This window comes from Equus asinus, chromosome 8, assembly GCF_041296235.1.
Source record: "Equus asinus isolate D_3611 breed Donkey chromosome 8, EquAss-T2T_v2, whole genome shotgun sequence".
In the NCBI taxonomy this organism is placed as follows: Eukaryota; Metazoa; Chordata; class Mammalia; order Perissodactyla; family Equidae; genus Equus; species Equus asinus.
In genome coordinates, this window is record NC_091797.1 from 76,601,784 (window position 1) to 76,721,782 (window position 119,999).

General features: G+C 52.8%; 5 protein-coding genes across 16 annotated transcripts; 3 read left to right on the plus strand and 2 right to left on the minus strand.

Moving 5' to 3' along the window:
* The first annotated feature begins 13,076 nt into the window (after positions 1-13,076).
* Positions 13,077-22,985, plus strand: HPD (4-hydroxyphenylpyruvate dioxygenase). 2 transcript variants are annotated; one of them, XM_014858723.3, is made up of 14 exons: positions 13,077-13,465; positions 13,583-13,609; positions 14,135-14,197; positions 14,547-14,651; positions 15,300-15,342; positions 15,515-15,597; positions 16,590-16,679; positions 17,666-17,769; positions 18,158-18,235; positions 18,791-18,953; positions 19,065-19,136; positions 20,576-20,698; positions 22,442-22,558; positions 22,650-22,985. In XM_014858723.3, the coding sequence occupies exons 1-14, from the start codon at positions 13,463-13,465 to the stop codon at positions 22,758-22,760; spliced, it is 1,182 nt and encodes a 393-aa protein (XP_014714209.1). In that variant the 5' UTR covers positions 13,077-13,462; the 3' UTR covers positions 22,761-22,985. The 2 variants fall into 2 exon arrangements, with proteins under 2 accessions (XP_014714209.1, XP_044631862.1); XM_044775927.2 differs by lacking the exon at positions 14,135-14,197 and having other exon boundaries at positions 13,360-13,465.
* A 3,873-nt stretch (positions 22,986-26,858) lies between these two features.
* Positions 26,859-50,405, minus strand: SETD1B (SET domain containing 1B, histone lysine methyltransferase). Its single transcript, XM_044775919.2, has 17 exons — positions 50,193-50,405; positions 49,517-49,704; positions 49,200-49,298; positions 48,323-48,593; positions 46,180-46,292; positions 43,950-45,188; positions 39,340-40,167; positions 38,617-38,878; positions 38,200-38,537; positions 38,010-38,112; positions 36,975-37,460; positions 34,425-35,684; positions 33,363-33,529; positions 31,465-31,596; positions 31,267-31,386; positions 31,052-31,189; positions 26,859-29,483 (listed from the first exon to the last, which is right to left on the minus strand). Exons 2-17 carry the CDS (start codon positions 49,688-49,690, stop codon positions 29,310-29,312), a joined length of 5,904 nt encoding a protein of 1,967 aa, XP_044631854.2. The 5' UTR covers positions 49,691-49,704; positions 50,193-50,405; the 3' UTR covers positions 26,859-29,309.
* On the plus strand, positions 49,861-60,644 carry LOC123288245 (transcription initiation factor TFIID subunit 4-like). The gene is made up of 5 exons (XM_044776436.2): positions 49,861-50,785; positions 51,209-51,251; positions 52,645-52,750; positions 54,550-54,653; positions 60,200-60,644. Exons 1-5 carry the CDS (start codon positions 49,861-49,863, stop codon positions 60,642-60,644), a joined length of 1,623 nt encoding a protein of 540 aa, XP_044632371.2.
* On the plus strand, positions 60,527-72,807 carry RHOF (ras homolog family member F, filopodia associated). The gene is made up of 5 exons (XM_014858722.3): positions 60,527-60,983; positions 61,276-61,363; positions 69,680-69,789; positions 69,878-70,012; positions 71,022-72,807. Exons 1-5 carry the CDS (start codon positions 60,840-60,842, stop codon positions 71,184-71,186), a joined length of 642 nt encoding a protein of 213 aa, XP_014714208.1. The 5' UTR covers positions 60,527-60,839; the 3' UTR covers positions 71,187-72,807.
* A 149-nt stretch (positions 72,808-72,956) lies between these two features.
* TMEM120B (transmembrane protein 120B) lies at positions 72,957-112,834 on the minus strand. 11 transcript variants are annotated; one of them, XM_014858721.3, is made up of 12 exons: positions 112,611-112,834; positions 96,758-96,876; positions 94,889-95,005; positions 91,058-91,117; positions 90,311-90,406; positions 86,348-86,437; positions 78,244-78,309; positions 77,650-77,711; positions 76,347-76,439; positions 75,394-75,458; positions 74,955-75,023; positions 72,957-74,473 (listed from the first exon to the last, which is right to left on the minus strand). In XM_014858721.3, the coding sequence occupies exons 1-12, from the start codon at positions 112,677-112,679 to the stop codon at positions 74,360-74,362; spliced, it is 1,020 nt and encodes a 339-aa protein (XP_014714207.3). In that variant the 5' UTR covers positions 112,680-112,834; the 3' UTR covers positions 72,957-74,359. The 11 variants fall into 11 exon arrangements, with proteins under 11 accessions (XP_014714207.3, XP_044631856.2, XP_044631858.2 ...); XM_044775921.2 differs by having other exon boundaries at positions 72,957-74,409; positions 76,351-76,439; positions 112,611-112,831; XM_044775923.2 differs by having other exon boundaries at positions 76,351-76,439; positions 112,611-112,831.
* Between the last annotated feature and the right edge of the window lie 7,165 nt (positions 112,835-119,999).

Genomic DNA, 119,999 nt, shown 5'->3' on the forward strand with positions numbered 1-119,999 from the left:
TGGGAAATCTTTACTTTCAGGTCACCAGATGGTGTGCAGGTCCACTCAGGGTTTGTGCTTTCTTTGGATGTGTCACATGAGTCCAAGAGTCTATTCCCTGGAGTCTGGCAGCACGAGGACTGGTGAGCAGTACCTGAGAGGAGCCTTTCCGGCGAGGCTGAAGAGAGTCTTTCTGGAGGTATCTTTTCCGGGAGACAAAATCTCTAGGTTGCAAGGTGTAAGGCTTAAGGTCTTCGTCTCCTGGGAGCACACTGTGAAAAAACTGCTCCACCAAAGTATGATTATTTTTAATACAAGCAATTAGGCCTTTACAGTACTGAAGAATATCTCCTTTTATTAGCTGTGCATCAAAAGAGGCAGGGGCCAGGTGCATGGACATCCTGTGACTATCTCAAAGGGTGAGAGTTTGAGTTCCAGCGGGGGTGGACCTGAGATTTAGAAGAACCAATAGCAATGCTTTTGGCCAAGGTATTCAGAGGGTCTCTACAAATTTTGCTGATTGAGTCCTAATAAAGCCATTAGTGTGTTCCATCAATCTTGAGGATTGAGGATGGTAAGCACAGTGAAAGTCTTATAATACGGGCCAAACAGCACAGACTTGTTGAAGCATCTCACTGGTAAAATGGATCCCGCCATAACTAGAAAGTTCGAGAGGAGTTCCCCAGGTAGGGCTAATCTTTTCTAACCGAATTTTAGCCACAGAAGAAGCAGTGGCCTGTCTATGAGGGAAAGCTTTGCTCCAGTGAGAAAACGTACAAACCATGACTAAAACATGTTAACATCCATGAGATGGGGAAACTGTATGAAATCCATCTGTCAAACCTTGAATGGTCCATGGGGCAGGGCAAAGTGTGCGGGAGCAGTGGGAACAGGTTTTCCTGGATCATATTTTGGACAGGTGGGGCAAACGAGGTAGGCACTTTTTGCAGCCTTATGAATACTTCTCCACCCATTTTGGTTCATGAATGCTACCATTTTGTCGGTAGACCAATGGTTTAATGCATGGACAGTGGTAAGTACTGGGAATTTTTAAGTTTCCGGTAAGACCATATTGTTGTTTGGCCCAAACCAGAATTCTCTTTTTTTATTGAGCCAACAGTTTTTAGATTTCCAATACTGCTTTTCCTTTCAACTGTTGGGCATCTTTAGTTAATTTTTCCAATTTATCACCTGGGGAAACATCCTTTTGCACCATGACAGAGGCTTGGCTATTGGTTTCCTTGAGAGCAGCGTTTTTGGCAGCAATATCAGTGAGATGGTTTCCTTCAGCCTCTAGAGAGTCAAGTTTGGAATGCCCAGGGATCTTATTTATAGCCAAGGTGGCTGGCAAGAGTATGGCATCTAATAGATTTTGGACGTAAGAGACATTTTTAACCTTTTCCCCATTAGAGGGAAGGAAACCCTGCAGTGTCCACAGCATCCCAAAGTCACGGGCTACTCCAAAGGCATATGGACTATTGGTATAAATGTTTGCTGTTTTACCCTTGACTAAAGTACCACCCCTAGTAAGAGCACATAATTCAGCCCTGTTGGACCAAAGTAGCCAAAGGTAAAGGTGCTGCCTCAATGACTTCAAGAGGTAACAGCACACCCAGCACAATATTTACCACTGTAATCTTTTATTTTTTATTATTATTTTTTTTGCTGAGGAAGATTTGCCCTGAGCTAACATCTGTTGCTAACCTTCTTTTTGCATGTGAGCCCCTGCCACAGCATGGCCACTGACAAGTGGTGTAGGTCTGTGCCTGGGAACCAAACCCAGGCCGCCAAAGAGGAGTGCGCCAAACTTAACCGCTAGGCCACCGGGGCTGCTCCCATTGTCATCTTTTAAATAGGAATCTGCACCCGTTAAAGGAATTTCTTTGTAAATTATTACAGGAAGTCAAGAGGTGATCTGTCAGCATTAAGCAGTCATGGGAGATTTCATCAGTGAAAGAAGGGAGAAGAAGAGTGGGGAGTTATGTGAGGAGCAGTTAGCAAAAGGATTTCATAGGAGGTGAGATGACGGACTAAAAGATGTTGAGTGCAATGGGAATTTTGAAAGGCCTCTACTTCTGCTTCGTGGCGCACAACGATGGTTGAAGGGGATCCCAGGACTATTTCTTCCATGGCCTTGACCAGAAAGGCAGTGGCAGGAATGGCCCTGAAACAAGGGGGGGTGTCCTTGTGCCCCAGGGTCGAGTTGTTGGCTAGAATACCCCGTGGGTTGATGATGGGCCCATGTTTTGGGGTGAGTCCTCCAAGGCTATTCCCTTCCTCCTCACATACAAAGGGAAAACGGGGAGCTGATAATTTGGATGTCCACAGGCAAGGGACTTTATTAAGCTTCTCTTCAAGACCCCAAAGGTATATCCTCTTGATCTCCCCAAATAATAGCATCAAGTTTGTTGATTTTTAGTAAAACATATAGGGGCTGGGCCATAAGAGAGAATTTGAAATCCAATTTCCACAGTAGCCAACCACCCTGGGAAAACCTTATAACTGGCGCTTAGTTTTCGATTTGAGGAAGTTCAAGATGCCATGAGACTCACCTGGATTCAAACATAGTCCTTGTTCCAAGATCAGGTGCCCTAATACTGAACCTGAGTTTGAGCAAACTGCAATTTTTCTTTGAAGATTTTATGTCCCTTTAAGGCTAACAGTTTTAAGAGATGGATGCTGTCTTCCTGTGAAGAGGTTTGAGAAGGGGAGTAGAGAAGGAAATCTCTGCGTATTGTAACAAAATAGAGCCTGCAGAAAACTCTATCATCTAAATCAGCCCTTAAAGTTTGTGAAAAGTAAGAGGGACTTTCTGTGAAACCCCGGGTGTTACTGTCCAGGTGTGATGCCATTCTTCCCAGGTGAAGCCAAAAAGATATTGGCTAGCCTTATCAAATGGAATACTAAAAAATGCACTGCATACATCAATTACAGTGAAAAATATGCTCCCAGTGGGAATGGATGGCAGTAGCACATGGGGGTTAGGGAACAACAGGGTGGCAAGGGGTGACAATGTTATTTATTGCTCAGAGGTCCTGGACAAACCTCCATTCATGACCATTGGATTTTCTCAGAGGTAAAATCAGGGTATTACAGGAACTAGTATAGGGGATAATGAGGCCCCGAGCCTGGTAATCTTCTATTATGGGCTTGGTGCCATAAAGGGCTTCTTTATTTATAGGGTATTGACTAGTTCTGGGGAGAGGTTTTGAGGGATCTATTTGAATCCTAATGGGAAGTGCACTGTGGATTCTGCCAACATCAGTTGAAGATTTTGCCCATAAAGAGGATGGTAGTTCATCCAATAGGGACAAATGCTCAGCGTCCCCAGACTCAGCTATATTGTAGACACAGAGCAAATAAAAGATGTTGAAGCGTCATTTAATTCACCTGGTTGGCTATTTTGATTGCTACTGTCAAATTCTAGAATTATTTTCCCCTTTTGACAGAAAGAAATTCCAGCATGATACTTTTCTAAGAAGTCTCGGCCTAATAAATGAATAGGGGCAGAGGAACCAATGAGAAAAGGGTGTGTGTCTCTCAAAGGGCCTAAACAACAGGGAACAGCTTCTGAGACAGAAACCTGTTGAGGTTTATGAGAGCCCCCACCATATGAATCGTTTTAGTACCCCGAGGAAGGGGCTGCTTGATAGCAGTGAGGATGAGCACCAAGAGTGTAGCTCATGTCAATAAGGACTGGGCGGGCCGGCCCGGTGGCGCAGCAGCTAAGTGCGTATGTTCCACTTCGGCCGCCCAGGGTTCACCGGTTCGGATCCCGGGTGCGGACATGGCACTGCCTGTCAAGCCATGCTGTGGTAGGTGTCCCACATATAAAGTAGAGGAAGATGGGCATGGATGTTAGCTCAGGGCCAGCCTTCCTCAGCAAAAAGAGGAGGATTGGCAGCAGATGTTAGCTCAGGGCTAATCTTCCTCAAACAAAACAAACACACAAAAAGAACAGGGAAACTGAGGATATGGGGGCGGGGGGAGTTGCAGAAGGGAAAGAAGAAGATGGCACCGGAGGCAGGCCTAAGCATAAGGTGGCTGCCATGTGTCCAGAGATAAAGAAAACAGGGGAGGGGAAAGAGAGGCCTCAGAAGCCATTTTGTCTTTCTTTAACTGTTGGTTTGCCTCAGAAATTGTACTTTGCAGAGAGGCAATTTTAGACTCCTGAAAATGTTTGGAAGCCTTGAGATACCAATCAAAACAGGCACCCCACTCAGCTGCGACAGTGCTGAGCCCTGGCTATCCTATTCAGTTTTGAGAAAAGTAAGTTTGGGGAGGTCGAAAGTTCCCCATAATGGCCATGGGTGTTCTAAACTACTTTTGGTTAAGTTGGTCCATTTAAGTTAGAAATGTGCATGAGGGTGGACTGAAATTTTTTATGTAAAACCGGCCGGGGGTCCCCGAAGGGGGAGTGCCCTCAAAGCATTTAGATAACTGGGATCTCGTTTCTCTGAGGGTTCTCCCCAGGGCAAGAGAACAATTCCTCAACAGCCTGCGTGCCAAGCACCAGCCCAGTGCCGAGAGGACCGGCCGGTTCCAAAGGAGTCAGGCCAAAGCCTAAATGACAAAACTTTTACAACAGAAGGGATGAAGCCTTTATACAAACAAAAAACCAGATCCTGAATAAAGCTTGGAGAGCTCAAAAGGCGAAAAGAGAGTGGAGGTCAAATCCAGGAGAAAACTCACACCCAAACTCCAGGGTCAGCAAGAAAGCAGTGAGCTCAACGGGCTCTGTGGGATCAGTGCCCATTTTTGCTCACCAGCCTCGAAGGGTCGGAGGTCTTCACTGGATCCCACTTCTCTGACGCCAAATGATGTCGTCCTAAGAAAAAAATGAAACAGCCAGTATTTTACCAAGGTCGACACAAATAACCAATATCCATTCTATAAATAGGAAAGATAAGGTGAGTTTTACTAGAGTCAAGCTGAGGACTAGCCCAGGAATTCAGTCCCCACAAAGGAAGAGAGCGTTCTGGAGAAGCATGATTTTCAGGACGGTTTTAGACCTTTTTAGAACAAAGAACATACATCAAACATGTCAAGGACACCTATTCCTCAAAGTTTCAAAAAGATGTTTAGTCACAGTTAAGCAGGTCCAATGTTTGGGAAAGGAAACTTATCTACAAAGGAGTACCCAAACGGTGTCATAGGAAAAGAAGCATGCATCTCCACCTTCAAAGAGTGCCTTCTCCACTTTGGGATAATGTTTAATGCATCCTTACTTTTTTTTTTTTTTGAGCAAGATTAGCCCTGAGCTAACTACTGCCAATCCTCCTCTTTTTGCTAAGGAAGACTGGCCCTGAGCTAACATCCATGCCCATCTTCCTCTACTTTATACATGGGACGCCTACCACAGCACGGCTTTGGCCAAGCAGTGCCATGTCTGCACCCGGGATCCGAACCGGCGAACGCCAGGCCACCGAGAAGTGGAACATGCACACTTAACCACTGCACCACCGGGCCCGCCCCATCCTTACTTTAATGGTTAAAGATGTACTGTGTATGTTTGATAGGCCATAAGTCAGGCTCTTTAGTTCAAATACAATTCAGGCTGAATCAGGTTTAAACCAGAATAGCTTCCTCATATACCTCAATATGTGAAAATTTCTTAGCAGCAAAATGGGTTTATTCAGGAATAGCAGAGGAATTGCAGTATAACAAGCAAGTTATAGCAAAAGCCATAGGCAAGCCCAGCAAGCAAAGGAGATGAACATTATTTTATAGAGAAAAAGGAAGAAGTTGACAGGGGTTGTTTTAAACAAAGGTCCATTGGTGGAAGGCAAGAGTTCAGAGTGGTGATGATTTCTCAGTGGCTGAGTTGCTGGGGTGGTTGATTTCTTGTTGAGGATACAATGTACATATCCTTCTGTTGGGGCTTGTAATTGATGATCCTTCCTGTAATTGACATGGAGTGGCTGCTTGAGCAGCTCCCACTTCTGGTCTCTCAACCCCATTTTAAATGAGGTTCCCTTTATTCAGTTTCACACTCTCAAAAAGCCATATTTACAATTTTTTTTTTTTTTAGGAAGATTAGCTCTGAGCTAACATCTGCCAGTCCTCCTCTATTTGCTGAGGAAGACTCGCCCTGAGCTAACAAAATCATGATGTAAATTATGTAAATATTATTTGCTGTAGAACCAGGAAAGACAATTAGACATGGAGAGAAGGAAATAAATTCTTCGGTCACTAAGCCTGGTGCGGTCTCAAAAGCGGAAGCTTCCAAATGGCAAGGCTGAACTGGTTCTCTCTATTTAAACTCCACCCAGTGGCTGAGAATCACTGGCACGTTTTGCGCTGTGGAGAATTCAAGTAAACTGTAAGAACAAAATGAAAAACATCCCTAAACAATGGTTTTTTATACAAACGGTAACTTCTCATACACAGTGTTCTGTACCTTGCCTTTTTTTAAACTTAACAACCTATCTTGGAGCTCTTTCCCCATCACTATGTAGAAAGTTTCTTCATTCTTTTTTTTTTGAGGAAAATTATCCCTGAGCTAACGCCCGCTGCCAATCCTCCCCTTTTTCCTGAGGAAGATTGGCCCTGAGCTGACATCGGTGCCCATCTTCCTTTGCTTTATATGTAGGATGCCTGCCACAGCATGGTTTGACAAGCGGTGCCTAGGTCCACACTCGGGATCCAAATGGGTGAACCCCAGGCCGCAGAAGCGGAGCATGCAAACTTAACCACTATGCCACTGGGCTGGCCCCTCTTCATTCTTTTTAAATAGTTACTTAATGTTTCCTTGTATTTAACCAATCTCCTGTTGATGGATATTTAAGCTGTTTACAATATTTTCTACCATAAACCATGGTAGATGAACCAAGGCAAATGAACCACCTTATAAATGAGGATGGGCATTCACGTGGCTGTTATCTCCAGCAGGAGTTCTGAACCTTTCAGGGTTTTTTGGTGCCACGACACGTTTGGAAGTCTTGTGAAGCCTCTGTCTGGTACGATGTACGAAAATCCCAGACTCCTGGAGGCAAGCGGGTGGTCACTATACGGGACATTATCCAATTTAGGCATGGTGAGCCCCTCTTGTCAGAGACTTCTGGGAACCCTCCCGAAATCCACGTTTCTAGATGCCAGCCAAGCTTTTAAGACGCCTTTCTCAAACTGCTAGGTCAACTCTTTTCTGCACTGGCCCTTTGCCCTTGGCCAAGGCATCTTTACAGAAAAATTATGATCAATAGGACACACATAGCAAGGTAAGACCAGCGTGTTGCATTGAACTCACTTATGCTCTTCGGAGATCCTGGACTCAGCTAGACAAAATGAATCCCAAGAATCAGAAAGGTTTATCTTAGAAAGAGAGGTGGATTCCTCCTTAAGTTTTTGTATGAGCCTTTCTTTGCCTGAGCCGAGGCATCAACTCAGGCACGGCACAACTGTGGCCAGTGAGTTAGAGCTGACCTGAACGCCTTCCAGGACAGAGGCAACGAAGATCATGATACTGAGCAGACTCACACAAGAAGTCCAATCCCAGAGGGTGCACGAGGGTCCCCTAGAAACACAGACTTTACAACATTAAGGCATCTCAAGCAGGACATGCATTAATCTGAAGGTCAAGGTGTCAGGGTCCCCATACGGCCCCCTGTCACGTGACTTCCCATCCTAGCATTCTTGCTCCAGTTCAAATAATTCCGTAGCGTCCTTGGTTTCAGAAGGACTGCTTGAGGCAGTCAATTCCAAACCATTTTGCTTATCCGTGACTCGTGTGGACAGCTTGGGGTGTTCTTCATGGAGAGTGCTGGAGCTGAGCCGTGCGCTGCTGTCAGGTGAGATCTTAGACTCAGCATCTGAGCTGCAAGCTCACAGCTGGCTTGGGAAGGCAGCAAGGGGAGTGTCCCTTCAGGAAGAGAGGAAAGCTGCCGGACCAGGTCTGAAAAATCAAGATCGGTAACACACTCTCCTCCCCTCGCCTGAGCCTCCCAGGTCCTGGATTTTGTTTTTCTCCGTTGTTAAGAAATCACTGTGTCCTATTCAGTAAGTAAAACTTTATTCTTTTTCAATCATCTCCTCCCCTCTGCCAGACCTTTGTCTGGAAGGGTTGTACACAAGAGGGACAAAAACATTGTCACAGAAAAACATTTTTAGGCAACTTATCCAGAAAGACTCGTGAGATTCAGAATGTGGTCACGGCGAAATCCTGCATTTTCAAAAATGTTCAAAATGGATTTATGTAATTCCTGGCCCCTTTCATCCTGATCATCGATCTAGTGAGCAGCCCAGAAAAGATAATGTCTTTTGTGGAGACAGTTGCATTGAATGGACTGCCTCACTAAGATGCGTGTACCAGGAGAAAGTGAGAGGTAAGCTATCAGTCCATTGATGGAAATGCAACTAATCGCAAAGTCAAATACAGCGATCAATAGCAGTGACACATCCCCTACCTGTCAGGAGTGGGTGGGAAGGTCACAGTCTCTGTGAGGTGTCCTCGCCCAACTTGCTGCTTTGGGCAGGGATCACGGTTAGGAATGCAATCAGTCTGCATCAGAAATGGAGAGCCAATCAGCAGCTGGATTTAAATGCTCCTGTCAAGAAGCAAACACTTCATCGTGGACTTCTATAAGAACCTAAATGATACAGCACCATCCAGGATGTTCTCACAGCATATGGTCCCACAGAGGGCTGTCCCAAATCTGCCACAGTCCTACATCCCGGTCCTGTTCACTGAGTGGAGCGATTTCGCCCAATTTTAGCTCGTGCTGAGCCTGAAACCGCTCACAGCAGACAGCAGCCGGTTTCCGCTTAGATTTGGGATTTGTGAATTCAGGATCCCAAAGAAGCGGCAAAAAAAGAGGTAACTATGTGAGGTGATGGGTATGTTCATGAGCTTGATTGCAGTAAACATTTCATAATCATACATACATCAAAAGATCACCCTGTAGGCCTTAAACATAGACAATTTTTATTTGTCAATTATTCCTTGATAAAGCTGGGGGAAAAAAAGAGCCAGCAGCTTCTCTTTGGCTGCAGCCAAGCTGAGATGCTGCAGCCAAGCCAAACAGCCGCGTCCCAAGTTCAAGAGACGAGCAAGCTTCTCCTGAGCCCTCTTCATCGTGTTGGTCTGCGAGCCCAAGTTGAGCCCCACAAAAGTACGCACATCAGCTGGAAAATCGTCTCTAAAGGCTGGACACGCGATTTCACGGGAGCCCATTAGCAACCAAAAACTGCTTTTTCAAACCTCAAAAGTGTATCTCCATTTGGAGATTGCCTCTCTTTTTCAGACTGTCTCCCTTTTTTTTCCAGAAGCGTCCAATAAGCAAAAATCATAGTAAAAATTCTCGGTTAGGAAGACTTGTTCTGTTTTCGAGGCACAAAGAATTCAAATTCAAGCCACCCACGTTCAAGGCAAGAACGTGTGTCCCAATGACACTTTTTCCTGCAGCTCACCCTGATCGTGACGGTCCCTCTAGCACTTATGAAATTGTAGCGTATGATATTTTACACCAATTTTAATCATACATCCGGATGTAATCGCTATAAAATACAAAGCCATTAAAGAAAATTCTTCCCCCTTTATTTTCATTGCAAACTTACTTAAATCCCTTGCAGTAAGTTCAGCATTTACAGGGTGAGGGGGCTGCGGCAGCAGCCGGAGCACCCCCCCCCCCCCCCCCCGGTTTCTCTACAGCTTTGCTCCGGCCCTGGGAACTGATTTAAAACTTTTTTCCTGCACTTGGAGAAGAGAACAATACAAACTTTTGACATTTTTGGTACACCCAAAGTTCACCTTTGGGGATGTTTGGACCCTTTCACCTCCCACCTTGAGAGAACAAAAACCAAAGGCGCCACCCACATTGGGCTTTCTCCCTTCGTTTCATCCACAACAGTTAAAAGAGGCCAAGGGACCCAGCCAGTCATCACTCCTGGTGTCCATCCCTCAGTGGTAAATCCAAGAGATGATTTTGACCTCTCACAAGAGATTCAGCTACAGCTAAAGCTGCTGTCTCACACCACAGGCAACTCCATAGCCACCCAGGCATCTAAGACTCGTCATTCATTCCAGGAGACCGTGCAGACTGCCCCGTGGCCCCTGGGCAGGTACCCGATGCTCAGCAAGGTCTTCAGAAAGGAGCTCAGGGCCAAGGCCACCTTGGTCATGGTCATAAGGAAGAAGACGGCCAGTGTTTATACAGCTAGGAATCTCATGTCTTAGGAAGGACATTCCCTGCCCCTTCATCCTTCCTTTTCGAAAACAACCCTTCCACCACCTTCGATGAGTCAGGGTCCACTGAGCAAATCTCCATGCTGTGCCCCCTGTGTCAGGGCTTCCCAAGCCCACCCCCAGGTTTGATGATGTGCTCGGAGCACTCACTGGACGCAGCATAGAGTCATTCTCATGGCTAAGATGTGTTACAGCAAAAGGAGACAGCAAAATCAGGCCAGAGAAAAGGCGCATACATGAGGTACAGAGAAAACCAGGTGCAAGCTGCCAAGGGTCGTCTCCCAGTGGGGTCACATGGGATGCACTAAATTCCTCCGGCGAGGGGTGGTGAAATGCTGTCTACCAGGGAAGCTCGCCTGAGCCTAAGATTCCAGGGTTTTTATCATAGGTACCTGCTGCATAGCACATACCAAAATCACAGGCTCCCAGGTGTTCAGCATAAACCATGTTGCTCATACAAACAGTTTAGGCCAGAGATCCACTCCTGTCAATTCTGGGGATGGTGGGAACCTTCCTGGAATTCAAATTCCTTAATGCCAACCAAGGCTCAACCTGCAGGCAGGCGTTTCTACGAATAGCAGTCTCAAGCCTGCTGTGTGTACTGTTTTCTGCACACCAGGGCACACTGGAGGATGAGTCTTATGAGCCCATCTGAACAGTGGGATCTGTGAGCAAGGCCTCCGGAACTTAGCTCATAGCTCAGGTTGGGCAGAAAGTAACAACTCAGGAACAAAGAGCAGAGACAGCCATACGCAGCCACTGCTAACCTGTTATCCATCTGGACCCAGCCTGAGGGGGAGCATCTGGGAAGGGACACGGGGGCTCCAGAAACTGGACCATGTAGGGTCCCCCTTCCCAGGATCTGCCCACAGATGGGAGAGGTACCAAGGGGTGTATCCAGAGTGTGACTGAGACCCACAGTGTGTCTGGAAGCAAAGTCCAGAGTATAAGAGGGACAAAGCCACCAGCCCTGGCCAGCTAAGCAGGACATCGGCCTTCTTCACCCTGAGGCTTCTGACGGCATGCTTCCTTGGTTCAGTAAACATTGGCTTTGTGCCTAGAACACAGGCCAGGCCAGGCTCTGGGAGGAGGGGTGTGAGTTGGCCACTGCGAGCAAGAGGCAAGATCCTCCTCAGCTGCACTGAGCCCGTCTCCCCAGTAGAACTTTCTGGCCTGTGAGCTCCACTCTGGGCTACCTCCACTCCAGTTTTTTCAGTTGGAAACCTAGACCCAAGGAGCTAGGGTGGGCAAGGCACCCAGGAGGGGCAGAATAAAGAGGTGGGACCACCTAGCCTGCCTCCAGACTTGCCAAGAAAACAGAAAAGAAGGGAGAAAGTGTCTGGACTGGTGGAATAAGATCCCATTTCGAAAGCAAATAGGCCGGGGCCAGCCCGTTGGCATAGCGGTTAAGTTGACATGCTCCCCTTCTGCAGCCCGGGGTTCGCAGGTTTGGATTGCTTGGCACAGACCTGCATACTGCTTATGAAGCCATGCTGTGGCAGGCGTCCCACATATAAAGCAGAGGAAGACGGACACGGATGTTAGCTCAGGGATAATCTTCCTCAAAAAATAAGCACATAGCCCAGAGTTTGAACCTTGGTTCTTAACCAGCTTTGTGACCTTGCAGACAGATGCTCATCTCTCCAGGCCTCAGTTTCCCCATCTGTCCGACAGGAATATCAGTATCTTCTATTTGTATATAAGTTAATGCAGCAATAAAAGGCGTGGGCTCTGGAGTCGGAATCACCTGGTTCACATTCCAGTCCTACTCTGCCACTTGCTAACTGCGTGGCCTGAGGAAGGTCTCCAACCGACCTAGGCCCCACTCCCAGCGCTGGGGGCTAAAGCTGACGATTCAGGGCTTACCTCAACCTCAGACCTGGGGCTGGAGAGTTCTGAGAGGGCTTCCTGGGGAAGGTGGAAACTTGAGAGTGGCCCAGGGGGGCTGGCATGCTGAGGAAGGTGGGGGAGGGCTCCTCCCTGGTACAAGCACCTCGATGCTCCCCGGTGGGGAGGGAGGAAGGAGAGAGGGAGGGCGTCTCAGGCACTTTCTTGCCGTTTGTCAGTTTTTCTCATCTGAAAAATAGGAATGTTGGACTGAATGATCCTTGAGGTCATTCCTAGCCATGATGACCTGTTTTTCTGTATTTAAAAAAAGGTTGATGCAAGACTTTTGGGGAGCAAAAAGGCAGGAGGGTAGGGGGTCATAGCATGGTCGTGGGCCAGACTGTCAGCGTCAGAGGCTGGAAAAGAGTTTCCAGGCAATGAGGATAGTTGAGAAAGTCAGTTCGCTGGGAAGAGGGCAAGATGGCCCAGCAATGAAGTTTCTGGGGACTGCTGTGGAGCTAGAGGCAGGAGGCTGTCCAGGAGCCATGGCTGGCCAGCAGGAACCACACCATCTTCCAGGAAAGCGAGACCTGAGGACTCAGGAATGCGAATGCTGGGGAGAGGCCCGGCCTTCCTCCTCCCTCAGCCATCACCTCCACCTTCCCGCTACGCTGGAGATATTGAGAACTCGGGGCAGGGGCAGGGCCATTACCTCTTTCCTGCTACTCGGGTTCTGGCAACGCCAAGACCTCCTGTTCTCCGTCAGCCCCCCAAAATCCCAAAGAAACGTAATTTATCATAACCAACATTAACAGAGAAATCACTGCTCTTTTTCAAAGACTTATGCTTGGTCTCATTTAATCCCCATCACATTACTATTGCTCCCATTTTACAGGTGGGGAGATTGAGGCTCAGATGGGTTTGTTGACTTTCCCCAGTCACATAGGATGTAGCAGATCCCGGATTCAGCCCCCACGCCCACGCCTCTCATCACTATGGAATACAACCCATTTATCTAAATATAAACCACATACTTGTTATGCAAACAGGGCTTCAAGCCTTGTTCCTAATTTCCCTACAAATTCTTCCTAGTTAAGAATTCCGGAGCCACCACTGCACTCAAGCTGGCCTTGGCCTCTGAGCTTTGGATTCTGGAGGGCAGAGATGGCAGTCTCAGCTGGTGGTCCTAGAAGGAGCGTGCCCTTGGCTTCTTGCCCTGGCCTGGTCCCCCATTGGCTAGTGGCCTTGGGGGAGTGACTCCCCTCTGGGCCTGACGGCATCGCCCTGTCCAATGAGGCCTTGGCAGGATTAGAGGCTCCCAGGCCTAGGAGCTTCCAGCGCTGGGAGCAGCTCCCACCCCCAGGGAGGCCAGGAGGCCAGGGGCGGGACCTGCTCGGGGTTAAATACACCTGTTAAGCATTCGGCGGCCAGCGTCTGTCCTGGTCCTCCCAGCGGAAAGTCTGACCACACTCAATCATGGTAAGCACCTGCCGGGGCCAGGGCAGCCTCCCTCGGGTGGTAGGATCTGCAGTGAGCCTTTCAGAAGCACTTTGTGTCCAAGCTTCCAAGTCTTATTGTCTTTTTCTTTCTCCTTAGACGACTTATAGCAACAAAGGAGAGAAGGTAAGCAGGAGAGGAAGCGTGGGGTCTGGGTCTGAAAGGGGGTCAGAGTCCTGGGAGACTGGGATGTCAGCAAAGAGCAGAAGAGGAATAGCTCCAGTGGGTATGTCATGTCCACGATGCATACTCTGCATCGAGTTCCTCTCCGGGCCCCCCAGACTGAGCTGGACTCAACATCACCCTCCTAAGAAAAACTTTTACCTCTTCTTAAATTCCTACCAATCTCTCAATCCTGTCTGGAAGTACTTTCTAAGGTCTAACTGAGATCTGTGTTGCTATAGCATAAAGCTGTTTCCCTCTCTGAAACCTGGGCACACCTCCTGAAGGAACTTCCTCATCCTGGACCCCCAGGAGCTCAATTTCCACATGAGAAACCTCTTTTGAGTTTGGCAAGGCTGTGGGGGTTTGGCTTCTCTGTGTTGTGGGATTGGGCCTGGGACGAGAGAGGTGGCTAGGGGACATCTCTCCAGCCACACTTTTCTGGACTCACTTCTAGGGACTCAGCCTCTCCCCTCTCTCCTTCTGCAGCCTGAGAAAGGCCGATTCCTCCACTTCCACTCCGTGACCTTCTGGGTTGGCAACGCCAAGCAGGTAGAAACCAGTGTGAGGTGTTGGAGTGGACAGAGGGCAGGCGAGAGAACCTCCCGGACAGGGCAGGCCTGCAGCGGGTCTGTGATTGGCCCCCGGGAGGGGAGGATCAGGGCCAGTACCGGAAAGGACAGACACTCTTTGGATCCTATGTACACAATCAGGGCCACAGATCCCAGCAGGAAACTTATCTGAGTCAGAATGGGCCAGGGAGCAGCTTTTCTTCCCAGGAAGGACTCTGCCCCCAGGGCAACAGGGCAAACAGGCTGAGGGGGGCTGGGGGCTCTCAGCTGGGGACTCCCTGGGCTGGCCCTTCGACCCTCATGAACCTGGTTGCAACTCTGTGGTCCAGGCTGCGTCATTCTACTGCAATAAGCTGGGCTTTGAACCTCTAGCCTACAAGGGCCTGGAGACGGGTTCCCGGGAGGTGGTCAGCTACGTGATCAAGCAAGGGAAGGTGAGTCCCCACCCCAGGACTCCCAGTCGACCAGGAGGCCAGCCTCTGTCCCCCTGCTGGTCTCTGAGCTCCCTGAGGGCTCCGGCACCTCTGGGTGAAGTAGACCAGAGGGCCCTTTCTCCAGGCAGGCCTAGTCCTCTTCCAGAATGCCCGGCATGGCTAGGGGAGCATGGGCTGACTTCAGACCCACCGGCCCCTTGACCCAGCACCTTTGTACAACATGCAAGAGGGATCTTCTTACTTTTGTCTCCTTCTCTGCCTGGCTCAATGCTGGCCTCACAGATGTTCAGGAAAGGTTGGCAGAGGCCTCGATGTCAGAGCTGGAAGACTGAGCAGTGCCTTGGTCCATGGGATCCCTGGGGCTTTCCCCCATGGGGAGGCCTGACTCAGCCTCCAGGGCTCTGGGAGGGTCTGGCATATGGGAAGCCCCCATCCCTCAGGACCAGGGTGGGACGCAAAGGCAGAGAAGGGACTGGAAAACAGAGTCAAGGAGTCCTGCCTGACTGGGAGAGGTAATCTGGTCCTGATGCCCCCTGGCATTTTACCCCCAGGGGTATCTCACCGGTGGGCAGGGAGGAGGGGATCGGGGTGCACCTCCACACACTCACCTGAGCCACCAGCCCACCTCCCTTCTTCTCTGTATCTTAGATTATTTTTGTCTTCTCCTCCGCCCTCAACCCTTGGAACAAAGGTGAGGGGGCCCCGGGGGTTTGGGGTGCCAGGAGGTGGAGACATGGTACTGTGGGTGGGGTCAGGATTCAGGGAGGGGGCCTCAGCCAGGAGGGAGATGGAGCCCAGAAGGCTGAGAGCACAGGTGAGGGGGCTGTGCCTCCAGTGCAACCCACCTCCCCCGCTGACCACAGAGATGGGCGATCACCTGGTGAAACACGGCGACGGAGTGAAGGACATCGCCTTCGAGGTGGAAGATTGTGACTACATCGTGCAGGTGAGACCGCACTTGCGCTGGCGCCGAGACGAAGCAATAAGGCTCGGCCTGCCCTCCCTCTGCCGTAGGGACCCCTACAAGTCAGGACTGGAGGGACACTGCCATGTCACCATGACAAGCCTAGACATTGGTGTGACACACACCTGAGTTCCAGGGACGCCCTGCCCCTTACTCACTGTGTGTCCTCTCTCTTATCCTCAGTTTCCACATCTGCAAAATAGGATAACCACAGCACCTACCTCACTGAGTTGTAACAAAGAGGAAATCAGATCATAATGCCCATTTCTTAAGCACGACTTGGAACCCAACACGGTACTCTAGAGGCAGTTTAGAGGTTCAGAGCACAGATCCTAGAGGCAGACTGCCCCGGTCTGAATCTTATGAGCTGTGTGACATTGGGCAAGTGAATTAACTTCTCTGTGCCTCACTTTCCTCACCTGTAAAATGGAGCTGACAGTGCCTTTAGTAGACTGTTGCCGTGAGGGTTAAAGAGGTTAATACCAGCAACAGGGCCTGATGTTCGAGAAGCACAGATGTGCAGTAAGTCAGGTTTTGCTAAATAAATGCATGAATCACAAGTGTGAGGCACTGGGAGAGGGTCTGACACACAGTAAGTGCTCAATAAATGCCAGCTCATATTCTTCTCATCCAACCACCCTTTTTACAGATGGGGAAACTGAGAACTGGAGACGGTGAAGGGCCACAAAGTGAGTTAGCAGAGGCAGGACAGACCCCCCACTCCCACCTGCTTTGTCTCCCACAGCCCCAACTTTGGGCCTTGGCCTGCCTCAGTTTCCCTATTTGCCAAATGGGCATGAAGCATGGGTATCAGGGGCAACAGCTGAAGCTGGCAGGGGGGGGTTCCTGCCCGGGCCTGGAAAAACTGGAGGAGGCTGCGGCAGGACCACTCCAAGGCGATCCAGCAGGGGTAGCCGGCAAGGGCTCCGGAGGGTCCAGCCCTGACGGCTTCCCCCACCCCATGTCTTCTGCAGAAAGCCCGGGAACGGGGCGCCAAAATCGTGCGGGAGCCCTGGGTCGAGCAGGATAAGTTTGGGAAGGTGAAGTTCGCTGTGCTGCAGACGGTGAGTTAAATTGGGTGCCCTACCGCTGCTGCTGTCAGTACCCCCTGAGATGCCCAGATCCCCCTCTCGGCCCCACCCCAACTCCATGACGTCACCCCACCCTCGTGCCCCAAAGCACAGACATTCATTCTCCCTCCAGTCTGACCACCTGTAAGGCTTGGCCAGCGTGCGGAGGCTGGTGAGAGCTTCCAGTGCCCCCTGGGGCTTTCCTTCCCCCACAGTGGGGGTGATAGGAGGGGATGTAAGCTGCAGGCAGGGGCTTGGAAGAAAGGAGAGGGGTGGGGCCTTGGGCAGCCCTGTCCTGCACTAGCTGTGTGACTCTGGGCAAATCAGTTCACCTCTCTGCGCCTCCGTTTAAATGAGCAGGGACTGGAGTTGGACCCTAACCCGTGCTCCTTGACCCTTCTGTGCTTCAGTGTCTTCAGCTCTAACCTAGGGTCATTGTGAGGATCAATGAGACCATTTGTGTACAGCACTTGGAACAACAGGGCCTGGCATCTTGTACACACTCAGCAAAGATGACCAGGTCTGTCTGGCATCTGTGTTATCGTCACACAGACAGTCATAGGTCCTACCTCCTCAAGACTATATACAACTTAAAGATTGCTAAGATGATTGAAAGAGCCCTTTGGTATAATTTGATCCAGCACCCTCAGCCATTCTTCATTTAGGCTACACATTTTTATTGAGCATCTGCTATGAGCCAGGCACTGCCCTGGGTGCTGGGGACACCAGGATGAGGAAAGCAGATCCCTCTCCTCACAGAGCTTCCGCTCCTGAGGGGCAGACAGACTGTCAGAGAAATTCCCCAACAAATGATAGATGGCAATTCATTTCAGAAAGGGGGAGTGACTTGCCCCAGATCACATGCGGAGTCAGGGTCCAACCGGGCTGGAACCCAGGACTGTGTTGGCGCCATGAAATGTGGCCTGGCCTCAGCGGGGATGGGAGCTCAGGGGCCAAGCCTGGCTGTTTTCCACTCACAGTATGGGGACACTACACACACCCTGGTGGAGAAGATGAGCTACGCCGGCCGCTTCTTGCCTGGATTCGAGGCCCCAGCATTCAGGGACCCGCTACTCTCCAAGCTGTGCGTGCTCCCGTCATGGATGCAGACGGGCTTCTCTGAGGGGGCAGAGCATCTGGGAGCCTGCCAGGGAGCTCCTGAGGGTCCCCAAGGGTGGCTTGAAGAGGCAGCCCAGATGCTAAGAGCATAGGCTCTAGAAGCAGGCTGCCTGGGTTCAGATCCCAGCTCTGTCGCGTTATAGCCATTTAACCTCGGCAAGTTACTTTATTTCTCTAGGCCTCAGTTTCTTCGTCTGTAAAATGGGGCTAGTAACTGTGAGTGAGGTGACAAAAAATAAAGTGCCCATAGTAAGTGCTACATCCATGTGAGCTACTATTGTTATCAAGGGGCCAGTGGGCAGGGGGTGGTGCAGAGAACAGCTCCTCACCCCCCAACGGCTTCCCTCTCCCAGGCCCAACTGCAGTCTTGAGATAATCGATCACGTCGTGGGAAACCAACCTGATCATGAGATGGAGTCGGCCTCAGAATGGTGAGTCCCGGGCCCACGCCCTTCCCACAAAGGTGACAGGCCCTCACAGGGGACAGGCCCACTTCCCAGTTCTTGTTGGGAAATAGAGCAAGGTAGGGGGAGGCTAACCTGGGGTCACCGATTCATCTGTTCCCTGTAAAGCTGTCACCATGGAGACCAGAGGATTTAAGGCCCAAAGTGATCCACAGGTCCTCTTTCTGAGGAACCTTGGAGAATTGGCACAGGGGGTCTCCCAGCCCAGAGACGCTTGGAGGAAGACGGTCACTGCCCAAACAGCGCCCTTGTGCAAATTAGATGCAAGAGGCCCTTCTCAGAGCCCTCCCCTCCTGGAGGGTTGGAGGGTTGCCATACTGCAGATCCTGTTACTAGACACTTTATTTCCACCCGAGGGAAAACTGTCATAATAAAGGGACAAATCTACAAGGGACATGACGTGAATGATGGTTCCTTCATGGAGCCTGCTCAGGGAACAAATTCTAGAAGGTGAAAATAGAGGCGGGGAGCCAGTCCCCAGCTGGCACTCAGAGCCGACGTGTCCCTCTGGCCACCCTGCAGGTACCTGAAGAACCTGCAGTTCCACCGTTTCTGGTCTGTGGATGACACGCAGGTGCACACAGAATACAGCTCTCTGCGTTCCATTGTGGTGGCCAATTACGAGGAGTCCATCAAGATGCCCATTAATGAGCCAGCGCCGGGCAGGAAGAAGTCTCAGATCCAGGTGGGGCCTGCTCTGGGCCCTGGGGGCCTGGTTGGGAATTTGAGAGCTCTTGTGGGGGTAGGGATGTGCATGAGGGGGGCCAATGACAGTAGTTTCCTTTCCTTCCCACAGGAATACGTGGACTATAACGGAGGCGCTGGGGTCCAGCACATTGCTCTCAAGACCCATGACATCATCACAGCGGTTAGAAGCCCCTTCCTGGCTCTAACTCACCTCCCACTCAGCTCCCGAGTCAATTTCTGCAAAATAAAAAGGGGGCGGGGGGAGTGGCAGTCCTGGGCCCCCTTCACCGGCCCAGAGGGCTGACAGGGTCCCTTACTGGTTCCTGCCACTCATATGCAGGCACATTCCCTGCCGGGATACAGTGTCTCTGCAGAACACTCTTGGCTTTATCAGTAGCAGGTGCCAGAGTAACAGAAAGCCTGGACTCTAGTCCCGGTTCTGCAAGTGACTTGCTGTGTACTTGGAGGGAGTCAACCCCCTCTCTGGGCTTCAGTTACCTCACCTTGAAAATGAGGATATTGGGCTACAAGGTGAATTAGGTCCTTTCAGTTGAACTAAATGTCCTGAGTCTATGGATCCAGCCCTTGGGGAGGCTGGGTCCTACCTATTCCTTATGTGGCAGAGTATGGCAGAGTGGACAAGAGCCTGAACTGTCCCATTCAATCCTGGCCCAACCAAGAATTCAGTGCATGACCTTGGCAACTTCATTCATTCGTTCACTCATTTATTCATTCGCTCAGTGGATGTTTTTTGAGCCCCCGCTAAGTACTGGGCACGGCTTTAGGTGCTTGGGATGCGTCAGCCAACAAGATGTGTCTGCCCTTACGGAGGCAGAAACTGAAATAAGGAAAATACATGTTAGATGGCGGTGCGTGCTCTGGAGGAGAAAGCAGGCCGATGGGAGAGGGCGGGTAAAGGACGCTGTGTGGTGACCACGCATAGGGTGGTCACAAAAGGCCTCACTGAAAGGGGACATATGAGGATGCAGAGTTGGAAGGAGAGAAGGATGTGGAAATCCAGGAAAAGTGCCCCAGGCAGAAAGGACAGTCAAAGCAGAGGAAGGTTGAAGGAACAGCAAGGAGATCAGTGTGGCTGGAACAGAAGGAGCAAGGCAGAGAGGGGCAGGAGACGAGGTCAGAAGGTAGGATTGGGGGCAGATGGCCGGAGCCATGGTGAGGGCTTTGAATGTGACTGAGACGGGACACCACAGTGGGTTAAGCAGGAGAGTGACATGATTTGACTTGTATTTTAATAGAATCTCTCTGGCTACTATGTTGAAAATAGATATTTAATCTCTCAATGCCTCAGTTTCTCCAGCTATGAAATGGGGATGATAATTGTCCAGGTGCCTCAAAAGATTCCTGCATGGACATAATGAGGCCACACAGAGCGAGTGCTGGAGACAGGCCCAGTGTCAGTGTTCCATACATGGTAGCCATGGCTGTTCTTCTCACAGGACCCGCGAGGACCAGGGGAGGAAGGGGATGAGGTCACATTGCATCCTCGCTGTTGCAGGGAGCTAGGATGGGGACCCTGCCTCCTCCCGGCCCAGCACCTCCACCTGGCTAGGGGTTCTGAGCATGGAGGAAGGAGGCTGAGCCTGACCTGTTCTGAGACAGATTCGCCACTTGAGAGAGAGAGGCATGGAGTTCTTGGCTGTTCCGTCCTCGTACTACAGACAACTGCAGGAGAAGCTCAAGTCGGCCAAGATCCGGGTGAAGGAAAGCATCGATGTCCTGGAGGTGAGGCTCGTGAAGGAGCCTTGGTTGGCTGGGGAGAATGAGCCCTGAGCTCCACCTTCCCTCACACATACTGTCTAAGTCTATACCCGCCATCAGGCACCGGGACACAGACAGAAAGCCAGACCAGGTCCCTGCCATCATGGGACTTGCTAGTGGGGAGATAGATGACAAACAAATAAGTCACACAAGCACCATCAGAGAGAGAGAGTTGGTGGTGTGCAGAAAGTTGACCTGTGACAGACAGTGACCTGGGGCTACTTTACAGGAGGTGATCAGGAAGGATCTCTCTGAGGAGGTGACATTTCAGTGGAATCTAGATGAGGAGAGGAAGTTGGCAGGTGAAGGGCTGGGGAAAGAGCAGTCCTGGCAGAAGGAATAGCAAGTGCAAAGGTCCTGAAGCAGGAGTAAGCTCTGAGTGTCTGAGGAACAAAAAGGCTAGGGAGGATGAAAGGAAGTGTTTGAGGAGTGACCTCGATCATAGACGTAGGCAGGGGCCAATTCCTCTTGTAGGCCATTTAGGAGTTTGGATTTCTTTCTTCTGTGGCCAGAAACCACTGGAGGGTTTTTTTTGTTTTGTCTTGTTTTGGTGAGGAAGATTTGCCCTGAGTTAACATCCATTGCCAGCCTTCCTCTAGTTTGTATGCGGGACGTTGCCTCAGCATGGCTGTTGAGTGGTGTGTAGGTCCACGCCCGGGATCCAGATGAGTGAAACCTGCCGGCAAAGCAGAGTGCATGAACTCAACCACTATGCTACAGGGCTGGCCCCTGGAGGGTTTTTCTGGTTTTGTTTTTAACAGCTTTATTGATACATAAGTCACTCTTTCAAAGTGCACAATTCAGTAGTTTTTAGCTCTTTACTATGTTGTGCAACCATCATCAAAATCAATGTTAGAACATTTTCATCACTCTAAAACAAAACCTCACACCCCATAGCCATCATCTCCTGATCCCTCCATTCCTGCCCCCACCCCAGCCCTAGGCAACCATTAACCTATCTTCCGTCTCTATAGATTTGCCTTTTCTGAACATACTGTATCAATGGAATCATACAACATGTGGTCTGTTGTGTCTGGCTTCTTTCACTCAGCATAGCGTTTTCAAGGTGCATGATGTTGTAGCATGCATCGGCATCTCCTGCCTTTCTATGGCAGAATCCTATTCCATTGCCCAGGCAGAGCACATTTGGATTATCTGTTCATCAGTTGATGGACATTTGGGTTGTTTCCACTTTTTGGCTATTGTGAATAGTGCTACTAGGATCACTCGTGTACAGGTTTTTGCGTGAACACGTTTTTAATTCTCTTGGGTCTATACCTAGGAGTGGAATTGCTGTAACTCTACGCTTAACATTTTGAGGATCTGCCAGACGGTTTTCCACAGTGGCTGCACCGTTTTACATTCCCACCAGCAATGATTCTCATTGAAGGGTTTTAAACAGGGGAATGATATGATTTGATTTTTCAAAGATCCTTCTGATGTCTGTGGGGGACAGACTGTAAGAAGACAAGAGGGCAGCAAGGAGACCAGTGTAGAGGCTTCTGGGGTGGACCAGGCCAGCCTTGACGGTGGCTTACACAGGGACTGTGGCAGGGGGTGGAAACAGGACAATTTGGGGATCTATTTGCAGGTGTCTGGAATGGCTGGAGAAAGGGGTCTTTTCTTGGTTTTGGGGGTGCACGAGCCCCCCGTGAGATCTAAAGGGTGCCTGCCTCCCTGTAACCCAGTCCTCTGTCTCCCACCTAGGAGCTGAAAATCCTGGTGGACTACGATGAGAAGGGCTACCTGCTGCAGATCTTCACGAAGCCCATGCAGGACCGGCCCACGCTCTTCCTGGAAGTCATCCAGCGCCACAACCACCAGGTACCGCCTGTCCCCGGCAAGCCCGAGAGGCATGCAGGGTAGCACGGTTGGCTTTCTGAGCCCACAGCTCACCTCATCTCACCCGCTCCAGGGTTTTGGAGCCGGCAACTTCAACGCACTGTTCAAGGCTTTCGAGGAGGAACAGGATCTGCGGGGCAACCTCACCGACATGCAGACCAACATCCTGGCGCCGGGCAAGTAGGCCCCGCCGGGCCCCGCACGGTGGGCCACGCCCCCTAGTCCTGGAACACGCCCACCCACAGGCCCGGACGAGCAAGCCCTCCTTACTGGCCACTCCCTTTAGACCCCGCCCACCAGCCGGCTCCTCGGCCTCCCCAAGGCTCCGCCCACCCCCACCCCTGACCACGCCCCCAAGCTGGGCCCTCCCTGCTCCCGCCCTCTAGAATAAAGCATACCGGGGTGCTGCGCCTTGTTCTCCTGTTTGTGCCTAGCCTGAGCGGTGGGGCCTTTGGACGCCACCGGGAGCTCAGGGGGGCAGTGCTGCGTGGAGGCCTCCGCGTTGGGGGCTCGGAACCGAGAAGGCACGGGGTGCAAACGCTTTGCTAAGCGGGACCGCACCGGTTGCGGGGAATTCTGGAACCAAGGGGTACAGAGGGCTTGCACTCTAGAGGGGAAGACTGACAGTATCGTTTCGTAGAGTAATAAATGCTATTAAGAAAGTAAAGTAGGTGATGAGACTGTGTGGACGTGAAGCTGGGAGGGGGACTAATTTCCATATCGAGAGAAGACCCCTCTGGGGAGATGACATTTGGGAGCCAGCCATGGGAAAATCTGGGGAAAGAACATCCCAGGAAGAGGAAACAGCAAGAGTAAAGGCCATAAGATGGGATCGCACTTGGTGGCATCCTGTCCGATGGCTTTGTGATCTCTAAAGATAAACTGTCCTCGACTTTGCTGCTCTGAGCCCGAACTTCTCGATATACGAGAGGGGAGGGTGTTAGCCAAGGGACTTTGGGGCAGCATCCTGGCTCAGCACCCACAGGATGCAGTTCCCGGTCTGAAAGGTAGAGCAGGTAGTAGGGTCTGAGCCCCTCAGCTTCTGCCCTCTACCCCCAGCACATCAGCCATCCCTGCCCATGCAGCTGCACTCCCCTCTGCTTGCTCCCAGTGAGGACTTCCTTTGGAAAGATGCTGGTTCATGCTCAAGTGTGAGTGACCCTTGCAAAAGAAGGGTGCAGTTGGGAGAGGAGCTATTGGTCGGAAATCTCTTGGAAGGACATTTGTCTTCAAAACCAGAGAACAGAAGGTGGGGGGGCAAATTGGGTCTCTTTCCTTCTTGCTTCGGATGCTTAACAGCCCTCCCTGAGGACCAGTCACTTCAGAACTAGGAGCAGGTGGATCTTGGTATAAGAAAAAAATCTGAGTCAGTATAATGGGGTATTGGGGGATTTTTTTTTCAGGTTAGAGAAGTCAGAGCTTCTAGGATCATGCACTTCAGAAATGAAAAGAACAGCAGTGAGAAGCCAGAGGGACAATGGCAGGCCCCTGTGCTCCTGGTTAAAAATACCCTCCCTCTATTTTCCCATGGCTTATGCAAAGAAGGGGAATTCTGTACCCCAAGAGGTTGCAAACTGGTGGTTCATGGGCCAAATCTGGCTCACAGATGTGTTTTATTCTGTCTGCTTGCTTTTAAACAAATTTGACTCAACTTTTCAGAAAATTGAAATATTTCACATACGAATTCTAGGATTCTGGTTCTTCTTGGAACTATCAGGCAATTCTGGGCTTGCCTTCCTATCCAGCAACAATCAGCTGGTGCCAAGCAGTGGGTGCCTCTTTAGATGGGACATGAGCAGAGCAGATTTGCATCAGCTGAGCACGGACTAGGGAGCCAGACTGCCTGGGTTCACACTCCAGATCAGCCACTTGCCAGTTGTGTGAACTTGGGCAAGCTACTTGACCTCTCAGTGCCTCAATTTTCCACATCTGTTAAATGGGGATGATAATTAATACTCACCTCCTAGCACTGTGAGTTTAATATCAAAGATGTTTAAAACAGTGCCTGGGTTGAACTGGCCCTATGGCATAATGGTTAAGCCTGGCCTGCACTGCTTCAGTGGCCCAGGTTCACAGGTTCAGATCTCAGGTGTGGACCTATACTGCTTGCCAAGCCATGCTGTGGCGCATCCCACATATAAAATAAAGGGAGATTGGCACAGATGTTAGCTCATGGCTGATCTTCCTCGAGTAAAAAAAAGAAAATAGGAAGATTGGCAAGAGATGTTAGCTCAGAGCGAAACTTCCTCACCAAAAATGAAAAAACAGTGGCTGGCACAGTGTCAGTGCTGTGTGTGCTCTTATTTTTGCAGAGGGGCCTGGCTGAAGGGCTCTTGCCCAAGTGTACCTGGAATCTCTCACCTCACCCTGGTCTGCCCTATGCATGTAGATGTCTCAAGTTGGGACTCCCTTTCTGGTGCCCACAGCAGAACCAATGAAGGAAGGACTTATCCTGTGGGACTGAGGAGGGGCAGACGGAGAGGTGGATGGATTTGAAGAATATGGGAGGAGACCATCTAACTTGGTAGCTGAGAGAAAAGGAGAAGGCCAGGGCTTCCGGGTTTTGAGCTCAGGTCACCCACAGCAGCCATGATGAGTGGGGGCTAGGAAGAGAAGCAGAGGAGCAGGTTTGAGAGGGAAGTTGAAGGAAACTCCAACTTGGATGTGTTTCCCTTGTGTGCCTTGGGCTGGACCCCCTGGGTTGTCCTCATGCTGCCCTGCAATGCCTTATAGCATCTGCCTCCCTCACTCCCCAACTCAGTACCTCTCAGACCTCATTTCCTGTACTCCTCCTTTCCCTCACAGCTGCAGCCACACGGGTCCCCTTGCTGGTCCTCACATACACCGGGTGAGCTTCTGCCTCAGGGCCTTTGCACAGCTTGCTCCTTCTGCCTGGGATACCCTTCCCCCAGCTGTCTGCAGGGCTGACTTCCTTATCTCCTCTGAGTTTTGTTCACATGTCAGTTAAGTGGACTTTCCTGACCACATTCTTTAAAATTTCACTCCCCTCCCAACTGACACCCTCTTCTCCTAGCTATTTTTCTCCCTACTATAGCATTTGTTCTTCATGTTTGTCTGGCTCACCCACAAGAACACAATCACCATGAAGACAGGGAGTGTGTTTTCTCTGTTCCTGCATCCCCAGTGTCTAGAGGAGTATCTGGCACATAGTGGTGCTCAATAAATATTGGTTGAATGAACAAACAAATGGTCAGCAGCTGCCTCTACCTTCTCTTTCCTGGCCCTGCCAGACCCTCAGCTCTTTTTCTGTTCCCACGAATCCACCTTCAGTGGTGTTCAGCTGTTCAGAAGTACAATTGTGAAAAACAGCCCAGTGCTAGTGGACATCTACCCTGCCTTCATTTCTTTGCTCACAAGTGAGGTTGCAAAGAACATTCTTGTACTGTTGCCTGCTTGTGGCTGTCAGGCTCAATTCCTGGCAGTGGAGCATTTCAGCCAAGAGTTTTTGTGCATTTTAAGTACTGATTGTGAACAGCTCATTTTTCCTCCTCAGGGTTGCAGCTATTTATGCTCCTACCGACGGTGCCTGAGTGCCCCCCGCCACATACTCACCAACACTGGGTGTTTTCCAATTTCTGATATTTGCCACCTGACCGGGGAAATGATATCATGGTACAATTTGCATTTTTCTAGTAAGAAGTGAGGTGCAGCATTTTTTCAGTCAAGCTGCTTTTTGCTGAGGTTGTGAGTCTGTCCTTCTCGGGGATGAGTGGACGTGGTCTAACAAGCTCTCTGTGGGCCCCCTAGTTACCCCATCCCCAGATCGGCCAGAGTGGAGACCTTCCAGGGCACAGAACCTCTGGAATACTGCAAACGCCACATGCATGGAATTCTTCTCAACTTGTGCCTATTTTATCATCCCTCTCTGCCCTCAAATGCGACCACAGCGATGTCTCCTTAAGTGTTAAACATTTTTGAGGTACCACCTTTCCAAGCTCTTCAAGTGAAGCCAATAGGATATTTGATCTTGTTTCCTTAATTGCAGACCATTAGCAGTGTTAGATACCTAAGGTTTTAAGAAACGTTCTGGATGGAAAATTTAAAAGCTGTGGAAGGTCTAGTCTGACCATAACTTGGCCCAGTTCACAGAATCCACCTACAGGCTCAGAGTTTAAGAACTGCTGGTCTGAGTGGATCACACCCCACCTAGCTCCTTGCACCCCCTGAACCCAGCCAGCCCACCCTCCACGAGAGCAGGGCGAGCTCCCAATAGAAAGAAAAGAGGGAGAGAGGGAGAGAGAGGAGAGCAAGAGAGACGGCGTATCTGTAAGAAAAGTCAGTATATTTATGGTTTGCTTTATAAAAGTTACTATAATACAATGGTACATAGTATTGAATTCACAAAAATATGAACAAATATTTACAGCAAGACACACCCACAACGGAAACACTTCTCTTCAAAACAAGTTACATACGGATGACAGAGTCTATACGCACAAACATCCCTAAAACTTATGGGTTCTTTTCTTTGCGGAGGAGAGAGGGAGGGAGGGAAGGACAAGGAAAAGAAAAGCAGAAACCCCCAACTCTTCAAAAGCAAAGATTTGTTCAGTGAAAATGAAGGCATTGAAAGAAAAATGAGTCAACACATTTCTGGATATGGCAAACCATTTCAAGGGTGGGGCGGGGTTTCCTGGGGATGGGGAGGGCCCAGCCCCTCGCCCATTGGGCAAGGTGAGGCCAGGGTGAGGCATGAGGCTGGCCCCTGGCCCCTGGTGTCCTCCCATCCCCCCTCCACTTCTTTCTTGGTGGGAGGGGAGAGAATGCAGACAGCCCCTTGGGGGATGCTCGAGTAACTTAATCAGCCGTCTCTACACACTACGCATTTCCTCATGTGAAAAATAAATATTTCCTCAGTTGCACAATTAGGCAGAAAACCGCAAACGGAAGAGAAGGTCGCCGCTGTGCCCAGGTCCCCACTCTGCGTCTTAATGCCACCGATTTCGTCCACCTTGAAATCGGTGGGCACAGTCTCAAACAGAGAGGGCATGGGGTGGAGGAAAAAAAAACACAACAAAACCACCAACGACAAAAAAAGAGAAAAATAACAATTCTTTGTACAGAATTTACATGATAACAAGCTTGACACAAGCTGAGATACCAGAGGCTCCGGGCCTGCGTCCGCAGGGTGGGGCGGCCCCACCGGGAGCTCTCCCGTCTTGGTGAGGATGACTCCTGGTCACAACAGTCACTTTCCATAAATTATTTACATGCCTGCTCTGCTTTCTGGGGTGCAGGGGACTTGCCTATGTGTGTGTGTGTGTGTGTGTGTGTGTGTGTGTGTGTGTGTGTGTGTGTGTGTGTGTGTGTGTTTGTAGGTGTTCTGGAAGTACAAAGAAATGAGCAAAAAAGTCTTCCCACATGTTTCTACAAGAAACAATGTTCCCGAGAAAAAGTCCGTTATGGCAGCCTATATACAGAAGTTGGTTCTGAACTTCAAAAACCTATTTTTTCCCTTCGTTTTGATTTTATACACGCACAAGAAAAAAAATTCATGGAGATACACCCTGAAGAGCATGATGGGAGGGGGGTAAAAAGGACTGAAAAAAAAAAAACCTGTGAAACTTAGAAAACTTTTCCAAGATTTTCCTTTCTCTGGGAGAAATAATCTCATTCTGAAAATAAATATGCTCTTGACTTCTTGGGGTGAGGAGGCTGCTGGCAGGGTGAGCTGGGGTGTGGGCTGGGGGCGAGCGGGTGGGTGAAGCTTATAAACAAAAAATGCCACATGCATCAGGTCAGACACCCGTAGTGGCGGGACTGGGGGCCCCGCCGGCCCTGGGAGGCCGTCCTCCGCCCGGTGAAGGTGAGGGCAGGAGAGAGTAGACAACCCTTCCCAGCGCCCTTCACCTGCACTGGGGCCTCCAGGAGGCTCCCTCGTTGCTGGCATTCGAATGAGAAAGTAAACATTGAACCCAAGATTTGGGGGCTGGCGGGGTGTGGGGTGGCAGGGAGAGCCCGGAGGGAACATTCCTGCCTGGGACCAGCTTGGCTCTACCAGGGTCTGCTCCGGGAAATGGTGCCCCCAAGGCTGCTGGGGAAGGAACAGGTAGGGGTCAGGCAAGGGGGGGTCCTCTCCTCGCTGAGGCTGCCAGCAGAGAGGGGGGCTTTGCGTAGTGTTCTGAGGTCAAAGCCGCCCGGCCAGGCCCCGCTCCTCGCTGCAGCACCAGGCCCAGCGCCCTGGCTGGGGTTCCGGCACGTGGGCCCACTCGCCATTGACCCGAGGCCTCTGCAGCCCCCGCTGGGGGTCCCCGCTCTCTGATTCTGCCTTCACATTTCAACGGTTAAAATGTCTTTTCTTATGACAAGGAAGAAACTAAAGAGGAGACAAAACAACGTAGCAGCATTCATGGGAAGAGGCTGATGAAAAGGCTAGAGAAGAGACAGACAGACAGACGGACAGAGGTGGAGAAAGGGGGAGAGCCAGGGAGAGAGACACAGAGGCAGAGAGACGTTTATGTTGGAACTAAAGAAAAATCCTGAAAGGAGCTTTTTTCAAAAACGAGAGAGACAGAGGAGCCCTTTCCCCTCGAGGGGCTGGAGCTGCGGGGGTCCTGGGGGTAGTGTTGGGGGCGCCAGGCCCTGACATGGCCACTGGGTAGAGGACAGCACCTGAAATGGGGGTGGGAGGTGGGGCCAGGCCCCGGGGCCGTGGGGTCCACGCTCGGGAGCCCCGGGGTGGCAGCTGACATCCTTCTGCTGGGCACCGGGCCTAGTTGAGGGTCCCCCGGCAGTTCTCAGAGCCACACAGGCAGGGGATCTTGACGTCCTCGATGGGGAACTTGTAGTCGTAGGTGATCTCCTCATTGACGTTGATGTGCTGCTTCGAGTAGATAACGATCTTCTTCTGTGACTCCACTGTGATCACCTTGGCGTAGCAGTTGGGCTGTGGGCGAGGCGGGAGGGGAGGGTGAGCACACGACCCACCTGGGACCCCACCTGGGACCCCACCCAGGCCCTCCCACACCGTGTCCCCCAAAACTCAACTGAGCCCCAAGCTCAAGGCCTGACTTACTTGCTGCATGACCCCCTTGCCCACTGGCCACCTGCTTGAGGCCTCGGTTCCCCTCTGGGTGCAAGGACCTCTTGCCTGATATTAAATAAGGATGATGATGATGGTCCTAATCACTAATTACTTCCTAGGCTTCGATTTCCATTCATCCTGCCAGTGACTCCCAAGTTTATATTTCTAGCCCAGGCCCCACTTCTGAGCTCTGGAGACGGTCAGGCACCCCCTCATTGCTCTCCTGGACTACAGCAGCTCCCACTGCCTCTCTGTCCTCTGAAACAATCTATGCCTGACCCAGCAGCCAGGGGAATCTTCCCAAAGGGACAGCAGATCCTGTATGCCCTTGGCTCGAAACCTTCCAGTGGCCTGCCTTGGCTTTTAGAGAAACTTCTCTGCTCTACCTACAGGGCTGAGTGACCTGGCCACCCCATCCTCTCACTGTGCCCTGTTACCCGCTACTCCATCCCCACTGCCCCCCTTGCTGTCCCTCAAACAGGTGTTCTCGCTCCCTGCCCCAGGGCCTTTGAACAGAACGCTTGCCCCACTCACTGCTTCGCCTGGGTGATTCCCCTTATCCCTCAGATCTCATAGCATAGCCCCTACGGGCCCCGGGGATGATCAAGTCACAATTATGCAAGCTGGCGCGTACTAAGCACCTGCTGTCAATACACTCAAAGGGCCCATAGGCAGTGACCCACCTGGTCCTCCCAACAATCTACAAGGAGGACTGTTGTCATCCCTGTTTTACAGACTAGGAAACTGGGGCACTGAGACATGAAGTACAAGCCTACGGTTGCTCAGTAAGTAGCAATCCAAGACTCGAACCCAGGGTTGGGGGTACTCGTCCTGGAACTAGCCTGCCTCCTGTTTGGAGATCCTTGTGTCTGTCTTCAGCGTGAGAACCACCTTGTCATCAATGCCCACCACCCCCTGCAACCCTGCCCTGTCCACCACAGTCACCACTAGCCACATGTGACTATTTAAGTTAACTGAAATTAAAAACTCAGTTCCTTAGGTGCGCTGGCCACATTGCAGGGGCTCAGCCCCACATGTGACTAGTACTACATAGTGGACCGTACAGACACAGAGCATTGCCAGCAGAAAGTTCTACTGGACAGCACTGCCCTAGGACGTAAGCTCTCTGAGGGCTGAGCCCAAACAACTGGGGCATAGAAAAGCCCAGCGCAGAGAAGGAACTCTGTAACCGTCAACTGAACAGACCACTTCTGAGCACCTTGAATCTCATGATGCCCATTTTACAGATGAGAAAACTGAAGCTCAGAGAAGGGCTCCTTGTACAAAGCCTCACAACCCACCCTCACTCCCTACCACCCTCGGTCGACCCTGAGCTTAGGAAGGAGGCCACACTGGTTCCTGTGCCAGGAGCTCCTAGGTCCTCCTGGCACAATGGCAGGGGCAGTGGCCGCCCCTTGCCGGTCACTCACGTTGCAGCTGTGGTTAATGAAGCGCGCGAAGTTGCCGCACTTGGTGGCGTCAATGATGGTGTCGTGGTCCACCCGGAACATGTAGCTGCTACCAATGCCCTCATCCTCATAACGTTTCTCCCGCATGTCGGCGATCACCTGGCCAGGAAAAGCCCTCAGTCTGGGCCGGGCCACCCGTCCCTGCCCTGATGCCCGTCCTGCCACACAGCACCTACCTGGCGGATGTTCTGGCCCACATACTCGATGACCATCTCATCAGCTGCGATGGGCTCCATGGCAAACAGGCCCCAGTCGTGAATGTGGCTCTTGCAGAATTTGAGCTTCTTCTTGCGGAACTGGGGGAGAGAAGGAGATGAGGGGTGAGAGCCCTGATCTCAGGTCCCGCTGCCACCCCGGGTGGGGCCTGGCCTCACCTTGAGCTGGTTGAACTTGAGCAGGTCACTGTCACAGCTGCCAGTGAAGGAGGACAACAGGCGGCGCTGCTCCGAACGCCGCTCTGAGCCCGCCCGAGTGGAGGCGTGAGGCTGCGCCGGGATGCTCATGCCCTGCCGAGGATGGCGGTGACACATCAGAGGAAGGGGGCGCTGCCCGCGGGAGCTGGTCCACTCACTACAGTACCCATGTCCCCATCACATCCTTGGCGCCCCCAACCTAACTCTGGGTCTCTGTCGCCCTAACTTCCCAGCTTTCTTGCTCTGGCCGGATCTGTGCCTCTCTTGTCCCTAACTGTCACTTCTCCTCTAGCTTGGTCCTTCCCATCAGAATCTGAACGTGCTCAGGTCCCTCCAGTCTTGAAGACAACACAGCTTTCCCTTCACACTCTTGCCGTCTTTCCCCATCTCAGCTGGAAGATTTGGAAGCATCTCTGCTTCTTGGACAGAAGATGGTGGTGTCTGTCTACCTTGACCCTCTCTGACTTCGCCGGACATTCAAAATCACGGCTCCTTCCTGGACATGGAGCATCTCTTCCCTCTCTCGGGCTCCATCGCCCTCTGCCCCAGCCATGAACGCCTGGCGCTTCCCTCCTCCCCAGATGCTCTCCCTGCGTGCGCTTGTCCCTGCTGTGGCCTTTGATTAACATTTCTATCCTCATGATGCCTAAATTCAGGTCCCTGGCCCGGAAGTGCCCCTCCCAAGTTCTATAGTGTACCCATAGATCTACCAGTCTGCCAGGCCTCACTGCCTGGATGGTCCAAACCCCAAAACTCAAGCTGTCCCAAAGTGAAGGTGCCACCTTCCTTCCCACCTCAGCACTGGTCCAGCTACCCAGTCGCCAAGGCCAGACCCAGTGGCATCCCCAATTCCCTTGTCTCCTGTACCCAATTCAACCCAGTCCTGTCCATTAGACTTCCTAATATTCTAATATTTCTGATATTCTTCCAAACGCACCCATTTTTGTCCTCATGGCCACCTAAGTCCAACCTATCTGCACCCCTGCACTGGAAACTGTAGCGACTGTGTCAGAGCCTTCCCTCTGGACCCCTGCAGTCAACGGTCTACACAGCAGCCAATGTGAGCTTTGGAAACCACAGCCTGAACCGCATCACTGTCACCCCCTCTCAAAACCCTCCTGTGGCTTGCCGTCACACACAGAATACAAACCACAGCCTCTGGGGCCCTGAGGACCTCTTCTCTCTCTCTCTCTGGCTGTGACTAGCCTTTGCTTTTTCACGCCACTGAGCCCTTCCCTGCCTCAGGGCCTTTGCACATGTTGTTCTGTGTGTGACCTACTGGAGTTAGTGAGCCCCCCTCCTGTTTTAATTTTTTGTTGAAGACTTTTTCTACTTCTCCGTAGTCTCTCCAAGTTATCCACATGGCTTGCTTCTTTACTTTATTCAAGTCTGGCTCAGACGTCCCCTTCTCTGACCCCTTCTGACTTACCAATTCCTAACCTCCTCTGCTGTGTTCTCCATAGCTTGCTCTCCACCTGAATTCTGTGTTTGTCTATTCCCTTATTTCCAGTCTCCCACTAAAACATAATTTCCATGAAGAAAGGATTTGCCTTGTTTGCGGCTGCAGCCCCAGGACAGGCCGGGAACACAGCAGATGCTCAATAGACATTTGCTGAATTTAAAAAGGAACGAGTGAACCTTCTGCAGATGCAACTCAACCCTGCTCACATGCTCAATTAAAACCCTTTGGAGGCTCTCCACTGCCCACCCTCACCCCGAGCACCCAGGTGAGTAACACCCTCCATGTGCCGGCCCCTCTGGCTCCAAAGCCCCTCACAGTGCCTGGTACCCCCCCCAGGAGGCGCCCACTCACTGCTCAGCCAGGGAGGCTCCGGGGTCTGGGCACCTGATGGCAGTACCTGGGTGTCTGCAGGGGGCTCGTCGGTGCTGGCACGGCTGCTGTTGAGGTATCTGAGCTTGTCCTTCTTGTCGATGGTGTAGAAACCCTCGCTGCGGGCGCAGCCGGTCACGTGCTCGCGGATGCCATCGTCTCGTTTCTTTTTCTTAGCTGAAGAGAGGCTGGTGGGTGGGTGTGGGTCAAGGGCCACATGGACATTTGGGAGATCCTTCTGGAGACCCATCCCCCAGTCCTGGCCTCTCCACCCTCAGACCAATCTCCCAGAGGGTAAGGATGCCAAGCCCCACCACCCACACCTACGCCGCCTGCATGCAGCTGCCCACTGGCCGACTCTGCTGATGGTCAGAACTCTGTCAGGGGCACCTAGATGCAAGGCCCTGGGTGTGTTTCTTATCCACTTTTTGCCTCAGTTTCCTCATCTGCAAATTGGAGTAATAATGATGCCTCTCTGATTACATCTGCTCAGGCTGCTTAGCAGAGTTTCTGACACAGAGTAGGTGCTCAGTAAATTAGTTTGGTACCAAAGGGATAATGACAGCTCCAAACTCACAGGCTTGTGGTAATAACCATCAGGGCAGCATCATGGCTAAGAGCCCAGATCCTGGAGCCAGCTTTGCCTGAGTTCAAATCTCAGCTCTGCTATTTCATAGCTGTGTGACTTTGGGCAGGTCATTTAACCTCTCTGAGACTCAGTTTCTTTACATGTAAAATGGGAGTAATACTAGTCCCTACCTCACTGGGCTGTTGTGAAGATTAAATTAGGCGACTGGGGGGCCAGGAAGTGTGAGCCCTCAGTCAGCCTCTGCTACCGACATGCTGTACAGTCACATTGTTACGTTCGGCCCTAAGACCTGCTAATTCTGGGGGCGAGATGGGCCTGGCATAGAGGGTGTGTGTAAAGTGCGTGTGATGATCCTGTATGGAGCCTGGTAGAGCGCTGGCCCACAGACATTGCTCCATAGGTGACAGTGACTCACGCTACTGTGGGAGATGGGGCCCAAGAGGTGGGTGAGGGCTCCTGCATCCTAGGAGGTGTGGACCCCTGCCCCGCCTGGCAGGATATAGGGATGGTAGACCCAGAGCGTGTCATTGAGCCAGTCCATGCCGTTGTCCTGCTGCAGCAGCCGCTCGTAGGTGACGCACAGGAAGCGGATGTCCTCCTCGTCGATGCCACCGTTCCAGATGTCATACAGGATGGTCATCTCCTCAAACTCAGAGCGGGGCCGGAAGAGGGGTTGTGGTGGCGAGAGCTCCGGCGAGGCTGAGCCTACCAGGTCCTCGTGGCGCTTCTTAGGCGGCCGGCGCCAGGGTCCCCGCATCTTGGCCAGTTCCATGAACTCCTCAGTGACTTCATCGCGCCCACGGGGACCCGGAGGGATGGCCTCAGAGGGCCACTGGTTCTCTAGCTCCTTAAAGGGCAGCTTGGTGGGCTCAACAGGTGGTGGAGGTGGGGGTGGGGGAGGCTGGGGGGGCAGGGGTGGTGGGGGGGCCGGGATCCCCGCGTTCCGGAAGTCCAGGGTCACAGCCCGGGGGTCTCGGGTGCTAGGGAAGACAGGGGTCTGCGGCTGCCCTGGCAGGAGCAGAAGGTCCCTGCCGAGGGCGGCCCCTCCTGGTGGCCGGACCAAGGGCCCATCCAAGGAGAGCACAGCCGGTGGGGATCGCCGGGGCCGGCCCGGCTTCCTCTTGATGGGGGGTGGGCAGGGGGCCAGCGGGGCAGGCAGCAAGGGTGGCAGCTGGGTGGGGGCCCGAGTCTGGGCCCGCAGGACCGGGACCGGCAATGCCAGGGGCAGGGGCAGGGGCAGGGGCAGAGGCAGCGGCAGGCCGGTCTCCAGGAGCACCGGGGAGGCCAGGGGGCCAGCCCGCTCATCGCGCCGGCCAGCGGGGAGTGGGCAGACGGGCAGGAGAATGGGCCCACCGGGCTCGGGGAAGGTGGGCGTGAAGCTGAAGTCCCGGCCAGGTGTCCTTGGGAGGCCCCCGCTGCTCAGGCTGGGGGACTGGGCTGGGTAGGAGAAGGGGCTGCCAGGCACCTGTGGGGAGCTCAGTGACAGGCCGCTGCTACCCCCTGACAGTGGGGGTTCCCCGCTTGGCGTGGCCGGCACCGTCTCTGTGCTCTGCGACTTGGCCAGGCTGCCACAGAGGCCTGGAGTACGTGGGGGCTGGTCCTCTGGGGGAGGTTCCAGAGGGACAGGGGGCTGTGGGGCGTCCGGGGTCTCGGGCTCCGGTGGTGGGCTAGGCGGCCGGGGTGGTCGAGGGGGCGGCAATGGTGGCTGCAGGGGTAAGGAGAGCAGTGCAGGGGGCTCGGGCTCCACTTCCAGCTTGTCCTCTGCATAGAGGTGGGCGAAAACCAGGCCGTTATTACTGGATTCTAACATTGTTCAGTGCTCTGTTTATGCTGCCCAACTGTGCGCTTGACACCCGACCGACTCATAGCTCTCTGAGTCCCCTGGGGTTCTGTGAGTATGGGGACTGTCCCCCTCTAGCTAAACCACTCAAGGACAGCGCCTAGGCCAGTGTCAGGCACACAGTAGGTGCTTGGTAAATGTTGGTGGAATAAATCAAAGATGCCGGAGATATGATTGCTAGCTTTTGACACTGGGTCTTTAGAAGGGAGTTCCTGTGAACAGGGAACGCCCCATAGACCAAGAAGATGGGGTCTGTGATCAAATAAAATTCAACAGGTCTCCTTCCTGCAGGACTTGGCAGAGGCTTTAAGGTTTTCTCTTGGCCTTTATCTCCATTGTCCTATAACACATATTCTAACCTATCTGCTGTCCTGTCACCCTACCCCCTGGAATGCAAGCTCTCCGAGGGCAGACACTTGTCTGTTTGGCCCAATTGTCAGTGCCCAGAACAAGAGAACTGGGGCCACGACAGAGGCGTGATAAATACTTGTGACAATATTCAAAGACCTGTTGTTCAGCAGCCAAATGACGCAATTAAACAAAATACAACAGGTTTCTTTCCTGACGGTCTTATTAGAGGTATGGAGTAAGCACATGCGGCTATGTAAGTTTAAATTAGTTGAAGTTAACTAGCATTACTAATTCAGCTCCTCAGTAGCACTTGCCACATTTCAAGTGCTCATAGCCACAGTGTGTCTAGTGGCTATGGTGTTGGACAGGGCAGAGAGAGAATGCTTCCATCACCACAGGAAGTTCTCCTGGCCAGCGCTGTCAGAGCCTTTTAGGTGCTCTGTGCAGCTCCACTGAGATGGTGGAGGGTGCAGTGTCCGCAGCCCCTCTCGCCTGGCCCAGCTCCCCCGGGGCTCATCACTAAAACGACTGCACACACCCACCCCCCTTTTGGGGAGCATCTCGTGGGACTGATGGTCCAAGAACTGAACTAGTGGGGAAACAGTGGCAGAGAGGAGTGGTACCGGCAGTGGACACCATCAACACGGGCCAGGTTCAGTGCTCGCACATTGTGTCACCTTACCCTGCCCTCCCTCACGGCCTCATGAGGGGGGTGCTGTCCACTGACCCCATCTGACAGATGAGGAAACTGAAGCTTAGGAAGGTTAGGTGATTTACCCAAAGGAGCCTAGGCTCATTCTGACGGAGGCCCTCATTCCCGCCTCCCTCCCCACGACCCTCACATGGGCTGCAGGTGTTACCTGGAGAGGGCCCTGGGGATGGCAGGGGCCGGGTCTCCACCTCTCCAACAGGGGGCTCTGGAGACAGCAGCCTGGCCGCCTCCTGGTTCAGGTGCGGCTCCTCAGGGGGCTCCTTGCAGCTCGCCAGCTCCTCGACACCCACAGGCAAGGAGGGCTCCTCCAGCATGGGGGTCTGCTCCTCGGGGGCTTTGTCCTCAGCCTCAATGTCCACCTCCTCTTCCGTGCCCAAGGACTCCATGGCGGGTGCCCCCATGGCCACGTCCTCCTCAAAGTCCTCGTCAGGTGCAGTGGGAGCCATGCTCTCATCTGCAGCTGCCTCCTCTTCCTCCTCCTCCTCCTCCTCTTCCTCCTCTTCCTCTGCTTCCACCTCTTCTTCATCCTCTGAGGATGACGAGGACTCAGAGCTTGATTCGAACTCAGAGGACTCGGAGCTCTCGCTGGAGGACCCAGCTTCAGCCTTAGAGGTGGCGATGCTCACTGTCTCCTCTGGGTGGGGACACAGGCAGGAGCCCTCTCGTTATCTGCTGTGCCCCAGCCAGATGCTTTACCAAAGGTCTCAAACTGGTGGCACCTGGGCTGAATATGGCCCTCGGATAAGTCGGGGAATGTGTGCATGTGTGTGCTAACTACTCGTCATGTTTTTAAATTGAGGTGAAATCCACATAACATTAAACTGACCATTTACAGTAAACAATCAATGGTATTTAGTACACTCACAATGTGTACAACCACTACCTCTATTTAGCTCCAAAATATTTTCATCAGTTCAAGAAGAAACCCATCCCCTTTAGCTATCACCACTCTACCCCCATCCCTTGCCCCAAGCAACCACTAATCTGCTTCCTGTCTCTATGGATTGAGCTGTTCTGGGCATTTCATATAAAAGGAATTATACAGCATGTCACGTGTGTGTTAATGAGTTCACATTTCAAAGGCAAGAAATTTTGCCCCAAATGTATTGCTAACTATTGTTCCGACTCTGCCCTCCGCAGAGGGACTCTGGGCCGGGCCAGGTGCACAGCCTGCCCCACTCACCTCCGTCCGAGTCCCCTTCTTCCTTCTCACTCGCCCCTGACAGGGCTGTGTCTTCGTCATTCTCAGACTCATCCCGGTCATCACTGTCTTCGTCGTCGTCATCCTGGGGGGAGGGATGGGGAGGCTGGGTGAAGGGCCTGGGCCCCCTCACCTGGCCCAGCACCCCAGGCCTCCTCAGCCTGAATGGTACCTTATCTGATGTGGATGAGGTCGAGGAGGAGGAGACCTGGCTCCTGGGGCCTTCCTCCTCCTCCTCCTCCTCCTCCTCCCCCTCCTCTTCCTCCTCGGTGCTTTCCCGCTCCTCTTTGTCAGAGGCTGAGGACGAGGGTGAGGTGGTCGAGGATCCCGAGGATGAGGATGCCGATGAAGAAGAGGACACTGACAATGACTCCTTCTCGTCCTCCTCCCCTCCACTGTCCAGCTCCAGTGGCCGGGCCGGCCGCCGCCGCACGCCCACACCCTTGGGGTCTCGCTTGGCGAGCTCACAGGGGGCGTCTGCCATATCCCGGTCCCGCTCACGCTCGGATTCTGTGGGAGGCAGGGTGTCAGAGCTGGGCAGGAGGAACATGGAAGGAGAAGACATGGAGGAAGGGGTGGGCACACAAACCTTCATCTTCCTCATCCACAGAGGTGGAGGGCCGCAGCCGCTTCTGGTCGCCAGACGACGCTGTGTCTGGTGGCTCCTTCCTCTTGACCTTGAAGGAGGGCAGCCGGATGGCCCCGCGCAGCCCAATGCCCAGGCCCAGGCCCTCGTAGCCCAGGCCCTCGCCCTTGCCCCATGACTCCAGCAGGCACGAGGCGATGCGGTCCTTGGGCTTCGGCCTGTCCTCATCCTTGTGCTCGCCGGACTTCACAGGGGTCAGTGAGGCCTGGGGTGCGAGAGAGGAGGGGAGCGTCACCATGGTTACAGGGCTGCTGTGACCTTGTGGGGTGGCTCTCCCTGAGCAGCCTGCCTTCTGCTGATAGTGACAGTTGCACGGTACTGGGCACTTCCTTTCTGTGTACCTGGCCACACTTTGTGCCCACCACTCCAGTGGATGGCCCCAGTACTCCACTCTGCCTCACTGACCCTCAATTTCCTCACCTGCAAAGTGGGCCACTACAGCTACCTACATCAGAACAGTGGCTTTGGCCCTTCAGAAATTGGAATCCAGAAGAAACATTGTAGATACATTCGTATCATCGAAACACAAGTTTCACAAAATAATATTACACTATCCTATTTTGGGGGTGTGGGTGGCAGAAGTGCCTTGGGAGTAGAAGGGGTGCCCAGCTGGGTTCCTGCCTCACACCCACCCACCACCCAGGGTGCCTGCGTCCACCCACCCACCTTGGCCATCCGTTCCTTCTTATCCCACCACTCGTCGAAGGCCCGGAAGGCCACCACCTCCACCATCTTGCGGTTCAGGTCACGCTTCATGATGGCCTTGAGTTCTTTGAGCACCACGAGCAGGACGCCATCCACAGTGGCCTTGTGTGGGTCCTCCTGGCGTGGCACATAGCCTGGTGGCGGCACTGATGGGTCAAACTTGGGCAGGGGTGGCCAGGGCTGCCCGCGGCCTGGGCCAGTGTTGCTCAGGGAGAAGGGGCCCCGGTAAGGCGGCAGGTTGACGAACTGCAGCCCAGCCGAGGCAGCGGCGGCCGCAGCAGCCATGAAGGGAGGATAGGGGCAGGCACCCTGGCCTGTCATCAGACGGCTCAGCATCTGCGTCTGCATCTGGAAGGACATGGGCATGCCGCCCCACTGGCCACCCAACACGTGGCTCATGTCCACCTGCATCACGGGAAACAGCCCCGGCGGGAAAGGCGGCAGCGGCGGCAGGATGGGCGGGGGTGGGACACCAGGTGGTGGTGCTGGCAAGGGTGGTGGGGGCACTGTCACGGCTGGGTGGGCTGGGGGTGGTGGGGGCGGTGGTGGGGGCAGAGGTGGGGGCATGGGGAAACCAGGCTGCGGTGGGGGCGGTGGCGGGGGTGGAGGCAGTGGTGGGAAGCCAGGGGGTGGGGGCAGTGGCAGGGTCGGAGCCAGCACAGAGGGGGCTGCCACAGCCGCCGACCCTGGGGTCACCACCATGGGCTTTGGGCAGTCAGCGCTGGTGATGGGGGCCGAGGGCATCTCATCGTCCGAGATCTCCATGTCCTCACCCGAGGACTGCTGGCCCTGTGGTGAAAGCAAGGAGAGAGCGGTGAGGGTGAGCCTGGGAGGCCACGCAGGCTCCCAAAGCCCCCTTCTGAGCCCCAGAAAGTTGGAGAAGCTTTCTGTAAGACTAGCGAGCAACATGGATTCTGCCATTCTGATCCTTGTCCCCTCCCTTCCCAGCCCTGTGGCCTTGAACAAGTCATTTAACCTCTCTGAGTCTCAGTTTCTCCATTTGCATAATGGCATCATATTACCTGCCTCGTGGGGTAATTATAAAGATTCATTCATTCATTCATTCATTCATTCAACAAACATTTACTTGGCACCTGCTGTGTGGCAGGCACACCATTCCAGGTGCTAGGGACACAGTGGTGAACAAGACAGATGAAATCCGTGCTCTCTTGGAGTTAAACTTCTAGAGGGAAGAGGCAGAGGACAACCAGGATAAAGGTGTGAAATATACAGTCCACCACAGAGAAAAAGAAAACCCGGGAAGGGAGATGCAGCATGAAGGAGGAAAGAGATGCTGTCTCAATCTGAGAGATTCTGTTTCAGTTTGTATTCAGAGAAGATAATACTATTAGTTAACACCCTTATAGCACTTCCTGTGTGCCAGGCACCTTTCTAAGCATTTTACATATATTAACTCAGCTAATCCTCAGAGCAACTCTACAAAGTAGGTCTGCTATCTCCATTTTTATGGATGACAAAACTGGAATACAGAGACCTTAAGAAATTTGCCAGGGCCAGCCCCAGTGGCCTAGTGGTTAAGTTCAGTGCTCTGTGCTTCAGTGGCCCAAGTTCGGTTCCTGGGCATGGACCTACACTGCTGTTGGCAGCCACGCTGTGCTGGTGGCCCACGTACTCAAAAACAGAGGAAGATTGGAATGGATGAGCTCAGGGCGAATCTTCCTCAGGGGAAAAAAAAAAGAAAAGAAACTTGTCCAAGGCTACACAGCCATTAAGAGATGGAGCCAGGATTTGAACCAGAAAGTGGCTCCCCAGCCTGTGTTCCCAGTTGGCCTGTTGTCCTCACTGCAGCAGAGAGGGCCCAAAGGAGGTGACACTGGAGCAAGTGGGGTTAGCAGTACCAAAGGTGCATAAATTGGAGATGTGTCTTTATTCTTCCTTAATTACTCTTTTCATCTAGTCTCATAACTGCACGCTTAGTGTGGTCCAGTGTGGGGCTGAGTGTGGCAGGCATACAATGTCTCATCAATGTCTCTTTTCTTATCTGCACCAAAACCTCACAAGATGGGGTTTCACTCCGATCCTTCTGACAGATGAGGAAACACACTCAAAGAGCAGGAAATCACAGCCAGTCAGAAACGGGGCCAGGACTCAAAACCTAGGACACCTGCTCAGTGAGGGTTAAGGGGGCTGTTGTCCAAATCCAGGGATGTGGTACCAGGTGACCAGGGGAGGAGTCAAGCATGACCCCGGCTCTGAAATGGGCAAGGGCCCCTTTGCCTTGGGACATGGGGCTTCGGGGAGCTGGATGCACAGGCCTGGAACTGGAGGGAGGCATTGGTCCACGTGGTGGAGGTGGAGGGAAGAGGAGCAGGGGTAGGGAGAGGAGGACAGGCCACCCCCAGGCTCTTGTGTCAGGACAAGAGGCGAGGAGGTAGCTCAGGCCCTGCCCAGGGTGAGCGCAGCTGAGGATCACAGCCTCTGTCCGGTGTTAAGAGACAGGAGAGCCTTTAAAGGCTGAGGGGGCGGGGTCTGTGCAGGCTGCAAGGTCAGAGGTCAGGTTTACAGGTGAGGGAGGACTCCAAGGGCATCAGAGGGGCGCGGCGAAGAGGAATAGGACCCTCCAACCCTTCGGCAGCAGCAGGAAGCGCTGGATTTTGCTAGGTCCCCTCTACGGACACACCCACTCTCTCTCCCTCTTGGGGGTCCCCACGCCAGACTGAGGGAGGGACTGGCAGGCTCAGCCTGACATTCAGGGACAGCCCCCGGAGATGAGTCCTGACAGCCGGGCGAGCGGGCGCAGCGCACCGCGGCCAGCCAATCACGGGGAGCCCCGGGCTCCAGCCGGCCCGGCCCCGCCCTCCGCCCAGGCCCGGAGCAGCCGCGGGAAGCGCCGCCCCCCCCCCAGCCCAGCCTGGAGCGCCCCCTGCGGCCCGCCCTTAGGCCGAGACGGTGGTAGGCAGGTGAGGGTGGTAGGCAGGTGCTGTCACCGTCCCATTTCACAGACGACGAAACTGAGACTCAGACAGGGAAAGTGCCTTCCCCAAGGTCGCCCAACCAGTAAGTGACAGAGCTAGGACTCGAGGCTCAAGGACGGGAGCCTGAACTTTTCACCAACAGCCTCAGTGAAGAATGGGACTCTCTCTCTCCACCCTCCAAGGTCCGTCCGTCCCGTCAGTCTCCCACCCCCCTCCCGCTGCTCTCCCGGGGTCTTCAGCTGGGACTGGGACTCCCTCCCGGCTCGGTCCCGAGGAGCCCGGGTGCTGCTCTCCCGACCGCCAGCAGGGGGCTCCCGAGGGCCAGCCTGGAAGTTAGAAGTACTCCCTGGCTTCCCTGGGCTAATGTCCTGGGGCATCCCCGACCCCAGATCCCTGGGCCTCAGTCTCCCCTTCCCTATAGTGACACGGCGAGAGCCCATTCCCTCTGGCTACTCTGGGCTTCCCAGCCCTAGGCCAGTCGGTCAGGATGGTAAACATCCTTAACCCCAGGGAACTGAGAGGGAGGGAAGACAGGAGGATGGCAGGGCCAGCAGCCCCCTACCTCTGCACACCTGTCAACTCCCCCTGCCTGGTCCCCTTGGTGCCAGAAACCACTTCCCTAGAACGGCCTGGAGGCCCCTTGGAGCCCCAGCCACCTGCGGTCCCCTCCGGGGCAGGACAGGTTCCTCTCTGTTCCTCCCTGAGGCAGCCAAACCGGCCTGATCAAAGGGCCTGGGAAGGGGGGACCCTCCGCCCTGCTGCCCACAGGACACAGAGCTCTGTCTAAGCCCCTGGCTGCTCATGCCCGCCGGGCCCACAGGTTCCAGCTCAGGTCTCCAGGAGGGCCACTGCAGGTGCCTGGACCAGGAGGGAGGAGGAGCAGAGCCAAGGAAGATGACCTAATCCCCCCCATGGCAATGTGGCACACAGTGCCCCTACTCCAACCTGGAGGTGGAGGATCCTGGGGTGAGGAGAGGGTACAGGGTGGTCAACTTTGCTGGCTTCTGTCCCTGGCCCTCCCCCTGGGCTAGCCCTTAACTCCTTCACTCCTGGAACCAGGGGCAGAGGGAAAAGGAAAACTTCAGTGCCCTCCCTGCCCACTACGGTTTGCCCCCTCTTCAGAGAGCACCAGGTTCTAGGAGACAGTGCTCCAGAGCTCCGACCTGACCGAGCTCAGGAGAGCGCTCTGGCTAATGCCTCTCCCCAAATCTGCATGAGCATCAGGACCAGCCTTGATCACCCCCCAGCCACCCAACAGAGAAGGAGGCCCAGAACCTGCAGCCCATACTCTCTGGGGTCTCAGCAAACTCCTACCAAAGAAGCTCAAGTCGGAATTTATCCCTAGGAAAAGTCATGACTTCCCATACCTAACAAGGAGGGCAAGAGAACTAGGTCATGTTTCCCTTCTCTCCATAGCTGCTAGGGAGCTCAAAGCCAAATCAGCTGCTCAATCACAGCCCCTGGTGCTTTTTGCATCCTCTTTTTATTTTTGATCCGGTATTTTGCCTGCTCTAGCCCTGTTGCTTCTGTGTCTTAGCTAGTTATCCTAAGGGGATAACGTTTCAAAGGGGGAAAGAGGGAGATTCAAGACAGATAAAACCAATCCCAGACAGAGGTGGACAAACACGGTGGTACCTCATCCATCTTCTCTGAGGTTGGGGTCCTGTCTCCAGCCAGGTCCAAGGCCACCTCAGGTGTCTGGCCCAGAAGACTGGTCGGGTCTGGGGGTCCTGGCTCCGGTGGGGGCCGGAGCCCCAGGCCCAGGTCAACCTCATCATCCTCGTCCGAGTCAGGCAGTGGTGTGGGGCTGATATCCTCCAGGCCGGTGCTGGAGGGGCGTGAGGAAGGTGGTGTGGGCCCTCGAAAGCCCAGCTGGGAGTTAGTGCCAAAGGTGGCCAGTGGGGAGAGCTGGGAGGAGGACGACGAGATGGGGCTGCCCTCCATCTGCAGCTCCGTGTCCGAGTCCTGCTCCCGAAGGAAGGGCAGCTTGGTGCGCTGCTCCTTCAGCAGCATCTCGATGCGGGAGTCCAGGCTGTCGTGGGGCTTCTCCGGCCCTGCAGGCGACGACTCCAGCGTAGGCGTGCCAGGACTGTCACAGGGCTCAGGACTCCAGCCGAAGGTCGGCCGGCCGCCCAGCTCCATGCTGTTGGCATCAGGGGGCGGTGGGCCGGGAGGCGTGCCTGGCTTCTCCTTGGTCAGGGGCTCAGTGGGGGGCAGAGGCGGGGGCGCAGGTACTCTCCGGAACTCCCCGCTGTCACGGGCCCCAAAGGGGGTTGTGGCGGTGGGCTCCTCAGGAGGTGGGGGGAAAGGGGGCACAGGGGTCTGATATGGAGAGAAAGCCGACTTGAACGTGACTCCAGGAGCAGAGGCTGCTGGGGCAGGCGGTGGAGTGTGGGCAAATGTGACTGGATCCTGTGGCTGGGCCTTGAATGGAGGGCCACCGCTGCCCCCACTGCTGCCAACTGCCCCAAACGGGAGGTCCACAGAGCCCCTGAAGGCGGCTGTGGCCCCTGCCACCGCGGTGACTGCAGAAGAGTTGTGGACATAATGATGCTCATGGCGGCGGTTGTAGGCATCCGTGAACTTGCTCTCGTGGCGCCGGGCCTTGAAGGTCGCTGCGGGGTCCTGGCTGAAGAGGTAGGAGGGTGTGGGCTGGCGGCTAGAGTAGCTGGAGTCCTGCGAGAAGGGGGTACCCAGGCGCGGGGTGAGCGGCGTGCCCTGTCCGTAGGAGTTGGGCGTGTCCAGGCGGCAGCTGGAGTAAGCAGTGTCCTGGGAGAAGGGTGTCCCACCACTATTGGGGGTGACAGAGGATGAGCCAGAGCCACAGCCTGCAGATAGGCCACCATCCTTAAGGCGCTTCAGGGCATCTGACAGCTAGAGAGAGAGAAAGAGAGAGAGAGAGAGAGAGATGTGAGATCATTGGGGGGAAGACATGCAGCGGAATGGGGCTGTTTTCCCTTCTCACTCTGGCTGCTGGGGAGCTCAGAGCCAAACTGGTTGCTGTAGAACTACAGTATGGTGAAAGGAATGGGTAGGGGAGATTAAAGAGGAGTGTCTGATGGTCTTAACGTTTTTCTAATCTTGGGGTAGCCAGTTATCCTCAGAGGAAAAACCCCTTGAGGGTTTTTCCTAATCCCTGAAGCAGAGAAAAGATAAGACCTTGACATCTTGGTTTGAATTGGGATTTCCTTCCTGCCTCAGGTTGTCAGAAATCAAAAACTTTCCAGGTGGAGATAGCTGCCTGTGGTTTTAGGAATGAGGGGGTGGCCAAGGGCCTTGTCCCCCCAGCCTTGATGTCTTAGGATTTAAATAGTGTGACATGGTACAAGTGCCTAATAAACAACCCAGCTGACCGAAAGTAAGCAGACTCTTCACTCTGGAATAGTTACTGGGGGGGCGGGGGGGGGGGGGGGGGGGCGGGGGTTGACACTGGGATGAAGAGCTCCCCAGGAAAGACTGGTCTAGGTGAGTGTCCTGGGAGGCAGTGGTTGGGAAAGGAACTGTCTTGCTGTGGAAGGAGGGACCTGAACTCTGCTCTCTGGGGACAGGGCTAGAGGGGTGCACAGGGGTAGAGGTGTGCACAGGACATCAGACACCAGGACCCTGGCACAGCAATGTTTCAGTATCAATGTGGAAAGCAGGCCCCAGGGGGGCTCTGGGTCTTGTGGGAATCCCAGCCCGTGCAGGGGCAGGGCTGGGGGCCTGTGCTCAGCGAGAGCTTGGGCAGTCTGGGCTTTTAGACCATACTGGAACCTGTGGTGCGTGTGGCCAGGCTCCTTTCCCTCCCAGACCCTGGTGTCCAAAGCTGGAGATGGTGGGGCAGCGGGGAACAACACAACGACACGACTGACAGCCATAAACCCACCTGCAGGGTCTCATTCACGATGGGAGAGACAGCGTCCAGCTCACCCACTGGGAGGGTCTGGGGTGTGTATCGGCCCGTGACCAACAGTTCATAGAACCGCATGCGGGTTTCCCCTGTGGAAAGGGAAGGGAGGGAGGACTCAGCAAGGCTCAGAATGGGGCAGCCCCCGCAGGTTGGCATCCTTGTGGGTCCCTGAGACCCCAAGCCTGGGGAAGCTGTGTGACCCTGACCAGCTTCCCATCTCTCTTTGTACCTCACGCAAGAGTCCCACCTGTTCAACGAAGCTGCTAAATAAACTGTATGATTTGTCTGATCCTGAGATTCAGAATTTGATGCCTCGTGGGGCTGGGACTCCCCCAAATACAGAAATGCCACCTGCAACACAAACCCCCTTCCTGTCACCTGGCCATGGCACCCAAAGAGTGAGTCAGGTCTTCCCTGTCCCTTCACCTTCCCATTTAACAGCCAGGGCCCTGTACCAAGGGGAGAGGAGACTGGTGACACAGGCGACAGTTTCTTGTTAACTCTCTGGGGCCAGGTGACCAGCAAAGTTTGTAAAACACACTCTGGTACGACATTACTGTGAACTCCACACGCCTCCTCCTCCGCCCAGGCTCCCCAGCTCGCCGGGGCCCACTGCACCCTGTCTGGTAACCCTCCACCCCAGCAGACAGAGGCCTCTACAGACCAGGGGGCCCCAGATTATCGATATTTATAGAGCCCGCTGAGGCAGCTGCATACATATGCAAAGGAGACACATTCCTTGAGCGACTCTTTACACTTTACCGGTCTCTTTCTTGAAATACAAACTTAGTTGGCAGTCTCTGAGAGCTCCCCTCTTTTTTTTTTGCAGAAATGAAATTTTGGTGAGAGCTGATGGCAGCCGCCCAAGGAATACGTAGATTTGAAAGGGTCCATCCCTCCCCACCCCCCGCAGAGATTGAGAAACTAGAGAAGGGGGGTCAAGGGGCTGGGGCTTGGCCAGGAACCTGGGTTGTGCCCTCAGGAGGCTCAGAACTAGGGACAGGCTTGAAGAGTTTGTGGATAACCTTGCCTACCCAGGACCAGCGTCCTTCCACAACCCCCAGCAAGGTCTTAGAGACTCAGTCAATATGTATTCATTATTAAAGACAAAAAAGAAAGGGTTAGATTTTCCTGTCTTGGGTTTCGTGCGCCCTGGTTGCCCCTAAACCTCATGCTCACAAAACCCCTGGAAGCCACCTACCTAAGCCCTCCCAGGCAGGGTCTCCCAGGGGACCCCCAGGGGCTCTGGACCCAACAGCATCTGCCCAGTCACAGGGCTGGCTGGTCCTCAGCGCACCCGCACCTTCTTCTATATCAGTGGGAACTTCCCTAGAGAGGACACAGGCAAACCCCAGGGATGCCCTGGAGACCTGCGAGCCCCTCCAGCCAGCATCCAGGAGGAGCCTCCCAGGACCCTGAGGGTGGGAGGGATGGCCTCCCCAGCCTGACTAGCCCAGACTCTCCCAGCAGCCGCTCAGAGTGAGCACAGAGTGAGATTCCGGTGCATGGGAGGTGGTGCTGTCTCTTTAAGAGAGAGGAGGGAAGACACAGTGTCAACCCTTGAGCACCCAGAGCAGCCGGTCTATCGGAACAGTATCAATGAAACCACACTCTGGGCCCAGATTGGCTCCCAGTTCCACGGGGAAGGGGCACCCTGGGTCCTTAGAGGACTCTCTCTTTAGTTGAGGGACCTATTCTTCATGTATTTAAAGGCATCTTGCTGGCTCTCCCTCAGCCCCCCACAAATAAACAAACCCTGCCTCCTCCCCTAACACAGTTGGCAACACTGGGGACTGTCTAAACCCAGGCCACCAGGGCTCAGAGAGGGGCCCACAGGGGTGTCGGCAGTGGGGAAGCCTCCGGGTGGTCCCTAGGGGTGCAGTGGCCAAGGACTGGCACATTTGGTAAATTATAGCTTGTCTCCTAGCAACAGACAACACATTTAGCTCCACGTGACTCTACCCTCAGGAGGGGGAAAAAATACAGCTGTAGGGGGGCACACAAGGAAGAGTGAGGGGGTCCCCAACACTGCAGGAGGGGCCCTAGGGGGGAAAGGGGTCACAGGGACAGGTCTTGCGGCTGCTCAGCAGTGGGCAGTCCAGAGCAGGCCTCCACTCACCTTTGGTGTCCAGCTCCACGTGGATGATATTGCCCATGACCGAAGTGCTGTGCAAGTGCTGAACCGCCTCCTTGGCCCCCCTGACCGTGGCAAAGACCACCTTGGCAATGCCCAAGTGCTTCTTGGTCTTGGGGTTGTACAAAATCTCCACCTCCTCCACCTCCCCATACTTCTTGCACATGTCCCTCAGGAAGTTTTCGCGGATGTTATCATTCAGCTTGGCAAATGTCACCTGCTTCGGAGGCACCGGGCCCACGTAGAACTCATCGATCTGGCAGGGGACGAGGGGGAAGGGAGTTTGGAGAACATTGAAACCGAAGGAAAAACAACATTTCCCCACTCGCCCGCCCGTTGAAAACAATGAAGGGTAAAAAATTAAAAAAAAAAAATTTTTTTGGAAAAAAAAAATGCACGCGGGCGGGCCCTGGAAGCGGAGGATTAAATCGTTTGGAACGTGGAAGTCCTCTGGGTTCGAAAGGAAAGGGGAAAAAGAAACAGTTTCTCTTTCCCCACCCCCCATTCTGGCCTCCTCTCCCTGCTGCCGGGTCAGGGGCGACCCCTGGGGCTAGGAAGCTGTCCCCGGAAAGCCAGAAGGCTGGGAAGGGGGGCGGGTCCCGGGGCTGGGTCCCCCGGCTGGCAGGAGCCAGGTGGAAACCCGGAGCCCCCAGCTGGGCGGGCAGGACACTGTATCAGCGCCTTGATTACAGTTTCACCGAGTGTTTACAGTAGGCTTGGAAGGGACACCCTCTCGCAGCCATCTCCCCCTCCCCGCCAAAACTTCCCCGGCCCGGACGGCGGGAACTCAGAATCCGGCTGGGCTCGGTCAGGACTGGCGTTATTTTCGAACTCGCGGAGTGGGGAGGGGGAGGGGTCCTACCTTGAATTTGGGCACCGACAGCTCCAGCTCCTTGTTTTTGGTCCAGATCCCGACGACCCGAGGATCTTCGACGATATCCACCGGGCGGTTGCTGGACATCTGTGGGGAGGAATTGGGGGCGGAATGGGAGGGCTGGACCCACTCCCCGGGGGCAGGGGCAGACCCCCCTTCTCCAGGCGCTTGTCAAACTCCAGGGCTGGGGCCCCGGCTGACAGTTGGCCCGGTGGTCGGGCGGGGGTCCCCGGGCCGCTCGGACCCCTCTCCCCGGGCAGGGCTGGGGTGGGTGGGGGCGGCGGGGAGGCGCGCCGGCTACTCACCGCCAGGCTGAAATGCTGCCCATCGTAGCGGTACAGTTTATGATGCCCCTTTTTCAGAGCCGGGTCAATCATCAACTTGTAACTTCTCCAATGGTGGTTCCTCCTCTCGCCCGAAGGGCCGGGCTGCGGCGGGGGCTGCTGGTGGTGGTGGTGGGGGGGGTGACTGTTCTCCATGCCGTTAACCCAACCTGAAAACGAGCAAGTTGTTGTCGTCTCCGCCGCGGCGGCGGCGGCGGCCGCTTCTACACACACGCGAGAGAACCCAATCGTCCGGCCCCCACCCCCTCCCACCTTACCAGCGCGCCCCAAAAGGAGCTGTCTCGCTGGCTCCCCCCAAAATAAGAATGGAGCGAGAGAATAACCCTTCCGGGAGAATTAGGCGCCCGCCCGCTCGGCCACCGTCTCGGGGCGGCTGCGAGGGTCTCCCGGGGGCCCCGGGTGCGGGCTGGCGGTGCCCGGGGCGCCCGGAGGACGCGGGCTCCGGCCCATGGTGCCCGCCCGGCCGCCCGGCGTGGCGCTCGCTCGCTCGCTCGCTCGGCCCGGCTCGGGCGCGGGGCTCGCGGCAGGCCTGGCGCCGCCCGCCCGCCCGCCCGCTCGCCCGCTCGCTCGGCCGGGGCCGGGGGCTCGGGCTGCCCGGCTGCCGGCCGCGGCCTCTCCCTCCCCGAGCCGCGCTTACATCCCCGCCGGGCGCCGGCCTCCCTGCGCCGCCAGCCAGTACATGGTGTCCCCCGCGGGAGCCGAGGCCGGGGCGGCCGGTCGGGGGGCCGGGACGGGGGGGCACCGCCGCCGCGGCTGCCGGGCCCGGAGCTGCTGCCGCCGCCGCTGCTGCTGCTGCTGCTGCTGCCCGGGAGGCGGCTGGCGGCGGAGGCTCGGCTCCCAGTAGCCGCACATCCCACAATACACCGCTAAGGAGCCCGACCCGAGCGCTCACCCTCCTCCTCTTCCTCCTCCTCCTCCTCTTCCTCCTCCCCTCTCCTTCCTCGCCGCTTCCCCAGGCACTCTCCCGGCGGCGGCAGCTGCGCCGCCAAAGCCCCGGGCCCCAGCGGCCCCCCACCCCTCACTCGCGCGCTCCCACACTGCCTCCCCCCTCCCCGGGGGAAGGCCTTTTAATTTATTTATTCTGCTGGGACTTAGGTGGGGGGCTTGGCTGGCGGGGGAGGGGGTCTCCCCAGGCTCTACCTCCCGCGGCTGGGGCTACCCTCCGAGCCGCGGCCGCCGCGGTGCGCGCCTCGGGCCTCCAAAACTGTTTCCAAACTGCCAAGACCGGAGGTGGGCGCGTGGGGGCTCGGGGGGAAGGGCTGGGTTTTGGGGTGTGTATGTGTGTGTGATTGTGTGTTTGAACGTTGGGAGCCGTGGGGAGAGGCAAGACGACTCAAGACGAGTTGCAATCGAGGTATCTCCGCTCCGGCTTCCTCTTCTGCCCCGCGACCCCCTCCCCCCTGGAACTGAGCTGGGGAGGGAAAACCAGGATTTTAACCAAATTAGCATTCACATTCCTGGGAGGATGCAGCCCTCGCCTGGACCTGGGTGATAGAAGCTTCTTTCTCTGTTTTTATTTTTGGAGAGGAGCACCCTGTAATTGTCTTGAACACATGCCTCTCTCTCCCCCCCTCCTTCTTCCTCCAGCCACCAGCGGAGGAGAGAGTCCCCCTTTTTTGCATTTATCTTTTCCTTCCCCTTTCTTTATTAAAGGTCCGGGAGTGGCGGCGGCCAATCAGCGCGCGGCTTCCATTTTGTGAGTTCAACTCCGAGGCTCCCGGGCTTCGCGAGGACGCGTTTGCAGCCCCCTCTGCCTCTCCTCTCGGGCGGCCGAGGCGAGGGAGCCGCCTCGCCGGGGCTTCGTGGTGGTGTATTTCATATTGGGGCTCTTTTCGGGGTTTGTAATTTGGCCGTGGGTAGGTAATTGGCTGGAGCAGGGCGGCAGGGCGCGGCAGCCAATCAGCGCGCGGCTTCTATCGGGCTTGAGTTATTAGACGCTGGTCTCAAAACATCCTTCATCAGACACCAAGGAGAGGCCAACAGATGAGGGGAGCCATTTTTCTGCAATGGAATTAAATGGCCAAGTGGGTTTTTCCTTTGTTGCAAATGGGGAATGTTTTTCCTTTGACTCCACCATCCAGTTCAGGACGCCTCAGTGTTGTGTTTAACATTTGTCAACAGGCTAAAGGACTCACAATTGGAAGAATGAAGAAGACTTTTTAAAAAGATCTGGATTTTTCCTTATGACTTGGAATCCATCTTTGTCTTGTATAACTAGGTCATAGCACACCATTAATGTCAGCAGTTAACAATTTTGAATTCCAAAAAACCTAAGTAAATGACATATTTAATTTTTTTCCTCTTTTTTTCTTGGGTGGGTGGGGGGAGCTTGGAGCTGTCTTAATCTGTATTCTCTTGACTGAACAATAAATTTTTAAATATATATAGTTTCCTCTATTAAACACTTAAACCTGGCCATCTTATTAACTCCTTCTGCTCTCTTTTTAACAAGGTAATGTTTTAAATGTATAGTTTTAGGACTAGCGAAATGGCAGCAACAAAAAATTGTAAGCAGTTGTTACTTTTAAGTTTCTAAAAACCTTTTACATTGTAAGTACCCAATCCATTCTGTCCTTACGCAGTGCAGTTTTCATGTTAATGTTGCTGAGATGTCCTTAATTTTCTGAACCTTCATCTGCATGTATGTCTTTGTCGCTCTTGTCTAATATAAGCCAGTTAAAATGCTTTTAGACGATTTTGCTTTTATAAAGCTAAGGTTTTTTAGCTTTAAGCTTTTGAAAATGTTTACAGCAATAAATGCTAGTCAGCTTTCTTCCCAGTAACATGTACACTTTCTTTGAAAATCGATCTATTTGAAGAAAAACAGCTCTGTTTTTCTCGTCTTGGTAGGGGGGTGGGTGAGGGAAAGGAAGACCTTCTCTTTGTGTAAAGAGACTAAAGCCGTCACAGGAAACTAGATTAAAACTGGAAAACAAGTCCTAGCTGGTTCGAGCCAAACACCAACGTTAAGTCGCGGGTATTTTCTGTGATGGTTGGGATGGCCGGTGCGTCTTATGCCTTTTGTTTGATTTGACTGTGTATTTTCGCCTTTTGTCTCTTAATGACGATCCCACCATTGCTATATCCAGAGCAGTAAACAGTCCTCTGCGAAGCCGCCTTTTGCCAACCCAACCCTGGAAAGTTTGCAGAAGTGGAAGGAGCAGAAAATGCCATGACAGTGTAACTTACCAAAAGGTAACAGCAACAACAAAAAAAGACACCACCATCCCCCCAAATATTCCCAACTAAACAATCCCCCCCAAAAGATACTCAAAACGTCCGCCCCGCTTGATCTTCCAGACTCCATGGCACCGGGCTGAGCGGGTGAGTAAAAAAAAAAAAAAAAAAAAAACGTGCCTTTTGCCCCTTCGAGGAAATCTTTTTTAGAGCAGGCCAAGGGCTGCAAATGTTTGGGAGCTGAGGAGAGAAGGAGGTTTCTGGAGCTTTGTGTTTGGCACCCGGATCGGGGAGGGGTAGGGGGACGAGGAGGGCTCTTCAAACCCTTTTGCCCCTTCTGCCCCGGAGGCGAGAGGAGGGTCTCCCCAGCGACCTCGGGCGTCCACGGGGCCGCCTGCGCTCGTCCCCTTCGCTTTTCTAGGTCTGAGCCTTGGTGGGGAGAAGAAATTAAAGTGCTTTGGAAATGAGGGACTCAAAAGACAAGGCAACCTCCCCACGCGACCTAGGGCCTCGTTCCCTTTGGACTGGGGGGGGCTCGCCCTCCGCGGCCGGCTCGCGGGGCTCCGGGGCGCGCCTGCACTTCCCAAGCAGAAAGGACAAAGGCCGGCGTCCATGTTGGCACCATGACGCAGCATCTCTCAGCCCGCTGCCCGCGCTGCCTGTGCTCCGGCCGCGCTCGCTCCTCCCTCCCAAACTCGAGTTTTATTTTCAGGTTCAGCGCGGCGCCGCCGCCGGGGCCGGGCTGGCAGGCTGGCGGGCGGGCTGCGGCGGCTAATGGCGGCCCCGGCTCTCCTGCCTTCCTCCCTCCTTCCCCGGTCGCGGTCGGGAGCCCGGCACGGGCGGCGGCCCCGAGAGCCCGCAGGGCCCAGCGCCCCGGGCCGGGGGGGGGGGGGGGCGCGGAGGCCGTTTCGGGGGCCGCGGGCCTGGGGGCGTCGCGCGCCGCGGCTCCCGTGCTCTCCTCTGCCGGGCGAGGCGGCCAGACGGGCGCCATTTCGCGCGCCGCCCGCGGCTCGGGCGGTGGCGGCTGCCGCGCGCCGGCGGGAGGAGGGAGGAGGCGGCGGCCGGGGGGAGGGGAGGAGAGGCCGCCTCCCGCGTGGACGCCCTGGCCCGGGAGGCCTCGACGACGAGCGCGGGCTCCGCCGCCCCTCGGACCCCGCGCCGGGCCACGCGGCCTCGCTCGCAGACCGGGCCGCGGGGCCCTCCCTCCTCCCTCCCGCGCGGGAGCCAGTAGCAGCGGGCCACGGGGCCTGCCGCGGCCTCGAGGCCGCCCCCTGACCCGGCCGGCTGCCCCGGAGGCCGCGGAAGCCTCCCTCGCCGCCGACCCGGGCGCCCCTGTTTGGGGCGTACTTGGATCGCAGAGCCCGAGGGGCTGGGGGCCCCCTTTGTCCCCACTTTGGGCGCGAGGCCCTCGCGGAGGCCGCCGACGCCCGGGCTTGGCCGCCCGCGGCACGCCCTCCACCCCGAGGCTCTAGAGCTGCGGTGGGGGTTGGGGTCTGGGAAGGCTGAGCGGGCCTTCCCCGGGATCCCCCGAGGCGGAGGGCTCTGGGGTAAACCCTCATCTCCGGCCCTTCCTGGGGGAGGGGATGCGGACGGGGCGGGCCTTTGGAAATGCAGATGAGTCGCCTCCTGCTGCTTGTCGCCCGGGCTGAACCTTGGTGACTCAGCCACCCCCCCCCCCATCCATTCCAGAGTGAGGGCCGTCTTGGCAGCTGGGGAGGGGCGCGCGGCATTTGTAAAGCTCCCCTTCCCTCGAGGAGATCCTGTCCGGTTCGTGGTCATCGACTCCCTAACAAACCCTCCGACTCTTTCCCCCTCAGGGTCTCGACCGGAGAAGGGGCAGCGGGCCTGGTTCCCTCAGAGTGGACAGTCCTTTGGACAGCAGGAGCAGGCCTAGTTTGACTCTGACAATCCTCCCACTAAGGTAGGTGTGAGCCCTTTCCCAGGCTGCGAGGGAGATTTGGGGGGCTTTGGCCTGGAGCCCAGGGAGGGCGGGGACCCCAAACCCGCCAGGCTGGTTCTGCAGCCCCTCCCCCACACAGATGTGTGGGACTGTGTGTGTGAAATCGGCTGCCTGCTGGGCCTGCTTGGTCCATCCATCCCTGCCTGTCAGCTTCTGTTGTCAGGAGTTTGGGGCGTGCAATTCTCTGCCGTATTTAGCAGCGTACGACAGGCTGCGCTTGCAAGTATTTCCCAGTTGTGTGTTTGGTGGTGGGGGGAGGGCCCAGGAAGCCTCTTACTTCTGAAAGGCACAGTCTGCTGCCAGGAAGCCTGGCCTTACCTTCCCGCCCCCAGTGGGAACGTGTAGGGTGACTGTTAGGAGTTGGCCTCTGGTGTCTGGCTGCTAGGGAGCTGAACCGAAGGACCTGAGATCTGGGTCACCTTCCTCTGAGAAAGAGGGTTCTTGAGTGTTCTTCCCCTTCCTGGGAATTCCCACGATTCTCTCCCCAGCCCCCACCCAAAAGGAGCCTGGTTTCTAGAATGGGCCATACCTGGATTTGAAACCTGGCTAGCCCTTTACCTGCTGTGACCTTGGATGAGTTGCACAGTTTCTGAGCCCCAGTTTCCCCATCTGCATAAACGGGGCTAGGTCAGTGATTCTCACACTTCAGTGCGCGTCAGAATCACAGGGGTGGCTCATTAGAACGGATTCTGGGCCCGGTCCTTCAGTTTCTGATTCAGTAGATGGGGCCTGAGAACTTGCATTTCTAACAGGTTCCCAGGTGAACTGATGCTGTGACCTGGGACATTTTGAGAACCTTTGGGCTTGGTCACATCTGGGTGTTGTGAGGAGGATGCAAGCTCGTGTACTTGGAGCCCCCAGCTTGGCACAGACTCGTTAGCTTGGTAATGATGGCAACTCTCTCCCTGTTCTAACTTGAGCTGACTGCGCAAAGTGCCATCCTGTCTCCAGGAAGCTCCACAGCTGGAGGGGACCCTTGATCTCCGACCTGCTCCATGTGATCTCTAGTTTGAGATTACTTTGATGAGCCGTTTGGGTCCAGGTGCCGCCCCGTTTGGGCGGGGGCATGGCTGCCTTGTCAGATCAGCCCTGCCCACTTTTACTCCACCCCTCAGTGTGAGGGCTAAACTGAGGTTTGGGGGAACCCATAGGGCTTGACCTGGGCGTCTTGGTGTTTACTCAAGGGAGGCTCTAAGTCAGGCGGCCCAGGGCTTGAATGTATGCCGTGCTGGCGACCTTGGGCGAGCCTCCGGTGTGAAATGATAATAATGAATGCTGAAAAGGGTGGTGGGAGGATTAGTGCGATTAAGGGGGCCGGCCTCGCATTCTGGCTTCACACTAGTTGGCCTCCATTCTAGTGTGGCTGCAGGGAGTGGGGGCTGGGCTGTCTTCGAGCTCCTCCCCCACCAGCCCCTCCCCCCCCAAGCACGTGGCAAAGCCTCAGGGCAAAGGGAAGACTGCCTTTCTGCAGGCAGAGAGCCAGCGCTGTTTTTCCTCCTCTGTAGTTTGAGTCGGGATGGTGGCTTGCCCCCAGCTCCACAGGCTTTTCCATGATCCGATACGATTTTGGATCACTCACCCACCCAGAGAGTAGAAGTGACTCACCCAAGGTCACAAGGCCACCACGAGCAGCCAGGATGGGGTTCCAGGTGTCTTGACTTCCAGCCCAGGGCCTGTGTCCATGGCACCCCCTCACCCCAGCTGTCTGGGTTATTTTGGGCTGCTTCCCATGCCAGCTGTCTGCTGGCATCACTGCCCGGGAGCTGGGAAAGCTGTCTGGTTGAAAGTAAGCAGCGTGCTGCTCTTGGCTCCTCCTGGCTGCCAAGCCTTGGCCCTGTGAGGGTTTCCAACCCCAGATAAGCTGGGTTTGGTCCATCTTGTCCTTTGCTGGGGGGGAAGGGGGTGCACCCTGCCGCAGCCTTCCCCCTACCTGGGGTGAGGGGAGAGGGGAAGGCACTTTGCAGAGTTGTTGCACTCACGCTACTGTTAGCATCTCAAGCCTCTGCCCTCCTTCCACACTTGCCCCAAACCTGAGGTTTCTATTTGGCTCTGCCACTGAGACGGGTCGGCCGACTGAGAGCGTCCTGCGTCCCTTTGAATAGAGTCCTAGGGGCTCCCCCGGCAGGGGTCTTTACCTCCCATGGGCATGGGATGGTGAAATGATTTAAACCTTCCCTGCCTAGCAGCACCCTGGAGGGCTACAGCCAGTTCCTCTGCTCCAGCCCTCGGACCAATTAGGGAGCAATTAGGTGCGAAGCTGTGGTCTAGGTGTGATTCTTGGAAGGGAGAGGCATTCTCACAACCTGGAAGGTTGTACTCCCTCGCTGCTTCCATTTCTCTTTCACCCCTTTTTCTAATTTCTTTGACCTCCCCCTCCCCCCCTCCCAGTGTCACCTCGTGGAGCCCGGGAGGGGCGGGGCAACCTGTCCACAGGCTGCTGTTCCTCCTGGCTGGCCGTGAGGGTGGCCCCGCCTACCGGTCACCCAGGGAGCGTGGGGCGGGGCTGGTCCTGGCGCCAAGCCGGTGGGGCCTGCCCAAAGGGCCACGCCAGCAGAAGGGCGGCCCAAGGCAGGGAGGTGGCTGGACCTGCCTTACTACTGGACGCCAGAGCCCCGCCTCTTCCGGCCCCTCCGAGAGCCCCAGCTTGGAATACGACCTTTTGGACCCTCTGGGCCAGACGGGAGGCCTCTTCCCGGACTGTAGAGAGAGAGGTACCCCGCCATCTCAGAGGCCATCTGGGTCCAGTGCTGTCTCCAACTGGCTAGTGACCTCGGCATGTCCCTGCCCCTCTGGGAACAGTGGTCTCCCCATGTGAACCTGGAGGGGGAAGTTGGCCTGATAATCTTTTGTTTCTGAGTCTGGCTTTGTGAGAGGGGAGCTTTTTGTACTCTCCCCCACCCAGTGCTGAAGCCTGGAGGGAGTCCTGGGGTGAGGGCAGATGGCCTTGGCTATCTCCCATCTCTGGGACCTCAAAGAACAGCTTAATCTGTGAAGGCTCAGTTTCTTCTGCCTCATCCCGGGTGGATGATCTCAGGATATTCTGAGGGACAAGGAGGTGGAAGCCGTAAGAATTACCATTAACTTCCCCATCAGAACCTTTGCCCTGATAAGACAGAAGTGATCTGGCCCCTGCTTCTCTCCTGTGTTCAGTTGGCCTCATTATGGCACAGGCACCCCACAAATGCCACCTGGCCAGCTCCCCTAGGCTTCTGTGTCCCAACAACTCTGTAGCAAGAACCAGTTTAAAGAATCGTGGCCCTCCTCGGTCTCCAGGAATGCCTGGTGAATAGAGAGAATGACGTGGGTCCTCAGACAATCTCATAGGTAAGGGAGTGGGGCTCCCCATGCCTGTGGGTGTGCCGGCCGCCTCGGGTGGCCTGCCCGGGCCGGCCGCCTCTGAGGAAGCTCCAAGCAGCTGGCCTGGCTCCTGGGTATTTTTAGCTACAGATCTAGCCCCTGCACCACCACTGGAGCTGGGTCCAAATCAAACACGCTCCAGGCTGGGTGGGGCTGGGGTTCTGCCAGCCTTGGCCAGGCAGGGGTGGGTGGGCGGGCTGGGGCCAGCATCAGCTGTTCTGCCTGGACTCAGGCAGAGCTGAGAAGAATCACTTTTCCTCTTCCTCCCTCCCCTCAGTTTCGTGTAACTCATTTCTTCTGTCATAAGTCTAAATCGTAGCCCTATTTCTCAGATGGGTGGAAACTGAGATCAGAGCAAAGTCAGGAGCCTTCCCATGGGCTCGTGCGGTTAACCCTGTTTCGGGTGACACAGTTTGCTCAGACCCTCCTAAGTGAATTCTCCCCAGGCCTCTCCCAGATGAGGCAGCCTCCCTCCCTCTCTTACCCTCCAGTCCTCCCTGAGCTTCAGGGTGACGCCTGAGGCAGCCAGAGGGGAGAGGCCTGGGGCTGGCTGCGAAGGTAAGTGGTCTTCCCCTCACTCAAAACCCTCTTCCATGCTCCCCCTCCCTGAGTGATGGCCACTCTGCCCTAGCCTCTTCCCATGGTCCTGGGGAACCTCACTTCTGACATGTCCCTGGACCTGGTCTCCTCTCTTGCCAGCCTTAGGCTGCCTCTATGGAAAGATGGCCCCAGCCCCATGCCTATCCCACCAGCCAATCACAGCTCTTCCTTGGTCACCAGAGAGAGCTTGAGGTCCCGGCTTTGGCTGGGTTCCTCCTGTTCAGGAGCCTTCTGTCCACTACCCAGCATGAGCCTGGCAGCCAAGCCTTCCATGATCTAACCCTGGTTACCTTGCCAACCATGTCTGGCCTCACTCCTCACTCCCCCACCACTGCCAAACCTGTTGGGGTTTTCGAGCCACCATGCATTTGCTCAGGCTAGGTATCCATCCTGCTTCCACTGGCCTGCCCTCCCAGCACTGCCAAGCTTAGTTCATGTGCCACCCAGAGCCCTACCTTCCCTGAACCCCACAGGGACTCTGTCCTCTAAGTTGTTCACATCTCCCAAACTCCTTTAGACCTCTTCCCCCAAGACTGAGCTCCTCTCAGGCAGGAACATAATTGCCTCTCAATAAACTTGTGTTGCAAAAAGGAATGAATGAGTTGCTGTAAATTTGTTTAGGGGTGTTTGACTCCTGGTGACAGGATGGGGCCTCCACCCAGCAACCTGGAGCTGGGCCTTCTGTCCTGTTTCCAGCTCTGGGCTCTTGGGGCTTCCACGGGCAGTCGATGCTGCCATCTGGTGGTCAGATCCTGACTTGGATCCACTGAAAACCTTGACCTGGCATTTGTGGAACTGCCAGCTTGGCAGTTTCCTCCCCGAAGTAGTTTACCTGGTCTTTGCTGAGAACTTGAAAATTGGGAATCTTCGGGGTGGGGGTGGGGGGCAAGAGGATCCTGAGTCCTGCCAGCCCCTCTGAGCAAACCACTCGAGGTCTTACCCCAGCTGGGAGGACCCTGCTGTCTCACTTGGCCATGCCTCAGTGCCTGCCTGCCGCGCACCGGGTCCAGGGGTTCCTCTGTCCCTCTGACCGTTGGCTTGGCTTGTCCAAAGGACCCCAGGGTCGCAGGGATGGAAGGGCAGGGGCGATCTTGTCCACCGCCCTGGTAATGCCTGTCCTTATAGTGTGCTCAGTAAATAGCTGTTTTGATTAGGGGGGTGGGAGGATTAAGGAGAATCCTTGGGATGAAGGATATGTGGCTGCTAGCTGGAGAATACAAATTTCTGGGTGGGGGTGGGTGTTAATGAATCTCCAAAGCGGATGGAGTAGGGTCCAGTTATCTCCACTAGATCTACCCTGGCTTTCCCCGTCCCTTCTTCGACAGTGTCTTGCTCGGGTCACGCCTCTGGCCCCTGCTAGAAAGAGGTTCCCGCCAGCGTTGTTTGGGGCCAACCCCCGAAAGGGTGTTGTTCCGGGGAGGTTCACTTGCTCCCCAAGCCGCCCGCGCCGAGGCGATCGCCCGGCAGAGGGCGCCAGACGTCCACCTTGCGCCCCCAGGGAGGTGAGGGGTAGGTAAGTGGAACCGCAGTTCCCCACCCTCAACCCGCAGCCGCACAGGTGTCCGGAGGGCCAGACCGGGTGGGCAGACACGACCCCCGTGCCATCGTCTTCCCTGGCACCACCAACCTACCTCCTTCGGGGAAACTGAGGTCAGAGGCGGGCTTGCCCCAGGCCGCGCAGCTGGGGCGGGGCTGAGCTGGGGCGGGGGGGTTCCCAGAGCTGGAGACCGAGGCTCCTCGAACCCGAGTGCTGGAGGGACAGTCCGCCAATCGAAGAATCCCTGGCTGATGGGGGAGGCCGAGCCGGCCAATCAGAGGGACCCTTCCAGAAGGCGGAGCCTGCCAATCAGGGGTGCCGGGCTAGGAGCGGCCGAAATGTTCGGATCTTGCCTGTGGGGGGCGCACCGTGACGCGCGGGTGAGGGGGTGGGAGCTGCGCTTGCCGCTTAGCACTCCGTTTCTCAGTTGCCTCAGTTTCCCTGGAAATGAGAGGTGAACGCCCTGGGCCAGGACCCTAGCAAGAAGGAAACAGGCTGGGAGGTCGGCCCAGGTGGCTGCCTGGCGGAGGCTGTGCCAGCTCCGAAGGGGCGGGGTATCTTTTAGCACCGCCCCGGGGGCGGCCCCCACCCCTGATTCCTCAGCCCCTGCGCTCCGCCGGGCGAGCCACCGCCAGTGCTGCCGGCTCCGGGCTATGGACGCCCCCGGGGCCCCGGCCCCGACCGTCGCCCCGGGCCCGGGCCCGGGCAGGAAGGAGCTGAAGATTGTGATCGTGGGCGACGGCGGCTGCGGCAAGACCTCGCTGCTCATGGTGTACAGCCAGGGCTCCTTTCCCGAGGTGAGGCCCGCCGGGGGGATGGAGGCAGGTAGGCTGGGTGGAGGGGACTTGCTTGGGGCGACTGGGGGCGAGGGATGGCCCTCAGCCTGCGCCACGAGCCCGGACCCCGGGTCCCCGGCGTCCTGCGCGTGGAGAGGCGGCCGCCACCCCGGGGCGCTCCCTCGGGAATTCCAGAGCCCAGCGGGGTGAGGGGGAGGCTGGGCCGGATGCGGTGAAGGTGGAGGGGGCGTCCAGCCGGACTCTGGGTCTTCGCACCACCCCTTAAGATCCAACCCGACCCCTTCTCCGACAGCACTACGCCCCATCCGTGTTCGAGAAGTACACGGCTAGCGTGACTGTGGGCAGCAAGGAGGTGATCCTGAATCTCTACGACACCGCCGGTGAGTGCGCTTGCGCGCCGAGGGTCCCGGGGTCCGCCCGAAGGGATTCCCCTGCAGGGGTATCCCCCGCCGGGCATCCCGGGCCCGTCAGCCTTTGCGGGGCCCTGACATCCCATCACTCATGGAGGCCGCGGAGGGGCGCTGGCTGGGGGCCGGTTAACCACCGCCTGGAGTCCAAAAAGGCCTCAGTCGTTCCATCTGTCAAAGGAGGGTATTTGGAGGAGGTGAGCTTCTGGAACACTCTGCTAGCGTGATGTGCTGAGGGCCCACGGCTTCGTTTCTCTTCTGTAGTTCTAGAAAACCACGGGCTTTACTTCTGCTTCCCATGGTTCCAGGATTTCGTGCCTTACATGCTGTGGTCTCTTCAGATTCTGTGGGCTGCAGATTTGAATGCCCTGGTGCTATGATTCCGTGGGCTGCATTTCTGGGTTCTGTGCTTCTGGAATACTCTAAGTGACTGATCAGAGCTTGTGATTCCAAGATTCTGTGGCTGACAGTTCTGAGACTCCACAGTCCTGTGGACCCAAGTTCTGAGTCCCATGCTTCTGGGATTCCCTGGACTACAGTGTGTGATTCTGGAATTCTGTGGTCTACAGTTTAAAGCCTGTGGTTCTAGGATTCTGTGGCTACAGGTCTGTGTCTTCTCGATTCCCTGGGAAGAAACCAGGCACTGATGATGGAACAGAGCTCTAAGGAATGAAGATCCAAGATAAGATTCTCTCTGCCACCTGCAGCTCCTAAAGCAAGGGGATTTACGCTAACTGCAACAGTCATCAGGGTCCCTGTTGCTGGGGGATGAGTGGAGGAGCACAGCCACTGGGAGGATTTGGGTAACACTTGAGGGGGCTGCCTTCGGGTAGCTTCCGTCCTGCTCTGGCTCCCCTTTGGGCCAAAGGTCAGTATTGGGGAGCAAAGGTCAGGATCCCCAGCTGGGGCCTCACCCAGCCTCTGTGACTCAGTGTTTAATGACCTGCGTGGAATCATGTCATCAGGTTCCCTTGCAAGCCAAGCCTTGTATGTGTGAGGTGAAGTTGCCAACTGGTCTTGGATGGAGCCAAAACCCAGACACCCCCACCCCGTCCCCAAGGCTGCCACTAGCATCTCTTGTTCCATCCTGGAGAGGATCAGAGAAAGGTTCGCCCCAGTCCCAGACCCTCCCTCTGTTCCTGACTTTGGCAGGCTTTGCTGTACAGGTGTGCCCCGCCTTGAGTGGCCTCTAAGGATCCCCTCTTGTTGGATGAGAGCCCTGCAGGGCTGCCCCCAGAACAGGGCCATGCCTCCAGCCCACTGAACTGGGAAAGCCAAAGGCTTCTGAGGAATTCCCGAGGGCGAGGTCACGAAAGCAGTAAAAATGGTGGTATGCCTGGGACACCTGAAGTTTCATGTTTCCCATCCAGGAGCCAGGGAGGGGCAGGTCCATTAGCCCCACTTTATGGGTGAAGGGCTGACAGGCTGGGAGAGCCAGAGGAGAGTTTTCACTTTCTCTTCCTTCCCCTGACCTCGGGGCCTCCCCTATCAGATCCCCAGAGTTCACCCTTCACTCAGCCTCTCCCATGAGACCCAGCGCAGGAGCCACTTCTGATCTTTCTAACTTCACCCAGAGAAAGATGCTCAAAGAACCTGTTAGATTGTTGTGTGGAGGCTCCAGAAAGCTTCTCCCTGGTGTACGGAAGGCTTTGCACTAACTGCTGCTGTGGGAGGGATGGAGGGAGCCCCATCTCTAGTCATCAGAAGCATGCGACTCCCCTGGACAATGATAGTCCCGTCCGTGACTTCCTGCCACATGCTTTGGAGTCAGACCTGGGCTTTGACGCCAGCTCCCCTGACTGGGTCATCAGGGACACCTGGGCCTCAGTTTCCTCATGTGTAATCAGGGCTACAATAGTCGTGAGGGTTAAATCAGATCTGTGCGACATGCAGCATTTAGCACTGGGTTTTCTCTCTTGGGAACGGCTAAGTGTTGTCATTGTGATTGTTAACCTCCACCATTCAGGCCAAGCCCCAAGCCTGAGCCCCTTCTGGATCTGTCAGGCGGAGCTCTGCGCTGGCCCCCACCCCCGCTTTCCCAGCGGGAGTCTTTCAAGCAGCAGAAAAGCAGAGCTGGGGTTTGAACCTCCAGCTGGAGCCCTGGGGGAGTAGACTGGCCGACTGGCCTCACAGTCAGCAGGACAGCCGAAGGAGGGAGAAACAGGGCTGCTGCCACCTCAAGGGGGTCCCACTGTGACCTGGGAAGCCCATCATCGGGAGCAGAGTGAAGGAGAGACTGGGTCATTCCTCTTACGTACACCAGTGCCCAGCACGGTGCTTGTCCTAGAGTGAGGCTTGTGGAATGAAAAATAAATCTGGATGCAGAGAGGCCCCTGGAGAAGGTCCTGTGTGATAAAGCCAATGAGATTTGTCTCTACCTGTGGGGTGGACAGATGTCAGGAGAACGTGGCAGAAAAGGATGGCCAGGTTACCAACTAGAAAAAGACAGAGACTAAGGGGGGTGAGGGAAGTGGCCGAGCTGGAGATGAGTCTAGTAAAGGTTGTTGCAGAAGGTTCTAGAACCTGATGGGCACGACCCCGGGGTGGGGGATGGGAGTGGGCAGGGCAGCATCTTTCCAACCAACCTGTGATGACCAGAGCTCTGGGACAAGGGTGGCCCCTGGGAGGCTGAATTTCTCCACACCCAGGGCCTCGGTCGCAGGAGTCCACGTGGGAGGCCACTTGTCTCCGTCCCGCAGAAGCAGTTACAGACACCGCAGCAGTGGGAGGGTAGATGGAGGATTTAGAGAGTTCTCAGTGCTCAAAGGTGAAGGGGTGGGGGCTGTGAGCACCCATTACCCTAGCAGCCTCGCCCGTCGGGCCTGACACCCTCAGAGGCAGGAAGCTGTGGTGAGGTCTGAAGTTTCCTGGGCAGAGGGGAGGCGGGCACGAGGTGGGATGTTAAGACACCAACCAGAGACAGCTATCTGGGCCTTGGGTGGGGCCCAGGGTTGGGGCATCACAGGATGGGGTGGGGGTTGCCCAGGGAGGTGGGGAGCCGTCGTCCCCTTCCCAGCCTGAGATGGGAACAGTAGGAAAAGTGAGGGACAAAGTGGTTGCTAAGACAAGGAATCAGGCACAGGAGGGGTGTCTAGGAGCCAGGAGCACTGGAAGCTTGGGGAGCCGAGCTGTGGGTGGGTCAGAATGTGCTTTCAGCTCCAGGCTGGGGCTGCCCCCACCCCAGCCCCTCCTGTCTCTGGGGAAGGAAACGCAGGTGGGTGGGCCCCAGTAGTGCTAGTAGAAGTGGGTTCCTCTTCCAGCAGCTGCTTCTCACGCTGCCTGCGCCCCTCCCCTGACCAACGCCCCTGCTGGAGCTGGGAGCCGCCTGCCCTGTGTCTGTCCCTCCAGCTGATGTGGGGACCACTGTGGCCCCATGACACCCTCTCTCCTCAACCCAGCTTGGCCGTAGAGACCCCTCGGCCCAGAAAGATGACTGCCGCGGCAAAGCTCCTTCCCACAAAGGAAATACCCTGGCGGGAGGCGAGAGCCTCACTTCCTCCCACCCCACAGCCCCGCCAACCTCAGGAAGATGAGCAGCTTTGAGGGGAGCCGGGGCTCAGACCTTTCCTCGCCAGAAACAGATGCCTTTGAACGTAACTCGGGGGCTTTCTTAACCTCTCAAGCACATCTTCAGAGGCCTGAGGGGGATCCCTGTGTGCCTGTGGGCAGGTGGCTCAGCCCCTTTAAGTCTCGGCATCGCTGTTGGTAAATGGGAGGTATCACCTTCTGGCTGGGAGGCCCTCAAAGCTTGTGGGGCCAAAGATTCAGGGTTAGAACCCCCCACCCTGGCCCCTGGCCGTTGGGAGTTTCTATTTTCAGTCATAACGACAGGAGCCATCTCTCACCTTTGCTCAGCATTGAAAGTCCTTTACTTTCAGTATCAGGGGCAGGGTTATCACCCCCTTTTCCAGATAAGGAAACTGAGGACCAGAGAGGGAAGGTGGAAGGTCACAGAACGTGAGTCTGAGTGGAGCCTGGCTCTCTTGACTCATACAGGAGAGATGGCTAGAACACTCCCCTCCCAAGGAGACGAGGTCAACGGCACCCGCAAGTCCAGACTGCAGGCCTGGTCCCCAAGTGGAGGCCCACACCAAATCCCGGGGAGAGCTGAGCCAGGCACATTTAAGCCAGGAAGGCAACCCGGAGGGGGAGCTGGGATCTGGGCTGCCTGCTCAGCCCCTCCCGGAGTCCCTCTCTCTTTTGAGATGCCTGTGTTGGCAGCCTTTCCTCATTTGGTCAGAGCTGATTCTTGTAGGGTGAGGACAGCTCCGTACCCTCTAGGGTGGACTGAGAGAGAGGCATCCCGACCATCCTACCTATGGTCCTCTGTCGTTTAGAGAGTTCCCCTTAGCTGTGTGACCTTGGGCAAGTCACTTAACCTCTCTGTGCTTCAGTTTCTGCATCTGTAAAATGGGAATAACAATATTCCTACCTCGTAGGGTCGTAGTAAGGAATGAGTGCAGGTAAAGGACTTTAGATGGGGCCTGGTGTATGATGAGTGAGCATTCTTCCATAAATATTGCCCGTATTTACCATTTTTATTATTGTCAAGCCCCATCTGCTTCTCACATATCCATTTCGCAGATGAGGAAACTGAGGTCCAGAAGTTAATTCCACATTGGGAAGGCTGGGGAAGGCTGGGGGAGGCTGGGGGAGGCTGGGGAAGGCTTCCTGGGAGAATTGGCGCGTTTCGAGTGGCCTGGCAGGCAGCTGACCTTGGAGTTGGGGACTGAGTTGGCACTCCAGCTCACAGGCAGCCTGTCTATGACCTTGAAAAAGGCCCCCTCGGCCACGTGGGCTCTTAACAGGAAGAACTTCCTGGGCCCAGCTCCCCTCCCGGGTGGCTGCTTGAATTAACACGGGATAGAAGCGAAGTACACTCCCAAGGCTGAAAGCCACACCGACGAGTAGATGAGTTTCCCACTGTCTTCACGCACCCACTCATCTGTTGGTTTACCACACTCGCAGAGTTTGCTGTCTCCCCGGTGTGTCACTGTCCCGAGGACAGAGCCAGCCCCTGGCCTCAGGGGGCATACGTGCTCATGGGGGAGACAAAAAACGCAGACGGATATTGCGAGGTCAGGAAGTGTGTGCGCTACATGGGAAAATAAAGCCCACAGACTGCGAAGGAGGCTGTGGTGTCAGAGTCCTTGGGAAAGTTCTCTGGGAGGAGGTGACATTTCTGCAGAGACCTGAAGGAAAGGAGGGAGCGAGCTGTGCTGTTACCTGGGGAAGAGCATTCTAGAAGAGGGAACAGCAAGGGCAGAGGCCCTGATGGGGAGCAGGGCTGGTCTGACTTCCTCCCTCAACCCGCCACAGCCCGACTTCTGCTCTCATCGCCTCTGCTGAAATCATCAGAGGCCGTAATTGCTAAACCCCGGGGCACATCTCGGCTGTCGTCTCTGCTCATCTGACAAGAGCTGAACACCTCAACAACCAGTCAGTATTATTGAGTGGACGCCTCCTGGGGGCCGGGAAGTATTTTTAAGGACAGACTTGGTCCCTGCCCTCTGGGTGCTTACAGTCCATGGGGAGACGGCAGGTCCATGGATGAGTAAAGATTGTGGACAAACGGGGTGGACTTCGAGGGAGGAGGGAAGGCCTCTCGCAGGAATCAGCTGTGCGAGATGAGGGAAGACGTCAGAGCCGCACTTAACAACTGCTTGTCCACTCCTGCCGTATTTCTAGAAGGGAATGAGAATGTCTGTATTGTCAGAATGATGAACCGCATCATGGCAGCGAAGAGGCCTAGCACCGATTTTTGCACAAAGCAAAGCAGAATAGAGCATTGCTGTGTTGACTTGGAATTTAATGAACTGGGGTTGGGTCCTGGCTCAGTCACTAATTCAGTGGCCTCAGGTGGGCAGCTTCACTTCTCTGAAACTCACTCTCTTTATACGGAAATGGGCGTATTCCTAAGTTCCCCGACTGGCACGTCAGGTGGTGGTTGTAAGGACTTCTTAATCGCTTACAGGCAAAAGCACTGTAAAATGCATATGAAGTATCAGGTGGTATTATTATTAAGTAGAAATAGTGAGAAGGCAATTATCCTGAAAAAGGAAATAATGCAGATGGTCAGTCTGAATATTTAAAAATAAAATGCTAGGAAGAAAATGGAAAACAAAAATGAGGGAAAGTATTCCAGGTGTGGGGAACAGCAAGTACAAGGGCTCTGAGGCACAAGAGCTTGATGGGTGTGAGAAACAGTGAGGAGGCCATCTTGGCTGGACTGCAGTGAGTGAGGGGGCATCGAGACAGGGAGATGAGGTCGAGGTCCGTGGGTGCCAGGTCAGATGGACCACCAGGAGATGCTGGATTTACCCAAAAGACAATCAAGAGCCACTGAGTGTTTCAGTTGAAGGGAGAGGGGCAGGATTTTACTTGTGCTTTAAGATCCATCCAGCTGCCTGGCGGAGAATGGATTCATCAAGGAGCAGCAGGAGGCCAGGGAGGAGGTGGCATGGGAGACCAACGGTGACTTGGACGAGGACGGTGCCATGCTGTCCAACAGAACTTTCTGCAATGATGGAAACGCTCTGCACCTGCGTTGCCCATTACGGTAGCCACCAGCTGCATGTAGCAGTTAATCACTTGAAACATAGCTAGTGCAACAGAGAAGCTGAATTTTTAATGTTCATTAAGTAGCTACATGGGGCTGGCAGCTGCCCTATCGGACGGCACAAGTCTAGAAAGACATGGACAAAGGTTAGGAGAGGGGACAGTTGGGGATGTACGTGGAAAGGGGAGATGGGCTGGAATAGCACGCTGGACCCGTTTCCCACCGTCTTACAAGGATTTCTCCAGCTTTGTGGCAATGAGGGCAGGAGGATCTGAGTCCAGTGGGCCCCGACCACCCCTCACCTTTCCTCCAGTGCTGGGGGGACTTTGGCTGCACCACAGCATGGACAGTCCTCCTGGGCCAGCTGTCGTCATAACTGTGGCTCTTGTTCACTGCACCCCCTTAGGGCTCCTGGGTTGAGGAAAAGCCAATGGGAAAGGGAGAGGGTGGCCGTGCCCTGTCATCAGAGGGGAGCCAGGAGCAGGAGGTGGCCTGGCCTCGCTCAGTGGAGAGGCCACTTGTCCCGAGAGGCCTTTGGCAGGGAGGGAGGGGAGGACAGGCGGGCGCTACCCAGGCCCCCACAGGCTAGAGGGAGGAGCGAGGGTGGGGGACCCTGGGCCTCTGCATTGGGAAGTCACCGCACCCTTCCCAGGGCGGGTCTCACTCGGGAGTCTTTCAGAAATGCCGGGCATGATGACTAAGCGCGGTCCTGGGCCTGCTTCTGGACCAGGACAAAAAGACCACAGGCCGTTATTGGTGAGATCTGACTCGGCCTGGGGGCTGGATTAGAGAACGCTGTCAGCGCTGGCTCCTCGGGTTCGATCCGGAGACTGTGGGAGGTGAGAGCACGTCCTTGCTCTTAGGAAATCCACGACCGATTCCAGGGCAAAGAAGCCAAGCGCCTGCAATTACCTCTCACGTGCTTCAAAGGCATTTATATATAGATAACAGGGGGAGGTGGGGGGGTGGGCCAAGTGTAAACACTTGGTGCCTCTGAGTAGGGAGTTCTTTGCATGCTTTTTTGCAATTTTTCTGTATGTTTGAAATGGTGAGTATAAAAAATTACTAAAAAAGTTTTTAAAAACCAAACCCACTGTTGCTGAAGCCAAGCCTTGGGTTCTGATTCAGTTGGTGCTGGGGGAAGGGGGGGGCGGGGGCGGCGAGCCCCTGGAGTGTTCAGTTCTGCCCAGGTGAGGCTGATATGCAGCGGGGCTGACAACTGCTGTGCAGGTGGCTCTGGGCGGGAGCGTGCTGGTCATCTCCAGCCATCCCCTGACAGTCCTCCTGGCGTGTACCAGAATGGCAGGAGGAATTCAGCCGGAGGCCACGCACCCCTGAGCCTGGGGTCACCCTCCACGGTTAACTGCAGTGCCCTGCCCCACTCGGGGAGGGGAGGGATGGGGCTTCCGAGTCTGCACTTTCAACCTGAGCACCAGGGCAGGTGGGGGGATGTAATCATCATCGCGTAATTGCTAGCTGTTCTCCCAGCACGTACCCGGTACTCGGGCCCAGTTCTGAGCACTGCATGGGTTTTATCTTGTGTAATCTTGGCTACCGTCCAGGACTGCGGCCTGCTACCTCTGTTTTATAGGTGAAGAAACTGAGGCCTAGAGACATGGAGTCACTTGCCCAGGAGACCCCAACCCCTCACCCATCTGAGCCCAGACAGGGGACTCAGGTGGACAAGGAAGTGGTGCCTCCCTCACCCCCCACCTGCTCTCTGGTTTCAGGGCAGGAAGATTACGACAGGCTGCGGCCCCTGTCCTACCAGAACACCCACCTCGTGCTCATCTGCTATGACGTCATGAACCCCACCAGCTATGACAACGTCCTCATCAAGGTGAGGCCCATCTCCCAGCCAGCCTGCACCTGGGGCTGGGGACCACGGATCCGGCCCCAGCCCTGATGCCCGCCCTCTCCCTTGACAGTGGTTCCCTGAGGTCACTCATTTCTGCCGTGGGACCCCCATGGTGCTCATCGGCTGCAAGACAGACCTAAGGAAGGACAAGGAGCAGCTGCGGAAGCTCCGGGCGGCCCAGCTGGAGCCCATCACCTACATGCAGGTCAGCCAGGGGCCCCCTTCCCTTCCCACCAGGGGCCCAGGTCCCTGGGCACAACCATAGGTGAAAAGCCTCTCAGGCCTTTGGCCTCTGCAACTGGGGTGCCTTAGTGGCCTTTTGGGGAGCTGAAGCACGCAGGATTCTAAGAATGCTAATTTGAAGATATTAATATTGAGAGCCTACTTATGTGAACACTTTACTTACCTCATTTAACCCTTATGACCCTAAGGCAGGGACTGTTAGCATCCCCAAGTTTACAGGGGAGAAACTGAGACCCAGAGAGGTTAAGTAGCTTGCCCAGGGTCACACAGCTAACCTGAAGTGGAGTCAGGATCCTGTCCTAGTCACTCTGGCTCGAGTCTGGGCTCTTAGCCACACCCCCCCCCCCCCCCCCCCCCCCCCCCCGTCTTCCCAGGGGACCGGAGGGGCAGGCCCTCATTCAAAAGCAGGCTTCCCCTACCTAGGAGAGTCTCGTGGGCAAAGCAAAACTGCACGGCCTTCTGGGTGAGGCTTGGGAGAATAAAAGGAACACAAAGGAAAACTAATAAAGTTTAATAAAAAGAAGCAAGCACTAATAAAAGTAAATTTGTTTTAGAAATAAAGATATCTTTTCCTCTAATGGCAAGCTCAGTTGCCTAAATTGTGCTCTGGAGAAGAGACGGGGAGAGGCCTGCAGGAAGCCCTTCTTGTCCTGGGGCCTTCAGGTCTTCTCTCAGGCCTGGCAGAGACCGACCACGCCCGCCCGTGCTGCCATTCTCTGCCGAGGCTGGAGGGCGGGTGGGGGTAGGCCAGGAGCGGCCTCTCCCAGCAGCTGCAGCCCGTGGGCCACAGCGAACAGGCCGTGTTCATCTACACTCACTGGTGGGGCTGGCCCTGGGGTGGAGAGAGGGGCCCCACACCAAGGCCTCCGCCCCTGGAGAGTCCCCAATGCCAGCCCCAAACCCTCAAGGGGGTGTCAGGAGGCACCCCATGCTCCAGGCCCCTCATCTAATGCCGGCCCCTCCCCCACCAGGGCCAGAGCGCCTGCGAACAGATCCGAGCTGCCCTCTACCTGGAATGTTCCGCCAAGTTTCGGGAGAATGTGGAGGATGTCTTCCGAGAGGCCGCCAAGGTTGCCCTCAGTGCTCTGAAGAAAGCACAGAGGCAGAAAAAAAACCGTGTGTGCCTGCTGCTCTGACCCTTCGGGGGCACACGGCCCTCACAACAGGACTGACAGGGCCTGGCTCCCTAGGCCCAGACTGCTCCCCAGGATCCGGTCCCAGACCCAATTCTCGAAGCACACTTGGAGTTGGGCATCTCCAGTGCCTGGGGCCACACTATTAGAACATTCTGGAACTCTCTCAGCTGGAGCTCTGATCATGAGCTCACCTCTGGGCTCACTGGAGCTGTGGCCTGCGTGGTGGTAGGTGAGGGTGCTGGACTCAGTCCCTCTGTACCCTGGAAGTAGCATTTGTCCCTAGGACCCAGGAGTGCCCTCTTCACAACCTCCCCCCAGCCGTATGTGTCCCCTCTTTGCACAGCCAATAGGTCCTCAAATCCTGTGCTTGAAATGTAAAACATCTGGTACGTGGGTAAATGTGGATTTGGCACCACTCCACATAGCGCCCCCCAAGCCTACAGCTCCCATGTTACCCGCCTCCCTGGGCTCCTCAGATAGGCCTGGCTGCATCCTCCAGCTTCTTGCTTCCTTCCCCCAGGAACCTGGGGGCCACGAAGGGACCAGAGCCTATCAGGAGAGTACAGGCACCAGCGCCTACCCAACCTCCCTCCCTCCTCTGCCCCACACAGGACTTGAGTCTCAGCCTTCGGCTTGGCTGCCATCTTTCCAGAGCAGGTCACATACGCCCAAGAAGAAACTCACTTTAAAAAGCAAAGAGTAGACTCTGGACCACCCATCTGAACTCCTCTCACCTGCAACCCCCCACTGCCAGAAACTCGAGATGAAAAGTGACAACAGCTCTGAGTGATCTTGGGCGAGTCAGTTCTCTAAAGACTGTTTCCTTATCTGCAAAAGGACAGCGCTGGGTCATTTAAAGTCATCAAGCTCCCCTCTGTCCCTCACAGCCTCCACTTCTGCCAAGATGTGGAGCTCTGGAGCTGAGACCATCCTGGCCACCTGCGAGAAGGGACCTGATCAACCCCCAGCCGCGGGTTCCCTGAACCTCCTGGAAGGTCTGGGGTCGGGGCTCCAGGAGCAGTTACAACAAGTGCCCCAGGTGATTCTGCTGCCCCAGAGATGACAGCTGCTTGGTTCCTGAGTGAGCCTGGGAGTCAGCATTGCCTAAGAAGGGATAATGGCTTCAGGGGGCTCCTGCCTCAGCCACCCTTGCAGTGCTGCAGCCCCCACTAAGCCTGAGGCTCTCTGAAGTCAAGTGGTAGGAAAAGGGAATTCTGAAGTCCACCCCACCCCACCCCACCCTGGTTCCCCAAGGCCCTGCCATACCCTGGGGAGTCAACAGAGTGTTCAGACCAAGGACCTCTTGTTCTAGCAGAATCGAAGGCCTAGTGGACAAATGATAGTCTAGGACAGAGGTCAGCAAACCATAGTCTGTGGGCCAAATCTGGCCGCTGCCTGTTTTTGTAAATAAATTTTTATTGGAACACAGCCACGCCCATTCATTTATGCATTGGCTGCTTTGCCCTACAACTGCAGACTAGAGCGGTTGTGACAGAAACCATCTAGCCCGCAAAACCTAAAATATTTACCATCTGGCCCTTTACAGGAAAAGTCTGCCAACTCCTAGTGTAGGGCAAACCCCAGTGCCTAAAGGGCCTGATGGAAGACCCAAAGGGTGAAGTAGGACAGGGATAAAAAGGAGTGGTGGGGCCTGTGGCAAACTAGAAAACAAGCACACCACCCTAGGCAGGCAGCTCAGCCCAGCCAGTTGCTGTCCTGTGGAAATATTACCAGATCTTTTCATTTTTCTAGGCAAACCGTAAGTCCAGATTTTTATTTATTTTTTTGGGGGGGGGGGAGGAAGATTGGCCCTGAGCTAACATCTATGCCAGTCTTCCTCTATTTTGTATGTGGGAAGCCACCACAGCATGGCTTGGATGAGCAGTGTGTAGGTCCGCGCCCAGGATCCAAACCCTTGAACCCTGGGCCATCAAAGCAGAGAGTGCCAACTTAACTACTACACCACCAGACTGGCCCCCAGAAATCTAGATTTTTATGTGTAATCTTACTCAGAGGAAGGGGAAATTTCATAGTCTAAAAATATAACTAATTTTAAAAGTTTAGGCCCCTTTGAGAGCCAAAGCATGGCCACGGACACCAGCTGTGAACTCTGGCCAAAGGGGATTTGTAGGGAAGTAGCTGAGGCCCATATGTGGGGAGAAAATTCAACCAAACCTATTGGCTTCTTCACCCTCCCCAAGAATCCAGAAGCTAAGACAAGGTGACCAGCAGACCTGCCCGGGCCTGAGTGTGGCCTCCTGGAAGTAAACCTGCGCAGACCGCCCCCACATTCCACAGCCTCTGAGGCAAAGGGAGGGAGGTGGAGGGCGGGTGACCTCCAGGATGGCGTAGGTCCCAGCCGGCGCTGAGGGTCTTGGTCCCCCTCCCTAAGCACTCACTGCAAGAATTCAGGACGGTAGGCTGAGGGGTGGGGGTCAGGACACCCCCAGGAGTGCACCCAAACTTCCAGTGTCAAAAAGGCTTTCGAACTACGGGAAAGATGCAGAGGCTGCAGTGCCCTCTGGTGGTGACCTTCCGAACCCTGGCTGCTCCAGGGACCAAGCCCCAGGCATCAGGGCGGCAGACCTGCCTTCCCGTGGTGGTCAGCAGGCAGGAGACTCGAGAAGCACAAAGAGCACGAGGCACAGACAGTGGTTCTCTGAGAACTTAAATACCCCCACCTGGGAGGAGGAGGGGCCAGGAGGAGGGGGAGCTTACAGCGGAAGGGGTGTGCCTGGAGAAGGGAGGCTCCACAGGATGCTGAGGGGTGTCCTTCCACCCCCGCCTGGGACTCAGTCAGCAGCAGGTCAGCATCAACCGACCCCAGCGAGGCACATCCAAACCCCAACTGAGGGGCTCAAACGATGGGAGTGGGGACAGAGGGGCTCCCTGAGGTTAGGCCCCCCACCCCAGGAAGACTGACCCAGTCTAGGGAGGTGGGGAGGTCTGGGATTAAATATGTCATAAATAGGGAGGCTGTGGGGCTAATACTGTGCAGACAGGCTGGGGTCACATTCTTCTTGTCCGGCCGCAGTCCAGGGCCTCAGTCCTGCTCCCAGCGATGCCACTGGCCCCTGAGGTCACTGCTGTCAGTGGCCACTGACACTGTAGGGGAGGAAATCGGCAGCGAGGGTGCCGACTGGGATCCCCCTGCAGCCTCACAGTCCGGGGGCTCACGGCTTCTTTGCCTTGCTTCTGTTCTTCTGGAGTTTGGTGTGCACGACTTTGAGTGTGGTCAGGAAATTGCCAAGGAAGAGGACGAGGAATGTGAGTGCCAACACGAACACCTGGGGCGGGGGGCGTGCAGAGAAGGGCAGTGCCAGGGGCCGGGAAGGCAGGGCAGAGAGAAGAGGGCAAAGACGGAAGAGGCTGTGCGGGCTGCCATCGGCCCCCTCGCTGAGTGCCCACCCTGCCCCCGGACTCACAACCCCCTTAGCGCCAGCTACCCAAAAACTGCAGGGTTTGCCCGCAGATGGCAGAGCTCTGGGCCAACTGGGTGAAGGGGGAGAGTCCTCAGGGTCAGGAAGGGTCCTGGGGGGCTCCTTCTGCAGCTCCCAGTAGCATTCGATGGGGTGAACCTCCTTGGGATTCTCAGACCAGTGAGAGGCTCCCCGGCCCCAGTAGCAGGGAGCTCTGGGTAGCAGGGCCCCACGGAGGGAGTTGAGGGGACCGGTGGAGGAAAGAATTCTCCCCAAGCCGGCCCAGCCTTCCCCAGGACCCCGACTACACACACATATGCACAGGCACACGCGCACGCACACCCCATACCTGCCATTCTTTGCATTCCTCGTGGCTGGAGAGCTCAAACAACGTGACGGCATTGTAGAGCTGCCAGAACTGCGAGAGGGGAGGCAGGCGCTGCTCACTGACCCAGTTCCCCTGGAGACCCCCGAGGGAAAGCCCGGGAGATGGACCAGGCCCTGGAGCTTCTGGTATCAACTTCCCTGACACACTGACAAACCTCCCAAATGAAACAGGGGCACCCTAGGCCAGAGCAGGTCTGAGGGCCTGGGGTTGGGCATGCTGGTGCTGAGGGCCAGTTCTGGCTTCTGCCTTTGGCACCCCTGGAACCAGGGGCCGTCCTAGCCCTAGGACCCCGTGGGGCCCAACTGGGGGATGGCTGGTGAATGAGGGAGAGGCCTGAAGACCTCTGTCCCCGGGGGTCAGCCCAGAGCAGGGGATACCCACAAACTCTAGGGGGACTCACGTGGCCACAGAACAGGAAAGGCAGAAGGAAGGTGAGGCCCCGCCACATCCAGGACTGGAATCCTTCTGTGGAGAGGAGGGAGGGAGGGAGGGGCCAGGTGAGGGGGTTCGGCTGCCCCCACGGCCACACCAAGTGCCCCCTGCCCAGCCATGCCAGTCACCCTGAGATTAGTCAGGCACAAACACACCGGAGGGGGGGGGGGACAGCCCTCCCCTCTTATAGGTGGGTGAGCACTCGCTGTGAAAATAACCCAGAGAGCGGGAAGAACAGCTGTGGCCAGGCCTGACTGCTCTCACGCCTCAAGTCACCAGGAACTAAGTGAGCTCGACAATACCTACAGAACGTTCATGTCCAGGCACTGTTTTTTAATAATTTCTTTAATTTACGTAGGCTTTTGCATGAATCATTGTAATCGAGCCTTGACAAGATAGGACCTACTTTGCAGAGTAATTCAATGGAAATGACCACCTTAAAAGATAGCAGAGTTCTATTAAAAAGTTTCCCCCGAGAGTTTAGATGAGGGGTCTCCGAGCTTTTTTAAGCACCCACCTCTACGAGTTAAAAAAGCTCAGCATACACTCCCAAGATACATACATGTATATGTTTATACACATTTACATGTAGACATATCATACATAAATTTTGTATGTGCAACACTAAGCTAATATTACATATATTATAAAACAGACCGAAAATGGACTTTCAAAAAAGATAAGAGAGAAATCAGCATCAAGGGCCTGGCACGCAGCTGGCCTCATGCTCGTCAGCTGAAACAGAATCCGCGATGAATTAGGAAAAGCAACTTGGGCAGAGGCCAGCAGCCCCGGCTTTGCGTGTGGTCAGTCTTTCTATGCTCTTACTGGCAGGGGCGCCCAGTGGGGAGTGAAAGGCAAGGTCTAGCGGAGCAGGGAGGGGTCAGGGCTTGCCCCTACACCCCAGCCAGGGCTACGTACCCACCGTGAGGTCCAGGTGATTCCTCTCCCCCAGGGCCCGCAGCCGGTAGAGGCAGCCCCTCTGGTAATAATATTGCAGGAACTGGACACAGCCTGCAGGGGGAGCACAGCGCCCAGCTCAGGACCTGGAGGACTGGGCGACACCTCCACGGCAAGCCCCGGGTCCTCACTGCCTGCAGGGGCAGGGGGCACCCTGGGTGCAACTCCACCCCCACCCCTAGCAACTACACACATGATCACATGCGCAGCATGCACATACTTCAGACTGAGCCCACTTTATCCCTTAACCAGAATACAAAGCTCAGGTTATCTGAGGACCCAACTAGACTAGAAACTTCTGGAGCTTTCCTAGGCATGCAGTAGACACTCAATAGATGCTTGCTGGAATGGCAGCGCCATGCTGGGAGCTGCGTGCAATGCCAAGACACGCAAAAGATAGTTTCATACAATGGGGTACTTTGTAGTCATTAAAAATGAGGAAGTAGAATTCTGTGTATTGACATGGAAAAATACCCATGAGAAATTGTTAAAAAAAAAAACAACTAGGTTATAAGCAAAGCTATATGTGCAGAGGGATCCCACATTTGTGGACTATACATAATGCAGTACATACAGAGATACGCATTTATGAATAAAAACATCTGAAAGGACATAGATCTATTAACAGTGATCATCCCTAAGGGTGGGATTATACACAGTTTTCATTCTCAGCTTTATATATTTGCATTTGGAAGCAGGGTTTTATTTAAAAACTAAATCATACTTTTTGAACAGGTAACATACACGTCGCATAAAATTCAAAGGGAACAAACAGGTACTCAGTAAAAAGTAAAACTCCCTCCGTCCCCGTCCCCAACCATCCAGGCTCCCCTTCCCAGAGGTGACCCCTGCGCCCAGTTCATTGGATATAATATAAATCCAGGGCTATTCTTAAGTGAGAAAAAGAATGTATATTTCCATTTTGAGGAAAACAAAGTTAGTGCCCCCACCACCACTCAGTTCTAGAAGGCTGCAATTGGATAAGTTTCAGGGAGGGGAAAGGAGGCGACAGGAGCTACAGGGGGTGGGGGGGGTCAGGCCTCCCTCTCCCAGGCTGCAGGGTAGGATGGAGATGATCTGGTGGGGAGAGCTCTCTTCTGGATTTCTGGGACACTCCCCTGCCCCAGGCTGCCCAGGGACCTCCCCCAGTCTTGTTTCCCTTCCACGCAAGACACGCCCCTCACACAGGCCTACAGGGTCCTCCCTCAGTGAAAGCCACAGGAAACCGTGCCCCCTCCCCGGAATCTGGGCAAGAGACACTCACTCTGAAAAATGGAAAATGCTAAAAACTGATTGCGAAACTTCTGATAAATTAGTCCGTTAGGCCTGCAGAGAAGTGGGGAGAGGCAAAGGTGAGACAGCTTGAAATCAGACACTCATCCCCACCCGTCTCTGTTCCATCCGAGAGGAAAAGGTTTTAAAATTAAACCGAGGTCCCTGATTTCTGCCCTTCTTTATCACCAGTGTCCCTGGGCTGGACCAGGTCATTTCCATCACTGCTTTAAGTCCGTCTCAGAACCAGGGGAGCCCATGCAGTCAGCCTGAAGCCCAAGTTCCCGCCCAGTGCCCCTCCCTCCATCTTAGTCCCCTTTGGTGCTGGAGCCTCATCCGTCCAGCCCTGCTCCCTCTCACCTCTGCTCCAGCCAGCAGGTGGATGGGACATTCCCCAGAAAACCAGCCAGCTGGTTTGGGGGTGGTCCCCACAGCCCGGTTGTAAGCTCACATTTTCCTTCTTGACCTGAAAGCCCCTTGCCCCCCTCCAACCTGGGCCCCCTCACCCACCACCAGCCCCCATTTACCGGCTCCCTTCCTGAGGAGGGCGAGCGGAGGCCCTCAGGGCATGGTAGGAGACACTCACCAGGTCAACATCACTCCAGACAGGAACGTGGACACGTAGTGGTGAGACACCCACCAGCCTTTAATTCTCAGAGAGAACAAAAGGAAAAGGAGCTCAGGCGGAGAGAGAAACGCAGGCGCCTGCTGGCTCCCTAGCCTACGTGGGAGGGGGCTGCTCTGGGGCCCAGAAACAGCCACGAAATAGATACAAGCCATGACTGCCTTCTCTCTGCCCCACAGAGATGCAGAATCACACAGGAACCACGAGACCCACAGAAGCAATTGGGCCTCCAGTGGCTTCCCACAACCCTCAGAACACATCCCTAAGCTCTCCACAAGTCCAGGCCCCGCCTCCCTGTCCTCTTCTCCTTGAACCCCTCAAGCACACTGTACCTCAGGGCCTGTTATGGGCTGAACTGTGTGCCCCTCAAACTCCTATGTTGAAACCCTAACCCCCAGTACCCTAGAATGTGACTGTATTTGGAGACGGGGCCTTCAAAGAGGTGATTAAGGTTAAATGAGGTCATAAGGATGGGCTTTAATCCAAGAGGATTTACTAGAGGAAGAGACACGGGGTGCGCATGCTCAGAGAAAAGGCCGTGTGAAGACAGTGTGGCCATCTGCAAGCCAAGGAGAGGCCTCAGGAGAAACCAACGCTGCAGGCACCTTGATCTTGGACTTCTAGTCTCCAGAACTGTGAGAATGAATTTCTGTTGTTTAAGCCCCGAGTCTGGTATTTTCTCATGACAGCCAGGGCAGACCAGCAGGGCTCCCCTACTTGCCATTCTCTCTGCTCCAACACTTGGCTGCCTGGCTCCTGGTCCGAATTCAAGCTTCGGACCAACTGTCACCTCCTCCAAGATGCCTTCCCTGACCACCTTAACTAAAACAGCCAGCCCCACTTTGGATCACAATTACCCTGTTTCATTTTCATCATGGTGCTTACAACTATCTGAAATTCCTGTTTTTCTTGTTTGTTTTCTAAACCCCCTTCCCCACTCAAATGTAAACTCCAGAAGAGCAAGGATCTTGTCTGTGTTGTTCATCCATGTATCTGTGACACCTGGCTCAGAGCAGGCGCTCAGTAAGTGTGTTGAATAAACACAGAACACACGCACACATTTCCACACAGCTGTAGCTACCTACGTTACCCCACACAGATACAGAGAAACGACAGGCTGCAACGGCAGGCGCTCACACCATCCCAGACACAGCTTCTCCCGGGAGCCCGATGCCCTAGGCGCACCTACACCTGCCGTCTACAGCAGGTCCTTGCCCAGCCCTCGACTTCATCCGTCCAGTCCAGAAGCTGTGGGGACTCTGCTGTCAGAACCCAGAGCTCCCTCAGCTCCCAGCTCTCCACAGTGGGGGAAGGAGCCTGGCTGTCACCTCCTCCTCTGTGTCAGCGGCAGCCTAGGATGAAGCTGGCCCCTCAAACCTTTTCCCGTCAAAGTCCCCGGGTCTGCCTCTGGCCTCTGCTGCCCTTCCCTGGCCCCTCTCTGGAGCTCAGTTACCTCAATACAACTGAGTCTATCTGGCAATGATCTGCTTTGCCAAATGCAGCCCGGGAGCAGCGAGCTTCTTCTCAAAGACTGGGACGCCTGCAGTTTCCACGTGGGAGTAGTAGGAAACCCTCGCCCTCCAGAACTCTCTCGAGAAAGGACTGGGGCGGCAGCCAAGTGGGGAGATGCGGTCCAAGGTGCTGCCGCTCACAAAAGGAGGAGCCCGAGGATCTGCTGGCTCGGGGGATGAGCGCTGGGTTAGACTTTTTAACTAAAATCGTCCTGCAACTTGCTTTCATGTCTTGACTCCCAGGCCAGTACCTGCAGACCTGTCACTGGCTTCTTAAATGCCACATGACATCTCAGGATGCAGCTCCGCCACAGTCTACTTGGCTGTCCCTCAACTGTCACCATCATCCTCTAATGCTGCCATGACATCCTTGTGGATGTCCCTAAGGGCAATGACACTGTTTCTCTGTGGTGCCTACCGAGAAGTAGGCTGGCCAGGTCAGAGGATGTATGCATGGCTACTTGTCAAATCGCCCTCCAAGACTGCTGTCCAACTTAAACTTCTAGCAGCAGTAGCGGAGAATATCTGGTTCCTCAAACCTGCACAAACGCCTGACAAGATTTTCAAATTTCTTCCCATCTTATTAGGTGAAAATTGGTGTGTCATGGGGGTTTTAATTTGCATTGTCCTAATAAGCAATTTTGAGCAGTCTTAAAACCTCCCAACCAGAATATAGACATCATAAGAGCAGAGACTGGATCTTACTCCTCTCTTCTTCTCTTTGAAGCCCTACAATAGTTCTGGGCATAACTTAGCTGTGCACGCAATGGCCTGGGGGCACTTCAAGGGTCATGGTGAGAGACAAGGCTGTAGGTGGCTCTTTATTCCTAGCACTAACAGCAGCCGGTAAACAGTAGGCACTCAATCAATGTTGAAATGAATGACATCCAGGAGGTGCGGCTGGTGCAAGCAGCAGCTGGTCTGGTTGCCACCAGCACAGAGGTGACAGGAGATTGTTGCAGGTGCCATGTAAGTTCACAAGACAAGATATCCACCTGCTTCTTTGTCCCAGTCTCTCCCTCCCCAAGTCCCTGTCTTGTCCATCAGAATCTACGAAAACCCCTGGCTCTAATTTTCTGACAGAAAAGGCAGTTGGCCCCATCCTCAGACTTTCAGCTTGAGCCCAAGAAGCCTCTCTGGAACCCCCTGGTTCTCTGCAAAGCCACACGCAAGCCCCACGCTCCCACGTCCTGCTCCACAAAGCTCCCCCGAGAAATGCCCTCTCCCTTCGTGGGGGCGGCAGAGCCAGACACAGGGTCTGGGCAAGAAGCGTGGCCGAGCAGCAGCTTTGAATTTCTCTGCTCACCATGCCCAGAGCCCATCTCTAACAGATGCCGCCAATAAACAGCTCAGCAGCACCAGGAGAGCTAGAAATTGCTTCTTCCCCAGCACAGCATCCATCATCCATCTGCACACCCCAGGGCTCTGGACTGGTTTTGTGCATGTGTGTGTATTTATATAACAGTTTTATTGTGATATAATTCAGATACCATACCATTCACCCATTTAAAGTATACGAGTCTTCCCACAACTAGAAGGACCTGCAACTAAGATATACAACTATGTACCGGGCGGGGGGGTGGGGGGGGGGGAGCAGCGGCGGTTTGGGGAGATAAAGCAGAAAAGAAAAATAAAATAAAATAAAAAAATAAAGTATACGAGTCAGTGGTTTTTACTACATTCACAGTTTTTGGAACCATGACCACAATCAGTTTTAGGACATTTTTATCACCCCAAAAAGAAAACTGCACCAATTAGTGGTCATTCTCTGGGCCCATTTTGCTACAGAGATGAAGCTTGCAAGGACTTGTGGGCTTTCTAAATGAGCAGACAGTGGAGGCTGCAGGAAGAGTGGTGCACATGTGGCCAGAACGTAGGGACAGCATGTCCTGGTATCTGGGGATTGTGCCCAGGGAGACGAGGGCCCTCCCTTCAGGACACCTTAGTCACGTTTGCAGTGTGTCCACAGATATGTGTACCAGCCATTGTTCAACCCCAGGCTGCTTCTGGCTTTGAGCTCCGGGTCCCTCTGGGCAGTTGGGGGAACGGCCTCCACACTGAGGCTCCCTCCCTTGCTTGTCACCCCTACACCTGTGTATCCCAGGGAAGGCCCCTATAAAGTCTGGTTAGAGCCAGGAACCTGTGGGCCGGCTCGCCAAGAATGCCAACATGATCTCTGATTCATTATTCATTCTGGCCCAGAACTAACTGTGGGAGACATCTGCTGTTTTGCCTGTCTGTCAATCACTCCCATTCTGGTCCGGGCCTCAGCTTTCTTTGGGGGAACCACCTCACCCCCACACTCAGTCTAGGTAGTTGGGGTGGAGCTGAGGAATTTAACTGGGCACATGACTCAGACTCAGCCAATCACGGCTCTGCATCCCTCCAGCCAGTGATTGTCTCAGGGATGAGCATGTGACCTGAGCCTAGCCAATGAGAAGTCCCTCTCAAGATTGCAGCTGGCTCAGTGGAGGAAAGGAGCTTGCTCCTCTGGGAGTGCTGATTAGGTAGGATGCTGGACCGAGGGCTGGGAGCCAGCACAAGGGACAATAGACTAGGGAAAGGAAGCAGGGTTGTTAACATTGTTTGAGCCCTTTTCACCTCCTTGAACTATTTATATGCTCCCCCTTCACGTTTTTGGGGTGTTTTTTTTTCCCCCAAAGTCCCAGTACAGGGTTGTATATCCTAGCTGTAAGTCCTTCTAGTTCTTTGTGACCCACCGCCACGGCATGGCCTAACAGACGGGTGGTGTGGTTCCACAGCCAGGAAACGAACCCCGGCTGCCAAAGCAGGGAGTGCATGGAACTTTAACCACTAGGCCATCAGGGCGGCTCTCCCCCTTCACGTTCACTCCTCTTGGGCGGTTTTCCCTTATTTGCGAAATTTGCAAGGGAAGCCGATTTACTTACTGCACTGAGCTAATGAGCTACATCTCACATGGGAGGTGTCAGACACAAACCAAAGCGGGGAGTTCCTCCATACCCCACCTCTCTAGGCCTGCTTCCCTGACCACACCCCTAATTCAGGCCTCAGGTAATGGGGAACAGGAGGAAGGGGGCTCAGCCAGACCACAACCGGGCAGCAAGGCTCCAGGAAGCCCCTAGAGCTCAGCACCAGCTGTCTTTAGACCGCTGGTACAGCCCCAGGGACCTTCCCTCAGTGCCGAGCCTGGGTGCCATTTGTTTCTACAAAGACCATGGAGTGTTTACTGGATGCCAACCCTGAGCTGGCCCTGGGATGCTTCAGAGAAGAGAAGGGTGGGGGGCTGGCCCCGTGGCCGAGTGGTTAAGTTCGCGCGCTCCGCTGCAGGCGGCCCAGTGTTTCGTCGGTTCGAATCCTGGGCGCGGACATGGTACTGCTCGTCAGACCACGCTGAGGCAGCGTCCCACATGCCACAACTAGAGGAACCCACAACGAAGAATACACAACTATGTACCGGGGGGCTTTGGGGAGAAAAAGGAAAAAATAAAATCTTTAAAAAAAAAAAAAAAAACCGAGAAGAGAAGGGTGGATTTCACCCCAATCCAGACCCCTCCCTCCTCCTCCTCATGTGCTCTCTTGGAATGGTTTCTCAGCTACTCCTGGTAAGGGCCAAGTGTGAGGGAAAACCTCAAAGGCACCTCCCCTGCCCGCCCCCAGGAGAAAGCAGCTCCGAGAAGGAGCTGGGGGAGGATGGAGGCTAGATATCCAACAGATTTCGAGGATGAGTCACAAGTTTTAGTTACTCAGATTGGGCCCACCTGCTGTGCCCCCTCTCCCACAAATTGGCCACAACTCCTGTAGTCATTCCAGAAGATGAGGCACCTGTACGAGCCCACCTCATCCATTCCAGCCTCCGCACCACCAGCACATCCGAACCCCCACCCCAGGCCAGAGCGGAGAGGCAGGCTTGGGGGAACAGTGCCATTACAACTCGAGATTCCTGAACCATATTGACCATGAATGGGTCTTTTAAAAAAAACTCTGAGTGCTCCCAAAAGGCACAGAGTATGGGTTATCTTGGAGTCTCCAGCTCAGTGTCTGGCACCTAGGAGATGCTCAAAATAAATGTGTGATGAATGCCAGGGAGAGGGGTGGATAGAGCAGACCCACACGCAAAGCTCTGCATTACAAGCTCAGAGACAACCCTTCCTGCTGTGCCATCAGAGCATGAGCTTAAAGGAGGCCCCAGAACAGCCCCTGCTAAAGGGTTAGGCAAACGAGGCACGGCATGGAATGCCATTTCTTCCTCCTTTGTGCCCCTTCCCATTTTCCTGGTATGCCGCACTCGCAGGGACCTCCACTCAGTCCTGCTCCCTTCTCTCTGGTAACCCCTCCATCCACAGCTTGTCATACTAGAAAAAGAGCTGACAAGACTAACTCGTACTCAAGTGTTAGTGACTGTTAGAGACGTAGCATGCCCCTGAACACTCTTGATATGAGCCCATCAGAAGGGTGAAACTGCAAGACTGACAGCCCATGGGTATGGGAAGAAAATTAGTGACAAGGAAGCCTTGCCAATCACTCTGGCCCCATTTCCCCACTATATACTCCACTGGCTCCCTCCGGCCATACCCAAAAGCAGAAAGATACTATTCACTAAAATTAAGGAAAGCTATGGATGTCATTTACTTGGTAAGATCCTCTACCTCAGTGTTTCCCAAAGCATGGGGCGCGTATCACAAGGTTTTAGATGATCTTCGAGCATAACAGTCTATAGATGACACTGAATCATGGCGAGAAGCCATCTTTTCAGTTCTCTTTCCATCTCCTGATTAAGTCAGGGAAAGCGTCTTGGCGAGATGCTAGTACATCTTTAACGCCTCTCAAGATCTGCTAAACTCCCTTTTTACACACATGTACACACACACAAGAGAGAGAGCAGGCCTCGGGCACAGAGCCTACAGGAAGCAAGAATGACTGACTTCAATAATTTAGACACTGAAAACAAAAAGATATTTTTACACGACTTCCTCTTTCCTGCAATTGATGCTGGTTTCCATGTATGATAGTGAAATAAAGTTTCCATTTAAAATAAATTAATATTTAAGTGAAAAAAAAGAGAGGGTTGATTTAAAATGTGAGAAAATTATCATCTAGGTGATACATGGACATGGCCCAAAAGGCATGGATAGGACAAAAGCAAGTGCAGTTTGAGAAACACTGATCTTTTCTAAAGAGCTACATGCTACAGGGCTGCGTACCTACAAACCGCTGCTCCCCGGTCCTTACCTCTCGGCTCTATGTTCAGGGTAAGGCCCGGCAGGGCAAGGATCTGCCATAAGAGACCACTGGGCAGAAAAGTGAGAAGGTGGCAAATTACTTGGGGCTTTGGCAGATGCCCCCAATCTTAAATACAGTTCCTAGCCACTCCTTAGCAAACCCCAGGAGGGAGGAAGTGGGGAGGAGTTGGGAGGTTGTTACTGTTGTTCCAGGAAAGAACAGGGACAGGAATGGCACATAGAGATTAAAATGGACACACCAGAAAGGAATCAGACCTTCAGAAAATGGGTCCTCCAGGTGGCATGTCGTGGATCTTAACAGGGTCCTGAGAGTCTCAGCTCAGAGACAGGCGGGGCAGAAAGGAAACTGAGAGAAAATAGTGGGGCTCCTTGCACTTGGAGGCCTTCAGAGATTGGGGAATAAGGGGTGCCCCAATCGTGCCCAGATTCACTCAGCAACACTGGGGCACAATCACTCCCCCATGGGACTCTTAAACAGCCCAAAAAGGGGACATGACTTGTCCGGGGTCACAAAGCTGCTGAGTGACAGCACTGGTACTAGAACTCAGGAATCTCCACTCCCAGCCTGGCCTCCTTCTCCCAAGCACCAGCTCTGTGACAAGGCAAGTTTGCCCCAAGACCCACAGCATCTGTCTACCCTCCTCCCCATCTCCCAGTGCGGGACCATCCACTCTTGTCACCAGCATCCACTCCTCTTTCCAGTGATAGTACCCCAGTTTTCCTCTGGGGAAGCACTCCCCTCCTGAGACTCAGCCTCTAGACTTCTAACAGTGTAAGGGTGGGCACAGGGCTCAGGCCTGACCAATCACAGCCACGCATTCTCTGGCCACAGTGATTGGTTCATAGATGGGCACATGATCCAGTGAGTGCCAGGGAAACCCAGTGACACTCTTGGAAGAAAGGACTGTGCTCTATTTTGCTGGGAATGCTAGAAATAAAGACGTGAATCTGGAGCTGCTGGGTGCGCCTACATGGAGCCTGAGAATAAAGACAACACAGGAGAAGGCAGAGGTGAGAGATGGAGAGAAACTGGGTCCTGATGACAATGTCTGAGCACCTGGCTTAAGCCTCACCTGAAGTCAGCCCAATGTAGCTGGTCCTTGACGGGAGAAAATAAATTTCCTGTTAAGTCCAGTTGAGTTAGGGTTCCTTGTAAGCAAGAGACTGACCATAGCAAGTGACACTGCAGCAGCAGCAGACACAGTTTTCCCCCTCCCTGGGTCTGAGTGGTCACAGACTCCCCCGAGGAGGAAGCGAATGCAGGCTGAGAATCCATGACGGCTTTCCCTTTGGCTCCCCCTACACCCTCCACTAAGCCAGGCCCCCAATTACCTGGAGCCGTTGCTGATGAGAATACTCTCCCGAATGGTCAGGGTGCAGTAATACCACACCAGCAGGAAGTTAAAGACTTCATCTGTCACCCTGGCGAGGAGAAACAGCCCCAAGGAGGGGAGCACGGATGAGAACCAGGGACGGCTGACCCACCCGCACGGCAACAGAACAGCAAACCAGGACGTGCACGGGCTGCCCACCGCAGCGTGCCTCCGGAAACCCCCATGACCCCCAGGAAGGCAGACGGAGCCTCGCCTCCACCCAGAGTGCCTGTCCCCTCCTCACCTTTCTACAGGAATTCTCCCTGCCCTAAAGGCTCTAGCTGAGGATTCCTCTCCTTCCCGGATCACTCAGCCCATGATCCACGACAGCCTCTCTCCCTTCTAAATTCTTACTGTCTGATGTGACATTTCTGGTGGCATGGTGACAGAACGACTTTACGCAGGGAACCTAATATTCTATTTTAAACTGTCTGTGGTGTCAAGATGTAAATTCCCTCTGCCCCCTTAAACCATCTGTAAACCTTGTTGCACATACAAAGAAATTCTTCAGACAGCCTGAATTGTCTGTAAGACGAACTCAAGAACTCCCAGCCTCCTCTACAGGGACCACAGCCTGGAGCTGGGCAGAGCAGGCCTTCAAGGTGGGCAGAACCGGGCAGCTGGAGCTGTGTTGTGCCCTGGTCAGAGTGGAGAGCCAGTGGACACGCTGTGTGTGACCTTGTCAGAGACCTGCCTGGCCTCAGCTCTGCTGTCTGTAAGATGGGAAGGCTGACCCCCTACATGAGCATTCCTGGGTGAAGGATCCTGGGGAAGAGCCTGCGACAGACAGCCCCTCAGAGGGCTCCCTGGCCGCTGACTCTCTCTGACTGACGAGACCTCGACAAAGGCTGTCTTCAACCCCAATGGCAAGCGCCTCTGCACCTCCCAGTGTCAGACAGATGCATCCAGCAGGGGAACAGAAATGACTGCACGGGGTGCTGCCCATCTGCTCAGGGCAGGGAGAACACGCCCCATCTGCGCCATTTCCATCCCTGAACTGGGAGATCCTCCTCCTCCTCAGCTCTAATGGCCCTGAGAGGGAAACTGGAGGATGCAACTTCAACAATAACAGAAGAGGGTGGGAAGCGTCTTTTAAGCTGTGCGGTCACAGATGACGGACTCTCAGCCCCGAGTCCCACTGAACCATCGCCCGCAGAGGCAGTCTCGGGAGGAGGAGGAACAGAACTGCAAACACAGGGCCTGAGTTCCAATCCCGGCTCGGAGAGCACGGACGAGTTAGCGATTCTCCAGGGCTGTCGGGTCCCTGTCTGTAAATGGGGAGAGTACCAGCACCTTCCACCAGGCCGCACCTCTGAACAAGCTTTCTGTGTTCCCCGTCATAATCTGGAAGCCCCACAGTGTCCAGAGTCCGAGCACTGAGTCTCAGATGCCCGACTCCGAGGAAATCAGAGGCCCACATGACCTGACCAGGACACAGGGGGGGAGGGGATGGCCCCCCCCCAGTGCAGGGCACATACACGCTGACTTCTGACCTCACCTCCAAGCAGGAGACAGGCCCAGGAGCCCACTGTGGTTAGCAGGGTATTTTCACCAGTCCTTTCCTGTATCTTATCAGTAAAAAGAAGAATGAAAATAAAGTTTTATGGCTCTGGCACTTCAGGGATATGCTTGAGGTGCCCGCCTCAACCTGCTTGGCTGAAGTATGTGAGTTTCCGGTTGCTGCTGTAATAAATGACCACAAACGTAGTGACTTAAAGCAACACGTTTATTCTCTTACAGTGCCGGAGGTCTGAAGTCTGAAACGGGTCGGCAGGGCAGCATTCCCCTGGGAGCCTCCAGGGGAGAACCCATTCCTTGCCTTTTCCAGCTTTTAGAGGCCGCCCACATTCCTTGTCTTGTGGCCCCACATCACTCTGACCTCTGCTTCTGTCATCACATTTCATTCTCTGACTCTGACCCTCCTGCCTCCCTCTTATAAGGACCCTTGTGATGGCACTGGGCCACCTGGATAACCCAGGACAATCCCCCATCTCCAGATCCTTAACTTAATCCATCTGCAAAGACCTTTGCCACATTAGGGGACATATTCGCAGGTTATGGGGATTAGAAAGTGCCCATCTTTGGGGACCATTATTCAGCCTGCCACGCTAGGCCAGCACTACTTATTGGGAACTTGCAAGCTTGCAGGCATTTTACATGGACGATCTTTCTGGATCCTCTAACAACCCTACAGGACTGGTTCTTGTGGCAGACACACTTAGCACAACCATGCCCATCTACACCACTTCTGACAGCCACAACCTGCAATTCCCGGCATGCCCGGGGGCTTTCTCAGGCCCCCCGAGCTCACGCTGCTGGCAGCAGAGGCAGATCAGGAGAGTGAGGGAATTAACACCGTCTGGGAGCAGTCCTCCACTCCCCTGAGCGACAGCAGTTAGAGGATGGACACCCCCACTCCCTCGCCCCTCAGCTGGGATAACTGAGGCATGTCCCATGCTGTCCCCCCGTTCTCCAGCAGCACTGAACTCCAGGTGCCCACCAGAACTGTGATGAAATAGCTTTCTGTTGTTTCAAGCTGCCCAGTTTGTGGTGCTTTGTTAAGACAGCCCCAGGAAATGAATACAGAAAGGGCCGAGAGAAAATGGAAGTCTTCCCTCAGTGGGTCCCAGAACTGGACAACACACCACAGGTTTGCCCCTGAGGGCCCCAGAGGTCCCAGCGCAAGGGACGCTGGTTGTACACCAAGAACTTCTACCCGCTTCCAGAAGGGCATGTGAGCAGGCATTACTGACGTGTGCAGCCTTTGCCCTCCAGGGAAACGGCCCAGGCCCGAGGTGGCAGGCAGGCACGGGCCCAGGGCCTAAAAGAGCCTTTGTTTGGACATTCAAGTGGCCAGACCAGCAACTGGACTCCCAGCCAAGCGCCTGTCAGGAAACAAATCCCTGATACGAGGGCCAAATGCCCAAGTTGTACTTGGCCGCCTCCCCTCGGGGCAGAAAACCCAGGACCTGGGGGAGAAACGAAACCCCCCAGGAGCAGTGCACCTTCAGCCCAGTGGCCTCAGCCTCTCAGAGCGGCACACCCCCATCCCACTCAAACAGCAGCAGCTGACGCTCTCAACCACACTACGGGGTGCCAGGTGCTGGGCAGAGCCCCCCACATACAGTGTTAACACCGAGTCGTCACGACAACCCTGTAAGACAGGCACTGGTGTCACCTCGTCTTCCCGATGGGGAGACTGAGGCTCCCAGAGGGAACCTGCCCACGGTAACAGCCAGTTAGTCTCCAAGCCAGGATTCAACCCAGGCAGTCTGTGATCTTTCTTTCTTTTCTTCTTCCCCTCTTTCTCTTTCTCTCTTTGTAATTGACATATAATTCACATACCATAAAATTCAGCCTTTTAAAGTACACAATTCAGTAGTTTCTAGTATATTCACAGTTATGCATCTATCACGACCTAGTTCTAGAATATTCTCATCACTCCAAAAGAAACCCCATACCCATTAGCAGTTACTCATTTCCCCTCCCTCAGCCCCTGGTAACCACTAATCTATTTTCTATCTCTACGGATTTGCCAGTTCTGGACATTTCATATGAACGGAATATGTGGCCTTTCGTGACTAACTTCTTTCACTTCGCAGAATGTTTTCAAGGTTCGTCCACGCTGTAGCACGTGTCAGTGCTTCACTCCTGTCTATGGCTAAATCACAAATTTCACTGCATGGGTATGCCATTGAGCGCTTTCTTAACCACTATGTTATAAGGCTTCTCCAACAGCTGTTTACTAGATATTTGTTGGATGGACATAGGGTGGACAGGACTGCTATTTCTCATGAGAAATGGCCCTTCTCTACCTACACCTTGTCATACCAAATGATCCAGACATAGGAGAGATCCTGGATACTCCCTCGTGGCCCCCTCCCCCCTGCACGCCCACACACACCATCACAGCCCCCGTTACCTGTAGTGAAGAACAAATCGACACATCACAGCCCCCAGGAGCAGGATGATGGTCAGGTAGAGCTTGAACTTCTCATATTCGTCCTTGTAGGCAAATCTGTAGTGACAGACACCCCCCCATAACTATTACTATAGTTATAGTAACATAACTATATCCCATCTGGGGGCAGGACCCTCAGCCCCATCAGATCCTTGACCTACCACCACCCACACCCCACAAGGACCTGCCGATCCCACTAAAGGAGAGACCTGGCCTTGAATTAATGGTGATGATCAATTAGGGAAAGAAGGTCAGTGTGTAAACATTGCCATGGACTCCCAGTTTAGGGCTCCCGGCCTGTGATGGGATGGGCAGGGGGCAGAGATAGTGTCTCCTCCCGCAACCAGCTACTGCAGCAGAAATGCCACAGCCCCACTTCCCCTGAAAGCGTCAGATTTCGGGTGGACAGGACTGCCTGCTTCCCAGGAGAAATGTGTGCGACAAGGCGTGGAATGGAGCAGGGGCCACTTCTCATGAGAAATTGGCAGTCCTGTCCACCCAGCATATTGACTCTGTAAATGAAGGAAGGAAACCTCTCTCAGGAGGTCTACCCACTGAGGGGGTGGGTGTCAGAAAGACCAAGAGCCAGAGACCCAACTGTTAACGACTTTTTACGTATGCAAAAATTCTAGCTTGTCCTGTCTCTCCTGAGTTGAAAGAGCCAAATGCCCGGATTCCGTAAAGCCAGGTGGGGTCTGGGATACTTACTTGGCCTGGTTGCTGAGAAGGGTCACGTTCACATTGCCAAGGACCAGATTTAAGTAGAGCCTGGAAGGAAAGAACTGTGAGGGCCATCGTGTTCCTTAACAGCCACAAGAGTGGGCCCCAACAAAAAATATCCCAACTTAATAAGCACACACTCAGCACCGGATATTAGAAAATAGGGTGCTAAAGCTCAGCGGTAAAATTCTCACATCAACTGAGAATAATGACTAGAGGACGTCACGACTAACCCATTTCCCCCATTTTAGCTGGCTTAGAGACCAAACTTCCCAGCCTCCCTTGCAGCTAACATGAGCATGTGACTAAGTTCTAGCCAATGAGGCAAAGGTAAGTGTTCAATCTCCAGGTCAATTTAAAAAGAGCTCTTCTGGGGCTGGCCTGGAGGCTCAGTGGTTAAGTGTGCATGTTCTGCTTTGGTGGCCCGGGGTTCGCCAGTTCGGATCCCAGGTGCAGACACGGCACCACTTGGCAAGCCATGCTGTGGAAGGCATCCCACATATAAAGTGGAGGAAGATGGGCACGGATGGTAGCTCAGGGCCAGTCTTCCTCAGCAAAAAAGTGAAGGATTGGCAGCAGATGTTCGCTCAGGGCTAATCTTCCTCAAAAAAAGAAAAACAAACTCTTTTTAAAATTAAGGCATAAAGTTCATAAGTGCACAGATCTTTAAGTATACAACATGGTGAATTTTTACATCTTTACACATCCATGTAGCCAACACTCAGATCAAACAATAAAACACTTCCAGCCCCAGGAGGCTGCCTCGTGTCCCCTCCTAGTCAGTACCCCCACCAAGGGTCGCCACTGTTATGTTTTCTATCACCATGGATTACTTCTGCCTACTTCTGAACTTCACATAATGGACACAGTGTGTCATATTTTATGCCTGGCTTCTTTCCCTCAATATTGTGTCTGTGAGATTCACCCATGTTGTCTGTGCTTCAGCAGTTCCTGCCTTTTCGTTGCATATATTATTCCATTGAGAGAATATACTACAACTGATTTATTCATTCTACTATTGATGAATATTGGGCTTGGGCTTGTTTTCAGTTTTTGGCTATTATGAATAAAGCTGCTGTGAACATTCTCTTTTTTTGGTGAGGAAGATTGGCCCTGAGCTAATATCTGTTGCCAATCCTCCTCTTTTTGCATGTGGGACACCTCCACAGCGTGGCTTGATGAGTGCTGTGCAGGTCCGTGCCTGGGATCCAAACCCATGAACCCCAGGCCACGGAAGCAGAGTGCCTGAACGTAACCGCTACTCCACTGGGCCAGCCCCCTAACATTCCTCTTTTTCAACAGAGGTATAATTCACATACCATTAACATCACCCTTTTAAAGTGTACAATTTAATGGTTTCTAGTATATTCACAACGTTGTGCAACCATCACCATTACCTAATTCCAGAACATTTTTATCACCACAAAAGGAGAGCCTGTACCGATCAGTAGTCACTCCCCATTCCTCCCTCCGCCTGGCAACCACTAGTCTACTTCCTGTCTCTATGGATTTGCCTATTCCAGACATTTCACATAAATACACTCATGCAATATGTGGCCTCTTGTGTCTGGCTTCTTTGCTGTGAACATTCTTATCCATGTCTTTTGGAGGACAGAAGCACTCACTTCCGTTGGGTAGATAGCCAGCAGTGGAATTTATGGGTCACAGGGTATGTATATGTTGGCTTCACCAGAAAATGGTAAAAATTTTTTGTAAAGAGGGATCTGCTTGGCCTCCGCTGCCTGACTCTTCCCCCCTTCCTGAGAATGTGATGGTGTGAGGCAGCCTTGGCCATGCCGATGAGGGCAACTCCCCAAAGGGTGGTGAAGCACTAAACTGGAAGGACCCTGAGTCCCTAGAGGACCTCGTGAGCCCACCACTCTTGGCCCACTCACCCCTGGACTGTGCTGTGTGAGAGAGAGAAATCTCTCGCTTGTTTGAGCCACTCACTGTACGGTTGGGCTTCTGTTACAACAGCCTGCGCTCTAACACACTAATAAAGGTGCAGATTAAGGGCTGTGAGATCTCAGGGCTAACTCCACAGAGGGAGAGGGTTTGGAAAACCTTCACCGAGGTGCTGACATGTGAACTAGGCTTTGAAGGATGAGCAGAAGTTTGAGAGGAGAAAAGGGAATGGAAGAGCCTTCTTTGCGGCTGTGAGGAGATTCTAGAGGCATTTCCAGTCTGGTGTAACTGGAGCAGAGGTGTGGAAAGGACACCTATGTTTCCTGCCTGGCATACAGTCCCTACTTCCTGAAAGGGCAGTGTCATTTCCCTTCAAAGGATCTCTTTTTCCCCTAAGCTCTAGGGGAAGGCAAATGACCCAGGCTCAGTCAATCAAAGCAGTGCATTCTCCTGACTGGGTTAATAATGGTCATGTGACACAATCCAGGCCAATGAGAATCAGTCCCAGGACTTTTCCCAGAACCACTAAGGAACAAAAAGGCTTTCTCTACTAGAATTGCTAAGCAGATAGGATGCAAACCCAGAGCTGCTGGGGCCCGCTTGTAGAGAAAGCCTGCCTAAGAATAAAACTCACACTGGAAAAGAGTAAAAAGAAAGCTAAACCAGAGACAAATTCTAACAGTATCATTTGAGCAGCAGGATCCAGCCATACCTACCGCTACATCCAGACTTTTGCATTACCTGAGCCAACAAATCCCCTATTTTTTCTTAAGCAACTTGGAGTTGAGTTTTTTGTCATCTGCAAGATGCACAGAGGACTGGGGAGGGCGGGGCTGGGAAAGTGGATTCGAGCCACACTGTAAAGAGGGTCATGCTGTTTCATTCTGTAGAAAATCATCACCACCCAACTCATGGAGTTTTAACCAAACACAGCAAAAAAGCAGCAGCCAAGAGGAATGGCTTAAAATGTAAGAGGGCTAGCGAGCCTCCTGGTAGGAAGCTCTGGCTCAGTGCCAGGCAAGAAGGTCAAGGTGAAGTGCTCAGCAGCCCCCATCAGGTCACGATCCCACACTGGATCTCTCTCTGGAACTGGGTGGCAGTGATGTCTCTTGGGGAGGAGATGGGACTTCTCTGAAGGGGGAAGATGGAAAGAACATGGGCTCTGGAGTCAGAATGTCCAGTGTTCACATCCTAGCTTGGCCAAACCTGGACTGAGCTGCCTGCACAAGATACTTCCTAATGTCTCTGAACCTTGTAGAATGGGGGTACCTGGATCTAACTCAGTAGGTTGCTGAGGATAAAATGACTGACGTCAAGAAAGCTCCCAGCACAGGGCCGGCCCGGTGGCACAGCGGTTAAATGCGCATGTTTCGCTTTGGCGGCCCGGGGTTCACCAATTCAGATCCCAGGTACGGACATGGCACTGCTTGACAAGCCATGCTGTGGTAGGCATCCCACATCTAAGGTGGAGGAGGATGGGCACGAATGTTAGCTCAGGGCCAGCCTTCCTCAGAAAAAAAGAGGAGGATTGGCAGAAGTTAGCTCAGGGCTAATCTTCCTCAAAAAAAAAAAAAAGAAAAAAGAAAGCTCCCAGCACAATGCCAGGATACAGCAAGCACTCAACAAATAGTTTGCTCCCTTGGGAGAGAACACCTTTCCTCTTGACCCCAAGTGGCACCAGGCATGTGGCAGGTGGAAACCAGATCTTTCACCTGGTTGCTTGCAAAAGCCCTCCCGGGAATGTCACTACCATGCAGCAGGGGCTGAGGTCCCCTTCTGGGTTCATAGGGACAGATAAGGAAGCTTCCTTCTCTTTCCTGCCCTTGCTTCCCCGCTCTCCCCTCAAGCTCAAGCCCCAGCAGGGAGGTGGGAGTGACTCAGACCAACAGGGAGGGGCAGGCGCCCAGCTCCTACCCATTCTTCTTGGGCAGGTAGGCCTCCATGTCGAAGAAGATGTTCTGCCGCTCCTTGATGCTGGCGCCAATCTGCTGAACGAGCTCGGCCTCCTCCCGACTGGCATGGTGCTTATACCTGTGGTCAGAGGTGTGGACGTGGGAGAAGCAGGGGCATTACTCAGGCTGGACGGAGAATCTGGGAGCTCTGGGCACTGCCCTCCCATCTTCCCCTCTCAATGCTTCTCGCAACCTCAATTCTCCTTCTGTGCTCTCTGGGTTTGATGCTGGCTCCCTGCTAGCCTTGTGACCTTGCAAATGTCCTTTAACCTCTCTGTCTTACATTCCATCCCTGAAAAACAGGGATAACATCAGGTCACTTCACTGACAACACCGTTGTGAGGATTAAGTGAGTAAATGTAACGCCTCTAGAATGATATTTGACACACAGAACGAGCTCAGTGGATATCTCCCAGCAATACTATCCTTCTCACTATTCTAAAGGAATAACCTGAAGATTATTAACAGGGCAGACAGGAGGGCGCTTTGACAGTGTCAGCAGTCAAACCGGTCAGCTCTCATTGTTATTCTTTGGTTCACTTAAGTCTCAAAAGTAGAAAAACAAGTCAGCAGACACACTCTCAGAAGAGTAGGGGTCCTCATGGGTCAACCTTCTAATGCAGTGGTTCTCAAGTGGGGACACTTGGCAATGTCTGGGAACATTTTGGTTGTCATGACAGGGGTGGAGGGTTCCCCAGGAATCTAGTGGGTAGAGGCCAGGGATGCTGCTAAACACCCTACAATGCATAAGGCAGACCCCTGCAGCAAAGAATTATCAGCAGTTCCAACGATGAAAAACCCTAGACAGATAAAAGACCCTTGAGTCTTGCCATCAGTAAGATGTGCTTTTCCAAGAGTGGCAATGTCGTTACATGGAACCACCCACACTCTACCCCATGACTAAGGGGCTTCCATTTCCAAAATGGTCAGCCAAGGTTAGGGGTATATCAGTAACCTTCCCAAAACCTGTCCACGAGAGAAGGGAAGAACTGACCAGGAGTCACGCACTCTGGAATGGAAGCCCAGCTGAGTGATCTGAGACAAGCCACTAGAGCCTCAGTTTCCCTGCCTGCCTAGAGAGTCACAGCATCCACTGGACTCCTTCACCTACGGGGGATAAACGCACTTCCCAAACCATGAAGACATAAGGATCAGGAAGTGAACATGTGATCCTGGCCTCAGGAACGGAACGAAGTCATGAGGCCAAGTAGATCCCCACCAGGGATGCCCGACTTCCTACCCCTACAGCAGAGACCCTGGTGGGACGAGCTCCCACAGCCATCAGAAGGATACTGTTTACCTGTCCTGCAGGCCTTCTTACAACAACTTTCCTCTGGGGAAGCACCTCTCATTCTCTTCCCGCCTCCATGGTTCAATCAGGACTGTCCCATCCCCCAAGTCCATACACTAAGAATATGACCTAGTCTTGCCTAACTAGAGTCTCAGTGGTTGGTTCACCGATGGGCACATGAGCAAGTCCAGCCAATGAGGATCACACCCAGAACTTGTGCTGGAAGACAAGTTCTCATTCTGCAGGGTGGCCAAGCCAGCAGGAAGCAAGGCTGAAGGACAGAAGCCTTGCACTGCTGGTGGCCATGTCAGTGACCGTGAGTGGACAATCAGCCTGAGAGTGAAGCCAATCTAGAGGAAGGCAGAATTTAGAGGGAAGAAAACAGATTCCTAAAAACACCCTCTGACCCCTGGATCCAGTGATACCTGAAGCTACTCCTTTCTTTTTCCATTAAAATTTCCATTCTCTGCTCAAGCCAGTTTTGAGTTGGGTTTCTGACCCTTAAAACCAGTGGAGCCTTGGAGATGCAGCCCCGCCTACCTCTGAAGTGTGTGCTTCAAGTCCTTCAGTCGCGTCTTCTGCTTGTTGATGGAGCTGCTACACAAAGTCTGGAGCGCGGTCAGCTCCTCCAGCTTCTGCTTATAGATCCTGTGAGATTCCTGAGGGATGGAAGAGTCCGGGCAGGGCGTAAGAGAGAATGTGAACAGGTCATTTTTCATCGCTTGCTTGTGTCAGGGGTCGTGACTACAGAAGTCACAATTTGACAGCTAAGACAATACAGCTAAAACTATCAGAGACATCGCTTAGAAAATTGGGACTGGAACTGGGGGAGGCAGCACGGCACGGCATAGAATTTGTGTAATAAGAAACTGCTGGGGGCTGGCCCTGTGGCCGAGTGGTTAAGTTCGCATGCTCCACTTCAGCAGCCCAGGGTTTCGCCGGTTCAGATCCTGGGCACAGACATGGCACTGCTGATCAAGCCATGCTGAGATGGCATCCCACATGCCACAACTAGAAGGAACCACAACTAAAAATATACAACTATGTACCGGGGGGCTTTGGGGAGAAAAAGGGAAAATAAAATCTTAAAAAAAAAAACAAAACGAAGAACCTGCTGTTTTTTTCCTGCCCAGGTTCCACCCTTCCTGATGGTAACAACAACCAAACATGTCTCTGAGGGGCCACCTCATCAGTTCTTACTCCAGATGGTTTGAGTAGAGCTGAGAGACCACGCGCCAAGAGAGGGTCACATGATCCAGACCTGACCAATCAGTATCCTCCAATCTGTCAATTGATTGGTTCAGACATAGACACACGGCTCAAATCGGGACAATGAGTCAGTCCTGGGAAGTCCCCTGGAAATACTGTTTCAAAATGCCCTTTTTCTCCTGGGTTTACTAATCTGGTAGAAGGTGTACCCTGGCAGTGCTGAGTGGGAAGAACCTGCCTAAGAATGAAGCCAAACAGGAAAACAGAACTGAGATATGGTAGGAGACAGAATTCTCATAGTATCTTTTCAGCCCTTCGAGCCAACCAAGTCTGAATGTAATGCTGTCCAGTACTCTTGGCTAGATGAATTAATAAATCCCCTTTCACTTAGGCCCGTCTGAGTTGGGTTTCTAATCATGGCAATGAAGAGAACTCTTGCTAAGTCAACTAAGAAAAGGACATACCTCTTCCCTTAAAGCCAACCCTCCCTACCCCAGACACAGTTACTTCAATGAACGCACTATCTCATTCCTGGAATTAATCATTCAGGGCCACAAGGCCAGGGGGATTACAAAAGACCTCGCCCCAATGCTGGGAGAATGGAATACAGTAACTTCTCAACAATGCTGCCATAGCTCACTTCCCCCAAATAACACCACAGGCAGGGGAACAAGCCCTTCCCTCTAGGGTTCTGATCACGTAAGACAAATACCCACAATCTGGAGAAAACAATATGGGGTATGGGTACTGAAAACGGCTGTTTTCTTGGCTGGTGGAGAAACGTGTTTAGCAGAAGAAGAGAAAAAGAAGATGGTCAAAAACAGTGAGACCAGAGCCTAAACTCTCATGCCTGCCAAGCGAGGTCCCTAGGTATGATGGTTAGGAGGAAAACAAGGAAGAAGTGAAGGCACAGAAGTGAATAGAAAACAATTAAAAGCAACAGTGAGGAACACTGTGAGCAAGGCTCCCTTGGGCCCCAGATGAGAGGGCTCAGTCCCCTGGATCCATACACTATCGTCACTCTCTCCTTCCTGGGCCCCCAGAGAGGAAAATCATGCCCCTTTTTTATTTAGTTTTTTATTTTTAAATAATTTCAAACTTGCAGAAGGTTTGTAAGACGAGTACAAAGAACTCCTCTATACCCTTCACCCAGATCTCCCAATTGTTAGCATTATGCCATATTCACTTTATCTCCCGTGTGTGTGTGGGTGTGTGTGTGTGTGTGTGTGTGTGTGTGTGTTCTTTTTCTACATCAGGCATCATTATACTACAGCCCACAAGCCAGATCTGACCACCTGATTTGTATGGGCAGTAAGCTAGAAATGGTTTTTGCACGGTTGAAAAAAGTCAAAAGAAGAGTACTTCATGATGTGAAAAATATATGAAATTGAAATTTCAGTATCCATAAATAAACCTTATTGGAGCACAGCCACGCCCATTCATTTACACATCATCTGAGGCTGCTCTGGCACGAGACAGAGTGAGTAGTTGTGACAGAGACCATATGGCCCACAAAGCCTAGAATCCTCATTACTTGGCCTTTTTGCCAAAAAAGTTTGCCTCCTCCTGTTCTAAACTATTTGGGAGTTAGTTGCAGACAACATGCTTCTTTGCTCCTAAATATTTTAGTGTGTGTTTCCCAAGAACAATGACATTCTCTCATATACCCACAGGACAATTATCAAATACAGAAAATATAACCTTGATACAATATAAGACTATGACCCCAAATACCATCCAAATGCAAATTTTGCTGACTGTCCCTTTATGGCAATTTCCCCCCAGATCCTGGACCCAACTCAGTGTCCCGCCCATATTACTGCTCCTCTCTCTTTAGTCTCCTTTAGTCTAGGACGCTGCTCAACTTTTCTTTGTCTTTCATGACATCGACATTTTTAAAGAGCTCAGTCCAGTTGTTTTGGAAAATGTCCCTCCACCTGGGTTTATCTGATATTTCTTCACGACTGGATTCTGGTTATGCAATTGGGGGAGAAATGCCACTGAAGCAACGCTGTGTCCTTCTCAGTAACTCCCATCAGGAAGGACACGGTGGCAGTGACGTTAACTTTGTTTAGAAAAGGTGGTGTCCACCCGCATTCTCCATTGTCCAGTGAGAGGCTTCCTGTCTGTAATTAATAAATAATCTGTGAAAGAGAGGCTGTGTTTTAATCTTTCAAATTCTTCAATGCCAAAACAGCCCTCTATGTTCAACCCATATCTGCCAGTAATAAAGGAAACCCTCCAGAACTGGATGGGGAGGACAGGGGCAGAGACCCCGACTAGATTACACAGCCATCAAGAAGGTGGGGTCTTTGGACTGAGAGGCCAGGCAACGCCAGCTGAGGCTTCTGGAGGGCAAAGGGCCATGTCACCTCCTGACGCTCTTGGATGTTCGGTCCCACCACAGAGAGACAGGACCAAGACCGCAGGATCAGCAGTCAAAGGCTCACCAGGCCCTCTTCAGTTTGTATTAATATTTAATTTCAGAAGTAAAATGTGAAGACATTATCCTCGTTAAAAATTAAAACAATACAGCTAGGCTAGAGTCAGTTTTGAATACACCCTTATCCCGTCTTCTCCCTTACCCTAGAAGTAACCACTGTTACTAGCTTCTTCTAGACCTTTTCCTGGGTATTCTTCCAGATTGTATCCTACGTATCTCTCTATAGTCATGAGCCACATGATGACACGTCAGTGACGAACCACATACACAACGGTGGTCCCAAAGGTTAGTACAATACAGCCTAGGTGTGCAGCAGGCTGTATCATCTAGGTTTGTGTAAGCACATTCTATGATGTTTGCACAGCGATGAAATCACCTAATGATGCATTTCCCAGAATGTATCCCCATCATTAAGCTACACGTGACCATATATCTCTATTCTACATAGACCTATTTCTATATATACACACATAAATACATACATGAAAAATACATACTGTTGCAAAAACTAATTGTCCCTAATACTTATTTTCCTTTGCTTCATTTTAGCAATAGGACCTCACTGAATTGTAGGTGGACATATGGCTGCCCAGTTTCCCAGCCTCCCTTGCAGCTAGGTATAATGATATGACTAAGAGTTAGCCAGCCAAATGCAAGCAGAAGTGATGTGTGTAAGTTCTGAACCACATTTTTATAAGGAACTGCTTGCCCTCCACTCTCTCTTTCCCAGGCTGGGATATGGCAACGATGGGTCCAGTTACCTCGAAACCAGTGACAGAAGCTACATGATGCAAATGGAAAAGCCCACAGTTCCTTCTCCAGTCACACCAATCTGGATCTTGAGTGACCTCATGTGAAAGAGCTTCTCACCTGTGACGGTTTTAAAACATGATCGTCCATCCTTTATTACTTCTCACATAGAGACATGGGGGTCTCTGTTCCCTCCCCTTAAATATAGGCAGTTCTGACCAATAAAATACGGCAGAAGTGACACTATACAATTTCTGAGAAAAAGGTGTGGAATGCCATGTACCTTCCGCCTTACTTGCGGGAACACTCGCTCTTGGAACAAAAAGTTCAACTACCCTGAGGCCACTGTGCTGTGTGGAAACCCTAACCACACAGAGAAGTCACATGTAGGCACCCTGATCAACAGTCCCAACTAAGACAAACCTTCTTGTAATTCCAGCTCAGGCACCAGAGGGGTAAAGAAGCTTCCAGATGAATCCAGCCCCCAGGCATGTGAGTTACTCCCAGCCATTCAAGTCTTCCCAGTTAAGGCCTCTGACACCAGAGCACAGTCAAGCCATCCAGACCATGCCCTGTGTAAACTGCTGACTCACAGAATCCATGAGCAAAATGAAATTATTGTTGTTTTATGCAGCAACAGATGACTGGAACACCACTCACCCTGGACCACACCCCCCTCCGGACTGTTATGTGAGAAAGAAAGAAGCTACTTCATTCAAGCCTTTTTATTTGGGGATCTTTTTATTATAACAGCATAGCTTATATCCTAAAGCACATACTTTTAATTTTTAAAAATATATTAACAGCATCAGAGTATACATATGATTCCACAACATTCTTTTCTCACTCAACAATATGTCTTAAAGATATACCTAAGAATATATAGATGTACTTCATTCTTTTCAGTGCAGTGCAGTATTTCATGGACATATGAATATATCCATGGATATATAGCTATGGATATAGTACATTTTATTTAGCCATTTCCCTATTGCTGGATATTTAGGTTGTTTCCAGTCTCTGACTATAATCAACAATGCAACATTGAATAATATCCTTGCACTGCCTCCCTGGACACAGATGCAATTATTTTTCTGGGGAAAAGAAGTGGAATTGCTAGGTCAGGGGGTACAGGCTTGTTTTTAGTTTTAATAGATCTTGGGAAACTGCCCACAGAATGGCTGTACCAATTTACACTCCCAGCCACAGCATACGACAGTTGTCCACACCTCACCAATACTCAATGCTATCAACATTTACTTTTTTACGGGCACTTTTCTAATACTCCACTGGTGATATTTTCTGTTCAATCCTAAGGCTGATGCGTAGGGATGGGAAGTCCTTGGGCCTTCCCATAATTTTGTCCCCCAGTATATGGAGTGAGTCATTCCTGCTCCCCTGCAATTCTCTCTCTCTCTGCCATCGGCCAAAGCCACTTCCCAGGGTAGACCCGATACTAGAGACCACTCCTGTCCTCGGCTCCAGACTCAGGACTTGCCAGCCAAGAGGAGGACAACGCAGGGTGAGAGGAGTCAGAAATAAGGCCCTTATTGTGACACGCTCTCCACCCCCAGAGCATTCCTCACCCATGCTCAGGCTCTGCTGTTTCCCCCTCATGCCAGTCCCACAAGACACAGAGAAGGTTACCAATTCATTTCTTGGATACTTACTTTTTTCCAGACACCCATCTCTCTCTATATATTTTAATTAGGATAAAATACATATAAAAATTTACTTTTTTAATCCTTTAAATTTTTATTTTTCTATTTGTAATAAAATACACACAAAATTTACCATCTTAACCATTTTTAAGCATACAATTCATTGGCATTAAATACGTTCACGTTGTTGTGCAACCATCACCATCATCCATCTCCAGAGCTTTTGCATCATCCCACACTGACAGCCTAGACCTATCAAACTATGACCCCATTTCCTTTCCCACCCAGGCCCTGGCAACCACCATTTGACTTTCTGTTTCTATGAATCTGACCACTCTAGGGACCTCATATAAGTGGAATCATACAGTATTTGCCTTTTTGTGACTGGCTTATTTATCACATAGCATAATGTCTTCAAGACTCACCATGTTGTAGCATGTATCAGAATTTCCTTCCCTTTTAGGGCTGAATAATATTCCACTGTCCACATATACCATATTTGGTTTATCCATTGGTCTGTGGACAGACACTTGGGTTGCTTCCATCTTTTGGCTGTTGTGAATTATGTTGCTATGAACACGGGTGTACAAATATCTGTCCGAGTCTCTGCTTTCAATTATTTTGGGCATATACCCAGAAGTGAGATTGCTGAATCATACAGTAATTCTATGTTTAATTTTTTTGAGGAATTGCCATACCATTTTCCACAGCAGCTGCACCATTTTATAACAGCTATCTCTTGATGCACTGTCGATGGGGTGGTTCTGGCAGGCGGAGGCGATACAACTCCTGTCTTCCCTCGGAGCCTCTGGCTACCCTCTGCACAAGACGGTGTCTTCAGCAGACCCTCAAATGGACCTGTGCTTTGAGATGCTTTTTCCAGGAGCAGATGGGCCACACTGAGGCAATCCAATCCTGCCTTTTATCCAATCAACCCTGTCCCTGTGGCCTTGAATGGAACTACTCACCAGATGGACGCCTTCTGTTGTTTTTGCCAACTAGGCAGCTATTCCCTTTCTGGTTAATGTCCCCATAGTTTCTTTGGAGACCCATCCCTCCCCCACACTCAGTCCACGAGATCTAGGTAGGAGTGGGGTTGACCCTACCCTGGGTTCCAGGGCACATGACCCAGGCCTGGCCAATCAGAACATCAGCCTCCTGACCCAGCCAGTTGATTCAGGAACTGGTATTCAGAACCAATGAAGCTCAGTTATGGGGCTTTTATCAGAACTGCCAAAAAAGAGAAACTCTTTTTCCACTAGTTTTGAAGGTAGCAGGATGTGAGCCCAGAGCTAATGGGGCTGTCTTGCCTGAGAATGAACCCAACTAAGAGGAAATCAGGGCAGAGAGAGAGACGAAGGCTGAGCCATGATGATTTCATTTGAGCCCCTGGATCAGCTTATACCTGAAGCGGTACACTTTTGACTTCCCAATTACATGAGCAAAGAAATTCCATCTTATGTTTGGCTTTGCCCATTTGCGTTGAGTGTCTCCACTTCAGAGGCAAGTGTCAGAATCTAGATTAATACGCCAAAGAACAGAGCTTTCCTACTGGACAAAGTTAACCACACCAGGTAAGAAGAGAAGCCACAAATCTTGGACTCATTATTACCAAGCTCTTGCCCAAGGCACTGTCATCTTAAAAATGCCAAAGCAAAGACTTGGAGCCTGGTTGAAAGAACCCTTCACCGAGCCAGTAACTAAACAGTCACCCAAAAATGTAGCTCTCTGAACCACCACGTTGGGTGTTTTTCTACCAAACTAAGAATCTTAACCATTATTTTTTAACCATTTCATTGAGGTAACAATTTACATCCTATAAAACGCACTCATTTTAAGTGCAAAATTCTGTGATTTTTATATATTTACCAAGTTGTGCAACTATTACCACATCCAGTTTTAGAACATTCTATCACTCAATAGGATCCCCGGGGTCGATGCACTCACTCCCCACTCTCTCCCCCCACAGCTCCTGGTAACCACTAATCCACCTTCTGTCCCTATAGATTTGTCTTTTCTGGATATTTCATATAAATGGAATCACATAATATGTGGTTTTTGTGTCTGGCTTCTTTCACTTAGCATAATGTTTCTGAGGTTTATTTACACTGTAGCATGTATTAGTATTTTTTTATTGCCATTCAGCAATAAAAACTTGCTATAAATATACCACATATTGTTTACCCATTCACCAGTTGTTGGACACTTGAGTTCTTTCTACTGTTTGGCTACCATGAAAATCCACGTACAAGTCTTTCTGTAGACACATATTTTCATTTCTCTTGGGTAGATACTTGGGAATGGAAATGCCCAGTTGTACGGTAAATGTATGTTTAACTTTTAAAGAAAATGCCAAACTGCCAAACCACTATTTTTATTTCTAAACTTGGCAGCAGTGGATTGGAACATGAGGACACGTACCAAAAACTGGGAGTGGGCGCTCTGCACACAGCGCAGGGAATACCAGCTTATCAAACGTGATGGACTCCACACCAAGTTGCTACCTCTAAAAATAGCCCAGAGTGCTGGGGGCACCAAAGCACAGGGGCAGCTGTGGAAGAAAGGACTCCATCCAGGAGCACAAAGCACACCCAACCCCGCGACTGTCTAGTTCAAGACCAAGCAAAGAAAAAAAACACAGTTAACAGAATATCTAAAGACAGAGCTTTAGAGGGGAAAAGAGGCTAATTATAAGGCAAACATTGCCAGTAAAGAATCAAATGTTAACTCTATAAATGTAATCAAAATCTCCAAGAGAAAAAACAAGCAGAGTACACTACTTGATTCTGCAGTAAATGACATTTGCGCGGTCATAATCATGGAAATGACTGACAGTGAGCCTCTTTCTTATATATAACCCTTTTAGTACTGCTCGATTATTTTTTGGTCTCCTGATCATTTTATTATGAAATATTTCAGGCATAGAAAAAGAGATGAAAAATCATATAATAGAAAATAAACATAACATTCACATTCATATTCTCACCCTCAGTTTAAGAAATAATAGTGTCCACAGGGTTGAAAGCCCCTATGTACTCTTTCTAGGCGGTATTCCCATCCTCTGCCCCCAAAGAGGGGGATCCTTTTGCTGGTTATTTCTGCCCCCATGCCCAGCCCAGATCAACTCTGTCTTTCTCTGTGCCCTAGCAGGCTGACCCCTACAGACCGCGTCTCCTGGGCTCCCTTGCTCTGCCTCCTACTGGGGTTTAGCTAATAGGCTGCACGGACAGAAGACGGGAGGGAGGAGGAGAGAGAGGTGAGGGTGTTTGCTGCTCCTGCCTCCTCCCTGCTCTGCTGCAGCCTTCAACCAGGACAGGGCCAGCGCCGGTGGCAGCTCCCCTTCCCCAGCAACAAGCTTCGGCCAAGCTCTAGTGACTGCCTGCCTCCCTCTGCCCCTTTAGGGTTAGGACTGGCCCCAGGTCCAGAGGCCTCCCCCGAAACTGCTACACCTCTGTAAACAGCCCCTCCCTTAAACTCTTCAGTGCGACCCTTGCGGGAGTCATTGCCTCTTAACGGGCCCCCGTTCGAATCTCCACGAGACTCAATGTGGCCCACACCACTCCCTTGCAAGTCTTTATATTTGTACTCCACAGATATGTCTCAGGAAGCAATACATAGTGTTGTTTTGAACGTTTTTAACTTTAATATAAATGTCACACTGTAAATACCCCTCTGCAACTTTTCATTCAATGTTGCCTTTCCGTTTAAAAGATTTATCCATGTTGATACATGCAGCTCTAGTTTATTTACTCTCCTCTTGATGTCCCGCTCCGTGGGTGTTGAGGGGAATTATCCATTCTAACCGACATTTAGGTTTCCAGTTTTTACCTGTTATAAACAAGTGTTAAGAGAATTCTTGTATGTATCTCCTATTTGAATGTTTAACTATGTGGATACATATTCCTTATAAAAATGTAGAATGAATTAAAAAAAAAAATAGGGGGCCAGCCCAGTGGCACAGCAGTTAAGTTCACACGTTCCGCTTTGGCGGCCCAGGGTTCCCCGGTTTGGATCCCGGGTGTAGACGTGGCACCACTTGGCATGCCATGCTGTGGCAGGCGTCCCACATATAAAAAGTAGAGGAAGATGGGCAAGGATGTTAGCTCAGGGCCAGTCTTCCTCAACAACAAGAGGATTGGCAGCAGATGTTAGCTCAGGGCTAACCTTCCTTAAAAAAAAAATATATATATATATATATATATAGAAGCACTGGGGCCGGCCCAGTGGCACAGCGGTTAAGTTCGCACATTCAGCTTCGGTGGCCCAGGGTTTGCCAGTTCGGATCCCAGGTGCGGATCTATGCGCCGCTTGTCAAGCCATGCTGTGGTAGGCGTCCCACATATAAAGCAGAGGAAGATGGGCATGGATGTTAGCTCAGGGCCAGTCTTCCTCAGCAAAAAGAGGAGGATTGGCAGTGGATGTTAGCTCAGGGCTAAACTTGCTCAAAAAAAAAAAAAAAAAAGAGAAGTACTAACATCAGCTCTCTGAACTAAGATGCCCATAGCTGCTTTCCTACACATCTGATCATCACCCTTTCAGGCCACGTATAGAAGACACAAACAAGCAAGTTTCCGTTGGAGGATTTTGAGATCTGCCGCCTCCCCTGTCCTCTGAGGCCCAAAGCTCTGCCCCAGTGGGAAGATGAGGCTCATGACTCCAGGTCCCAGCACGGCCGCGAAACATCCGGAGATGCCTCCCTAACACAACCCGGCTGCGTCATGAGATCCAGAACTGAGGAGTCACAACGCCTGAGGCAACGTTTATTCCAAGAATTGCCAGAAATGGAATCTCACGGCATTTTCAGACAGGGCTCTGGCCCAGGAGCACGGCAAGTTGATGGACAACCCAGTAGATTGCAACAGAGCCATGGCCACCACCAAAACGTGGTGCCTTACAGCTGTGCTTCTCTCTGGTGGTAAGTTTTCAAGAGATTCCATTTACATAGTTCTCTTTCCAAGGAATCAACTTCAAATAAAGATTTCTGGATGTTGAGTATACTTAATGAAGACTCATCACCATGGAACCACTACCAAGGATGGCAAGCTGACTTCACCTAAACTGTCTCAATTCTATATTGGGCGATACTCAATCATGCGCTGGGAGCGATTAGTGATGTCTGTTAAAGGAATAAACAGGGGTATCAGCATGTATGTCAGGCACTGAGGAGGCAGGAGAACACCATGGTTACGGGATTAGGCTCCAGAGTTACAATGTCTGACTGCACATCCAGAGTCTGCCACTTCTTAGCTGAGTTACATAATCTCTTTGTACCTCAGTTTCCTCAGCTGTAAAAGGGCGGGGAGATGACATACATGTAACAGGTCATGTACTGGTCTCTTTAAATCAGTTTTATCGAGGTATAATTTTCATATCAATTCACCAATTTTCAGGTATATAATTCAATGAATTTTGGCAAATATATACAGTTGTGCAACCACTGCCACAATCAGGACAGAAAACAAATTCCCGAACTCTGCCAGTTCCCCATGCCCTTAGCATCTCAGTAAGCTTTGCCCGGAGTCCTTAGGTCAAATATTTGAAAAGTGTTTACGTCCTAACAACTTAGGAGCCTCTGGAAAAATGAGTACACAGAAATCAACAAAAATATTATTATTTCATTCTGACATAACCAGAATTATTTACTAATGGGATGTGCGTCCGCTGGGCTCTGCACAAATTCTCAAACCTTGGAATCAGACTGGACACTGCCCTTCTCATTTCTTGTTCTATATTGATTTTCATCTAGTACTTGATTTTCATCAGAGACCACTGAAAACTCAACTTCGAAAGAAATGACATCATCGAAAAGAAGGTGGCATGACCTAACGTGCAACTGTGAACTAACTGCCTCAAGCTAGCAGTCTAAGCGACGTGTGACAGACGTCACTGTGCTTCCCCTGAAAATTTAAATTATAGCATTGTGCTCCCGTGAGCTTGCTGCAGCTCCCTGGGAGTGCCTTGACACAGTTTGAGAATTACAGATATAAACTGTTTCTATTATCCCCCAAAAGATGTCTGTCTAGCACCCCTCTCTGTTTCTTCACTATTGGTATTTTGGTTTTCTTTCATGGGACAGCCCCTCCCCAACTCTAATTTCATGTGGTTTGAGTGGCACTGATCCCTGTCCTGGGATCCGTGGGTAGACACGTACCAAGGCCCAGCCAATCAGTGCCATAGTAACTGGTTAAGTAAGGGATAATCACATGACCCAAGACAGGCCAATGAGAGTCAGCCCTGGGACTCCTGCTAGAATTACAGGGAAAAAGATGATCTGTTTCTGCCAGGTTTGCTAAGCTAGTAGACATCAGCCTGGGAGTGCCAGTGGTCCTCTTGGCCACAACACGGGAGAGAGTGTCTGAGAATGAAATGACATAGAGGAGACAGAGAGATACACAGAGACATCACTGGAGCCCCTGGATCCAGCCTTGCCTGAAGCCATTTGTCTCTGGACTTTGCAATACATGAGCCAATAAACCCTTTTTTGGCTCAAAGCCAGTCAAATGGGGTTTTTGTCACTTGCAACTAAGAATTCTGACTAATGCACTGTGTTAAAGCACCATACAAAAGAAATGAGAACTTGCAAGTTGAAAAGTTTGAGTCCACTGTGTTAGGAACCCAAAAAGTATCTGACCTATACAGCAGGCCTGGGTTCAAATTCTGGCTCCATGACGTTCAAGTTACTTGACATCTCTGGGCTTCAGTCTTTTCATCCATGAAGCATGGTTGTCATTTAGATTAAATGGGACATTCCAAGTATCAGTTAGCTCTTGTTGTTAGTATCAGCCTTTGTTTTGTAGATGAAGAAACTTAAGCTCAGAGAGGAGGCTTGCTCAAGGTCTGATACTAGACAATGGCAGAGATCAGGCCTGTACCCAGGAATCCCACCTCCCTCCCCAGAGTTCCTTCCACAGAACTCGCTTCTAAAGAAAAAGGCCCATAAGGCAACGCAAGATGGAAGAGACACAAAAGCCCACAAAAGAGGACCCCAGGGCACAGACTGAGTCTGTGCTTTTTTTTTTTTTAGGAAGATTAGCCCTGAGCTAACACCTGCTGCCAATCCTCCTCTTTTTGCTGAGGAAGACTGGCCCTGAGCTGACATCCGTGCCCATCTTCCTCTACTTTACATGTGGGACGCCTACCACAGCATGGCTTGATAAGCGGTGCCATGTCCCCGGGTGCCACACCCGGGATCTGAACCAGTGAACCCTGGGCCACTGAAGCGGAGCATACGCACTTAACCGCTGCACCACCAGGTCAGCCCCTGAGTCTGTGCTTTTAACCACTGTTCTGTTCGACAGCGTGGGTTCAAATCCTGACTCCAAGCACTTACAAGCCCTGTTGCTTTGGGGAATTGATTTTTTCCCCCTGTAAATTGGGAATAAAAGGGTCTATTTTATAAGGTTTTAATGAAATAACAATATAGTCCTCTTTCCTGTCTGCTCCCCAATTCTATTCTATATACAACAACCAGAGAGATGCCAGTTTCATCGGCAGTAAAGGGCTAAATCTTTACAATGGCCTACCAGGCCCCAGCACTGCTGAGATCAGGTTTACGGAAAGGCCACTTACGACCACCTCCTTCCTGAGTGAGGAGGGACAACGTCAGGTTTCCAGTCACGCAAGGCAGGAAACACTCAGCTGTCCGCCACCATAACCGTAAGTGACCTTCTGTGATCACACTACAGGCCACAGGGCCAAACATACACTGGTTTCAGACTGACACTCAATTCACCAGCAAGATGGAAACCTCAGCCAGCCAAAAACAAGGTCCTATAGCGACTGGACCTTGCCCCTGGACCTTGCCCCTGAGCCCAGTACGGCCCTGGCAGGTGCAAATCACAGTCAAAAGAAAACAGATCCTTTTCTCTAGAAAGTCCCAGAGACTATAACTTTTTGGAGGTGGGGAGGGATTCCAAAGACCTTTCAAATCTTCTAGGGTCTGAGAATTGGGTTTCTTCTTTCTTCCCTTCATTTGAAAAATGGAAGGAGAGGTAAAACACAGAGATTATATATTACCCCAAGAAAGAGAATCAGAGAGATACAAATTTGAAACCCACAAATCCTAGATTCTAAGGCAGACACAGGAAAATTAAGATAGACTGAGATTTTCTGGTGGGAGAAAAATCATTCCTATTGTTAACCTTTCTAGTTCCAAGCCACCCACCTGCTTACCTGTTGTGACCTCCGTGTTCCCCAACAAATGTCTCATATCTGAAAGTCCGTCCAACACATGCACAATGACAATGTACACCCCACTTATTATATGCATATTTCCAGAGTTCATCTCAGGAGTGCAGAGCTCTCATTTATTATGGGGGGTCAGGGGTGTGAAGACAGAGAGGGGGCCCCCAACACAATGGTAGACACCTGAACTAAAGATTAGAGAACTAAGTTCTAGCCTTAACTTTACTCTAAAGAGCTGTGTGAGCTCAGTTCACTCAATTAGCATGCCCAAGCTTCCATTTCCTCATCTATGAACTGAAGACTGTGAATTTTTCTCCAGTCTATGACCTTGACCCCAAGAGGACTCCGTGGCCTTCCATCCATCACTGGCCTCTGACCCAGAAGCTGCCCAACAAAGCCTGAGGCCAGAAGGGTCCCTTTCCCCCAAAGTAAGACCCAATCCATTCCAGTTCCCCCACTGCTGAAGAACTGAGCAGAGGACATCAGTTTCTACCCGGTCAGTCCTTCTACAACACTTGCTGTGCAACAGGGGACAAAATCCAGGATTAAGTCCCAACTCCTCTCTGTCTCTCACACCTGAGCCCCAGAGCCACCAAGTAAGAACACAACAACAAATCAAAGATCTCCTTTGCAACCTCTGCCTGCCAAGACTAGCTATCTAATTGTTGTTAATTGCATTAATTGCATAGCTCTGAAGTGTTAAGATTCCTGCTCCTCCTACTAGTCTAAACCAGGGCAAGGGAAAGGAATTAACAACAAAAGCTCCACATGGCAAAACTCTTCTCTCACTCTTCACCCTAATACTCCCTCCGTGGCTCAGCAGCAGGACATAGCTTGATAGCCCAGTAGGAAAAAGGGTTAAGAAGCTGCTGAGGCAGAAGAGTCCCCTGGGAACTGTGTGGGAGTGAAGCCGTAGATCTGAAACAGAGGCCACCAACCCACACATGCTGGACAGGCCAAGAAGGGCACACCCTCCTCTAGATACCTGACCCGCTGCTCACGCCTCCTTCCTGCTCAGGCTCCCCAGCCCTTCTCTCTCTATGGATCAGGACCTGCTGCCTCACGTCTAGAAAGACCCATTACAGACACCCTTGGCAATCTCCTCTCCCCTCCTCTGGACACTGTTAGAGGCCAGCTAACTGCAGACGAGAGCCACACGGACAGGAAAAATGTCACTGCTCCGGCTGAGGACAGGAAGGAGGTGCAGGCGTGCGATGTGATTTCAGGCAAACAGAGGCGAACTCTGGAATCTGGTGGCTGGAGAGGGAACAGCCCCGTCACCAAAAACGATCCAAGGGTCCCTCTTGGCCAACCCCAAGGTTTCCTGAGGCGTCTCTAGTCACCAGAGTAGGTGGCGGAGGCCTCTGTGAGCCTCCCATCAGAAACAACTCCTCCTGCCAGGAACTCCCGCGGCAATGCCATTCTCTCAAGGGGCCTGTCTTACACCCGCCCTCACGCCACCCCGTGTAAGGCTCTGGGCCAGAAGGGTGAAGAGCTGGGAGTAGCTTCTAGCGCTGACAGAGGCAAGCCAGCTGTCAGAACTGATAGATGCCATCCACAACGCCAAACTCAGCCAGCAGCAGCGCCGGAGAGGCGGGCACAGACACCAGAGCCCCAAAGACGGAGAACAGGGCTCCCTGATCCCTAAGCAAAGCCTAGGGGTTCGAGGTGAACGGTTCCCAAGCACATCTTCCAGAATGGAGCTGCAGAGAAGAGGGCAAGGAGAGCCGCCAAAAGCCGGTGGGCGGGACCGGGGTCAGGGGAGACTCCTGCGAAGGTGGGGGCTGGGCTGCTCTCTTGGAGTCCCAGTACACACCTGCCCCCTCAGGCCTCCCCTACACGGGCACGCCTGGAACTTCCCCTGAGGCCACAGAGCAACTTTCTGCAGCGAAGGAGGGGCGCGGAGCAAAGAGCCAGTGCGCGGGCGGGAGAATAGGGGGTTTTCGCCGGGCGCCCCAAGTGGATGAAGAACTGAAATGCTGGGAGATGGGAGGGGGCTGACCCACACGGACCCCCAGCCCCCAGGGCCTAGCCAGGGACAGGCCCTGGGCCCTGATGGCCCCCACCATCCGGGCTGGGAGAGCAGGAAGGGGAAGGCACTGCGCCGCAGGTAGCAGAGTTGCGGGACCAGGTGGCCCGGCCCTACCTGCAGTTCCTGAAATTCTCCCTCCAGCTCGTGCCACTCGCGCTCGCAACGCTCCAGCTGGCCGGACATGGTGCAGCGGGGCGAGGCGACGGCGGCTGCTCCCGCAGCGTGGCGCGACCCGCCACAAGCACCCCACTCCGGTGCGCGCCCCGACCGCCTTCCGAGGGACCAGCTGTTCCTGCGCAGCCGGAGCCACGCGCGCACCTGACGTCACCGCCCCCGCCCCGGCGCCCGCTCCACCCCCTGGCCTGGAGGCCGGCCCCGCGCATGCGCACGCACCTCCCCCGGCTCCGCCCCCGCGCCGCGGTCGGGCCAGGGGACTGCTGTAGCTTTGCAGGTCTTGGCCGTGTCTGTTGCTGCTTCCTTAAGGGTGTCTCTGCGCCTCCAGAGTCTCTCTCTCCCGGTTGGGCCTGAAGAGCTTGTTCGCGAGGTGTATTTGCAGAGATTATTTTACTTAGATTGTGTTTATTTGGGGTGTCTGGGTCTGGAGGGAGAAAGGAGATGTGGGGGAGGTGAAAGCTCACCCCACTCTTGGCATTGCCTGACCTGAGCCAAATCCAAGGGCCTGAAATGCTAGAACTGACATTGACCATCCAGCAAGGTCGCCGGGCAGGGCGGGGAAGCGCAGACAGGGCCCTGTCATCTCACATTGTCCTTATTATTTACTGCAACTAATAGATCCTAGACTCCTGCCCTCTAAGACTCTGGGTGACTCTCTTGACAGCTGTTTCTGTCGCTCAAATGACACAAACGCCTCAAACCTAGTTGAATCCAATTTCCCTCCCCTCCCCTGCAGGGTCCTACAAGATATGTTCCTGCCTAGCTTTCCAGTCACCTCTCCTATCTCACCTCCCTGGATCGGTGCTCCCCAGCCACTGTATTTTCTCTTCCTGCTCTTGCATGGAACATTCTTCCCTCTGAATCTTCATGTGGTTGCCTTTTCTCACCATTCAAGCCTTAGTTCAAATGACACCTGGATTCGTTTCCTAGGGCTGCGCTGACCACAAACTGGGTTAAGTACCACAAAGTGGGGGGCTTAAACAATGGCAATGTATTCTCTCACAGTTCCGGAGGCTAGAAGTGTGAAATCAAGGTGCCAGCAAGGCCATGCTCCCTCTGAGAGTCTGCGTAGACTATTGCCTTCCTTCTTCATAGCTTATGGTGGTGGCCGTCGGTGCTCGGCATTCCTGGGCTTGCAGCCTCACCCTCCAATTTCAGCCTGTGTATGTGGTCTTCTTCCTGTGCGCTTGTCTCTGTGTGTCCTCTCCTCTTAAGGGCTCACCCCACTGCAGCGTCACCTCATCTCGACTTAACTAATTACATCTGCGAACACCTTAGTTCCAAATAGGGTCACATTCTGAGGTAGTGGGTATTAGAACTTCAACATATCTTTCTGGGGGACACAATTTCACCTATTATAACACTTCCAAAAACAGATTTTTCCTGAACCCCCAGAGGTTCACGTCTCTGCCCAGTCACTTATGTATCACCTGTTTTGTTTCCTTTGTTCAAGTTACCATTGTATGAAAGTGTTTGTCTCCATGTTAGTTGTGTGTTTCCCTCCATGGTATATAATCTCCATGAGATCTCAGGGATCTTATCTCTGTCTTGGTCATCACTGGATCCCCAGAGCTTGGCACACAGTAGGCCCTCAGTAAATATTTATTGAAAGAATGAACATTAGAGACTGGCCTGGTGGTGTAGTGGTTAAGTGCATGCTCTCTGCTTTGGCCACCCAGGGTTCAGGGATTTGGATCCTGGGCACAGACCTACACACAGCTCATGAAGCTATGCTGTGGAGGCATCCCACATACAAAAAAATATAGGAAGATTGGCGCAGATGTTAGCTCAGGGCCAATCTTCCTCACCAAAAAAAAGAGAAAAAGAAAAAGAATGCACATTGGGGGCCGGCCCATGGCTGAGTGGTTAAGTTTGCACACTCTGCTTGGGGGATATGCACATAAGCACACAGAAATATTTGCAGTTCCTGATTGAGGCCTGAGGAAGAGAGTGACTTAGTCAAGATTGTCAGCTAATTAATAACTGACTTTGGGGGGCCGAGTGGTTAAGTTCGAGCGCTCTGCTTTGGCAGCCCAGGGTTTCACTGGTTTGGATCCTGGGCACAGACATGGCACTGCTTGTCAGGCCACGTTGAGGCAGCATCCCACATGCCACAACTAGAGGGACCCACAACTAAAATGTACAATTATGTACTGAGGGGATTTGGGGGGCAAAAGCAGAAAAAAATAAAAATAAAATAACCAACTTTGAATCATGATTCTCATCTCTGGGGGTTAGGACTTAAACATATCTTTTTGGGAGACACAATTCAACCCATAAGAACACCTCTTAAAGAAAGTGAAGCAGGGCTCGTTTGCAGGCGGGGTTATTGTTGACTGGACTTCAGAAGTAGTGAATGTTACCTTGTGAGTTGGCTTCCTTCCTCTCCTCCTCCCCCTCCCCCTACTTCTTCTTTTGTATTTTAGTATTCCTAAAAATATTCTCGAGCTTTATATTGGATGCAGTTAAGTTACTTGGAAATAATTTGATCTTTTTGACTCTTGCTGTAACATTGACCTGGGACCAAAACAGCGCTCAGTTGGGAGCTTATTTTCCCGGATTCCTGAGGCAAGATGAATGCCCCATGAGTCACGAGGTCTTCCAGGCTGGTTGGTGGGAGCAGGCACTACTCCTGGGCCTGCGTGAGAGCCATCCACTCTGACCTCTAGTCGTGTCCGGCGGTTCTTTCCCAGGGGGTTGTCCTTGGTGCGTGTGGTGACCAGTGCTCAGCTGAGTCCTGGGGGGGGACTCTGTGGACACCTCAGGATTCTCCGTGTGCAGCTGTCTGCTCTCTAGGACTCTAACCTCCTTGGTTCCCCGTGGACTCTCAGCTCTGTCTTCTCAACTCAGGGGATCTGACAGGCTCCACTTGGGGTCCCCCTCTCTGCACCATGGCCTAAAACTCTCTCAAGACAATAAGCTGGAGCCATCGTAGGACTGACCCCGTTTGTTTCCTATCTCTCAGGGATCACTGCCCTCCATTGACTGATGTCCAGTGTCTTAAAACATCATTTCATATATATTTTGCCCATTTTTTGGTTGTTTCAGGTGAGAAGGTAAATCTGGTCCATGTTACTGCCTCTTGGCCAGAAGCAGACGTCAGCATCATGCATTTGAGATTTGGGTGATGCATATGTGTCTCACTAGTTCATTCCTTTTTTTTGGCTGAGTGTGTTTCATTGTGTGGATGGATCAGTTTGCTTGTCCATTCTTTATCCATTCACCAGTTGAGGGACCTTCAGGTTGTTTCCAGTTTGGGTCAGTTATGAATAAAGCTGCTATAAACATTTATGTAAAGATTTTTTAAATTAAGAAAAAGAAGATGGAGCCGACCTCATGGCCGAGTGGTTAAGTCCACGTGCTCTGCTGCGGCAGCCCAGGGTTTTGCTGGTTTGAATCCTGGGCATGGACATGGCACCGCTCATCAGGCCACGCTGAGGCAGAGTCCCACATAGCAGAGCCAGGAGAACCTGCAACTAGACTATACAACTGTGTACTGGGGGCTTTGGGGAGAAGAAGAAAAAAAAAGATTGGCAACAGATGTTAGATCAGGGCCAATCTTTAAAAAAAATTGTTAAAAAAAAAAAAAGATGATTTTACATTAAAAAATCCAGACTTTTACTTTCTCTTGAAAACTGGAAAGGTCTGGTCCCACTGGCTCACATGCCTGCATGGCAATGGGCTGGTATAGAGGAACAGATGTCCCTTCACATGGAGCTTGCCAGTTGCCTCAGTCCCCACCAAGCTCAATTGTCACCCTAGCCTGCTTCGTATATGTATGTAACCTGTGGTCCTTGGAGATATTTGAATGTGAGACTCCTGATATGAGGTCTCATGGAGATTGCAAAACCGGATAAACCACTCAACTGGTGGAAAAACAGAAAATGGTTTATTTAATTGAGGTTATTAGAATCAAAAAGAAAACAAAGCCTTGAAGGATGAATAAAGTGTCACCAAGCAGAGGGTTTGAGAAGAGGCTGCCCCTTCACCTCTACTTGCAGTTGCTTATTCCAAGTAGGTCCATCTATCCTAGGCTGCCCGGGGTCAGGAGAGGCTGGCCCTGGCCCCAGGAGGATCTGGGCAGGTGTGCCTTATCGGCAGGCTGGCCAACAGTCAGGTTGCAAATCTAAGGGATTGTTCTCTCTGTGCGGTCAGGACTCCATGTGCATTATTCACAAGCCTTTATGTAGATAGCTTGGGCTGGCCATCCCCATCAGTGTAGCCACTCAGGTGCCAGAAGTATCAGATCTTACCTGGCTGCCACCGTCTCCCGGTTCCCACCCATAGCACTTTAAGATCGCTCATCAGCTCCCTGGGGCTGGATCTGGCTCTTCTTAGGGACTTTGATCATGATGAGTGAGAAAGCCTGTTGCAAGGTTGTCCTCTCCACCCTCCTGCCCACACCACCAGGGGAAAATCTCCCCTATTTGTTCTCTTTAAGGCACCCGACTTAGGGACGTGTGAGCCTGAGAATTTGCTCAACCACATGGGAGAGTCATAAAAGTAGCAAACACATAGCACTCACTATGTGCCTGGCACTCTTCTATATGCTTTATGTATACAGATTAATGCATTAAGGCCTCACAACGACCTTATGAGGAAAGACCTTTATTATGCCTATTTGAGAGGTAAGTTCCCTAAGGTGTGGTTTCTCCAACTTTTAATGTGCTCATGAACCAGCTCCTGGAGAGCTGGTTGAAATGCAGATTCTGATTCAGTAGGTTCTAGGGAGGGCCTGAGACCCTGTCATTCTCCAAGCTCGCAGCCAATACTACTGGTCTGAAGGCCCCACTTCAAATAGCAAGAGTCCAAGGTGCAGAGATGGGAAGGAACTTACCCAAGAGATCATCCAGCTGCTGGACGGCAGCTGTGTTACACATTGCAGGATGCCAAGAGCCAATTCTAAAGAAAGAGCACCTGTCCTAGGAGAAGGGAAAATTCCAGAGAGTTTTCCTTCATCTGCTTCCCACAAATGCCCTTGCTCAAAATAGTCCCAAAGAGTGTAGCAAGCAATTTGGACAAAGATGTTTATTGCAGCATTTTCCAGGTCAGCCACACACTGGAAACATCCCAAATGCCCCACAACAGGGAAGCAGTGAAACAAGCTATAGTCTGTCTATTTCATGTAATACTATATGGCTGTTAAAATGATCATTATGGGAACTAAATGGATGCCTGTAAACAGGTATATTAAATCACTTTAAGTTGGGGCTGGCCCTGTGGCACAGCAGTTAAGTCCACACGTTCTCCCTCAGTGGCCCGGGGTTCGCCAGTTCAGATCCCGGGTGCGGACCTACACACCCCTTGTCAAGCCAAGTTGTGGTAGGAATCTCACATATAAAGTAGAGGAAGATGGGCACGATGTTAGCTCAGCGCCAGTCTTCCTCAGCAAGAAAAAAGAAAAGAGGAAGATTGGTGGCAGATGTTAGCTCAGGGCTAATCTTCCTCAAAAAAAAAAAAATCATGTTAAATAAGAAAGCAGAGCCCACAATAATGTGTATATACTGATTAAAGTTATATGATCACTTGTGTTCCCTGAAAAAGATTGGGTGTATTTAGTAGAACAGAAATACTCTGTCACATAAATTGATGGAATTTTTCCCCCTAAATTGTTCTTCCAGTGTTTGTTAGAAATTTTAAACCCCTGTCTTTTTATTGATGGGTTTATAATATAAACAGCAAGTAGTATCTATTAAATTTCATTTGTTTAATGTCTATTCTTCAGGTATCAAAATTTCTTTATTCAGTTATTTGCATTGCTGGACTTACCTGGGGCTGAAAGTCCTGGCTGCATGGGGCTGTGTGATTTATTTGGCCCAGTCAGACAGACCTGAGTTCAAACCCCAGCTCTGCCACCTGCTGAATGTGTCTCTCAGTACCTAATTCAGCATCTCTGTAAACTGGGAGTTGCTCTCGTAGGACTGTCGTGAGGATTCAGTGCAATGATGTAGATAAAGTGCCTGACCCTATGTAAGCACCAGAAAGCACAGACTTTATATATTTGGGTTTAAAAAAATAAGCATTTTGTTTGGGGATGCTTTTAGATTTACAAACAAAGCTGCGAGGATAGTACAGAGAGTTCCCATATGCACTTCACCCAGCTTCCCCTGATGTTGGCAATTTTCATAGCCATGCCACCTTTATCAAAACTAAGAAATTAATATTGGTATATTGCTATAAGCTAAACTCCAGACTTTGTTCAGATTTTACCGGTTTTTCCATTGACGTCCTTTTTCTGTCCCAGGATTCAACCTGACATTGCATTTAGGCGTCAGTCTCCATAGTCTGCTCGGTATGTGATCGTATCTCAGTCTTTCTTTCTTTGTCACGACCTTGACAGTTTTGAAGAGTAATATGTGTTATTTTTTTTTTTTTGAGGAAGATTAGCCCTGAGCTAACTACTGCCAATCCTCCTCTTTTTGCTGAGGAAGACTGGCCCTGAGCTAACATCTGTGCTCATCTTCCTCTACTTTATATGTGGGACACCTGCCACAGCATGGCTTGCCAAGCGGTGCCATGTCCGCACCCGGGATCCAAACCGGCGAACCCCGGCTGCCGAAGCGGAACGTGTGCACTTAACCCCTGCGCCACCGGGCTGACCCCTAATATGCGTATTTTTAACAGTAGCTTTATTGAGATATTGTGATGGTTAATTTTATGTGTGAGCTTGACTGGGCTACTCAATGCCCAGCTATCTGGTTAAACGCTACTCTGGGTGTGCCTGTGAGGGTGTTTCCAGAGTAGATTAGTTGAAGTGGTAGACTGAGTAAAGCAGATTGTCGTCCCCATTGTAGGGGGGCCTCATCCAATCAGCCGAGGGTCTGAACAGAACAAAAAGATAGAGGAAGGGAGGCTTCAGGCGCTCTCTCCGCCAACTGCTTACGCTGGGATATCGGTCTTCTCCTGTCCTTGGACTGGGATTGACAGCATCAGCTCTCCTGGTTCCCAGGCCATTGAACTTGAACTAGAACCTTCACCATCAGTTCTCCTGGTTCTCAGACCTTCAGACTCAAACTGGAACCACACATTTTATTTATCCATTCATCAGTTGATAGAAATTTGGGTTGTTTCCACTTTTTGGCCATTATGAATAATGCTGCTATGAACAGTCGTGTACCAGTTTTTGTGTAGACTTATTTTTTCTATTCTCTTGGTATTATACTTAAGAATGGAATTGCTGGATCAGATGGTAACTCTGCGTTTAACACTTTGAGGAACTGCCAAACTGTTTTCCAAAGTGAGTACAACCATTTTACACCCTCACCAGCAATGTATGAAGGTTTCAATTTCTCCACATCCTTGTCAACACTTGTTATTGTCTGAGGTTCT

What these genes read in the sequence shown, in the direction of transcription:
- RHOF (XM_014858722.3), top strand. Translation starts at nt 60,840, where the DNA reads ATGGACGCCCCCGGGGCCCCGGCCCCGACCGTCGCCCCGGGCCCGGGC. An exon ending in GAATCTCTACGACACCGCCG is followed by an intron (nt 61,364 to 69,679) that starts GTGAGTGCGCTT and finishes CTCTGGTTTCAG; the next exon opens with GGCAGGAAGATTACGACAGG. An exon ending in ATGACAACGTCCTCATCAAG is followed by an intron (nt 69,790 to 69,877) that starts GTGAGGCCCATC and finishes CTCCCTTGACAG; the next exon opens with TGGTTCCCTGAGGTCACTCA.
- LOC123288245 (XM_044776436.2), top strand. Translation starts at nt 49,861, where the DNA reads ATGGAGCGAGAGAATAACCCTTCCGGGAGAATTAGGCGCCCGCCCGCT. An exon ending in CAGCGCGCGGCTTCCATTTT is followed by an intron (nt 51,252 to 52,644) that starts GTGAGTTCAACT and finishes TGCTATATCCAG; the next exon opens with AGCAGTAAACAGTCCTCTGC. An exon ending in ACAGTGTAACTTACCAAAAG is followed by an intron (nt 52,751 to 54,549) that starts GTAACAGCAACA and finishes TTTCCCCCTCAG; the next exon opens with GGTCTCGACCGGAGAAGGGG.
- SETD1B (XM_044775919.2), bottom strand. Translation starts at nt 49,690, where the DNA reads ATGGAGAACAGTCACCCCCCCCACCACCACCACCAGCAGCCCCCGCCG. An exon ending in TGTCGGTGCCCAAATTCAAG is followed by an intron (nt 48,594 to 49,199) that starts GTAGGACCCCTC and finishes GTCCCCTGCCAG; the next exon opens with ATCGATGAGTTCTACGTGGG. An exon ending in GCTCTGGGTCTACCATCCCT is followed by an intron (nt 33,530 to 34,424) that starts ATATCCTGCCAG and finishes ACCCACACCCAC; the next exon opens with CCACCAGCCTCTCTTCAGCT.
- TMEM120B (XM_044775921.2), bottom strand. Translation starts at nt 112,679, where the DNA reads ATGTCCGGCCAGCTGGAGCGTTGCGAGCGCGAGTGGCACGAGCTGGAG. An exon ending in CTCATCAGCAACGGCTCCAG is followed by an intron (nt 78,310 to 86,347) that starts GTAATTGGGGGC and finishes GTTCTCTCTGAG; the next exon opens with AATTAAAGGCTGGTGGGTGT. An exon ending in AGCATTTTCCATTTTTCAGA is followed by an intron (nt 76,440 to 77,649) that starts GTGAGTGTCTCT and finishes CTCCCCCTGCAG; the next exon opens with GCTGTGTCCAGTTCCTGCAA.
- HPD (XM_014858723.3), top strand. An exon ending in GGAAGAAGTCTCAGATCCAG is followed by an intron (nt 18,954 to 19,064) that starts GTGGGGCCTGCT and finishes TCCTTCCCACAG; the next exon opens with GAATACGTGGACTATAACGG. An exon ending in TCCAGCGCCACAACCACCAG is followed by an intron (nt 22,559 to 22,649) that starts GTACCGCCTGTC and finishes CACCCGCTCCAG; the next exon opens with GGTTTTGGAGCCGGCAACTT.